The sequence below is a fragment of the Echeneis naucrates genome, chromosome 22 (assembly GCF_900963305.1).
Source record: "Echeneis naucrates chromosome 22, fEcheNa1.1, whole genome shotgun sequence".
Taxonomy (NCBI): Eukaryota; Metazoa; Chordata; class Actinopteri; order Carangiformes; family Echeneidae; genus Echeneis; species Echeneis naucrates.
This window is the reverse complement of record NC_042532.1, coordinates 14,738,102-14,871,411: the sequence shown is the minus strand read 5'-3', so window position 1 is coordinate 14,871,411 and position 133,310 is coordinate 14,738,102. Positions and strand designations below refer to the sequence as shown.

At 41.2% G+C, this 133,310-nt stretch overlaps 9 protein-coding genes across 18 annotated transcripts; 1 reads left to right on the top strand and 8 right to left on the bottom strand.

Annotated features, from left to right (window-relative positions):
• Positions 1-12,385: 12,385 nt before the first annotated feature.
• Positions 12,386-18,243, bottom strand: LOC115035779 (transforming growth factor-beta receptor-associated protein 1). Its single transcript, XM_029493782.1, has 11 exons — positions 17,464-18,243; positions 17,115-17,309; positions 16,766-16,920; positions 16,014-16,096; positions 15,553-15,897; positions 15,374-15,431; positions 15,149-15,292; positions 14,827-14,961; positions 14,603-14,741; positions 14,103-14,524; positions 12,386-13,997 (listed from the first exon to the last, which is right to left on the bottom strand). Exons 1-11 carry the CDS (start codon positions 18,143-18,145, stop codon positions 13,863-13,865), a joined length of 2,493 nt encoding a protein of 830 aa, XP_029349642.1. The 5' UTR covers positions 18,146-18,243; the 3' UTR covers positions 12,386-13,862.
• A 782-nt stretch (positions 18,244-19,025) lies between these two features.
• Positions 19,026-25,408, bottom strand: fhl5 (four and a half LIM domains 5). Of its 3 annotated transcripts, XM_029493659.1 has the most exons (7): positions 25,319-25,408; positions 24,996-25,152; positions 21,517-21,721; positions 21,087-21,261; positions 20,266-20,435; positions 19,952-20,138; positions 19,026-19,778 (listed from the first exon to the last, which is right to left on the bottom strand). In XM_029493659.1, exons 3-7 carry the CDS (start codon positions 21,667-21,669, stop codon positions 19,627-19,629), a joined length of 837 nt encoding a protein of 278 aa, XP_029349519.1. In that variant the 5' UTR covers positions 21,670-21,721; positions 24,996-25,152; positions 25,319-25,408; the 3' UTR covers positions 19,026-19,626. The 3 variants fall into 3 exon arrangements, with proteins under 3 accessions (XP_029349519.1, XP_029349520.1, XP_029349518.1); XM_029493660.1 differs by lacking the exon at positions 21,517-21,721; XM_029493658.1 differs by lacking the exons at positions 24,996-25,152; positions 25,319-25,408 and having other exon boundaries at positions 21,517-22,663.
• A 3,319-nt stretch (positions 25,409-28,727) lies between these two features.
• On the bottom strand, positions 28,728-32,966 carry fut9a (fucosyltransferase 9a). The gene is made up of 4 exons (XM_029493655.1): positions 32,824-32,966; positions 32,638-32,741; positions 30,659-30,905; positions 28,728-30,401 (listed from the first exon to the last, which is right to left on the bottom strand). Exon 4 carries the CDS (start codon positions 30,391-30,393, stop codon positions 29,311-29,313), a length of 1,083 nt encoding a protein of 360 aa, XP_029349515.1. The 5' UTR covers positions 30,394-30,401; positions 30,659-30,905; positions 32,638-32,741; positions 32,824-32,966; the 3' UTR covers positions 28,728-29,310.
• Positions 32,967-32,975: 9 nt separating this feature from the next.
• Positions 32,976-40,176, bottom strand: manea (mannosidase, endo-alpha). 6 transcript variants are annotated; one of them, XR_003840358.1, is made up of 8 exons: positions 40,016-40,176; positions 36,392-37,008; positions 36,144-36,253; positions 35,950-36,026; positions 34,995-35,786; positions 34,841-34,890; positions 34,186-34,224; positions 32,982-33,024 (listed from the first exon to the last, which is right to left on the bottom strand). XR_003840358.1 is itself a non-coding variant. In XM_029493654.1 (6 exons), exons 3-6 carry the CDS (start codon positions 36,897-36,899, stop codon positions 35,153-35,155), a joined length of 1,329 nt encoding a protein of 442 aa, XP_029349514.1. In that variant the 5' UTR covers positions 36,900-37,008; positions 38,687-38,725; positions 40,016-40,176; the 3' UTR covers positions 34,391-35,152. The 6 variants fall into 6 exon arrangements, 2 of the variants coding, with proteins under 2 accessions (XP_029349514.1, XP_029349513.1); XR_003840357.1 differs by adding an exon at positions 34,321-34,385 and having other exon boundaries at positions 33,008-33,024; positions 34,841-35,786; XR_003840356.1 differs by having other exon boundaries at positions 32,976-33,024; positions 34,841-35,786.
• A 1,743-nt stretch (positions 40,177-41,919) lies between these two features.
• On the bottom strand, positions 41,920-56,478 carry LOC115035700 (serine/threonine-protein phosphatase PP1-beta catalytic subunit). Of its 2 annotated transcripts, none has more exons than XM_029493657.1 (8): positions 56,369-56,478; positions 51,404-51,535; positions 44,883-45,113; positions 44,680-44,784; positions 44,481-44,552; positions 44,203-44,354; positions 43,514-43,648; positions 41,920-43,425 (listed from the first exon to the last, which is right to left on the bottom strand). In XM_029493657.1, exons 1-8 carry the CDS (start codon positions 56,418-56,420, stop codon positions 43,321-43,323), a joined length of 984 nt encoding a protein of 327 aa, XP_029349517.1. In that variant the 5' UTR covers positions 56,421-56,478; the 3' UTR covers positions 41,920-43,320. The 2 variants fall into 2 exon arrangements, with proteins under 2 accessions (XP_029349517.1, XP_029349516.1); XM_029493656.1 differs by having other exon boundaries at positions 51,404-51,564; positions 56,359-56,420.
• A 1,308-nt stretch (positions 56,479-57,786) lies between these two features.
• LOC115036201 (phospholipase B1, membrane-associated-like) lies at positions 57,787-71,919 on the bottom strand. Its single transcript, XM_029494334.1, has 44 exons — positions 71,842-71,919; positions 71,544-71,796; positions 68,549-68,595; positions 68,382-68,445; positions 68,179-68,242; positions 68,002-68,036; positions 67,299-67,365; positions 67,157-67,205; positions 66,943-67,008; positions 66,790-66,855; positions 66,652-66,707; positions 66,486-66,558; positions 66,274-66,381; positions 66,126-66,179; positions 65,678-65,746; positions 65,383-65,472; positions 65,237-65,303; positions 65,053-65,111; positions 64,768-64,841; positions 64,616-64,659; positions 64,021-64,129; positions 63,858-63,909; positions 63,660-63,740; positions 63,342-63,407; positions 63,128-63,228; positions 62,952-63,033; positions 62,740-62,844; positions 62,541-62,636; positions 62,364-62,435; positions 62,193-62,270; positions 62,053-62,113; positions 61,917-61,975; positions 61,631-61,698; positions 61,502-61,545; positions 61,284-61,383; positions 61,138-61,189; positions 60,902-60,982; positions 59,939-60,004; positions 59,743-59,837; positions 59,358-59,439; positions 59,173-59,277; positions 58,987-59,082; positions 58,786-58,860; positions 57,787-58,644 (listed from the first exon to the last, which is right to left on the bottom strand). The coding sequence occupies exons 1-44, from the start codon at positions 71,917-71,919 to the stop codon at positions 58,357-58,359; spliced, it is 3,597 nt and encodes a 1,198-aa protein (XP_029350194.1). The 3' UTR covers positions 57,787-58,356.
• Positions 71,665-75,104, top strand: LOC115036270 (protein yippee-like 5). Its single transcript, XM_029494395.1, has 3 exons — positions 71,665-71,890; positions 73,055-73,226; positions 73,332-75,104. The coding sequence occupies exons 2-3, from the start codon at positions 73,086-73,088 to the stop codon at positions 73,554-73,556; spliced, it is 366 nt and encodes a 121-aa protein (XP_029350255.1). The 5' UTR covers positions 71,665-71,890; positions 73,055-73,085; the 3' UTR covers positions 73,557-75,104.
• A 2,973-nt stretch (positions 75,105-78,077) lies between these two features.
• lclat1 (lysocardiolipin acyltransferase 1) lies at positions 78,078-89,367 on the bottom strand. 2 transcript variants are annotated; one of them, XM_029493801.1, is made up of 6 exons: positions 89,314-89,367; positions 83,771-83,938; positions 83,199-83,397; positions 82,571-82,717; positions 81,401-81,517; positions 78,078-80,358 (listed from the first exon to the last, which is right to left on the bottom strand). In XM_029493801.1, the coding sequence occupies exons 2-6, from the start codon at positions 83,936-83,938 to the stop codon at positions 79,835-79,837; spliced, it is 1,155 nt and encodes a 384-aa protein (XP_029349661.1). In that variant the 5' UTR covers positions 89,314-89,367; the 3' UTR covers positions 78,078-79,834. The 2 variants fall into 2 exon arrangements, with proteins under 2 accessions (XP_029349661.1, XP_029349660.1); XM_029493800.1 differs by lacking the exon at positions 89,314-89,367 and adding an exon at positions 88,962-89,307.
• A 6,667-nt stretch (positions 89,368-96,034) lies between these two features.
• lbh (LBH regulator of WNT signaling pathway) lies at positions 96,035-104,987 on the bottom strand. Its single transcript, XM_029493846.1, has 3 exons — positions 104,765-104,987; positions 99,713-99,815; positions 96,035-97,146 (listed from the first exon to the last, which is right to left on the bottom strand). The coding sequence occupies exons 1-3, from the start codon at positions 104,791-104,793 to the stop codon at positions 96,925-96,927; spliced, it is 354 nt and encodes a 117-aa protein (XP_029349706.1). The 5' UTR covers positions 104,794-104,987; the 3' UTR covers positions 96,035-96,924.
• Positions 104,988-133,310: the final 28,323 nt, after the last annotated feature.

The window sequence follows — 133,310 nt, the reverse complement described above, 5'->3', positions numbered from 1 at the left end:
CCTTCAAACTAAAGGCTGCGACTTTAATGCTCTTATATCGTCACCTCACTGTAAAACACACACACGCTTTCATTTTCTCCTTTTCAAGTCATAAACTTGACTTACGATCTGAAGTTTTTTGTTTATTTAGAAAAGTGGAGAAAAAAAGCTGGGGACTGAGAGCATCTTGTTTCAGGATCACTGGAGCTTTTCACATGATTGTTCCCAATAGTTAATGTGAAGACTGTTGGGATGCAACTTCTTATTGTTTTCCAGAGATTAATAGTGATTAAAAAGAGGAAAACAAGCATGGGAAGCTGTGACAAGGCAAAATTTCTTCATCTGACCTTCATGCAGAGGACAAATGTTGGCATACGAAGGCCCGTCTTGCTGTTCGGGCCTTCATCCGTATCTAACAACAGCCTGTAGATTTCACTAAATTCCCCGAAGAGTACTGCTGGACAGTGTTACTGGCGATGTTGGTGATGTTTGTGCTTGTACTCTACAATGATAACAGTGTTTGAGGAAAGGTTTTTGCATTTTCTCTGTTTTTGTTCGCTCCACTGCCCAGGAATTGATGTTTCTGGTTTTCTTAGCCATGCTGACCAAGGCTCAACCCACACCCAAGAGGAGAACATAATTGGCAGTTGATGTAAGGGGACTCGACCAAGCACGTGAGTTAAGCAACTGCTAAAGATACACCAACACGGCTGGGATACAAATTTAATGTTTCAATAAACTCCTCGGACCACTAAGAGCTACTTTAAACTTTATGAATGGCAGACTTGACAGGGGCCCTTTTGAATGATTGGTGGGGAAATTACAGGGTCTTGAAAACAAACACAGATCCAAATGGAGCCGGAAGTGTAAAAGTAACTAAAAAATTGTGGTAGTGGTGGTGGTAGCCTTAGAGATGAGGGCTGGTGTCAGGGAGATCACCAGTTTGAAACCCCAGGAAGGAAGGAAAATTGGGGGGTGGATGAAGAGTAGCAGTTGGCTGTCAGGTGTGAGTGTTTGTTGTGGGGTAACTGTGGAGCAGCTTCCATGAGCTCCAACGGTCACACACACAAGTTAAAAAAAAACAAAAAAACAACAACTTTCAAACTTTTACTTTATGGTCTCGAATTGTGTAAAGAGATAAAATTCACTATGTAATTAAGCTGATAAGTTGGAAATACTTAGAAATTTGGGCTCGCATGCTGCCTGTGATTTTATCGCCACACTTCAGAAGGTGAGAACTTGCCTGTGCCCAGTCAACCAAGTCAAGTGCTGCTTTATCTGATTCAGTTGTTTCTGCTTTCATAGTTCATTTTGCTGTAAGTTTATTTCTGGAAAGCTCTGACTCAGCTTCTGGTTTGAGGTGGCTTTCTTTGCCTTTGTTTAGCTGAGGAAATCGGAGTTTCAGAGTTGCGGCAGCCAGGAACTAATTTAACAAGAATAAGGCAGCCAGACGGTTTATGAGGTGCAGCGAAACAGCAGTTATACACACAACGTACTACAAAGGCAGGAAGGTCAGAATAAAACCTATAGATTTTCTTGTCGCCCCCTCCCCCCCCCCGCAAAAAAAAAAACAAGGATTGTGTTCTAACTTTCCACCAGCCTCTGATTATCATCTTGCTTTTTTCCAGAGCTCATCAAAGTTTAAAAAAAAAAAGAAAACAGATCCCAGTCAAACAGTAGACATGCTGCTCGAAGTGTCTACTTTTTGTGGTATCATTTAAAGATATCAAAGTTGGATAAAACCACCCTAATGGGATTTCTGGTGCTTAAGTGTAGGTGGTGGAGTTCTGTACTTAAGGATAATGAGTAATCCTCAACATCAAGCTTGCAAAAATCTAAGATTTCACTGTCTGTAACAGCCAGTGCCAGCCATTTCATTACAATAAAAACCCCCAACAACCTGTTTGTGAGTGTGTGCGGAGGGAAGTCGGTCAGTACCCTTATGACAGAGTGAAGTGCATCATAGCAGAGACGGATTTATTTGTCTTGTCAGTTCATAATTACATTTGACTCGGGCACATGCTGCAGCTGATAGTTTCTGCGCCTGAAATCCAAAGAGACAACCAGGAAACACTGTTTATACAACACAATGTCACCTCACAGTGCTGAAATACATAGTTACTGCGGCATCATAATGATTGAGAAAAGACAAGTGTTGTTTCTGCTCGCTATATTTGGTCTCAGCCAATGTCTGTCTCTAAATGAGTGTTGGAGCTAAACTGTTAGTTAGTGCCTTCTCTATTCGCTCATGTCTCCACGTGCTGTCCATTTTTAAAGGCCGACCGCAGGAGTTAGCAGAACTGTTAACGTACAGAATGTCCAAAACAATGCCGGGTGCGCGGCTCGGTCTGGCGCGGTTCAGAGGGTTGTTTTGCTGTCTGATGGGCCCTGTGTGGGTTGATACTCTGAGCAGAGCCAGCAGCAGTGGCTCAACTCTGACTAAATGGGTATCGGTCCATGTTATGTAATACATAATGTGTCAATGGTTGTATGATAAACACAAAGGAATAACATTCCCATAGCTGAGAAATGGGTTCACTTATTGTTATTTTATTTGGCCGTCTGACGTTCACTGTGTGCAGTTTGACACTTTCAGGCTTTTCCGACATTCATCTGCTCAAATACTTTTTAACATCTGTATGTGCAGTGATTTGTTGCATCAGATACCGGTCCAATGTGCACCTTAGGAAGTGTGTTGTGGCCCACTGAAGCATCCACGGTGCTCACACACACACACACACACACACACAGAAGGAATCACTTTAATATCCTCTTGTGTAGTTATGGAGATTCCATCTGTATATATTAACTACGTGAAGTGTTTTTTAAAACAGTTTTTTTTTTTTTTTTTTTTTAACATGTTTACGTACACACGCCAAAATTGGTCTACTGTGCTAAATACCTTTCCTTCCTTGTACTTGTACTTGTATATTTGTTCCCTTTGTGTGTAAGAGATAAATCAAAATGAGGATTCATGCAGCTTTTCCCCATAGTGTTGGTATTTAGTGTACCTTTTTAGTATATATTTGATTATTTTCTTCTATGGTAAAGTAAATTAAAGTAATGCTAACCTTCGTTTGGCACTGTACTGTTTAAGCAGAGGCCGGTTACAATGAGTAACACAGTCTGAGTTTATGACCATTTAGGAGCCCATTCTGCTCTTGGCAGGCGATGACTGAATTAGATAAAGCCACTTGGCTAAAGTAATTGAACTAATTGAAAAATTTATTACAAGTCACCAAGTTATCGTGATAGAAGTAAATTATGCAAGTATGCAGCTGGTTTGTCAGCTGAACTCAGAAGTCTTGCCATAAAACCAACACTGAGGTATTTGACCAGCTTGCTCTTTGAAAGTATTAAGAAAAAAAAGGGGAGGGGGGAGGGGCAGAGCAGATGTTTTAGTTTGTTATTGGTAAATCACAGACACAAGAACATCCCAGAATAAATCAGGACTGGAATACACAAACTGAACTTTCATTCCATATGGTTTGCACGGTGGTAGCTGGCTCCTCATTGTGTTTGTTTAGGGGGTTTAGTGATCCAGACTTATTACATATTTGCAGGATATTTTCAAGAGGCGCTCCAAAGGTGGATGCTATTTACAAAAACATTTGTGTTGTGACTTTGCACAGAGCCTCACGTGTCCTGTGATAGTGGAAATAGAAAGCTGTCCGACATAGCATGGATCCAGGATATTTCTTGACTTCACAGGGTCTTTTAAACACCATGAAGGGAACCAAAGCACGTTAAACATGTCTAACCACTGGTCATCTGAGATCGTGCCTAACATTTAAAGAAAACAAGTCTTCACTGGAAGTATAAAAAAAAAAGAAGAAGAAGCTCACAAGCCAAATTTGACTTGTTTGGTGGACTTTTACTCTGAAATGTAATGCAGAGTTTTGTGTGTGCAGTTTTGCAGGATGTTTTGAAATTCCAAGTGAGTTAAACTTTCTTCTCACCAAGTAAAGTCACGGTTAAGCACATCTTTAAAGGAGCTATTAGACCTGCATTATATGAAATGAGCCATATCCCTACAACCCCCCCCAACGCCCCCCTTGAAAAGGTAATGCTGGTGTTCAGGATGATGTACAAGAAATGTGCTCCCTTTTATTTTCTCACATTTTTTCCATGCGTCTGCCGGCTTTTTGTGGAAAGGTTAAGGCTGAGGTGAATCCTTGTGTGTATGAGTCAGCTGCGCTAAAAAGATGAAATCTATGAAAATGTAACAAACAAAAATCAGACTTGCTTCTTGGGGGGTCTTCTACTCTTGCAAAATTCAGGCTTGATATTCCTCTAAGAGTTGATCAGCAGCATATAATGGCAGAAACAATAAATGCTTCCAGGTGGTCTGTAGGGCAACTGTCGCATAGCAGAACAAAGAGTTTGCTATTTTGACGATGACCCATCAGTTTCTGTGTGGGTCAGCCATTTTACTGTGAGGGCTCGTCCCGGCCCGAGCAGAGCCAGGGGATCTTAAACACAGAAGGAGTGTGAGACATTGTGCTCTGTAATTTCGGCACACTGCAGCTGTCTTAAGTGACCACGACTGTAGACCTGTTAACCAGCCCAATCCACATGTAAAACTTTCCCTTCCTTCGAACATAATAATTATAATGTCACTTCCCAGGGCTCTTTGCCTCAATTGCAGCATGTATAGGTTTAACTGCAATGACAGCTTGCTGGAAGATCTTTCTAGGACAGGCCTGATGACTATTTTGGTCTCTGACCTTCTTTCCCGACAAAGAGCCTCTGTTAATCTCTTCTATAATTCCTGATCCAAATCTCCTTTTTTTTCCTGAATTGAGAGCCACTGTAAATACCATTTTCTAAGGTTATGGGCTTTGCTTTTAAGGAACATCTAAGGCCTGTAAGTATATGTCTTTCTCCCTGGAGCTGGAACTAGAGGTGGACAGTCGAGTTTGGATGGCACAAGGTGAACTTGTAATTCTGCTTAACGGCACGCATACTCTGCGAGACCTTAAAGAGTTTCCAATTGGTATTTTTCTCAGCTATTTACAGTCCTGTATTTTAAACAACATCTCCAAATGTGGAAGTTTGAGGTTCTGCGGTAAAGGAAGAGAGAATTACAGTCCTAATACTGGTGCACTTTTTCTGCTACAGTGTTTACATTGGTCTAGTCACATTCTGGTCAGTGTGCAACAGCTCGTGGTTGAATAAACCGCTTTAATCCTATCGTACGCTAGACAGACAGGTGGACCCAGACAGTGTCTGGAAACTCCGGTAGCAACATTTTCTCAAGTGACCATTTAATAAAGGGACAGACGTCTGATCAAATATGTTCCCCGAAGGTGGAAACGGACCAAACCTCTCCTCACACAGTGAGCCAAAACAGCCATTTGGGGAAATCCATTTAAAAGTTTTTCTTTGTTCAAAACCAAGTGTTCCTATTTCAATTAGTGACATTCCACAATAGAAATTTGAAGTAATTTCTTTTCTCCAAAGCATCTTGAAATGGTCTCTTTCTAAAGGAGCTATTACTCTGGTAAAAGTACGATTTCAGCATTGAAATCTGTTCTTTACTTGCAAGAGTGGTCTCAGTTGGTTGGAAACAGTGAATCCGGCCTCTAACATGTCTTCTCTTCAACAAACGTTAGCATGCTAACTACCTACCCAGGGGTCATGTTTGATCAGAGGTTACATGATAAACTCTTTTCATTCAACACTGGCTGAAGCACCGATCACAAACCCCCTGCTCCGCTGCAAGAAACTATACAACAGAAGAAACTTAGCAATAGCCCTCTTTTAAAGCTGCAGGGATTTAATTTTAAAGCAGAGAAACAAGCAGCAAACAGCTCTCGCATTTCTTTTTCTATCCACGATGATGTGTGCTATTCTAGTGGATTTTCAGCAATCCTTTCTCAAATAGCCTCATCCTATTGTATCCGAAAATGATGCTGATGAGTGAGTCTGTGAAACCGAAGTACAACGCTTAAAAAAAAAACAAAAAAAAAAAAAACCCTGAAATGTGTCATGGAGTTGAGTGGAAGTTCAAACAGGAGAGTCATATGTGGGTTGATCATTACAAAGCAGTATTGATTAAGTATGGATTACAGCTGCTCTGACATGTCAGGACATTATTAGGACAAATATCACTCAGATAATGAGTGTATGTATTTAATTCTGGGTTCATATTGCTAAGCTGTGACAATGACGTCACCAGGCCGCACCGTACACCCTGTCATCTGATCGCAGGCTGGCTATAAATCTATTTTTTGCTGAACAAGAGCGTGCAAGGATTTCTTTGCTAACCCAAACTTAAGGTCATGTTTTATGAAGGATTTCTCGCAGATGCAAACCGTTCAAAATCAGGCATTATGTTGCTCTTCTAATGACAGAGGATTGCTCAGATTGCTCCTGTTCCTCTGTTGTGAAATAAGAGATTTAAAACCAAAATGAGATTAGTTTCAAAGCCCTTCACTTTCACTTTATACACAGTATGAAGCCCCTCAGTTGATTGCACAGTTTGATCCCACCTATACCACACAGACAAGTGGTTTGCTTCATTGGAATTAAGCAAATTATAATCCACGCCTGTACACATGCAGCTACTGTAAGCTATACTTTCAGCCGCTATTATCTCTCCAAGCTTTCGTGACTGTGAAACACCCTTTCCAAATTAAAGGTCGGAAACGTGCCAAAACCTGACATTATGAGCTGGGGAGCTTTTTTTAAGGGGTGGGGTAAAAATAAAATTAAAAAAAAAAAAAAAAAAAAAAAAAACAGAACTGCCCAGTCTCTTTAGTCTTTCTGTCTGTCCTGTTTTGACTGAGACCTAACATAAGCTTCAGCTTGTTGAAATCAGACTTCTCTTCCTCGGTCTGCACACAGAGCTGAGCTCCTCCAGACACTTTAAGCTTTCTGCTCTGTGATGAAATACAGCAATAAACTGTAAATGTCAGTAATCACCCGGGGATAAGAAAAGAGACTGCTGTGTGCCGTCACATTGAGTTGTGCAGACACACACATGCACACACCTTGCCAAATACATTTTCAAAGCAGACACTTGGAAGATACTTCTGAGATTAGTTTTTTTTTAAACCAGCATCAGTCACAGATAATTAATTATTATACTTATGAAGCAGCTACAGAACTTTTTTTTTTTTTTGTTATAAAAAGTAGAGCAATCAAAAGCAACAAAAATGATTTCGACAGTCGTCCTGCTGTCATGTGTGTATCAGTGTCATCAGTATAAATTTAAAAAAACGTCTACAGCCCTTTCTGGTTCAGGGTTGTAGGAAATGTACTTCCCCAGGTTTCTGTGGGCTTTAAGAACATGCTTACTCCAGGTCCAGGTTTACTCACATATATAATAATGCCTGTTGCTATGGTTTTGTTGCTCCATTAAGCAACATGTTAAGCATACACAGTGTTATGTTATAGAGCTCTGATTTGGTTTGAGTGTTTATACAATAGAGGCAGAGAGAGCTTTATTTAGGACTCTGTGATTCACTGTGCTGTCACCACAATGACTGCTCTCTGATTTATTGTTGTATCTGGATCCCCATGGTTTGAGCATGTGCTGACAGCTGACTAAACATACAAATCATTAGGAGGCCTGTTATACTGTAGGTAGCATTAGCTGGACAAAGCCGTAGTGGAAATAGTAATCAGTAACTTTTTTTTTTTTTTTAACTTTTGACCTGATGCATCAGTGTAGACCAACCTGGGGGTCTACCTGTGATCAAGTGATAAATGAATGTGTTTTGACTCCTTTTCCTTCTCACTGTTGTTTACTAAGCAGACTGGAAAAGGCAAACATCTTTATAAAGTAACAAGAGTTTAGGTTCCTGTTATCAACGTATCACAGCGATAGGCTTTAATAGAGGGAAAGAAGGAAAAAAAAAACAAGAATTTTAAGTTTTTTTTTTTTTTTAGTTTTGAAATGCTAGAAAAAAATGATGAATGGTAAAAATGGTTTTTTCTACCAGTGGGACAAGGCCCACAGGCTGGACACCGCTGAACTGAACAAAGTTGTTGGAAACTGTTTAGATCATTTTGCTATTTCACTTTGTACTTCTTCCTCTGGAGCTGCAAATATGTTTACACAACTTTTTCACATGTACATTGGTCCCACCCAAGACCACCAAAGATTTCGGCTTGTACAGTACGGGTTTGGTTTAGGGTTAGGGCATTCTTCCTATTAACTGAGGTTGAATTAACAGATGTACTGTAATGAGGAGCAAATTTAACCTTTAGTGTGCTTTAGTTAAAGAGCATCCCCTCCCTTTTGGGTTTCTTGGCATTTTTTTAGATGCAAACGATGCACAGGCACTGAAATGGGTATGTGTCAGTTCACAAAGCCACAAAATGTAGAGATGTGCAGTTTGACATCAGCTGAGAATCGGTCCATTCTTCTCCTGTCTGGGGTTGTTAGGGTTCATGAAAGACTTAATGAAAGCCTTCTTTCAATGCTCCCAGAAATGTTCAATCTGTAGAAATAGAATTGTAATTCTATACTAAAACACAATATACCTCTAATTTGTCTGAGCTCTGATTCAAGCTTTGATGACTATATATGAGTTTATGATAGTTTATGGTATTTTTTTTTTTGCTCTAAAATACATATTACTTAGGATTTCTACTGCAGTTGCTGTAGCTGGATGCTCAAAAGAAGCCTTCTGGAGTGAGTGCTGTTTTTGTTGTACCCCCCTGGTGCCTGTATTGTGTGGGTTACAGTAAGTTCAGACCTATATAGCAGATGGAGGGCATTTTAGGATCCAGTGGTTGATATCAGGGGACATTTTTAACTCCCTGGCCTATCTGTTGTGGCGAAGGGTGTGTGCATCTGTGGGAAAGACTGGCGCTAAATGTCTAATTATGCGTGATCTTATGTTCTCCACTTTCCCAGGGAACACTAACAGTAACTTAATGCGGCGTACGCTCTATAATCAGTAATGTCAAGCACCACATGAGGCAGAGTCTCACAGATAGCGCTAAGACTGAGATGAGGGATCCTGCCGTGGAGCGCACACATCCTTAATTGGGTTAATTTCACTCCAGACCATGAAGCCGTTTCTGTGGGAATGTATTCACCACCCGTGGTTTTGCTGAATACACCTTTCTGACAGAAAAGAATGTTCAAGAGGAGACATCTAGATTATGCCGACTTGATGCGTTTCTTTGGTTTGGTTTGTTTGTATCTTGTCCTGCTAAAACATGACCACAAAGTAAGTCTCTGCACACAATGGCCATGTAACAATGAATCGATTAGACTGCCAGATTGCAGCGCTGCCCTGACTTTTAAACTTCTCAGTGGCTCTGTTCCTGCTCCCAGAAACCAAAACTGTCCGGGGATAAAGCTGCAAGCCCTGGAAATGAGGCACAAGCTCTCCAGATTAAAGAAAAAAGCAGGTGGACAACCATGTTTGGGCTAAACACTAAACTCTCCACTTGAAATAAACAGCAGTTGCCAAAAACCTCACACTTTACACTTTCCAAAAATCAACCCTCGATTTTCATCCAAACTTAGTTGTCATTAGTTGTATATAGAGCAGATCATTACTCTAATGACTCTTAAGTTGTTTAGGAATACATCTATTTATGGATGATTTTAAGTTGGAGAAAGAGATTGATGTTCCTGTGAGCTGAATGGCAAGTTCATTGCAAAATGGAAGCTTTGGGAGTTACCTAAGGCTCTGCATGAAAATCACTGAGGTGTGAACGCTATCTGAACGAAATCTTTAATTTTTTTTTTATTTTATTTTATTTTAACCTGCTTCCACCTCCTGAATTTCCTTCTTTGTGTAATTTTAAAAGCACAAGCCATTTAAGAGACATATAATAATATATCAAATGACAGCCAGAGACATCACTTGCAGTCATTAACCTACACAGACTTATGATGCGAATCCCTCTAAGCCTCATGGAGCCTTGTGGTGAGGTCCAGCTTGTTGCCTGGCAACATGATAGTTTCATTTCACTCGTTACTCTCTTAGCATCATTTTTGCTACAGAAAAAAGTGCTTTAAAAACCAATTGGACACCACCCAACCAGCACCAAACAGCAGACAGACACAGTTGGAGGAGCTGTTGGTGGAGAAAATTTGAACGGTAGACTTTTATTTGTCAGGTAAACTGCAGAAGTGTGAGTAACTAAGTTCGGATGCACAACCTCTCATACCGATGATGTGCAGACTGTAAAGCCGTATCACATATTGAGAGACTGCTGTACTCAATTGTAAGAGTAAGTCGTTAAAAAACCTTCCCCTAGTAGCCCCAATTGGCCGAATGATCACCACCTTCTCTCCCTTAATAATTCTCATAAGACCCCGAAGCCCCTCTTCTGTATTCGCTATAATTTACTTCTTAGGGTACACTGATTATCTGGAGGAAAATCACTAGTTCATATACCGAGTCAAACAAACAGTTCAGAGCACTGCCAAAAAAGTAAACAGCATTAGCCTGTGAGACTTGGTGTGACTCTTTACTATACAGCGTGACGTATATAACCCACGCTTGTACGGAGCAGGGCAGGGTGGGTGTCTGTGGTCTCTTTCTCTGTCTCCAGCGGGCCACCCTACACATTTCCCCGAGTGGCATTCTGCCAAACCCCAAGGTAGCAAGTCATGAAAATGAGAACGTTGCCTTCTGAGTTAAAAAAAGGATATGTTTTTGATCATCCTCTTCGTATATTTATTCCCATACTATATATATATACAGAATTAGTGTTGCTGGGGAGAGTGGGAATTAAAGTTCAATCGTTTAGGTTTTCTGCTACCTTACCATTATTGCTACCAGAAGGGATGCAAATTAAGATTGTCCTTGTCCTTTGCCAACCGCTGACTGAAAAATGCGTCATAAGGGACATGATACAGCAATTTGTGGTTTTGACTATAAATACGATGCACAGAGAAGAATTGTGTAATCATCTTTTCCCATGGATTTTATTTAGAGAGGTACCTGCTACACTTTTTGGAACCCTGAGGCAGCATTTTCTTCAAGGCTTGTTTTATAGCTGTTGCCAACGAGCGGGTATACATTTCCGTGTAATAGGTAGATAGGCCAACGTTAAAGAAATAATTTACTCAGTGGTGTTATCTATTGAAACTAAGATTATCATCTCTGCTCTTCACACATTGTCTTCGCCATACAAATAACACATATATAACTATAAAATCCAATTTCCCTTCCACTTCATCATCCTCTTATTCTCTTGAAATGCAGTTGCGCGGAGGTGGTAGCTCTCCATAAAGTACACAGAGCTTATCCATTTGAGGACAGAGGACCACACAGCGCAATAATGAAATCCTTCCATCCATCTATTTTCTCCTGCTTTTCCGTTTCCAGGTCGCAGGGGGTGCTGGAGCCAATCCCAGCCAGCGTTCCGGGTGAGGGGCGGGGTAATCATGAAATCAAGTAGGGAAATATTTCCTTTTTATATGGGTCTTATATGGGGCATCACTTGACATGTCATTTTTCCTGCTAAGAGGCAAAGAAAGTTACAGTATGTTTATTCTTCAGTAAGACCCAATAAAACCCCAGTGACGCCAAACTCCCTTTTAGATCTTAACAAACATTAAACTCACAAATATAACAAGCAATGCACCATTTCATATAAAAAAAACAAAACAAAACTGAAAACAGGTCACCTGTTCAAAATCACACATAGTTCATACTCAGAATTGGAACCACAATCAATACTTCATTGATTTCAAGGGGGCAGTTAGGCCTGTGTGCTGATTTCTAAAAGTATTTACTGCCCCTTTATGGCATCCCACAACAGCTCTTTACACTCCACACAAAACAATGTCAACATGAAAACAATTTACGTCCTACAGTCCAGACGGCTGGCGTTTCTCTCCTAAAATTTAGAAGAGAATGTTCTTTTTTTTCCTCTTAACTGTGACTTTGTGGCCGCATGGATGTTTATAATGGGAGGCCGGTGTCTGGATGCCCACCATGCATCCATTCCTTTCCCCTCATGTTTGAAATAACCATCTGGATGGCACCTTGTAGTGATTCAGAGATTTTCTACTTGTGATACTCAGTGACCAGAACATTTGCATCAGATGAAAAACTATTTTTTTTTACACTAAATTGTTAAGGTGAAATTTGTTTTGTACTTGTCTGCTAATTACCATTTGGTTGCTTACGGCTGTTGGTCAACATCAAAGATGGGAAAAACGTTTTTGAGGCACAGCATAACCACGCATGTTCAAAACAACGTTAATGTTCCCTGTGGGTGTCTGAGAAAGAGAAGGAATGGACATAAATTTGGCACCCAGGTCCACCCAGTGGTCACTGGCTATCAGGCACGGCCCAATGTTCAGCCAATTACAGAGCAGCTGCTGTCACAGCCAGTCCATATAAAGAAGCTCCCTTCAAATCTCAAAAAAGTTAAAAAAAAAAAAAAAAAGATTATCAGTTGCACCAATACCTTTCTGCTGTTGATGCAGCAGTGCTTATGACTTAACAGGAGAGTGAAATTAAATGCTTGGATTAACGAAATTACAAGGAGCCAATATGAAGAAGTGGATGGTGCAATTTTCCTATAACCACATTAAAGAGAAAAGCAGGAATAAGGCTTTCTGAAGGTTCTCCAGCCTATGATTTGGCTCATTTATACGAAACAGAGGTAAAATTTATGCACTCAGAAACACAGAGTGGAGTGAAGATGTTTAACAGCCCTTAATCCTAGTTACACTCCCCAAAGGCTTCATAACATCCACATTGTGAAACATTAAATGAATACAACTCTCGATTGCCTCATAGACCCTCAGTCACAACGACAAAAGCCGCAAAAGCCTCATCAGGAAAGAAAAATGGCAGAAATCTTGGCAGTGGGCTAAAAAGATAATCCCATCCCACATGCGTATAAATCACTGTTTATCTACACTGCAATTAGTCACTTGGCCTTGGCCAAAAACTTCGTAGTCCAGCCAAGTCACACTGCTCCAGCCCCCTTTGGTGTCTGCTTAACTTGTGCCCCAAAATGCATAAGCGTAGAAAAGCACGTGTAGTTACGGTTAGCCCTTTATGACTAAATTCTGACCGGAGTAGAAAGATACTTCTCGAATCTGGTGTTGTCTGTCTTAATGATATGTGTTTAAGTTTATTCACATTGTTTCCATACTGTGCATGTGGAACACACTGGAGTTTGTGTGTCATTATTTGGGATGATCCTTAATGATATAGGGATGCTGTCGGCTAAAAGTGCGTCCAATTCATCTTATTCCACACAAAGTGCAGACGTGTCACTTGGTTTCTTCTAAAAGTTGTTTACGATAGAAATAACCCGGAATTCTGCGCTTCGTCAACCTTTTCGCCTCTCATCTTTCCTCTTTTTAATCTGGATTTTTTGTTTTGCCCGTTGATCATAAATGTAAATTAATGCACAGACAGGATAAATAAAGTCTCTTACATACAGCATGTTGACTTTCTATTTCGAACTGTATGCCTACAAATATACACAGTCAGTGGAAACCATGATGGTGGGGATGCATATACACAGCAGCGGAGGATGGTCAAGTTATCTTTGGTCATTGGGGTGACCACAGGTGGTTTCCATGCAAAACACCACTGTCTGATCAGTGAATATATGTCCCTGAGTGTCCTCCACAACTCACTTTATAGCTATTGCTGTCTACAGTGTCTCTAGGAAATAGCTCAGACATGCCACCCTGAAAAAGTGCACTGCATGCTCTTTTGCACTTTGAAACCAGTTATTTACACAATATATTTTCTTTTTCCTAATCAGGGAACATGTCTGGTCCAAGGTCCATGAACTGAGTCCTTGTGGAGAGTTTGCCTAGATGACACAGTCTAATCTGGATAAATGATCGGGTAGGAAGCAGACACTTATCCAACTAGAAATGAATGTGATTGCGAAGAGTGCAGAGACAACAGGCTGCTCTATCGGTGTCTTCACGATTCAGTGCACGTGGTGTGCATCATCACACCTTGCAGGTTACAGGCAAACTCCGGCTTTGCGATGTCTCTCTGACAAACCTTACACTTCTGCCCCTTGTCCAGTTTGACCTTTGTTTTTGAGGCCTGTATCTATGGAGGAGGGAGCAAAAGGGCAACCGTGTTTAGAAAAAAAAGGAAACGAGTAGACACAATGTTCACTTCAGCTCAAAATGTGAACTATGTTATTAAACTCACCCAAGTGACCTTGTGCCTCATGAGCTCTGCCTGGGCCAGCGCTTTTTGCAGCCTGGCCATCCGCCTCTGGTGTAAGGTCTCCCTGACAGAGCGAGCCAAGAACAGAGAGACGAGCTGAACAGACCAGGAGTCAGGCAGGAGCCGGATGACCTTTTCCGCCACAAAAGCGTGAGGGTTGTTGTTAAGCAGGTCCACCGCAGTGCTGGTGAGTTCCTCGGAGCTCAGGTAGATATGGAGCAGGGTGATTAGCAGGGTCTGCCTGAACTGAGCATCCCGTCCCCGGGCAGCCCTGCAGCAGTAGTCCTCTGCGGCCTGGAGGTCACGCTGCTGGTGAACGAGCACCTGCAGAGCCAGGGAGTGCTCCCCAGTCCTGCCGAGCAGAATGGCTCTCTCTGTATGCAGGGTTGTTGACTTCACTCTTTCTGCAATGAGAAAAAAACAAGACATTTAGTGTAATTTGTTGATGATTCTATTTATGTTCTGAAAAGGCATCCACACACCGTATACTGTGGAAACGTCATAGAATTTGGACTCCCATAGCAGCTGCTGCAGCTTCTCTCTGGTCGGCCTCAAATCTGCTTCCTCTTGCAGAGTCTGAGTAACATATGCCAAGGCCAGACGGCTGTGATGTCTCTCCTCCTGAGGGCAGATTACGACAATCACGTCTCAGTATATTTAATAAAGGAGTCAGGCTATTAGGTCAGTTTTCTGCTGTTGTGCCTACCTCACTGCTTAAGTCTTGGATTAAGAACTCAAGATACAAAACCAGTGCCACTGGGTGCTTCTCCAAGAAAACAAGGACCTCTTCTGTCTCCTGGCGATCATTTGGCAGACGCTCGGTGAAAATCTGCACACCTGTCTTTTTCAAATTAAGGAAAAGTTGTTGGTGGTGAATTAATGACCAATAATTGCCCCATAATCAGGGCAATTTAGTTAATATGGTTAAGTGCGTCTTGCTTTGCAGTCTGTTTATATGGGAGCGGCACAATTGTATTGTGCAACTCTGCCCTCTGCAGTCAAATTGAGGAAATGAGAAAGGAAGGCACCTCTTGGTTTCTCTGCAGAGTCCAGTCTGCAAATGTCCACAGAGTGTGTCTGTCCTTCAGCTGACTGAGAGTCAACACTATGTGACCAAAAACATCTGAGCAAGAAGGGTCTTTGAAGGCCCCATCTGCAATCTTCACCCAAGTCTGAAAGGATATAACACAGTAGCACACTCAATGTTTCCACATGTAGCTGCTGTACAAGTGTGAGGTTCAGGCCAGTGATACCTGAATTGCATCCATTTGCTTCCCGTGGCTTTGATAGAGTAAACCTAAAGCAAAAAATCTGAAAATAAAGAGATCAAGCAGAAAGAAGAAATAGTAAAAATCTACCCAAACTGTTAGAATTTTCCAGTTTGATCTTGACTTAGAAGCCATATTCATAAGAAACAATCATTTATCTTCACCTGCTGTGTTGCTCCAGAACAGGAACACAAAGATCCACCCTGCATTTGTTAGGAAATGCAACAAACTGATGCAGGTTCTCACTGTCTCCCAGTTCTGCGTACAGCCTCAGGAGGGCGCAGTCCACCTCTGGAGTGCAGTCCAGGTCCTGCTTGGTCCCTCTGATGGTGCTGAGAAAGTCTCCCAGGAAGGCCAGGTAACGATGACACATCTCTCTGTTGGATCTCCGATCCTGGAGATCCCTGCGGTTGTTTACTCGGTCAAATTTAGTTTGAAAGTCCTTGCTGAGACACGACTGCATGTCTGGGTACAGGTGGATGATTTCTCTGGGGTCCAACTCACCTTTGCTGTTCACGAGGATAACATGTATTGGCTCGTGTCAGAAAAATCCACACTCCATAACAGCTATGATTTATTTTGTAGTCTTGTTGTGTTTTGAATGTATGAATGTATTTACTCTTACATGAATAGATCTTTGGCCTCAGAAAAACTCTCCTGGTAAAAATGAACAAATCCAGCCAAGCAAGTTATGGCCTTCTGCAGCTCCTGCCAGTTAAACAAAACAAAACAAAACAAAACAAAACAAAACAAAACAAAAGCTGAGATTATTCAGGCGGAAGACCTTAAATATCAAGGGGCAGTGTCTTACACTTCAAACAATGAATCCTGACAAATGGCTCATCAGCATGTTAATTCTAAGTCTGCTCACCTCTAACCTGAAACCTGAGATGTGGAACAGATTACGCTAAATCGCAGGCACCATCTGCTGCCCTCAGTTGCATTCATCTGACTGGAATGCACCTAAATATGAAACTCAAACCCTATAAAATAATGTCAGCTGGGCCTCTAATGCACGCACATCACCTGCACATTAGTGAGAATTAGTTACAGTATCAGATGATGCAAATGTGACGCAGCCCCGGAGACGGCAGCAAACATACACACAGCTCCAGTTTTCACTGCTAGCTAGCAAATGTGCATCGTGTGCTAAAGAAACCGGTGACCTAGGTTGACATTGTGCACATTTAATATCATTGTGGTGTTGTGGTTATGTTAAGCATTTACTCTGTTTTCCATTCAGCACAATTCAATTAAAGAAATAAAAGGACCTGCAAATAGACATCGGCTAAAATTTAGTTTTTAGAACGTTTAAAGAGGAAAAAAAAAAAAGCAGGAAAATGTTGGCATCATGTTCCATGGCAAATTTAATTTCACCTTGTATGAGTCAAGTGGACAACGGCTTTGAACTCCGTCCAGCAGTAATAATGCCTCTTCGACCCTCTCATCTCCTACGAGTGCCTGGATCTGCTCTTCGATCGGCACCAGACTCAGGTTGAAAATGTCTCTCTCTGTGAACACTAACACGCCATCTGAGGGGAGATTTGTTTTCCGTTTTCAGAAACACTCAGTGTGTAGGAACAGTGGGCGCAAGAATGATTGAATGAATAAATGCAAACTGGGAGAGAGAGAGAGAGAGGAAAAAAAACCAAAACCCACACAGACACACAGTTTGGCAGGCTGTCGGACAACAATCTTCCAGGATTGTTGCGGTGTTGCGGTTTACCTGGCGTAGAGAGTAGACCCTTTGCTCCATGCAGACTCACAGTCTGTTTGCACTGCTGATCTAACATGCTGTAGACAGACAGCCGTTGGGGCTGCAGGCAAACAATATAAGGGAAACACGCTCCTGCTGCCAGGACGTCCACAGGCCACTGCAGGGGAGGGCGCTGGCAAATCCCTGTCCTCATCACAAACATGCCTGAGGGATGAAGGCAAAGCAAATAACCGCCAGTTAGATGAGTGTATGGGGGAGTGATGTGAGATGATTAACTGTACAGCTGCTCTGGGAATAACATGTGGAGATGTCTGAGCGTAACAGCCCGTAGAACATTCACCACAAACATTTATCTTACCTAAAGATCCAGGCCCGTTCAGGAGGAATTCCCCTTGTCCCACTAAGCTCACGATGGCATGCTGCCTGTTATGATTGTGGGGAAAAAGCTCCTCTCTGTTCCCCGTCTCAGCATCACAGAGGAGATACCTGTCACAGGTGGCTAGACACAGACAGGTACCATCCACTGCCAAGGCTAGAGGATGCTGAAGTAGATGGATTTGCTTAACGACCTCCCACCTGTCCACTCCCACCACGTGGATCCGGATCGCCTTGCTGCGACTGGACGAAGTCGCCATTTCCACGCACCCTGCCTGAGCTGCGAGCAATGAGTCACACACCTCGAACAAAGACACATGCTGGATTTTCCTCAGAGTAGGAATAGGTTCCAAGGAGAACATGTTGAGGACAGTCAAGGTCCGGTCCCACAGGACCAGCAGATGGTTGAAAAGTGGGATTACCCTCAGTTTGGCTACCGGGCCGCTTGAGCCTAGCTTTCTCACCCCACCTACTCTTGTTTTGCTCTGACTTGGGTCTCCATTAGTGCCGCTTTGGAGGATGAGATGCTGGATTGTTGCACTTTTGGTCCCTATATAAACATTTTGATTGTAGCACTCAAGGCACTCAATGCTGGATTTGTCTTTTTCCTTTGGGGCTTCTGGCCTTTCATGGACATGTGTTTTTGTGAACGCTTTAAAAGCCATTGCACAAATGTATTACTGATTGACTTTGGTTGTGCAACTCACAAAATGTAAAACCCAAGTAATAGCTCACCAGCAAGCAGACAAGATCTTCAGCAGTAATACTCTCACTGTGAAAAGCCCTTTCAGCCCGTATCTGCCTAAATCCACAGCTCTGCTTTAGTAAAATGTGTAAAATAAGATGTCCCTACCTCGCTGCTGTTCCCCCTTCCTCTTTGATCCCTGCACTGCTTTATGAAGTGTAAAGTAGTTTCACCCCCCCCCCCCCCCCACGTGACTATACCCTGACAGGAAATCTATGTCAGCATTTTGCGCCTCTCATCCTGCCATGTGAGGACACTTACACAACTCATCCAGCTGCCTCACCAAGAAAGCCAACTTTTTACAAGTATCAAAACATTAGGTAGGGCGAAGAAGACGGATATTTTGAGGTGCCCACAGTTACGGTCACTTGTATTCTTGGCTTGTGCGAGGACCAAAGTGGTGGGTTTGGTCAGAGGATAATGGACAAGTAGAGGAGCATGTGACGTACCAATCAAACCTTATATGGCCGCTCTCAGTTTGTTTACAATGGGCAGGAGCTGGGTAGGATGAGGTCAAGAGGCAACTGAAACACAGCAGAGGTTTGTTTTACTGAACTGTTTTTTTTTTGTTTTTTTTTTTAAAGGATGACTGACGGGGGACAATATGGTCATAAAATGATCTGGATTTTAACCCTACCATCACAGTTATATTTGTTATGCTGAACTTTTTGCCTTCCGTCCTCCCTGAGGGATTTCATAAAAAAGCGACATGTCTGCTCTCCTCCTCTGGATGGCATTGTTGCCGTAAATAAAACATGAGGACAGAAAGCACCAAAATCACATCCATCTCTGCATGAAGTGTACACACAGGTCTTTATTTGAACCATCAGTATGTAAAGTATTTCAGGCTAAGTCATGCATATTATTCCTCAGTGTGTAGGATTTTTTTTCATTAAACTAATATGCACTAGGTTTAAATGTGATTTTCTTTAACAATCCGCTGCTTCATTTCTGAATTCTGTCCGTCTGTGACACAAGAAATCAAAAAGATATTTAGTTTGCTATTATATAAGATGAACCATCTTCTCTAACGCCATGCATTATGTTAAAATTTCATTAATGAGAGTACAATTTTGTCAATTATCCGTCACTAATCTGCTAAATAACCTGACACAGAGACATTAGTCAGCTCTACAATGTTCGCAACATTTTGTCCTTACAAAGTATGAAAGGAAAAAAATGATCTATTATCAACAATTGCACATACTCCTAAACTTCAAATATACATGTCTAGCAGTGTGATTGAGCTAATTGTCATTTTAACACCTAAATAAGCATTTTTCACTCAGTTAGTTTAGATGTCAAACAGGCTAGGTAGAAATACTCATGAGCCAACAGTATCTGTATCAGAAAATGAGCCCTGCTGTTATTTGGACTAAGCTTTGACCCTTCATGGAAGGGTCACTTCTCCCTTCCGCAGTCGGTGCACAAGATGTTGTCACGCTGGGTGAGGAAGCCACGTCCCACCAATGACACGGCACACTGCACACAGGCAAAGCACTCGCTGTGCCACTGGCGCTCCTCGAAAGAGATGTACTTGGCCCCTGCAAGACCTGCAAGCACCGAACACAGATATTTACATGACGTGCGAGCTAATGCAATATTTTTCACTTTGTTTCTCTGAATGTTCCTACACAAATGCAAATGATGGTGGCATTGAAAAGAGCGAGCGAGACGCACGAAACAGTGAGTAAATGAAAACGTGAGCACACAACCAGTGACTCACTGGTGATGGGCTTGGTGCAGCCCACACATTTCTTTGCATAGAGGTTGCTGAAGCATTCGAGGCAGTAGGGGTAGTTCTCCCTGGAGGTGAAACGCTGACCCGACAGCTGCTTTCTGCAGCCGATGCAAAGGAAGCAGTCGCGGTGCCAGGGCTTGTCTTGGTAGGTCACTCCACCTGTTGTTATGGCCTAAAGGTAACCAGAACAGACATAACGCAGAGGGAAACACAATGGGATTACTCCCAAGGTGCATCCGTTCACTGTACAGTCACTGCAGGAGTCAACACATCGAGAGGAAAATCAGCTGCAACCCCACCTTCTTACAAGCACAGCACTGGTAGGCAAACTGCTTCTCGAAGCAGGACACACAGAAGTAGCCTGTGTCTTTAGGGATGAAGGACTTGGTTCCTATTGGCTGCTGGCAGCGGTGGCACAGGAAGCAGGTCTCATGCCAGCTGTTCCCCTTGTATTCCATTTTGCGGGAACCTGGCACAGGGGACGAGAGCGGCTTAGTCAGCATATGGTACCTTCATGACAGAAACGCACTGCTGCCCAAAATAGGCCTTGCTTTATCTGTAGGGAAGGACGACGCTGTCTTAATAGCCTTGGAAAGACTTCTGGGAATGATGGAAACTGCATTGCTGTGTCGCTTTCATATTTAAATACATAAAACAGGAGCTGTGTTGCCATTACCGATGAAACAAGTTTGCATGATCACATGATCCCTCATGCTCGATTTTGGCTCATCGTGGTATTGCTGATTTCAAATTCCTATTTATTCTCATCCATATTTGCTTAAAAATTGAAATTTAAAGTTCTACTGTCTGACCACAAGGTCTGTTCAGGAGCTGCTCCGCAGCTACTAATCATATCGTCCCTAGCGGAGGGAGTTTGTCCTTGTGCCATGCATTTGTGGACGATCTAATCCTTATCTTAATTCAATCTGTTTTTCATTTCAATACCAAGATGGACGAATGAATTGATGAATGACTGAAAGCTAGACTAAAAGCTGCTAAAGGCAATTTGTGGTGATGTAGTTTTGTGAACTAACGATGGTCAAGAAGGAACTTTCGAATTCAATAAGTTCTGTTTACATTTCTTGTGACCAAACGCGACAGTGTGTGTCTCTCAGGGTACCTGGCATGATGGTTTTCTTGCAGGTGGTACACTTAGAGGAGTAATCGAGGGCGTAGCATTCAGTGCACATCAACAAATCATCCTTAGCAGCGAAGGCCTTCTCCACTAGAGATCGGCCACACTTGGCGCACTTGAAGCACTGCTCATGCCAGTGGCGATCCTTATAAGACAGGTCCTGTAGATGTTTAACATGCACATTTGTTGGACTTGGTAATTTTTCAAAGTGAAATATTTTATATATTAGCACACGCAAGGTCAGAAACATGCACGAGAACGTCAATAGCAAAGGTTTTATCGTCAGATAGTCAAAATCTGATCAAAATGTATGAAATCTCTCTCAACTGCTGATCATTACACAACATTTGTTCTTATTTTACACATTTGTGACATCAGAGCCTTTGTTCTCCAGGCAACACTGGTTCTTCCTTACCTTACAATTACAGCCAATCGGCGAAGAGCATCCCTGACAGCAGTTAGCAAACAGGTTTTCATAGCACTTAGTGCAGTACTGCGTGTCCTCTTTCATTATGTACTTCTTCCCCAGCAGGGATTCTTTGCAGTAATGGCAGTCGAAACGCTCCATGGTGGATGTTGGGTTGTTTTTTTTTTTGTTTAGTTTTTTTTGCCTTTCTTAGCTGCAGGTCAAAGAGAATAGAACTGAACAAAATACCTTATAATAGTCCAGGCAATCCTTTACCCTTATCATCAACTAAGTAAATAGGCCAAGCAAAATGTTTTTTTCTCTTCTTTCAAAAGAATCTGAAAAGAAAAAAATAAATAAAAAAATAAATAAAAAAACTAGCACTGTATTAGGAAAATCTCGACTCAGTTGCAATGGGGCGAAGATGAGCCTGAAGCCGGGGCTGCAGAGAGAGCACGAGCAGTCAAGGCACAACCTTAGAGCAGGGATGAAAGGGGGTGAGGCAGGATTAGGGGTATCCACTGGTGGGGGGGTTGATCATCTATAAATACTGGCCCTCTTATGAGCAGTAATCTCTGGGGAGAATGGACATGCTCTGTCGCATCCTTCTGCACCTTTTAAGGGAGTTGATGGTGCGCAGATCACTAAGCCTTGGAGCTTATTCAAACATTGTTGCTCCACGTCAAAAATACAGAAACAACAATGATGCAAATGAAGTCTGATAACGCGGCGATGGATTATTATTTTTTTTTTTATTGTTGGGCACCGTGGTTGTCTACAATGCCTGTAATGCCAGCGGCCAAAACTTGATGAACAATTTCAAGTTGCCGCACATATCAGTGATATCGGTAAAAATGTGCATAAAAATTCACATTTTCACACACTGTATTGACGCCCCATTAGAGATGATCCACCATTTGGATGCTGTCATATATCTGGACTAAAATTATGGCCTTTGCCAGTGCTTGCTATACACACAAGCAGTTGCAGATGGCTTATGAGAGGTAGGCGCCAGCAGCTTTGTGCTTGCCAGGTACTGCACTATATTGCCAGGACCTCTCAGTGGCTATTGAGAGTGCCTTGGCAGCACTTGAGAAGGGTGAAGCTACAGGCCTGTGGATGCTCAATCCATCACTGGCAAGATAATGGAGGAGGAGCTGAAATGACAGCTTAATGGTGACCATCTTGTTGATAACGATACTCTTGCAACGTCATTAAAACCCCTCTCTCAGTGCGCTGCCGTGGAATAAAGGCTCTCTAACTATGGTGCCCTGCTCATATCATTAGAGCACAATAGATAATTCACATGCTTCATGTTTGTCTGAGTGTATGTTTGGCACAATCAGCCACACTAAGTGAAAGCAGAGTTGGATGTGTCAAAATGTGTCTCTAAAACACAGAACCATATTTCCCCGCCTGGATAATAATCAAAAATGGTTCCATAACTGTGACTGACAGTCACCTAATTACGTTTGAATCTCATAACATGTGCTCCTATCATTTTTCCAAAAGGATCAGGGAGCAAACATCTTTGTAAAAATAGCCCGGGAAGCCCACCAGCCCAGCCCACAAGCCTAATCCCTCGTACACACACAGGAAGGTCAGCGACAGGGATGAGGCTGAGAGGAATGCAACTCTCTGGATAAACTCCCTTCAACTCTGTCTTCTATCTACATTTACTTCACTCCTTCAAGAATTTATCTCGAATTACAGTCTGGTAATAAATACATGGGGTGCCAACCATTTTTTTGGATCAACGGTTGATGCTGAGACATGGGTGTGTGTTGTCTGTAGGTGGTATCAAAGACCTCTAAGGAATAGTGGAAGGCTGTGTTATTTTTGACCTACGAGACACATGTTATGTAAGCCTTTCACCGCAGAACGAACCATCTCACATCAGGAACTTGAGTGTCGGAATGGTTTCTGATTTAAAGCCTTGCCAGCCCTCAGGTTTTTCTTCTAGCTAAATAGGTTGTTCCTACCGGATTACACTGAGTTATCTGCCTGCTCTGGATTAAATTACCAGAGCATTGTTTCCTTGCTCCCTGCTGCTGTTCAGATCAGTGGCTGAAAATCACAAAGCGACGCAGACCCTAAATAAACCAACTGTAGGACATATGTAGCGGTTGCTTCCTAATGGCCTTTAATCTTTGTTGTATTACTGCATAGTATGTCTTTGGTCATGTGACATCTAGCCAGCGGTGGAGGTGACCCATATTTGCCAGCAAACAAAAGCACTCGTCTCTGAGTGCTTTGACAACAAGGAAATCGTGAAAAATACAATGCATGTCAACAAGTCAACAATACACACTGAATGTTGAGGATTGGATGAATGTATAGTTTTCACATTGTCAGTATTAATCTCTTTTCATGCATGCATGTTTGTAATATTATTGTAGCCCTCCCTGATTCGTATCGGATAGATAACAGGTGCTTGTGTTTGTCTCCTGGATTAATAAGATCGACATCAGATAGTGCCAACGCTGTGGAGCAAAAAGCTTGCTGATCTTGCATATTCCTTTTGCCTGCTTAATCCTCTGAAGTCAACTAGTGAGCAGCTGCCAACAGATTTCATATGCAGCCTGTCCAGTTCCAATAAATAGGCCTTTATTTGACCCGGACTCGGGTGTCCTCTTATCTTAATGTATTCAAGCTTTACAATAAGGTGTCAGTAGCTGGTGCCCCCTCCCCCCCCCAAACTCCCCTTAATCAAATGATCTCAAAGAAGAAGAGAGGCATTTGCTTTGGTGGCTCTTGTGAGATGGCGACTTGTCATAGACTGTTGAGACAGATCAACACAACACAGTAGCATTTTTCCGAAGCACAAAAGCCTCTCAGCACCAGAGTTGACAGCTGGTTGGCATGGTGATGACAGCATAAGTGGGCTCCATTAGGTTGGGGGGCGGGGGGGGTTGGCGGCTCTGGTTGTTAATGAGAGGACTCACACAAACCTGGCCCTTTGAGCAGGCCTCTGCTGTCTTCTGCGACGTGCAGAGCTCACTTTCAATGCAGCATTCGCGACGGAACAAGATAGCCACATAGGGGGGTTGCCAGGGGGGGCAACGAGATACAATCTACTAAGTCCACAATCTCCCAAAACCTTACACCCCTTCAGGGAGGACCTGGGTAATGCCCTCACTAACTCTGCCACCACCCTCCCCCAGTTCTCACCAAAATGAGTCATGGTATGCGTGGGTGACAAGACCTGTCACATAGCCAGACATATGATCTCAGCCGCTAAAGAGGCGAGAAAGTTCTCTTCTTCAAGGAATGAACAATCCATCAAAATGTTCTCCTCCTCCTCGATGTCTTGCCTCCTCCTTGCTCACAGATTTCGTGCTTGATAAACTCGGTAGGAAGCTAATGATTACATTTACATACAAGCCAGAGCACAAAGCTTAAATATTTGACCAAAATATGTCTTCACACCTAGAGTCTGTCAAAAATGATCCATTATTTAAAAGAAGAACATTGAAAATCTTGCCTACCTTCAACAGAGAAAGTCACAATCTTTAGAGAATCTCATGCTGCTTCAGAGCCCCAACAGAAGACTTCCTTTCCTCTCCAGCTCTCAGGAACGCTGTCCAGGAATAATAACTTCAGCCTCAGGCCCTTGTGCTGAAAAGTCTTTCCATTGCAAAAGTTCTGCAGTACAAATAAACAGCCTCAAGTTTACTGAAATTTTTCCAGCTTGTTCGATGATTCAAAAGACCAAGCAGTCATCAATGTGTGGGCATGTAACATGTTGTTCATTTATTAAATTGCCTGTGTATTTAAAAATGTCAAATTTAAATTACAGAGAAATTGTTACATGTTTGTGTCTTCCAGGTGAAGCTCTCTTTTTGGTCGCTGCCACCTCCTGAATATTCCTGGATTTGCCCGTTTAGCTGCTAAATGCTGCACCATTGCCACCGGCTGGTCAGGTAATCTGCATCTATCATCTTATTTAACTGAAATCAGGTTCTTCAGGATAAACAAGACATTTCTTATTTGTTTAATTCCAGCCAGGCTTGCAGTCTAAATGAAAACAAACAGTGCTCTTGGCTCTACCTACACATTCATGGTAAACACACGAGAAGTGTCTTACACTTGGCAGCAAAGCAAATAAACCCATTTTCCAACATGTTGTTCTTTGAAGAACGAGAGATTAGATGTTCTATATTTTGCAAAGCCAATGTATAATCCACTGCCGAGGACACTGACCTCCTCTCTGGCACTGTCTTGAGTTTTTTGAACCCCCAAAACACCACCTGAACTTTTCCATTAATCCCTGACTGACATTGATGGATTATTTTTGCTGCTGATCCTGGCAACACAAACGCTTTTCACACACTTTGGCCCGCAGCGATGAGTTGAGACAGTTGACAAAGATGTGTTATATCTGGTGGAGGAGATGACTGTAAATACCAGAGCGCTAGCAAAGATATGGGGTAACTAACAACAGCTGGAGGATCGAGGTGTAACCACCACAACGTACTCTCCTTGCGCGCATCAATCTCTTATCAAGGCTTTTGGACTGCTATTTATACCTCCGCCTGCATTACATGGCACTGTAGAACAGCGTGGGCATCAACTGTGGAAATTCAGTTTGATATAGACGCAAGAACAGAAAAAATAAAATAAATAAAAATCTGTCAACACCAACAAACTCAATGAAACGCTCAGATTTATATTTGCTAACATGAGGTCATTATCATTTTCACTTTTGTACAGTTAATATGTAGCTACAGTGAGTGAGTTGTTAGGTTGGGTCAGCATAAAGACTGAAAACGAAAGCTCCTGCCAGCACCTTAAAAGATTACCATAACCATCTTATGTTGTATTTGGATTTATGTAAAACTGTGGTTTATGCACAGTCCAGACAAATAAGATAGCCTGCAGGCTTGTTCTTCGTTCAGTCATTATGTTAAGTTAATTATGTTAACTCCTGGCAAATAAGTAAACAAGTGCGCTTAAGTATTACTTTTAAACTGAGTGTAAACAGAATCACAACAAAACTGTTTTTGTTTTAAACAATTCAAAACAATTTCAAATTATAATCAAATACACCGCAAACTGTGTGTCTGAAAACAAAGAAAAAAGTTTCTGATTATTTCACGTTTTCTCATTTATCCATTTCTTTATTTTTTTGACACTATCAGACATCTACAGTTAAAACACAACATTTGGCAAAATACACTGATTTGGCAAAAAACTTGATTACTGAGTGACTCACTGACTGTTTCAGTGAACCGGCAGAAAAAGAGCAATTTTGGAGATGTCTTCATGATTTTGACTCACTCAGTATAATGGGGGGGTTTTTAAAGTACTCCAGCAATATCAGTCCGAGGTCAGACAGGATCCAGAGACAGCCTGATTCACTCTCTGGTGCTGTGACACACTCACAGCTGAGAAACCACAGCTCCTTATTTTTTGTTTTTGTGCCAAAAAAAAAAAGAAAGAAAGAAAAAGAGAGAGAGAGAGAAAGAGAGAGAGAGAGAGAGAAGGGTTGAAAGACAGACAACACACAGAATCGTTTGTCCCTAAAAGTCACCAACAACATTGGACAAAAAAACCTTTGTTTTCATACATGAGATGAGACTGTACAATATGAAACCATGAATGGCAGTTTCATAGTTAATCTACAGGACGCCCTAGATGACATTTCCTGAACTCTCAATAGCTCCATCTAAGACAGCCACCAGCACAGTGAGTCACACAACTCCACATGAATGAAAGTGCTGTATCTCTGCTGCATTTTCACGCAACTTTTTCCAATTAGGTCATCCCAACAGGATTCCCAACTAATCGAAGACAAAAAAAGTTCGCCAGTGTAAAATTGCCTGATAAAATTGTCCAAAATTGTGGACAGTCTCTCTCCTTTCATCTTCACTCACTGGTGAAGCACCGGCTTCACTCAACAAAGATACAGCGAAATCAAATTCACTGCCTGACAACATTTCCATGTTTTAAAGAGATTTGAACATTAAAAATACTGTATATACAGCACTCTGTGCCCTTTCCCCGTGAATGCAACCACCGCAGGCACTCCCTCATTCTCGTTAGTGGACCCATTAGACGATGATGATTCAGTTTACAACAAGGTTTATATACAGGTTTTTCTTTATGGTATTTTGAACCATATTTAATAATAAAAATAATTGACTTCATCATCATTTACATCAATGGTCCCTTTGACAGCAAAAAAATATCAAAATGAAAATAACCCGACACATGTTTGATTGATTCTTATTGACCAAGAAGCCGCCAGTTTATCTTGCATAAGATGTTGACATGGTTTTGCACAGTTCTTGAGTAAAAATGTAACCATCGTGTCAATAGCTGCTGAGTGCTGTTGAGATGCATTGTTCGGTGATATAACTGTTTGACAATATTGACGAGTAGTGTGATATCAACAGCCGACGAGCTGTCCTTTCGTCGTGTGATCTTCAGTGGTGAAGTGCTGTAAACAGAATTGTAAACAACAACAAAAAATTCCAGAAGAATATCTTTCACATGCAGCCACTGACTCCCCAGGCAAAACTGTGGTGTGATGATTCAAAGACAGAGACATGGAAATCCTGCAGTGCTCACAAATGTCTCCCATTTTTTTCTGAACGGGTCCAAAGCACGTGAACTGCTCAAGTTTACACTAATTTAAATCACGTGCTAACATCTGCAGGAAATAATCGAAGATATCAGCGTTAATATTTAAAGTCAAATTGCTGGATGAAAGTCTAGTACACACAGAAAATTTGCTCAATACAATGATTTAATTGTGTTGAAATATTGTGCTGTTTCTGTTCACGGTTGTCAGAAATTGCAAACTTTCATAGGTCAAATCAGAACGCGACAGAATGGGTTGTGTGAGAGATTCACATTGCCGTACAATGAATGGCTCTGTACTGTACTATCATCATCCACATGGCATCCGTCTGCACTGGGACACATAACATGTGACAATGGACATTTCACAACATGATTAAAATAGCAACCTCCCCCTCACAGAGCAGAGTCACATCTGCTATCGGAGACAACCGGAGTTATGATCACCATATGCCATTAACAACCACACACTACAATGGCCCACTGTCTTACTGTACATATGTAGAGATAGGTAACAGTTGAATCAGAAGTGCAAATGCAAAGTTATCAAAGTATGAAAAAGAAAAGAAAAGAAAGAAAGCTACATAATCCCCAAAGTACACAATATGTACCTGACACAAATGACCTACTTTCACATTTGAGTTCAGTAAACACTGCATAGGTGACGGCATCACTAGCACAGATGAGATTGTTTTTGTTTGTTTTTTTTTTATCATATAATGCCTCACAGGAATAAATATTACATAAATATTTTCACTTTTATGCCAGCCTCCTTCTGTAGCAAGGCCCAGTGTGTGCCACTTCACGAGCAGGTGACGTTCAAAGAAAAAAAATGACAACCTTGCTTCATGAATATTATCTGTTACAGAGACACGTACATCCAGTCAAACATGCACACTAATAATCGAACAAAAACATGGTTGAAATAATAATTAGAAAATGTAGTGCATTTGTAATTCATTCAAAGTAAACACAAATAATAATTGAATAACTCAAAAGGCAAAGTAAGGCTTAGCAAAACTGACTTGCAAATTTAAAAAACAAATGAACCAACAAGGCTCCTCACCGGGCCACTAAACCAACAACAAAAAAAAAAAAAAAGTCAGTTGGGAGCTCTCGACAGAACAGTAATGAACCTTCGTGTCAACCAAAGGACAAAAATCTTAAAGCGTTGCCTTCAACATCAACAGCACAAGCACTGCATAGCCCTTCAAAGCACTATCCACCCCAGTACCACTTGTCAAGGTTATTGAATGCCTTATACTCCTTGTGCCTACGCAGGTAATCACAAGCCAGACATGTGTGCTCTGCCCAGAAATAAGCCTTCTTTACTTTAAAGTGCCGCCGCCACTCGAAGTACCTGAGGTACATTTCCTCATTCTTGTCCAGGAGCAGCAGGTAATCAGCCAGCTCCTTGGGAGAGGTGAAGTCGTCCACATGGACGAAGGCGTCTCCCTGGATAAAGTTCTCGTAGTTCTGCCTGGGCGGTCCGAGAACCACCGGCACTGTCCCCACAGAGAGCGGGTTATAGAGTTTCTCAGTAATGTAGTCCTTGTGGATAGAGTTCTCAAAAGCCAGGTAGAACTTACAGCTGGCAATGGTGGGGAAGTAGTCTTGGTCAGAGATGTACTCCCCGAAGGCTTGACCATATGCATGAACCTCTATGTGTTTGTACAGCTCATTGTAGTACTTCACCCGCACGTGATCCTGGTTCCAGTTGCTCACAATCCAGCAGATTAACTTGTTTTTGCTGGGCGGGACAAAGTCCTCTTCCCCCTCCGCGGCTACGATGGACCCATAAGGCACTTCAATGTCAGCATCCTGACGGTAGTTGAGAGTCAGATTGAACAGGTTCTCTATCCCCGGCAGCTGGGACGAGTGCGACGGCGACTCCAGGTTCATCCATATCCATTTCTGGAAGGACGGTCGCTGGAGAGGCGGCAGGTTGGACAGATCAGTGCAGATGTCCCGGTGGTGGATGATGACCCCATCTGACTTATTGTAAAGGTTTCTGTCTGCTGTGATGAAACAGCCGTCGATGTTGAAGAGAGAGCTGCAGACGCTCAAGTCGTAAGTTTGTCCGAAAGGCCACAGCCAGATCAGCACGGTGGTCACGTTTTTATCGCTCTTGGTGGAGAAGAGGTTCTTCACTCGGTCCGTGGATACTGTTGACTCTATGGGACCTGATAACCAGCTGGTGGATGGTTTAAAATACATCAAAAACAGAGTCACAAAGCATCCCAGGATGAACGTGCCGAGCAGAAGGGGTCGTAGGATTCTGTGAAAAGGTGCAGATGGCATACTCTGTCCTAGGAAGGATGAACCAAAGGAGAAAAGCAAGAATAAAGTCACGATCGACCAGGAGAGAAGCTACCTAAACATGGAAAGGCCTTGCATATGTGTTTTTATGTCCATTTTACTAAATCACTGAATCTGAACATCATTTTTGTCTCAATTGGCTTGTTAGTTTGTTCTCGCTATGATCTATGGCTTTAAATCCTGGAATGAGATCAATACTCATAAAGAAAATATGATGTCCTCCTCCTAGGCACATTATAATACAAACCTGGTGGATTTAATTGAATGCTGAAATCCAAGCAAGCGTAGAGGTTGTGGGAATCGGAGGGAGCAGTTCCTACATTGGGTCGATGATGGGATCAATGTTTGCTGTGATTCAGCGCCGACAGAAATGAAAACATCGGAGGTCACAGCTTAGAGGTGCCGCCTTGTTCTTGCGCACAACTATAGTGATTCTTAATCATCTAATGAGGTGCGTGTGATCTTGAATGTACAGGTCTTCTTAATGATATCTCCTTTACGTGAGCAAAGACAGAAAGAACCAGAGAGAGAAGTAATTAAGGCAAAGAGAAGATAACAAAACAATGCATCACCTCATACGGAAAACAAAAACATGAAGGTTATATTCAACCAGCATGCAGCTGTGGAGAACACTGCACTTCCACAACTAAGTCTTGAAAGTCAAACAAAAACACTGAGGTTATTACAAATTTGCCCGTTAAGCGGGGATATAAGCATCCAGCTGTTATTAGTTTTTGGCATCTGCTATGTATTGTAAGACAATGCTGCCATCTTAAGGCTGAGGGGAGAGAGACCCCCCGCGCTCGCCAGCTGTATGGGGGCTGTGCACACCTGCATGTTGCATAAAGGGGCCATACAAGCAGGTTGAGTGCAGAAGTAAAGGGTGGCAGAAGAGTTTGGCTATTCCCAGCAACACTGAAAGACACTGGAATCAGTAAGAGCAGCTCAAGCACTGGCATTCCTCACACCATCTGTCCAACGTGCTGTATGATATGAGCCATGTGTGCAGCAGCACCCCGTCATCTACACCCATCGTCTGTGACTTCACTACACAGCTCTGCACCCTGTGAGCTGATGCCTGATAAGTCAAGTAAATCTTTTTTAGGGATTCGTTATCAATACATTTTCATACCAGGCAAATCCTGGTAAGCAGCAGCGATATGCACTTACACTTACTTGCTCTTGGGGATGCATACACTCAGTATGTATATGATATGCAGGAGTGCAGGGACCAAAATCAGCCCTATGAAATTTGCATGCTGTGTTAAAGTTGTAGTCTCCATGGTGATGGTGCTGAGGTCAGAGAGTGTAATATGAGAGGGTAATATAGCAATACACACTTGTTATCCTCCTTCATCCTGCACTTCTCTGCACAAACAAAATAGACCAGAGGTCATTCATTCACATTTTAAATAGCATAGCTGCCACCACAACAAAGCTTTTTTCTTTTTTTTTTTTTTTTGGATGGGGGGGTTTGTTTGTTTGTTTGTTTTTTGGCCAAATACATTGTGATGTATTTGGGACACGGGAAAAGCACAGCATGGATGAGTAGTCTGCAGCGAGGCTACGATGAGATGGCTGGAGAGGGAGGCAGATCCAGGAAGCATCGCTCACAGTGAAACACCAAACCCTTCATATGGTTTCAGTAACATGTCGATTACTGTCGGTAAAGGGACCTTAAACCATACAGGCAGTATTTATTTGGACACTCTGATTTCTATGTATTCTGCCGGGGGAGGAGACAGCACTGGTTGTCAAAAGACGCTCCATCCCAGGTGAGAATTCATTCCCAGCCACATAACACTGAAGGTCATTAAAAAAAGAAAAGCAACAACAAAAACCCCCAAAGGAGACCAGTACATCGACTGTTAAAAATGGTTTCGCTTTCGGCATGAAACGACATTACTTAAGTTGATGAGAATAACGTGGGCATTAACTGCAATATTGCATGTGCCTCCAAACAATGCTCGTTTTTTTTTTTTTGCGCATAATGATGCTGGAAAAATATGTAGGCTACAATGTTTGAGCTGCAAACAGAGAGGATGGCAATCTAAATACAAGTCACACACATGGAAGAAAAAGTCATTCATGCTCCCAAAAGTAGAAGATGTCCGTTACTACATTAATAATACTGCGTAGAGATCAATGGAGATGCACCGGCCGGGGAGTTATTTCTGAGGAGATCATGTCTAATTAGCTGCTGAGGGTTTTAGCATCAGGACTCACCATCTCGACAGGCGTGAGTCAAAATAGACCCTTCTTCTCATTTCCTCCGCAGCTCCGGAGCCTTTTCAGAGACACCTTGCAACATGCGGAAGATGTGGATGCGTCTGGAATGATAATAATAAAAAATAAAAAAAAAAGAAAGGAAGAAGGAAGGAGGAAGGAAAGAATCACACCCGTCCGCCCTACTTGCAGGAACAGGTCCGGATGAGCCTGCATCCATCGTCTTGAGCCCCGGAAAATGATGATGATGGTGATGATACCTTCACGGTGCGATCTGCCGCCGAGTCCTCCTCCTCCTCCTCCTTCTCCTTCTCCTCCACACCCCCCCACCCCCCAACTCCGACTGCTGCTGCTGCTGCTGCTGCACACCGACGCAGGGAATGATGGCTGCAAAAAAAATAAAAAATAAATAAAAATCCAAAATAAAAATAAAAAAAAGACGGGAAAATGTTTCTAAAAAAAAAAGAATTGGCTGCTACCCCGTCAGACTGCACACTGCATTCATGGCTCGGTGTGTGAGGACGCCATGTACGCGCAGGGATGTGATGTGATGTGGAATAATGCTCTGCTGGCTGCCCATGCGCTACCCTCCTCTGTTTACCGTCAATGCAGCTGCCGGCAGTGTGTGTGTGTGTGTGTGTGTGTGTGTGTGTGTGTGTGGGGTGGGATGCTGAGATTCTGCCTTAGTCAATATTACACTTCAATCATCAGCTTAAGGTTGTCATGCGAATAAACAGGTGGCGTGTTTGTGCTGCTTTTTTTTTTTTTTTAAGAGGTTCCTCTGACAGCAGGATGGTAAAACAGCCGGAGGTTTGTGTGGCGGCTCTTCATGGCTGCCTGTGACTGATGACTGTGTCCGCCTGTCGGTGCTGATGGTGCACCACAGCCGGTAACTCAACCAGGCCTCGGTTAAAGCGAAGTTTGCGCCTCATGTGATCACATCAGCTGTGAGATGCTGCAACAAGCAAGGCCCCTAAACAAAGGGGGGGTTGAACTATTGCAGGAAAAGGTTAAAAATGTGACAACATGTAGTTCAGGTAATAATTTAAAGGGCCACTTTAGCGTTTTCCTCCATGAAGAGTTGGGGCTGAGAGTCCTTAAGAACTGAAAGCTTCAGAGATCTAGCTTCACTTTTGGTCCCTGCTGTGAAAGAAGCTCTGAAAATATTTCCACAGTCCAAGCAGAGACTGTGTCCACACGCTGGGACTGAGAAGTGAGGCCAATGTGGAAGTGCCTTAAAAATCTACTTTTTATCTAATTATCGTCAGGGGGCGACTCCACTGGCTGGAAAAAGATGACAATGAGAAAACTGCCCTAATTCTTACCTGATTTATTACCCGAGCAAATGTTTTCGTGGTGGGCTTTTTTTGGCCTCAATTGTAAGCTTCAAGTCATTTTTAATACAGCAAGATGCTAATTTTATAATATTTACAGTGCAATTTGAAGAAAAATAGAGCATAAAAGAGGGTATTCATCAGGGCGTGGCTATCGTGTGATTGACAAGTGTAACCCCTCACAGAGACAAAGTACAGAAACAGTTAGACTCACCCCTCACTCCTCTTCAGCCTTCTCCTCCGAATATGGTTTCTTCCAGTTTCAAACAAACAAAAAGCAAAACAAAACCCATCAACATGACAGCAACCATTTTAAAAACCTGAGGCTTCAAAATGACAGTGAACGCACCAATGGGTAACTGCAACCGGCATCCTGAAACTGGATTTCTCCTTCTCCACAAGAAAATGTATTTACTAAACAGGTTTCAGACAAATGAATTTAATCAGTGGTTTGAAGTGATGCACGTTATTTCTAGATGCCATGACAACGAGCACCAGGTAGGTATTAACGGTGACAGACCCAATAACTACAAAATACAAAGTGTTCCAGGGATTTAAATGATGTTGATTTCACCATCCATCCTGGCAGTGAGCTGCTGCTGCCGCATCCTGTTTCAATAGCTGAAGTGCTGTCCTTTGATTTTTTTTGGGATTAAGCTTGGCATGCCTGTGTGAAATCAAGATGCATGCAATGCCTTTTCTTTCTGTGTTTTGTGTGAGACTGTGCTGGAAGCAGAGTGAGGCAACAGCTTTATACCACCAGATTGCTTTGTTTACTCGTTTCTTCGAAATTTTCCAGGATGCACTTTTATTTATTTCTAGTGAGGTTTAATATAGTCACAGATTACAGGGAGACAGATCATGCTTACCCGCAATTTTGGCTGGATATGCTGGAAACAGCGATAAAGCATGCTGATAACTGTGCAAACACAAAATAGCACATCATTTAAAATAATAATAATTATTCACCTACAAAAATATCATACATCAATGCAGCTGAAATGAAAATAATTGAGTAGTTACCTGCAGGTTATTTGCAAAGCCAGTGCCTTTGCAAATAATTTGCCTTTTTGTATACAATTAATCATCATTTGTATTTTGTGGTCTACTGTGCAACTTCATTTAGGTTTCAAGTAATTATTTCATACAACCAGGAATAAATGCTAGGGCTCTTTGTCTGATCATTCCTGCCACTTCCGTCGCTCACCACCAAATATTGCTGCCCACTTGCGAGTTATCTCCAGGTAAATTGCAGGTTTATTGGGCAGGTAGTCCAGATACTTAGTGTGGCTTGTTTTAGGAATTGCCATTTCAACCTGCGTCCCCTCATGCCATTCATTAAAAGATGTTATAGAAATAAAATCCGGCCTTGCTTCTAAAGCAGCACTCAGTGAGGTTTCATAATATTTGCCGTTAACACGGTTTCGAGTGTTTTGGAAGTTCCAAGGTCGAATGCTTGTGTCAATATATCCTGGGCCCACACTTGGTATGAATACCAGGTTGTTATCCTCACAGAACGCTTTAATAGAGTCCCAGTTCCGTTGTGTTGACCCGTAGGAAAACCCGTTGGTGGCAAAGTAGGTGTAGACACCATCAAAGCCTGCTGTCAGGATATCCCTCTTATGTTTCTCCTCTACCAGAAGGGCAATGAAGATTGCATCATATGGGGTATCTCTGATACTGTTACTCTCTGTGTGCTTTAGGAGTTTGGCCCATTGCTCAGAGTTCATCAGATATGAGTCATACACATAGAAGAGTGGAAGAAGCTTGCCAGTGTTTGTCCGGTACCGGAAAAAAGCAGGATGCTCGCCATATCTGTGGAAAAAAGGAGCATATAAATGACCGAAGAAAGGAAAATATCAGTGGAAAAGCCTGAGGCGAACATGAATTATTAATGAGTGCAATGAGTCATGACGAAAATCTTTCTCAAGAATGTAAAATCGTGAGACTGACACTGAAGAAACTCAACTCTACTCACTTTTCGATGACATATTTGATATTAGAGAACATATTGGCTTCATCTCTCCCTTTGTATGGTTCAATGTGAAAAGCTACCTGCAAGCAGAAATTACAGCAACATAACCAACTGACAGCTTAGATTAATATTCTTTATTTGATTTAGTCTAAATGGACTCTGTACAGCAAAGATTTAGCTTGTTGCTGTTTACTGACCTTAATATGGTATTTCTGTGCCACATCCAGCAGCAAAGGCACAATGTCATCTGTTGGCTCTCCGTTATCATCTTTTGTGTTGGGAGGATACCAGGAAACAGCAATGACACCTGTGAATAAACAGTTACAGTTGAAATATAAACTTAAACCTCATATAGAAGAAAACATTCAGATCAAAAATACATAAAATGTTCACAGTATATAATATACCTCAGTCTAACAATACCCAGATGGGATTCCTCTCTTACCTATAGCTGCTGTACGTAACTGCTGCATATGAGCCTCTATAATGGAGGGGTCCCTGGAACTGTAAGCTCCCAGAGAAGGATAGAAGTTGGACCCAAGGTCATCAGGTGGACTGTGTCTTCCTTGCGGATACTCCTGAGCCACCTTAAAGTCCCAGTGTGGCAGCTGTGGATGGTCCCAGTGGATGTATTTTCCATCAAACCTGGGGTTCCCATACCATGTGTAGTAGAAGGCGTGGACATAGTAGTTTGGAGGAGGAAACTTCCTCAGTGTAGCCTCCAGCTCTTCATCTCTTTCTGACTTCGGAGAGTCATTCATTTTAAAATGTTCAGCTTTATTGTTGTTTTCTTTCGGCATGCGATTGTCATTCTCTCTGTTTGGAAACAGCTTGGCGCCCACAGGGCTGCTGAATGGAGAGTCCTCAGGTGTGAGCACTTTCACTGTTATGATGAGGACAAGCAACACCAGAGCAATTAATGTGATGCAAGATTTGCGCCTCAACCTTGCCATTCTTCAGCGTGTGCTCTGGGCTTTCCACAGTTCATCGCTGAGACCGCAGTGAGGAACTGTTGTTGGAGAGGATGCCATCAATGCTCGCTCATAGAGGATTTTGTTCAGCCTGGAGGTTTGGAGAAACAAATCACATCTTACATCACTTGATCAGGCAATCACAGACAGAAAGATACCCGCATGGTCTATGAAAGAAAACAGTGAAAATGTTCATCAAAACCATAAGATGATTCGTAAAGGGTCACAATTTACCATCCTAGTCAGTTAAATCATCCAAAAACATTGAAAAATTTTTCAATTTATCTTCTAAGCTCTAATTTATACCAACCAGGCAAAGGGGACAACAGAGCAGAGCAGTGTTGTTTTTACAATAAATCAATATTAAAAGTTTTAAAGACTTAATTACTTTTTAAAAAATATGTTCATTAGTTATGCTTTATTGAAACACCCCCATCCTCCATCACAGGAACAGTGTAAAGCTGCAACCAACAATTGTCTTCAACATCAGTACCTCCGATAATTTCTTTAATTGTTCATTGAAAGTTGAGTGAACATAATTCAAATTGAATAAGATAAATAGTGTGAGCTTATTATATTTAAAAACAGAGGAACAAGCTCACGGGCTCCTCTGTGAGGTTAGTCTGGTGTGTTAACCGATTCGGTTCCCCTTTACGCTGATTTACTGCTGAATCGTGCGTAGGTGCTGTTACCGTGCGTACTTAAAGAAGACACGTGGTGATACACACGCATTAGCTTGTAGCCAGAGTTTGGATGTCTTCTGTGGACATCACTTACAACTAAACGGTCCAACTCCTCATTACAGAATACAGGTCTGTCCGCCTGCACACACACACACAAAACATTAACAACGAGTAATGTCCCGGTCCTTGTTTGTGTTGTTGTGTCTGAAGCGGTGGAGTACTTCTTCTAAATTTGCGGTCAATATCTTTGTGCAGAAATAAAGCCAACATGTTAAATAAATTCCTCTGCCCCCCCATGTCACTTTCTCTGTGACCTGACTGCAGCTGGAGCCCTCTCTGTCTCTTCCTTTCTGATGGCGCTCCCAAACTCAGCTGTTTCTGTCAAAGATAACGTTTTGTGTCGGGCTTTAATACAAGCTAGGCTAATGGACGTTAGCATTAGAGCTGGCGTTACAAGCTAACGGCCCAGTTTCTTACCTTGCTCTACGTTTCTCGTCCCAAATTCACCGTCACCACCTTTAAAAAAACATTTGTATAGAATATTTCTCAACCCTTTATTTTATTCTTCTTCTTTCTTTTCCTTTCTGATCACTGGATGATGGACAGATGCTTACTGGACATTTTCCTACCGAACTTCAGACAACAGGCTAGCGTAGCAACAGTAACCAATGGGGGCGGGGCTTAGGATCGGTGGCCAAATCATTAGTTGTTGTTGTTGTTGTTGTGGTGGTGGTGGGGGGGGAGTTCAAATTAGGAAGAAAACAAGTTAATATACTTAACTATTACATAAGCTTTCACTAAAATAGTTCCACTCAGTGGGCGACTTGTTTGCTTTACTGGTCTAGTCTGTGGACGCGTCCTGTCTCCGGTCTCGTAGACACGTAGACACATAGACACGTTCAGGTGCCCACACCGGGAATGGACCTTTACACATTACATACATTTAGGGTTACGTCGCCTGACCTAACCGTGGTGACGTAAATGTGAAATTGTGAAATGGTGCTTCAATACAAGCTAGGCTAATGGACGTTAGCATTAGAGCTGGCCAGTTAGCTTACGTTACAAGCTAACGGCCCTGTTTCTTACCTTGCTCTACGTTTCTCGTCCCAAATTCACCGTCACCACCTTTTAAAAAACATTTCTATAGAAAATTTCTTAACACTTTATTTTCTTGTTCTGGATTGGACTGATGCTGACTTGACATTTTCCTACCGAACTCCAGACAACAGAGAACAGGCTAGCATAGCATAGCAACAGTAACCAAGGGGGGCGGGGCTTAGCGAAGGCTCGGTGGCCAAACCATTTGTTTGGGGGGGGGAGGGTTTCAATTAGGAAGAAACTCAAATATTACATAATCACTAAAACAAATCATCTCAGTGGGTGACTCGTTTGCTTTTACTGGTCTAGTCTGTGGACGCGTCCTGTCTCCGGTCTGGTCTCGGTCCGTTCCTGGAGGGGTGCCGTCACCCGTCAGGTCTGGTTCGGCCTAGGTCCTGGGGGGGGCGCCGTATCTGCATTAGCCCAGTCCATTACTCGCAACCAACTAACTGTAGACACGTTCAGGTGCCCACACCGGGAATGGACCTTTACATACATACACATTATATACATACACATTATATACATCAAACCATACAAATCAACACTTACATTATATTTACATTACATCTACATCACGTGATACATTTACATCATTACAGATAGTACAGTCACTTAACCCCGAGGTTACATTACACCATACATACACATTCAGTCACATGACCGGCCGGGAATCGAACCCGCCCCTCCCAGATGCGGGGCGGCGGCGTTACCACTGCGCTACCGAGCTGCTCGAATCGCCGCTTGCATTTGCGCCATTTCACACCATTTCACAGTTACGTCACCTGACCGTGCTGACGTAGTCACCCAGAGTGAGCTGTGATTGGCTCCAGCACACCATGTGACCCGGAAGCGACTAACTAGCGTAAGTAATCCGACAGTGAGGTTAACTTAATAGCTAGGCTAGCTGGCATCGATTTACACAAAGACTGACAATGAAAAGCCGAACAAATGCACCCTCAATTTGTTTGTTATATAATAAACAGCATACCAGTTACCTACACATGCTTGTTCCATTTAGCTTTCCGTACACCCAGCTGTAATTCTATTTGCGTTTCTTCCTTAGGTACGTACGGTAACTTAGCAACAACGCACAACTCACTAGTAAATCAGCGTAAAGGGGAACAGGAACTTGGGGGGAACCAAATCGGTTGACACACCGGCCCTGACACGGACAGCGCCGCACCGTGAGGATGACTGACGGCTCTGACGGCGGATGTAACAATCACAAGGTGATCACTTTGATTTCAGCTAGTGCAGGTTGACAACATTTAGAAAAAGCAGCAGCAGCGAAAACAGATGATCCCTCAGCCCTACCTGCATTGATGAGCTCTGGACTTATGATCGGCAGCCCTTCGCTTGTCTCTCTTCATGAAATCATCTCCGTGTGAACGGCCGTGCTGTCGTTATCCTCTCTGCATGTGATCCAGAGGACGGGACTCGGGCTGCACTTCTGCTTCAGGATCCGTCCTGGCCAAGGCAACGGATCTGTAAGTGCTCCGCGCGCGCACGCGCAGCGACTTCAACCCAATCCACGCCGTGTATCGGTCTGATGTCACGTGATGTTTTTCGTCCAATCAACAGCCGTCACCGGAGCAGTTTCATGAGCCGCAGTGATCGGTGCTGCCCTCTTTGTTTTCGGATGGTGTATTACGTCCAAACGCACACAAGTCCATTCATTTAGGGATTTCAAAGGTTATCAGGGCCACAGCTGTTCCAAATTCTTCATTCACCTCACATAGTTTCTTTGTAATTAATCCTAAAACCCAAATATATTTAAGAAAGGCAAAAGAAAAGCAGCAAATATTCTGGTCTTCATCAGGCGCTTTGTGTCGGCGGGTAAGGCAGATCACGGACATGAGAGATGATTGTAGTGTGTGGCACTGTCAGTTTACAGTAGGAAGGTTCTGGGTCTAAAGCCCAGGCCTGCTAAGAACACGGTTGGATTGTCCTGTCCACCTGGCACTTTGGCATCCTCCCACAGTCCTGGCACTCATGCTTTAGGTGAGTGTGAGCGTGAATGGCTGTCTCTGTTTTAGGCCTGTGAAAGACCGGTGACTGTTGTCCTCCCACTGTCAGCTGGGAGGACACTGATGGAAAACATACAGATTGGTGATGTGTCGTCCCTGAACGATTCGTTCATTTTGAACTAATATTTTGTATGACTCGGGAGTAAGAAGTCATCTCAGTGGGTGATTTGTTCTTTCTTCCCTGGTCTGCGTATGCGCGCCACATAACTATGGGTCTTCTGGTCTTTCGTTCATTATTCACATGATTACAACAGCAACATGACCAGTGCTGTTATTACAGGTGAGGAGAGCTATCTGATGTTAGTTAAGTTAAGGTTAGCTATGTAGCTATGGGATGGAGGTTTAATTTGCCTTTCTGTTGGAACAAATTCATACACTTCGGGTCTTCAGTGACCAGGTAGGCTAAAGTGAACAGCCATCACAGAATGAGAAGTTTTTTAATGATAGGCGGAGCGCTCTCCTACCAGCAAAGGAAGTAATCAGTAAATTCAGCTTCAGTAGGTTTGGGCCCAAAAGAGTGCTCAGTAGTTTAACAAAAGCAAACTTGTGTATTATATGCCAAGTGAAGCAAACCATGTTGCTCTTCAGTGCTTTTTCAGTCATTACTCAAATGAAAGCTACAGCACCACACTGGTTCCAACAAACGAAATGAGCAAATGGGCTGAAAAAAGATTTGTTAATTTTACTGAAAGAGATCAAAAGACCTGGGGTCTTAAAAAGATCCGAACTTCCCATCACTAGGACAGATAATGGAATATTAAAATTGATTTAATCTAAATGTAAATAACCAACACCAAGAATTACATAAGTAGCCACTTGGACAGACAGGCATTGCTTTAGAAGAGCCAAATGCAAATGTAATAACTTTCCTCTTCAGTTCTTTCTCCAGAGCATCATCTATTGCACACATCTTTCAAAAAGTGGGACAGTGGATCATCTGTTTAAATCTTGTTGCAGCTCCTGGGCAAATGTTTTCTCCTGCTGGTGACCTTCAAGGTGAATGCAAAACATTTTGAACTGGGTCAGATGAATCCTCCAGCCCCAGTGGTGTAAACTATGAGCTAATGAGTTTGCAAATGTGAAGTTGGCTGTATCCTGTAGGTTGAGACCCAAAAGGTTTACAGGGAAGAACAACTTTGCAATGTTTCCATAGACACTGATACAGGGGAATAAGAAAAACAGACAATCATTTTAGTTTCCATCCATTTTATTGAATTTATAGACTTTCAAACAAACTTGTACAAATTGCAAAACAGCTTTTGGTAACACCTCATTGTTGTCTTATTATCATTATTAGGAAATAAGTTAAGTGAATAAAAAGTAAACAATGTGAAGAGAGAACTTAGAAATACAACAGAAAGAATACCACAAAGAGCAAAAAGAAAAAGAAAGAAAACAAAGAAAGAGGCAACTGTTTTCCACAAAGAGTCGACTGCATCTTATTTTCGGTAGACTGAAATGTTACTGCCGACCAGGTTAATGACCGATCAGCCGAATAGGCAACTGAAGTACCTCCTACACGTTGCACTGGCATTATAACGCAAAGCGGCTTAGCACTGTAATACTGCATTTGTACACCAGATGGCATCACTATCATACACTAAAACCGCATGGTTCTGCCACATCCCCAACTCCACCAGGTTTTGTTTTCTGTCTGACCATTTGGGGTGATGGAAAAGGAGGGTTGCTGGCATTTTTTTTCCAACTCTAAATCATCAGGATTATACATAGAGATACTGTCTTGAGATAAAATAAGAAATATACCCAGGAAAGAATATCAGCTTCGAATGAGAAGCGCCATATTTTTGTGTGGGTGTGGGGTTGAGGCACAGGGAAACATAACAGTGAAGGAACTGATCTCCACAGGGTGTTATGTTTAGTTACAGCTTGTCCACTGCCAGCAGCATCTCATTTAGCCTCTATATTTTATTCAAGCCATTCTTGTCACATTCTTAAGCTATTTCTAGGAGGTGCACTTCATCAATGGTTAAATATACAAAATGTGCCTGTGCACTGCAACTGCAAAGTGCACTGCACGAGCTATGATGAATCTGAAAAATTAAGCTGGAATACTGGAAATACTATTGTGTTTACAGACCGAGCATTGCAAGGACATATCAGTCTCATTGTATTTATTGGAAGGATTCTTTCCACTTTTTGAGAGGTCAAGGCAAAAGCTAATTTTCAATCTCCATTTTGGGTTTGTACAACTGAAAAAGAATCCCTCTAATTCAGTCACTGTGCCCCTCTAAACAGAAAAGGCATGTCCTCACATGACATAGAACCTCAGAAAACTTCAAATGGAACTGGAAGTAAAACCACCATTAAGATTATTTGTTAATAATATCAAAAATACCAACAAACAGGCAAAAAAATAAAACAGATTGGTCACAGCAAATTTATGTACACGTACACATTAAGAAAAGAGCTGTCAGTAGAGATGGGGAAGGGATGGGTGGGGGGGGGGGGAGAAAGATTTGGGCAATTAGATAAGCCCTGTATCTTCGCTATATAGGGGAGTTACAGGGGTTGCCATGATGGCAGACCAAGGACAGACAGGGAAAGCAGGTGGGGGAGACAAAGGCTGCATGTTCACCTCTTCTTGGGGGCTTGGGTGGTGCGGGGTGGGGTGACGGGCCGACCAGAATTTACACCACCATACTGGTACTTGGCCTTCTTCTCTGAGGGCTTTAGGATCTTCAGGACACAGACAAAGGGACTGTATGTGTGAGTGTGTCTAATATCAGAATTCAGTTATCATAAATGCGTTGTGTTTTCACACTACCTGAAAGGAGCACATGAGGGATTCATCGACGCTCATCATGCCACCTGCATTGTCAAACTCTCCGCAGTAATTTGGAGCAGAGAAAAGTGTGACCAGTTGGCGTTTGGCAAAGAACTCGTATCCATCCTCCACAACCTGTTAGAAGACAAATGGCATTATTCCAACGCCTACAGCAATCAATACTAAGAAACAGATCTTTAGCTATTTTCAAAGTCCAACTGTGCCTTCCAGGTTTAGTATACAAAACCGCCTACACTTGAGTCAATATGAAAGGCCCAATATAAAGCCAAAATATATGCAGCAAGTACTGTAGAGCTAGTTGTTCAGTCATTTAATCAATTAATAGAAGACTTACTGTATAAAAACAGGTACATGTACCTAATGACTACTTTTACAGATGCCCAGTAACTAAACACCAACTTGTCCTTCCCTGCTATATTATCCATTTAAAATAATAAGCCAAAAAAATAGATAATGACAATGTGTTGAATAAAGTTCAAATGATTGACACACAGGGAAAAAAATGATGAAATGGCAGCAGGGAATTGTGGACCTGACTTCCTATGTTCCATCTTTGTATCAGCCACAGTAATTATACACACACCATGCAAGAGCAAATTGCTCACTATACACTTGCTGTGTTTACACTCTGTATTCAGGCTCTTCCCTTTTATTCCTTTCATAATTACCTGATGAGCTCTGCATATGAGATCCAGGTCATGGCGGTTGAGGAACTTGCTGACCACGTCCGCCCCGAATGTGAAAGAGACCCCACGGTCGTTCTCTCCCCAGCCTTGGACATCCTTATCCGGGTCTGACCACAACAAGTCACACAGCAAGCCTGAGAGACACACAGAGGAGCGAGCCAAGAAGGAAGCAAAGAAGTTCAGTTTCGAGGATGAGGATGCACCAGAGTATGTATGTATGTATGTATGTATGTACAGACAGACAGACACACACACACTACCTGTATCAGGCACATCTGTTGGTCTCATGATCCTGCGAATTTGCTCCATTGACTGCAAATCAGGCGAGAGTCCTAAAACAGGAGTTAAAGTATGACTGGAGTATAGTTAGTCCAAACATATTTTTTGAGCACCATCAAAAGGCCAATGTTTGGATTAGAGAGAAAGATGGGAAACAAGTGCCAAAAGTAGCTCTCTAACCTCCATGGCAGCAGAAGATCTTCTCATCAATAATAGCAGCAATGGGGAGGCAGTTGAAACAGTCAGTGAAAGTCTTCCACAACTTAATATTGAACCTGCGCTTACCTGTTGGGGCACACAAAGATGTGTTAATGTAATGTAATGTAATATATACACACACTTCAGGGATGTTTGTGTGCAAGGATGAAATTACTTCTACCCACACTCGTCGTAAAATCCATAGATGCGGTTGATAGAAGCACACTCGTGGTTACCCCTAAGCAGGAAAAAGTTCTCTGGGTATTTGATCTTGTAGGCCAGCAGGAGGCAGATGGTTTCCAGGGACTGCTTCCCTCTGTCCACATAGTCACCCAGGAAGAGGTAGTTTGCCTCTGGAGGGAAGCCACCATACTCAAACAGCCTCAGCAGATCTGTGTACTGCCCATGTATGTCACCTGAGAAGACATGGGAGGTCAGCGGTGGCCAAGAAAGAAAGGAAGACATCTGACAGACAGATTAATTCATAAAAAATAAATGCATTGCACAAAACTGGGTTTGGCAGCCATCCAATTTATGAGTATAAAGTACATAAATAAGAAAAAATAGCACCAGTAACTACTAAGAATAACAAAAAACATTATTATTTATCTTATTGCAGATGTAGCCAGACAGATAAAGGAATTAAAGACAGTTCAATCAAAAGGTATATTATAATAAATTTGGTGATGGAAAATGAAGGGGAGATTATGAAAAGTCACTTGACTATTGGATTTAACATGTAAATGTCACTGCAGCACATATTCAAGAATGTGTACAAACTGTCTTCTCTCTCTGAAGAAAAGGCACCCAGACATGTCAGTTAGTAAAGATAAAATATAGTGAATATACTTTACTTGGCTTGCATCAGCAAGCCGACGGATGCACACACAGAATGAGTCATTACAGCTGCGACCAGATCAATACCATGAGAAATGAGTGAGCAAAGGAGAGAATGTTCACAAACCAGGCTGATAACAAAAATAAAAGGATGCACATCCACACATCTGTGGAAACTAACTTTAATTCGAACATGTCTCACAGGATTTATGGTCACCCTCTCCTCTCATTGACATTGGTCAGGCTGTGATGAGCTAGAGGCCTTCTCACCAAAGCACAGATTCTCTGCAGGGGACCCTCACTTCATCAACTAGCCAAGACCTGCTTCCTTTTATATCCTCTTGCACCAACGTAAGAGCTGCTCTAATTTGGGCTAAGTGTTCCAGACCCAGATGACTGCAGAGAGCCTCACCAGAATGGCTTTGACAATAATAACAGGTTTTATTGCAACCAAAACGGAAAGCTAATTCATGTGCCACACTCTTTTTATGGCAATGCTTCATTACAAGATGGCACCAAATTGGTCTTGTTAAGCTGTGCAGCTGTCTGGCCTTGAGATTAAAATAACCAACAAAAATTGCCACTTTATGCTGGAGTCATCAGTGGCTGGCAGGCCTCATTTCAATTTGATGGTGCCTGTCAGTGATCTAGGCACCAAAACGCAAACCACCACTGGCACCAAATAGGCCTATATAAAAATATATATATTTGCCTGTGTTTAGCGAAGGCATGTAAAAGCATAGCGTTCTGTGCAAACGACCGATTAAACGGATAGTTCTGAATGTTTGAAGTCAATCCTCATCTTATCCTATTCTTTACTTAGCCAGTTGGTTTGTGTTTTACCATGAATGTTTTTTTCCTTTCAGCCTTGGACATGCAGCCCTGGCTTTCCATCTAGAGTCTTGATGTAAACTCAAAAATACAACATCAATAGTTCAATGAAACAGCTGTGAAGTATTCATGCAGTGTTCCAGCAACACAATCCTGGTCACTTATTTTGAGTTTTACTTTCTGCTTGACTGAAAAGACGATCCCATGCATCTCAAGTATCTTACTGTTTTTTTTTTTCCCAGTTTTTTAGCAAATGGTTATCAAACATGTCTGTTCCAGCTGAATAACACAATGCAACACAATATCCAACAAACACCTTTATTATTTTGTCTTTGGGCATAGATAACAATTTAGGCCCGGATTGTGATAATCTAACTGAAGATGATTTCCACATAGAAACAAGACCACACTTTGATCAGACATTTTTTAGTCTTGGCAGTGCGAAAATTGAGGGAATACAGAGGACTGAGTAAATACTGAAGACATCATGTGGTGAACAAAAATTCTTCCTTCTATCTGCACTAAAACAGAAATGGAAATAAAGCCATAAAAAAAAAAAAAAAAATTGTGTTTTTCTCAATTATCCTTTAGTTTGATCAGAAAAGGAGAGTAAGGAAATGAAGGAACAAAGCCACCTTTGTGTGATTTTGCATATGCAAACATGGCAACATACACTTTAATTTCAGTTGGAGCGGCCCCAGTTAGAGGTAAGTGGACTTTAGAATCCAAGTTGAAGTTAAATCTTGAGATTGAGATGGATAAGCTGGATCATAAAATAATCTTTTAATCATGGCATACCAAACAATTTTGCTTTTGTTTTTTTTCTCCATAGAATGATTTTAAAGCATTTATAAAATGAGACCCAAGCATAATTTTAGACCAACTCTCATCAGCTTTACAAGATTTTTGGTCTGAGTTTTGACATCAACTAGTGCCGTTGGATTTATTGCTGCTCACACAAATTTTCACCAAGACTATTGGTCGCGCCCCCCCCCTTCCCGCCCCCTCTCACACAAGGAATTGTAGGGTGACAATGAATTATTTACTCAACACTGCCTCTGCAGTGTCAAAACAGTCCAAGAGTAGCAACACAGAGATTAGGGGTCCAGGAAGCAGAGAAAAAGGCGGAAAGCTTTTTTTTTTTTTTTTTTTTTTTTTTTTTTTGGGGGGGGGGGGGGGGGGGGGGGGGATTGCTGAATTTGAGGTCCATGCAAGATTTGTCTCAGAGGACAACACAGATTGTTAAACAGCTCTACAATAATAAAAGTGCACGATGGCATGTCTAATGTGGTATTGGTGAGATTTACAAATTAGGTTAAGAGACAATCATTGAATTTATTTCACTTAACAAATACGTCATCGATAAATCGGTCACACCAATAACTGTGATGCATAATGTCAGCGAAAACCTGAAGGCTGCTGCCCCTCTCCTGAAAGGAGGCCTTGATATCACTTATTCCGAAGGAGGAAAGGGATGATATCACTTTCCTGAGCTTTCGAGACTAAAAATGATATGCTGCTATCTTAAAAAATAATGATCAACACTGTAATGTTCCTCTTAATAACTGAGGGCCAAAGTGGATTAATACAAAGCTGAAAAACCCAAAATAAAAATAGATTCCTGTGCAGGGTAATAATAATAGCTTGACTCTGCTCAGTTTAGATGCCAAATATTTTCAACGAGTTTGGTAGGAATTTCTCTTGTGAAGATTTTATATGTTCTATTTAGGCACTTTACTCTTCTCCAACTGCAAGAATAAAAAGTTAATGCTAGCCTTTCTAACTTTCACAACTCTGCAACATGGATGGAGTTCGGGCTGGAGCACAGCTGGAGCAGGGCTGTCCCACTTGTCCTAATCTCTCCAATTTATTCATGAAAACAGGTAGTGCCAGAGCATAGAAAAAGTTTGTATGCAGATGATTATTTGTTTGTACTCCCCTTTATTTCCGAATTATTTCATCTGGCATACATACATACTTACTCCCCATACATTGTCTGGGAGTAAGTTGACCCAAAGAGCACAACATTATTTGGGGGGGGGGGGGTCTTTGCCAACAGAAATCACATCCTATATCCTATATCACTCCCAGTAGAAATTCCTCTCAAAAGATTTGGAGAATGGAGTCAGGCATATGTAATAAATACTTTGGGATAAAAAATAAAATGGCAAGAATACAACGTTGACTTTAACACATTGACAGATTGCAGAGAGAGATCACAGATCTACTTTGGCATTGCTTGCATATGGAAGCTTGATAGTTTTGACAATTTGCGTCAGACATATGAGGGAGCAGGACCTATATAGGCATTTACAGAGTCATTATTTTTGTAAAAAAGGTGAAAGGTTTAAATCCAAGTAAAGCTTTTTTACATATAAGTTTACTTACACTTAGATCTCATGATAAAATATTGTCTCATAAGCAAGTTATTCCATGACATCACTGAATAGACATGAGCTGGACGTTGAAATAAAAAAAAAAAAAAAAAGACATGAGGCTTGTGCTTAGGAAACGCAGTCATTCTCCTTCAACTCCCAGACCTGAGGAGACTTCTGTTGGAAAAACTTGATTTGTTTTCTTATAACTCCCAAACAGAAGGGATGGAACAACAGTTATGTGAAAAGCCTGGGTTTTAATATCAATACCACATTCACATTGCTCATGCTTGGACATATTCCTGATACAGTAAGTAAAGATGATACATGGATTGTGCTTGCTGTGAATTGGCCCCTACACTGGCTTAGCCCATACAGCTCCAACAAAAACTGGGAGATAATCAATGGGTTTAGAGTTTAGTCTAACAGGTCTTTTCCAAAATTAAAATCATTTCAGAAGGAAATTCCCCTTTAGATATTACCTTGCACAGTGTTTTCATGTTGATCTGCAGTGATAGGACACCAACACAACGAGAGAACTTTTTAAACTATCCTTTTTGATTTAAAAACATTAAAGTGTATTCAACATTTTCATCTCTTTCTCTTTAGTCTGCAGTCTGCTCTTCCGTTACTACTTGTAGTCAGAACAATAATTAAAGGCATTTGATTCAACACAGAAATAACATGCTGTCAGTTCAAATGATAAATGTTACCACGAAATGAAAAACGAAAAACTACACATGAACAGTAAAAACAGAGCAACCACAGTTGTGGTTTTTGAGCTAATTGAACAGGCTAACAAATCAATTATATTTTGTTCCCGATCAGTAAAGTCCCATTGTGGTTAGTGAGCAACAACTTGGTAAGTTTGCAGAGAAATGTAATTACAAGGTGCTGTTAAACATTATCATCCGTCCAGATTTTTTTAGTAGCCAAATTACAATCTAACACAACCACACAATGACAGTTTGATTATTATCATTTGTGCCAATGAACAAGAAAACATCACTGTATTTGAAAATCCAAATGAATGCTATTCTGTTTCAATCTATGATAAAACTAGTAACAGTAATAAAAATGTTGGCAAAATTTTGTCTGTGGCATTAAGGTCAACATGAGAGAGACAGAGAGACAGAGAGAGAGAGAGAGAGAGAGAAAGTGCAGAACCTGATCCATGTGACCTTGGTAAATAATTAAAAGCATTCACTGCTGGGCCTATATAGTAAATGCTATGAAAGTCTGCCATCACTGTTGTGGGTTAAGGGAAAGTAATCAGCCTGGGGTTAGAACCATCCGAACAAAGAAAGTAAGAGACACAAAGAAACCAAACACATGACAAATAACACCACCTGATGTTCATACATATTTTAGAGTAATGTACCAGGGTTAGGTCTACATGCATGAAGGCACTCCAGACCTTTAAAAAAGTGCTTATCACTGTGGTGCTGGAAACAAGGAAAAAGCAATCTGACTGGGAATGAAAATCTAATTGAATTACAGCTTCCTTAAAATACAAATTCTGCTCTCAGAGGTTGATGTAATGTGAAAGCCACATAACAGCAGTCAAACACAGTAAATGTGTTTGGGAGGGAAAGTGGCCTGAAAACAGCCACAAATGTACTCTGTCAATTCGCCTGGATATGAACAGTACATAGTTTATAGCTTGTGTGCTGTATTTTCAAGGCCTAGCACATATATTGGACTGTTCAGAAGTGTTTGCAGCTGCAGCACTACACTGGGGAAAGAAATAAAGCATGTGGGAGTGTGCTGAGATGTGCAGCAGCCAGCTAGAGTGTGATAGTGGTAGCTGTTTCCACTGCTGAGAAGGAACTAACTTGCAAATGGGAATATCTTTGCTCTACTTGGGATTTTCTATGTAATGTGTGTAAAACTGATAGACAATCACTGTATACGTTTTTCTATTCCCCTCTCCATGTATTCTTCTGTGGCATACACAGGGCAGTGAAGAGAATAACTGGCTGAATATATGACCCAGGATGAGGCACTGTTATCCTGTCTGGTTACATAAGTAAACTCTGCGTCAGAGAAATAGATTGCTGCTCTGGGCTGAGCAAACCAGGCTGTGCTCTGCAGAATGGGAGTTTGCCACTGGCCACTTTCTGTTTGAGCTGCTCTTCAAAAATTAAGATTATGTTGCTGTTTGATGTTTGTCAAGGTTTACAAGCAAATGGTCAAGCTTTTTACAGCATATTCAAAATTGATTACTGGACCAGATTTGAAGCAAATGCAGAAGACCTATTCTTGTAAAAAGTTTAGCTTTTTAAAAGCTCTAAAAGCTAAAAAGCTTGTGTGTTAGACTTTTAAGCACAGACATTTCTAATTTACTTCCTCTATAGCCTGCCATGACCTTTCATATGATTAGTAATGCACTTGAAGTGTTATTGTACTTTTTTTTTTTTTTTTAAACAATCTTGGTTTTTGGTAGACAGCTCATGCTTGTGTAAATTCCATAATTATTTTTTAATGGTCTTAAAACATAAAATGGACATCAAATTTATGTCCCAGTGTTTGAAAATATCTCAATTTAGAAATTTCACAGTAGAGGATATTACCCAACGCAGAGAGTAACAAGCTGAAGAAAAGGACGGACTTGACGGTGAGAAAATGACCTTAAAATAAGGGTAGAAATATACAACACTGACCACAGATCTTCAGGGGCGCCTCCAGCTCCAGCAGAATGGGCTGACTTAGGAAGATCTCCCTGGATTTGATGCAGAGGCCCCGGACCTCTGCCTCGGTCATCTGAACAATCTTCCCCGGGCGACATCCCCGCACTGGAGAGGAGAAGCAAGGAACTGTCAGTGCAATCAATTTTTATTTATTTTATCAATATAAGTGTTTATGCAAAAAGTTCCTCAGAATGAGGTCATGAAAGAACACTTTTTCACCCAAGGGGGGAGGAGAACTATTGTGGCAGAGCAATCTTAAAATCTGATGAGCTATGGGCGTAACAGTTCTGTAGCTTATAGCTGTTAAATCTCAGCCATACTTAAAATAAATAAACAAATAAGTAAAAAAATACAAAACTCCACTGCTTAGGCTGCGAGAGCAGCTTGCATCTTCAGCAGTAGAGTGGGTTTATTGGCTGTGTAGTTGCACAGTTAGCTTAAGCCTACTTCCTGGGGTCCTGCCACAGCTTTGGGTGCAGATTTGTCTTTTAGCAATGAAAGCAAGGGAGAGAATTGCAAACACTGACTACAGTCAGCAGTTGAAATAGTCAGAGATATGAGAATATATATAAAAACTGCTTCCTCATCATATTACCTGGAGCCCACAATATATGCCTAAAGTTAAAGCTTCATTTAGTTGAAGATTTATTATTTAAAAAAAAAAAAAAAAGCTGTGGGTCTAAAATCTTTGATTTGGGTGTTTTATTTCACTTTTGAAAAGCCGGGATAGTGCAAAGGCTCATAAACTGGCATTTAAAAAAAAAAAAAAAAAAAGGCACATGGCATAATGACACAAATACATATTACTGTTAAAGGCAAAAACAACCAAAAATGCAAATTCAGTAACAAGCTGAAGAACGGCCTGATCAAATGCTCGTCACTTCTTCCTTCAGAAATAGTAAATGGACTGGATTTGCAGATGCATTTACACTGCATTACGATGAACCATCGATGATGGAAACAGAAGCGATAAATCCATGACTGAGAATTTATGTAACACAAGCATTTTGATATTGCTTAAAAGTTTGACGCCCACTAAAAGTTAGACGAGCCAGGTTAAACAAATACATTCTAGTCAGGACATTTATTTAATCCCTTTTCCAACATGTCTTTTTGTTTCCTTAAAAGGATGACAAATGGCCAAAAGGGGAGCAGTTTAAATGGATTAAAGGGATAGTGGTGAGGAATTCCCGAGGCTTCGTGAATGCATTTGTGTGTATAGACATAAATGGCCATGTGTGCACACACACACACACCACTCTCTTCCACGGTCTTATTAGTCATGTAATCCAACCAACTCTGAGAAGAGAGTGCATATGGCTCTTCACAGACTGTGGATCAGTGAGCCAAAAATTATTCTCAGGCTCCTCCAGCCTTCAGGAACTGTTACTTAACACTAGGGATGTGCTTTTCCAGCAAAAAATTCTGTTCGATTGTCACTCGGAACTATTCGACTTTTAATCGCCGATTGCCTTTAATTGAGGAGAATTAAGCCTATTAAGCCTCTCTATGCAAAAAACAACACTGTACACAGATGCAGGTTATTTCTCCTCCACAGAACAATTCATATTAACAGTTACTGGCCTTGACTTGCATCAAAAGGCTTTAATAAATGTATGTGCTGACTACACATGTAAGGCACAATTATGGAAAATAAAAACCTTATTTCTCATATTACAGTAATAACATATTTCTGGGTGCCACTGAGAACAAGGGAAATAACAAAGTCCCTTTGTAAAAGGCAAAATGATGGTCACAAACGATTAGATTTTTTAAAAGTTGTTGATTAATTGAAAATCATTGCCCATCCCTAGTTTACACCATAAATTTTCTTTATCACTCATCTACTGTAGCTGCCCTGCTTCATACCCATGTGCTGCACATGGTGTAAAGCATGAAATTGCAGAAGTAGGGCTCTTCAGTTGACAGACAGGCCTCCTCAGAGTGCAGTGAGTTAAGCAGGGATGCTTAGCATGCTTGGCTTTAACACTGAACCTTTCACTGTTTGCACTTCTGCAGGCTGGCACTTTTAAAAGAGATTATGTTCTTAAGAACATTAAGGGGCAAAGGCTAATATGAAGCAATGACAAGGATTTTCCACCATCATAAACCAGATCACTGTTTGTGAATGCGTTGTCTGCACGTGATTGTACACGTTTGGATAAAGCGACAGTGTTTAATAAGTTTTAATTCCAATGAATAAGTGCGGTCACTGACATTTGGCTTACATACACTAAGCTACTATATGAGTGTTTGGATGCAGAATAAAAACTTTTGGTCTTCAGATTTCCTCGTTTTGTATTCGGAGAATTCTCTTGTAAGACTGAACAATGTGCAAACCCCTCCCAAAAAGCAGATATTGTAGTTGCATAATGAGTCTTGATTTCAGTTGAGATTTATTTTATTTAATGTGAAAGTGAAAAAACAACAACAAAAGAAAAACAACTAAAGAGGATATTTGTTTGGTCTTCCAAATAAGCATGCTTAGGCCAAGCACGATACTTAAGTTATAGTACCAAGTTGCATCTTTACATGACTTGTTTTGTCCAATCAATGTGCAATTACTTGGTAAATTTACGTCGGAAAAAACTGTTCAAATAAAGAATTAATTGTTAAAATAGCTGATATTTTTTTCAGTTGTGATATTACTCAGTTAATCATCAAAATCATTGAAGTTCTGCTGTATTTTCTCCATCCGATTCACTGAATCCTTTCGAGTAGTCATATGTTTTTAGACCAGGCATAATGACATAACTTTATTTTCTTGAGATTCAGAATTATATCCATAAAGATCACAGCATGACATAAAAAAAAAAAATAAATAAAATAATAAATCTGTTCTGGTGGTTGAATTTCATCAGGAATGATTTCTTATAGGGAGACAATCACTACAGATTTATTACTCCTTTATGATCTGTTCAACAGATAAAATTTGCTTTTACAAAACCAACACCCCATACTTGATTTGAACTTTTTATTAAGCTCACACCACTAACTACAAAGCCTCACCATTGTGTAAGAAGCCAGTGTGATGATAGCATTTAAATCAGTCAGTCATAAACAGTTGCTTGTATGCTAAAAATGCAACAAGAAGAGACGCCATCATCAATTTGCACCAACAAGATCACACCAAAGCTGACCACTTGTGAAAGATGCCAATGGCAAGGCCAACTTTTATCAAAAATACAAGCAACACAGGCAACAAGTCTCTGCAGACTGAGCCGAGTGCCGAGGGAATCCTTATGCATGGAGGACCAACAAGATTTCTTGATGACAAAAATGGCCAACCACCAGTCACAGGCAGTAGCTGTCAAATAGCAATTACTGCCAACCTTCAGATGACTGATGATCACAACTGTGTGATGCTAAAGGTGATTTTGTTTCATAGTCAAAAGTGGAATCAGACAAGAAGTGAATTCCAGACTGTGAAGAAATGTTAACCTTTACTTTTGATCTTTCTTAACCATGGTAGCGTTAACTCACTTCAAATTAAACAGCAATACAAAATAAGGCAGCATTTTCCAGCAATAATTAATATCGAATCTTAACATTTCAGAGTTGGCACAGTGTTTCATCTCCAACAGAGCCACACATATTACTGGAAAGTATGCCAAGGACAGCTGAATTTGCCTTAGTGGTCTGGTCCGACTCAAAGGAGATCTCACGATGGAATAGACAACTCCCCTGCCTTCTCTCTGGCGCGTGGACAGCCAACTCAGAAGGATTTTTTTGCACATCCCTGTCTTTGCCAAATTCAAAAATCTGGCCCTCACACTCCAATAATAAAAAAAAATTCCTTTGACTTCCCAAGTACAAAAATCAATAATGTGACTGTGAACACAGCAGCAGATGATGATCGGTTTACCCCGTAGATATGAACATTTTTGTGAGCAGGCTCAGAGAAGCACACAGTGGATCTAGTCTAATTTTGAAACGTCCTACATTTGTGCCTTGTGATACACCTGTGCAAACACACTCATGGTGGATGTGTGTATCATCGGGCCTGTGTGCATGAGTGCACTGAAGCACACCCCACTAAAACACACCTACAATCCCAGTGAGCAACAAGACCAAAAAAAAAAATCATCATCAAAAAAATAAAATTATACACAATCTAACAGGTCTAATGCGCCCATGACACAGTGGTAAAGGGATTCAGTGTCTGATGGCTTAATATTAGTTTTCCTTTTAAATGTGGGCCCAGTTGCCTTTTGCTATGTTGTCACAATAACCAGGTCACCATTTGATTTTTTAACGACAACTCGGATATGGAGGCAAAAAAAAAAAAAAAAAAAGGAGAAGAAGAATGAACCGTGTCAAGGACAAGCGAGCTGCCGAAAAACGGTGTGGATACCACGGAGGAGAAAAAAAATAATAAAAAAATAAAAATACATTCATACACAAGTTAACCTTCGTGGTCGATGCAAACGTTGACGCCATGACGGATTTCTCTTCGGTTTTGTTTTAATATCAACACAAACAGGACAAACGTCCCAGCCCCTCCTCGACACACACCGACCACACAAAATGTGGCAAATAAAAGCAGACGGAATACCGGAAAAAAATAATAATGACCCAAAAATAAATAAGACACCACAAGGCAGAAAGTTTAATTACCGTCTAAAGTAAAAAGCAGGATAAGAATTAGCTCCCCTGGGACAGCTAATGGGGAGAAAAGTGAGAAATGTAGGCGTTTACCGCGGACTGTTTATAAACACGGCCGGCTAACGGTAACTGCGAGCGGAGCTAGCCGGAGATCACTACGGGAACGGCGGCGAGACGGTAGCCCGCCGAGCTAACGCCTTCTCCGGCGTCTACCGTGGAAACCGCGGCAGCCGCGGACCAAACGCGACGCCGGGCTTAGCGAAGCCCCCCCCCCCCCCCCCCCGCCGGCTAACTCCCCGCACCGCCACGACAACTGATGTGAGAGTTGTTCACCTTCCAGGAGCCGAGAGATGAGGCTGTCCACGTTCAATTCACCCTCCGCCATCTTCAAACTGATGTGGCTCAGCGTCGGGCCGGCTGGAGTCCCGCTGCCGGCCAGCAGGGGGCGCTGCCGCCGAGAGGACACGGCGGAGCACGGAGGAAGCACGTTTTAAATCCGCTTTAAATCCGCTTTAAAGAGCCACTCAATTCATTTAAAGGGCGTATTTCTGCATTTTGGCTCCGCTACACATATCCTATTCATTCAAGCGGCCACACATATAAAATCAAATAAATTGTTAAAAACCTCATAGATCGATAGATTTTATTATTAATTATCTTGGCAGTCATCACACACAATGACAAGAAAACAAATAGAAACAAAGGACAAAGAAAAGTCTCCATCGCAAAATCACAACATTTAAGGTAAAATACACTATGCAATTCTAAAATCATAAAGAAATATAGTAAAATCCATATAAAATACTGAAAATGCTGAAATTATTGTACATCCATGATTGTTTGTGTTTTTTTTTTTTTTGCAAAAACACCTGTGCCACCTGTTGCATTCAAGTCGAAACAGTCCTATCATGAATCCTACCTTTAAAGATAATAACAAATAAAATAAGATTTTGACATCGTTGTAAAATTACATTTTTTGTTTATTTTCTAGGTCGCAGTTAATGGTGCTCTGTCTGAGCAACATTACACAGCAAGTTGTGTCTAATATACAACAAAGGGGTGAATTCCACTGTTAAAACATAATAATATAATTCATACTTCCATGATCGTGTTAAAAGACCTAAACATCACAGACATCTTAAGCAGTTACATTACAGTGTGTATGTGTAAGTATATGTTGTTGAGAAAACTTTAGCGCCCCCATCGATACACAGGCACTTCCGGTTATCCAAATGCCAAATTTTCCATCAATTTATTTATTTTAGTTTTAATTTGTGTGCTTTAGAAAGTGCGAAGTAAACATAGCAGAATATGGAAGTACTCAAGCAAAAATGTATTTTCCTCTTGTAAAGAGGTCATAAAACCACTTTATTGGCATTTTATCAGGGATCAGTCAGTGATAAAGCGAAGAAATGCAGGTTGATGTGTACTGCTCTCAAAGCAGAGCTTGTTTATGGCTGCTTTGTGTCATCTATATGTTGACATCCTGCTTTTCATATGCAGCTAAAGCATATGCATTAAGCTGTGATGGTGACTGCATCGTCAACACTGCACGTTTATTGTGTAATTTATCTTTTCCAAATAGTCAAAAGAAACAGTTAGAATCAGGGGCAGTAAGGTTATTTAAATATCTGATAGACTGTCTCATAACGTTGCTTTTTAAATTTAAATAAGACCGAATAAGAACAGAGTGTTGTTATACCCAGAAAGCATAAATAAGTAAAATTCATTCAAGTACTCGATTACTGGGTGTGACAGCACTTATTTCACATACATTTTTACATGAACAAAAGTGAATATACAGCAGCAGCCAACCTCCTGTACATTATTTATAATTATTGTGGATTGTTCAGTTTCATTAAGTTGTTATACCAGCAACAACATTTACATACGCCTTCAAGTTTAATGCAAATTTGATATAAAAAAATGAAGGGGAACCATCCCTCTCAAGTACAACACAACTTTCGATATATTTTATTCAACCCTTTTACTTCCGTATAGTTTGAACCAAGCATCCATGATGGAGAGTCATTAAATTAAATTGTTTACAGCTTTCCTTAATACAAGGGTTTGTTTTCCACCCATGCATCCAGTCATATTGACATTCAGTCAAACAATGTACTTTCTGCATTCACTTTATATTATATTTTGCAATGTTTCCCTTGAATAGTTCTGCACAAAAATACACATTTTAACTAAAATTTATGATAAATGTTATGACACTGTACAAGTCAAAAGTCTGTCCCTCTGTCATGTCGCGACCATATGCTTCACCTCCATGCATTTTATTATAATAACCGCTACCAACAGAGAGTAGCATTTTAAAGCACTGTGCTCATCTCCTTTGCAGTTGTCATCGTCTTTTTCCTGTTGATTAAGCAGAAGAAGAGGAGCCAGCTGGCACCACAGCCAATCACAAAGCCAGTAGCAGCCAGCACAGCAGCGAGCCATATTGGTATATTGTCCAAGTGATCAGAAGTGAGAGGCTCAGCTGTGGTGTGTGCTGTGTTGGTCATGATGGGAGGAGAGGGTGTGCTGTCGGTTTCGGGTGCTGCAGTGGTGGCCAAACTAGGCAAGCTGTTAAACCTTGTGAAGATGTATGGATGCTCCTGGAAAATACCATTATGAAGGCTATAAATTTAGTCATATCCACATGCTTGGACTTCTTCATCATGACCCAAGTAAACAGACTGGACACGACTGGGTCATTAGTAATTTGTGAGGAGAACATTTTGTAGCAGCTTCCTTACCTCTGTGGGACATTTGATGTTATTTCTGATATTTGTGAAATTGTTGTATGTCTGTTTTTCACCCACTGGCTCCAACTAGAGATAAAGCAGAAATTCTTTTTCCCCATTTCATGACCAAAATGCAGTGAGATATGGTGATTTAGACAGATTTCCCATGTTCAGTTCGTTTAGCTTTTTACTTTCCTGTCTTTCGGGACTCACCATATTATTCCACAGAGCTGTAGCCATGTCAGCATGTCCCCGTTCACTGAAGTGGAAACAGTCTTCAGAGAAATAGGTATCATCAGGTTTGCCATCCTGGAGAAAAAAATAATACAGAATCAGTCTGTACACTGTGGGGACAGGGCTTGTTATTGGGCTGAAGCATATTTATCTACAGCAACTTACAGCATTCAATGGAACGACAGAGTTCTGAAAAAACGGCTGCACAACCACAGCAAAGTCCTCTCTGCCATCATAGCGGCCTCCGTACACCACTTTTTGTGTTTCAATCTGCAAGAAAGACCACAAATGTTAATGTCTTGATCCTGTCTGATCAACACATTTCAACTTCCTTGTTACAGTTAATTAACCTGGAGTTCTCGATTGATCCGTTTTAATTCAGCCAGCTCTGGGGAATCCTCTCCTGGCAACAAGAAGCATGGACAGACATACCTGAGGATCAAAGGTGAATATGAGCATCAGGATTTGGAAAATAAAACACATTTATAAATGTTGAATCACGCATGAACAATACAAACACTAACCCTGCTGGACTGGACCACAATTTTTGGATGAGCTAGACCTTTATTAAAAACTAAATTATGACATATTTCTTTGCTGGATTGATGAAGAATAAGATCAATATAAAAAAAAAAAAAAAAAAACTGTTGATGACTGAGGAGGGCAATCCTGCCTGGACTCAGTGGTTTTGGGGCACATGCAATTTTTTTGGTGTGAGTGAATTGATGAGCGTACTTTTGTATAAAATTGCACCCAAGTCTATCGCTTTTGATCCTGCGAAGACCTTCAATCTCCAGGATCTCCAAGACATTAACTATTATCCTGGGAACCTATGGCCAAAGAAAGAGTTGTAGGGAATCTTAAAATATTGTAAGATGTATTATTTATTGCATGATCAAGTTTCCATCTTTAGTAGATAGCAGCTCTTTACCTCTTTGTACAACATGTCCAGGCTCGTCATCAAATGATGGCTGTAATTTTGAGGTGACAAAGAAGCCTGCAATTTTTGGACACACAATGTACAAGGCTATTGATTAATTCACAGCAAACACATGTAAACATAAGCCTTTTCATCACATCAACAACTTGTTTCTGTTATGGCTAGTAAAAAGTAGAATAATTAAGGCACATTTGGCATCAAGTTGCCAGGTTTTTATCTAAAAAGTACATTTTATCCAAAGAACCCGACATCATACAACATGTATGAGCGTGCACGCAGCAACTAACCCTAAGCTGTCACTATCGCAGTCTCAGGGCTCATCTTAAATTGATGCTGGGCTTTGATATTCTGCTTCAAAGCACAAAACATTAAAAGAGTGGAGTGCAGGGGGAGTAATGGAGAGAAAGCAAAAAAGGTGGGAGGGAGGGAGGGAGGCATGGGGAAAGTTGGAGGCAAAAGGAGAAGAAAGAAAGAGAGAGAAAGAAGGAGGGAGTAGGACAGAGACAGGATGAAGAGAGTCTGGGTTGACTTCTGTGTTGTTTATGCCTCTTAGAGAACAAGGCTGATCACTGTACCCTGTGTGCTTGTTTAATACAGATAGAGGCTTAGATGAAAGGGGTGTGGGGTGGGGACATTTTGTGTTGGAGGGGGTAAAGTGACAGTGAATGTGCTCATTGTAACGAAGCCATGTCTGCTCTCATCTCACTCTGACACAATAAAACAATTAGAGGAGGGCTGCTCACAAAGCTTGATTATTCTGCTCCAGTGCTTAGTCCCCTTTGGAGAGTGATATCATGAGACAGCTCTACACAGCACGGAGTATTGCACAACCACTGCAGAATGTTTAACCACTCTGCTGTGGTAGTAGATTTACTTAAAGGGAGTGCTTTAGAAATGTCCTTCATCCACTGAATCATCCTGTATGCAATGTGACGGCCTTTTAAAGTAGCTCACCCGGTCGTTGCAGTACTGACAGAGGTCATTGCCTCCAATGAAGAGAGTCACCAGCTTCCAGTCATTCTGGAAATCCACTGACTATTTCCATGAAATGGATGTAGAAAGAATAAGGGAGACGGAGACAATAAGTTTGAACAAAAATGACACCTTCAGGTTTATCATGCATATTATTTCAACATAATGATCAAGAAATATGGTAAATGTAAATATGTGATCATTTGTAATGAACTCACAGAGTCGTTTTTTATGGTATCAATCAGAAGTCGGACTTGCTTTGGAATTCCTCTGTATAAAAATTTGAGATATTCATGAGGGCACAACATATTTGAAAGTGAGCCATTTGACCCTGATAACAGATCAAAGACACATTACAACTCACGATATCTTTTCCCCTGATACGGCCATGTTGAAACCAGTCTGTGTTTTCCCGCTTCCCTTTGACACTCCTTTGATTTTGGGGTTGAACTTCTTAAGAATATCTGATGTAAAGGAAGGATATTACTGCATAAGTGAGGAAATTTTACCGCAGTCCAACTCTGACATCTAGTGTTGTCAATGTGCATTGGGCTTCAAGAATAAAAGAGACAGGAAGCTTACTAGGCAGCGTTGTGACAGTCTCAAGAGTTTCGTCGCCTCCAATGCTTGTTTGATGAAAAATCAAATAATGAATGAAATGGCAGCAATGCAACGTAAATGCACTTGTCAACATATCATATCATCTCTTACCTCCATGAGACCCCTCTGTACTCAGTTAATAGCTGAATAAGATTTTTTGCCTTAGCACCAAACCCAGCCTGCACAGAGAAAAAATCTGGTCAAAAAGAAAAGTGAAAAAAGGTGGCACAAGCACATATTGGTATCACTTGCGAGCTACACATGTGCCTGGACATGCTGGTGGTGCATGATCAGGCTGCTGACACATCCAGATAAATCAGCGGAAGATTTCATCATTTTTAGAGGAAGTCTTGCTACAACCTTTGGGGAATTTGGTCTCATTCTGATGTTCACTTACCGTTATAGAGTCTCCCAAAGCAGCCACCACCTTGATGTCTGCTGGTCGTATCCTGTGAGCTGAGGAAAGATCAACGTGAGCATATTTTACACTGAACTTCTGCATTTCACGTTCTGTAGCACCTTTGCATGCTTACCTGAAGTGGGCACAGAGTTGGACGGAGCTGTGTTACTGCAGGAGAAGTCGCTTCCCCAGTTCTAAAGAGTGACAGAAATATTTTAGCTGTTTACAGTTTTAATTCATTGCTTTAAATCATTTGTGAGCATGATGACCTACAGTAACAGGAGCAGGGGTGGGTGCAGGGCCTGGAAAGGTGTAGTTGCTGTTGACAGCAGTCCTAAAGAACGGGTTGGTCTAAACAAACAAGAAGAATACACAAAATGATAAAGACACCATACAATATTTAATTTTTGTCAATTCTGTGAACATTAATAGCTGTAAAGTTACCTCAGTGGGACACTTCAAGTCGATGCCTGCTGTGAAGTCTTGTGTAAAAGTCTTGTTGCCCAGTGGCTCCAACTATGAGATTGTAAAAATCAATGCTTTTGGTTAAATTATGAGAGAAATACAAACCATTTTTTTGACAAAAATGTAACAAATGTGTTCTAATAGAGCAAATCCTACCATGTTGTTCCAAAGAGCACGAGCCATGATAGTGTGAGCCTTCTGGCTGAGATGAAAACAGTCAGGTGTGAAGAAAGAGAGATCGGGTCGACCATTCTAATAAAAAGAAAGAACAGGAGGCTTGATCTTTTTAGCAGATACTAAAATTAAAAAAAAAACAATTGGGACTATTCAATATTTGAAGTGTGTCAGCGCTTACCTCTAAGACAGGAAGAAAAACCTCTCTGAAAAAAGGCTGTAGTACCACTGTGAAGTTGTTGTGTGTGTCATATTTCCCAGAGTCAACTAGTTCTCTCATCGCATGCTGGAAGGAAAGGCAGGTGTGACTTTTCAGTGATATTTGGTTTGAACAGACAGTGTCATGATAGGAGAACTGTGCTCACAGATTGGATTTAGCCTTTTTTCCTTTACCTGATAAGCTCTGTTGAAGTCAATGACTTTCTGGAGTTCAGAGGATCCGTCTTTAGGCTTCAGTATGCAGGGGCAAATTAAACTAAAATGAAAAAAATTAAACAGTTAAGTGATGGCATGATCAGTTTCAATAAAAATCAAACTGTTTTTGTTAGAAACAACCAGAAGTGACTAACCGTATAAGCCAGGAAGGACAGCCCAGAGAGCTATCTTTGTGTAAATCACGCAGTGATACAATGTTCAACAGCTCTACCAGATTGACAATAGCACGTGGGACCTATGAACATTAGATATTTATGAGCTGTCTGGATTTTAAATTGTAATTTTGAAATTGCCAATGTGCAAGGAAGTTGCATGTCTGTGTGAGATTAGTGCAAGTCAAAAACATACCTCACTGTGCAGTATGTCCAGAGCTTGGCGAATACGCATGACCACATTCCTGGGAGAGAAGAAAACCTGCGGAAATAAATGTTTCTTACTAAGATATCAAAGCAAGAAAGCAAGAGATGCAACTATCATTTGACTTTGGGATATGAAATGGCTGTTCAACGCCATTCAATGATACTGTATTGACAAAACACCAAATTAATAGAGATAGAAATATATAAAAAAAAAGATAAAATTATACTTGGTTAATTGATTAAAATAAATAGCTTTAAAGACTATGCAAGAAAAAAAAAACCTCTGCCAGTTCAAAAAAATTCTCACGCTGTCTGAGCAGAAGTCACAAATGTCATTGCCTCCAATAAACATGGTGATGATTTTCCAGTCGTTCTGGAAATCAATGCGCTGTAAAGAGGATAAGAGGTAAATGTTCAGTTGGTATATGAACAAACAATAAAACTGAGATAAACGTTACAGAAGAACACACTTGTGTGTGGTTCTGCTGTAGTTTTATTGCCTTACCGAGTCACTTTTCATTTTGTCTATTAGGATGTGCACCTGTTGCACCATATCACTAAGAATAGAAACAGAGAGTTCTGATAGTAGAAGTAAAATATTCTGTGCTCTGGTCACAAAATGGGTTTCATTTGTTTGGACTCAAAACTAGATAGATAAGATGACTAACCTGCTCTGTGCTCCTGGCACAGCCTGGTTGAGAAAGGCTTTTGGATCATCCTCTTTACTTATTCCTTGTGAGAAGCCAGTCAGGGAGGGGTTAAACTCTTTCAGGATGTCTGCAAACCACAATCACAAGGCAGATCAACAAGGTTAAAACAGCGACTGGATTGATGAACAAAATTGTTTCCTTCTGTACTTTATTACATCATGTTGATCAGGCCCTTTTTATTTCTCACAAACTATCAGTTGATCAGTAGATATTGGTTCTGTTGGGGGGGGGGGTCGGTCTCTGGAAGGGTCTGGTCTAGCCTCTAGAGGCCATTAGTGACGTGTCGGTCATTTTGAACTAATATTTTGTATGGCTCAAGAGTAACAAGTAATCTAAGAGGGTGATTCTTTTTCTTTGCCTTTCTGTTGGAACAAATTCATACACTACGGGTCTTCAGTGACCAAGTAGGCTAAAGTGAACAGCCATCACAGAATGAGAAGTTTTTTAATGATGGAAAAATTAAAACAGATCTCTTGTGAAATAAATGTCAAGTAAGATTTTTAGGACTTGTAATTTGATTTGATAAATGTATTCAAATAAAAGTCAAACATACTTGGCAGAGTGGTTACTGTGGTAATGTTTTCATCGCCACCAATGCTGAAAATTAAGAGAGAGCCTTTTAGCATTAACTGCAGCTTTGACAGACACCAAATTAACTCTTTAAGTGATTTTCCTCACCATCAAAATCTGACTAAGGTCTCTTACCTCCACGACAGTCCTCTGTATTCATTTAGCACTAACAGGAGATTGTTTACCTTTGCACCTACACCATTGGCTGCCTGCAGATAAAAATCAATAATGTGACACACCATGTTAACCAGAGGAAATACTGATTGAATCAGAGGTGTATGCTCTGGCTGCTTTAAATCCATTGTCATGTTCTTTATATACCATATACTGACAACTTTGAATATTCATGGAGATAAGGTTGACTTTTTGAATGGGGTGCAGGTATACATTTTTGTGATATAAGAGAATGAAAACACTCACTGTCAGAGAGTCACCTACTGCTGCCACCACTTTGATGTCTCCAGGTCTGAGTTCATGGACTACACAGGAAATGGAATAAAATAAATTACTGGACTGGATCCATCAATCCATCTTACCAGCACTACAGTGCCACTCAAGTTTGCAAACACTAAATAAGAGTTTTATTTAATTAATAAAGTTTTACCTGAATTTGGTGTAGTGGGAGATGGACTGCGGTCTTTACAAGGTATCTCAGTACCCAAATCCATTTCCTGTCAACAGACGATATCCCTTAGTATGTTTTATGGTGTTTGCTGTTGCTTTACTGCAGCTCTGAAGCTGAGCTGAAACACTTACACGATCTGTGAGTGAGGCTTTGCTGTAAAATGTCTTTTCTCCATCAGTGGGTGAATTTATTTGTGTCCGTAGAAAAGGTCGCTCCTGAGATTAAAGGGGAAAACAAGTCACAGTATTAGCAACCGTATCATTATTGTATTTAAATATTATGTTGTAAGCCTGTTTTGTTATTTGGAGAGCTGTGCATCAGGCCATCTAGTCTTCTGACATGTTTCTATCAATGGTAGAGCACAATTCAGTGTACTATTGTGAGTTTTAATAGACAGTGTTATGTGACAGCAGGCCTCACCTGGGTAGGGCAAGGAATATTGATGACACTGCTGTCCGTGACCTCTGTCTGACCTGTAACTGGCTGAAGCTGATGGAGGAAAAGTGATACTTGGTTAGGGAAAATAATTTGTCTGACAGTTCTGATTGCAGAACCCTTGGGTTCATATAAACAATGGAGAAAGCCATCAACTAGATAAAACCATCAAGTTAATCTTTACATCTTTTATCTAATCTCCCGTCAAACGGTCACTGTAATCATTGGTCCATCTTCATTTTTGATTTGAGAAATCATGATGGCTGTTCCCAGATGTCTCATTTTACAACTCAGACTCAAGTTCAAAGTCATTGTCAAAACAGAATACAGATCATTGGTGTGGCTTTTCACCATGCTGCTTTGTCATACTGACTGAGACAAACATAAACTGCATTTCATTCTCATCTCATCACGTGGATTTGTAAAAAATTACCATGTTTGTCCATAGCTGAATAGCAACCTGATTTAATTGATGTGCTGTGTTATCCTGCGAAGAAACACATGACATGTTAGTTACTCATCAGCCATTTAAGAGTCCTTCACCACTGGAGGGAAAGCTGTGTATGCAACAGTTTACTTACATAATCTGAGTTAGGGTAAAGGAGAGCTGGGACAGGCTGTAGCATGACGGTGAAATCTGCACCTTTGCTGTGCCATGTTGGACTATCCAAGACATGACTTAGAGAGTCCTGCAGAAAAGATAAACATGTACATATAATGTAAGCCTGAAGGATCAGAATATGGTTTAGAAGAATATGACTCAGAGGCACACAATTCATTCCTTTGCATTTACCTGCAGTGTTTTAAGGAGTGTTGCTTTATGTAAGCGTCGACTCTTGCCTTCATCTCTCATGCACTCACAGCTGCTAAAAATTTTAAGGATAACCGCATCATAATTATGTACCATATACAATGAGGCACATAAATATGATCTTATATGTATAAATGAAAACACTCACTTTTCCTGCTGCTGATATGTGCTCCACACTGCGACATGGACCAAAGTGTGATGCAGCTAAAAATATTCATCCAGCATATTATTTTTTTCCCATTTTATTTGTTGATGGCAAAAATACTAAACAAAAAAAGTACCATACCCTGTTCTGCAATATCTGCAGGGCTGCTTCTACATCCTGCACAACAGCTTCCACATCTGCAGCAACCTGAAGCACAAAGAAACAGTTACCAACTTATCTCACCCTTCACAAAAAAACAACATCTGCAATGACATGATTTCCTGTGAATCTTACATGTGGTGAGCAGGCACACATGGAATCTGCTGGAACAAACAGCAGCACAAACTTCCAGTTTGAGACCTACAAGAGCAGATAATGGACATGTATGAAAGATGTGAGATATGGGTAAGTGCCTCATTCATATCATATTGAGGAAATAGATGTTCGAAAGTTGAATTGTCTGTTACAAAACTGAACATAGCATTGTTCTGAGAATATTAATGCACACCTGATGTGCCAGGGACAGAGAGAGAGCTTCAGCTTCCTCCGGGAGACTCCTAGAACACACACTCATTTCAGCTAACTTAGTAAAAGCCATAAGTGCATGTGCGTGCATGCGTGTGTGTGTGTGTCATGTATATATGTGTTACCTGGGCTTCACTGAGATCTGATGCACATGGCGAGTGATTATGTCAGGATTAAACATGGAAAACAGCTCTATTACAGACACACAAAGTTAAAATAAAGACTTTAGTAATCCTACAGTACATTAAATACCTCACAGCAAGATCAAACAGTGACTCGTGTACATCATGAGGTAATTGTTGCTGTGAAAAAAAGTGCTTCTTTTAAAATGAGAGTCTGTAACCTGTGTTTTATGACCCACTGTTACATCCTGAGAGATAAACCTGACTAAACTATAGGATTATCGTTATCTCCACCAAAGTGTGCTCTGTACATTGCCTGTAACATGTTCTCAATTTACTTATAGTTAATAAGTGACAGAGCCAGATTATTGTGCTTAACTAAAACACTTTCAATGACCAGAATAGCATGGAAATTTTATTGGTCAATTCTGAACGCAGCAAAACTGCTTTTTTTTTTTTTTTTTACTTTTTCAGATGATGATAAATGTGTATTCAAAATGATAGTACATTGACTATCAAGTCAACAATATATTTAAAAAGATGTAAAATCCCTCAACTACTGTGTGACTGCTAGTAGCAAATGCAAAAGTAAGACTTCACTAAATTATCTTGATATTCTAGATGATTTTGTTTTTCACATTGTAAAAATAATCTGTGATGAGAAAGTGCACTGAGGGATTTATAGTTATATAGTATTTATAATTACCAGTTAGTCTGCTGGCCACTCTGGATGCTTCATCCCTAATGACAAAGGCATACAGTAGAAGGTCTTAGTTGGCTGGTAACACATTTCTAAATTAGCTCTGGAAATACTACTGCATATGTGGCTTCCAGTGATTTGAATGACAGAATTATATTTGTGCATTTCATTCCCAGCTCATACCTGTGTGAGGGTGGGATTCCCAGAGTGTAAACAGCTGAGATATCACCTGGTCTGAGAGCATCAACTAATGGAGCAAAAACAAGGGAAGTCATGGGTCAGCAATATAATACAATGATGGACTGTGTATTTCACATAATTTGTATTGAATTTAGGCAAATATAAGGCCTGATGTTGAACTAAACAAATCAGCGTGAAATATTCACCTGAGGAGGACAGAGATGATGGACCAGGAACTGTTGGACAAAGTATTCCCATGTAGCTTTCGGTCTGTAACAGAAATACAATCTCTCAGACTTTCATAGTCACAAAGCAAATGACTGATACTATAATTTCAGTTAGCATTAAAGCGTAATAATTGATAGGACAGTACCTCCTCAGACCGTTCCTTGTCTCTTAGTGTCTCAGTGTTGACAGTGCCTAAATGTGATATAAGAAACAATAAAACAACAATTAAGACTTCAAATTTAACCAATTTAACTTTTTTTCTCTATTAAAACAATTATGGCACTGTACCAAAACAAATTTAGTACAGTGGTTCGTTTTTTTTATGATATCAAACTGATTCAGACTTCACTGATTTCACTATCACTTGTTGGTTGATGCAGAAATCTATGCAATAAACTGCGGCGCAATAAAAATATCTGTGTAGTTTACTCTTTTTGTATTGGCCGCCCAAAGTACTTTGAACACAATAGATCATTATATGGAACTAACTAAATATGTAACCAACAGTTGTAAATTTTATTTATGCTTCATCCATCATCAGCAAAAAAAAAAGAAAAAAAAAAAACCCATACATATAAAATTGGTAACAACTCATATTAACTCCTTTTTTAACCATTCTAAAGGCATTTCATAGATGGTTAATAACACTTTAATATAATGAACTATTTATGAAACATTAGTGTACAACTTATAAAGGCTATTATAAATGCTGATGGTCTCAAAGTGTTGCCCTCACATATAATTCCCAAACTCTCCCAAACAGGCACCACAGAGACATTTTTATTTGAGGTAAAGATCTAGGTAAACTTTACTATCCCACAAGTGGGAAATTCATGTGGTCACCATTTCACACTCCCTTTTAAAACAGTAAAATACAAAACCTAAGAAGACAATGCTAGGACAAAATAGACAAAAAAAAAAAAAACATTCTCAGCATTAAAAAGCATAAAAAACTGAGGCTTTACAAAAGCTAAAATAGGTGCAAAACGAAGCAGTCAACAGTGCAAACATGACTCTGAGAGCTGCAGACGGGCTTCAGCCCAAACTGTCAAACTAATTAGGCAAATATTATCACCTGTACTTCACCTGTGAATAGAGCGCTGAATCCAATGAGGGCTGTCAGAATCAGGAGTGCAGACATATTTGTCATGATGTGGTGAGATATTGAATGCCTTGTAAAATGCCCTCTTCTCTTTTTCCCTCTGCCTCAGGGAAAATGTAAACTCTCACTGATTGTGAGAAGTAGACTGCACCCGTAAAAGGGTGTGGAGAGAGAAAAGAGTTCTCAAGAAGTCAAAGTTTTAAAAAGGTAAAAAAAAAATAGGAAAGTTGGAGAAAAATAATTCTCTATGCAAAAAAGAAAATTATCATTCCTGCTTCTGTCCTCCCAAACACTCTCTTTTATCCTCAGTCATATCTACCTTTTATCAGTTTATCTGTATAACAATCAATCTAATGACTTGTCAGGCGTCCTTATTCTGTCACCAGCAGTTTATCCTGCAAATCTACAGAATATCCTCATCTTCTGCAACAGACTGAGTGAACACGTTATGGAAGGTCAGTGAAATGTAAGGTCACATCTATGCCCAGGATCATGATACATTATAAATCAAGCATAGATCTAAACTTTGAACATTTAAATGGTAAAAGAGAAAAAGACACCATATTTCATATGCATTCAGACAAATTCAAATGCAACAATGTCGAATATACATTTTTGTTTTGGCCACAGAAATATCAAGTATTCATCCTGAAGGAAGAGAAATTCAGAGATCTGACTAAATCCAGAAGCACTTTCTGTTGCTGCAGCACAATGATTTTAAAGAATAGGACAGTTTGTGGCCACATCGATAAGCAGCCAGAGTGATTTTCCAGGGATATTAGTAAATTTCTTGTTCATAATAAAAAACACTTGTGTGTAAAATTTCAAGCAATCATAAATATTTTGTTAATTCAGGGCAGTAATAATAACATTATTTACCGTCTGTATAACTATACCATTCCATTTTAATTGCTTAATTTGTTGCTCTCTAATTAAAGCTGTGCTACTGCACACTCAGAGGACAGTTCTTAACTTTTGATGCTGAATGTCATTATCAAATATTTCATAGATTTCATCAGGGTTATATAACAACATCTTAACAACTATCAATTTAGTAAAACTGTAGAGGATCAGTTTGTGATGAGATATGAGTTAAATACTTTATGAGTTTGTCCTTAGATTGGCTTTGCCGATCACATGACACTTGGAATGACGTGAGAGTAAAGCAACTTATCTTGATGTGGTGGACTATCAGATTTCATTTATGTGTTTTTTAAAGGTTTATAACATTTTGATACAACGCTTCCTATGTCCAAATGTTCTTACCTTATCAAGAAGACATCAGAGTACGTTGGATTTTACTTTTATTTGTCTGTGAGTCCCTATCACGTGGTTGCTATAGCTAGGCACGTTAATTGTATTCTTTTTTGTCATCATTTCAGTGCCAGTTTGATAGGTAAGTCAGCAAATGTCTTTTTATCTTTTTCAAAAGATTTTACCATTATCTTTATTGTCAAATATTGCAGGTCTTTCCTTTTGGGGACAACCATAACAACAAGGCTAATGACTGTGTTGCATCCAATTGTCCCAATAAGCCATGGAAGCGTGAAAGTGGGCTAACATACATCCTTTGACCAAATGGACAAATGTCCTATCTGAGAAAGGGATGTCTTGCATCTTTGCTTTGTTGCAAGTTAAGAACAGATAGCACTAAAAGACTGAACCTCCGGAAGACAGAGTTTATTTTTCTGACCCAGACTGAACTGAAGACTCAGGATATCTGTGCAATATTCTGGGTCGGTGCGCCTTACAAACTTACTTTATATGCATTTTGACATGCACTCTTAATCCTTACTGACCCATAGGCCATTCAGTTTATTTCATGTTAACATTTTATCTATATCGTCTCTCTTGTGCATGCACATATGTTTCTGTTTCCCCTGGGGATAAATAAAGTATTTGTGGGTCTTTTGTTTTAAATGGCTGCTGTGACCAGGATGTTTCAAGCAGAACATATATTCGTATGGGAACCTGAATTTCTCTAAATAAATTTAATTCGGGGACTTGTTATTTGAAACCATTGTGAACCTCTGGTCACCTCTGGGAGAGTTGCGTTGTGTTGGCGTTGTGGACTTGATTAGACATGTCCGGGTTGTGTGTCCGTCCTCCGTCCTCTGCCGACACCTGGCGGCCTCCCGGCGGCCGGCGCCGCCATCACCGGATGTTGACACTTGGCTGGCAGCGCAGACAGGAACAGCTGAAAAAGAACAACAAAACCACGACCGACACGACGACGACGACGACAACAACAACAACAACGACAACAACGACACAAACAGGCAGATGTCCGTCTAAAATATACCTCAGATACCGGCGACATTTTGTGCCGTCTGGACCGAGCTGAAGCGGCGGGGAGGCGTCGAAGGAGCGGAGCGGGAGGAAACGGTTTGTTGTTGTTCTGCTGTTAGCTGCATTGCTAACTGATGTTAGCTTCTGTTGTTTTGTTTAACAGAGAAACGAAAAAAAAAAACAAAAAAACAAACAACAACAACAACAACAGTACCACCCAGTTCACCTAAATTACCCAGTTTGTTTGTTTGTTTGTTCGTTTCTAACACTCGGTCAAACGACCCGTCAGCCTTCGTGATGAGGGCTGTTTATTCTGAGCACCGGTCAAAGATGGTGTCCACAAAAAGCAGCAGCTGAGCTCAGCTCCTCGGCGGCGGCGGCAGGAAACCGTGCTTTGTTTATTGGAAAAGTAAAATTAATGAATACAGAAAAATAACAACGAAACTCTCCATCAACCATGAAAACGTGTAGTATTTACAGGGAAAGACGACCGACCTGCACAAGGACTGACTTTAAATATGTTTGCTTGGTGATGACAGAAGATTTTTACTAAAATATATTTAATTCTCCATATATATATATATATGTGTGTATATATATATATATATTAAATCAAAGGGATTTTGCAGATAAACCCAGAACCAGAGGATGTGTAGTTTTATATGGCAGCGTTGATGATTGTGACCCGTTTTTGGAAAATCTATTGGTGGGAAACAAGGTTGCTTAAAATGACTTGATGAGAATATGTTTTTGGCATTAAAATAATTTGACAAATGAAAGTTTTTCCATATATTAATGTTAATGTATCACTATAGATAAGAGACACTACCAGTCAAAAGTTTGGACACACTTTCCCATATAATTGAACAGGAAAGTGTGTCCAAACCTTTGACTGGTAATATATATAGTATATAATAATGTATAAACATCTGCTAATCCGCTCATAAAACGAATTAAAGCGCAGCCAAAATAAAGCAAATCTGAACAGAAACCAGATTAACTTCCTCAAACCAAGCTTGGTTGTCTTTGAATTGACATGTGTTGATAGAACATGGCCTGGAGTGACATGATAGTCTTGTAAAACTGTGAAAAACTGTCACCAAACAGTCATGCACATTATTGCACAGTAAATTTATACAAAAGCAACTTCTATGGCTGGTGGTAAACACTAACATGTTGTTGTTGAAATGGTTTGTGTTTTAGCCTTGTTTTCAGTTCCCATCATAAATAGGTCGTCTTTCTCATTTCCTCCCACATCAGCCACGTTTGAGTCACACTCGGAGATTTGACGATGGGGCGTATCTTCTTGGACCACATTGGTGGAACACGCCTCTTCTCCTGTGCCAACTGTGACACCATCCTGACTAATCGGTCTGAGCTTATCTCAACGCGTTTCACGGGAGCCACAGGCAGAGCATTCCTCTTCAATAAGGTACATTCCAAAGCCAAGAAAGCGTGAATGATCATGTGTACCTAAAGTCAGCCGAGATGCAAATTCAGGATCTTGTTCCCTGTCTGTTGTGTCTCAAACTTGCAGGTGGTAAACCTACAGTACAGTGAGGTACAGGACAGAGTGATGCTTACTGGCAGACACATGGTGAGAGATGTCAGCTGCAAGAACTGCAACAGCAAACTGGGTTGGATCTATGAGTTTGCTACGGAGGACAGCCAGCGGTACAAGGAGGGACGTGTGATCTTGGAGAGGGCGCTGGTTAGGGAGAGTGAGGGCTTTGAAGAGCATGTCCCCTCAGACAACTCATGAGCCCTTAAAGTTGGATTCATTTACGTGGGAAGGCTCACTCCAGTGTCGTCTTTTCCCTCTCCTTTTTCCATTTGCCTGTTTGCTTCTTACCACCGCCTGCAGACTCGGTGGTCAGTGAAGTTTTGCCTTCACTCCCTACACCCCCTCCTTGTCTCTGGCCCATGACCCGAAACGTCTGATGATAAGAAGATTAGTTGCTTGATCTATTCCCGCTGAATAGATTTCCACAAAATACTCCCTGATTTATGTGTGACAAGCCCCTCCCTCCCTTTCCACTCCCCTAACAACTGGGGGCACTGTTTGCAGTTGTAACTTCACGTGTTTAAGTATGCATGCACGGTCACACAGTTTTCATTGTCGTTACACAAAGGCATGCTCCACATATTTTTCGTATGATATTCAAATACATGCATGACAATAGACATAAGTCACATAAAAAATACATCAGCTAATTGTTTTGTTTACTTAGATAACTGGAGGCAGTAGAGCTGAGTATGGCTATCAATCAGAGACGGGCAAAGCCAACAGTCCAGTCTACACTGCAGTGTCAAATAAACTGGTCTAAATGTCGCTCTACATAATTCTTCCATGGGGCTTGTGCTTTGATGTTGTGGACTTTGTCTCGGTGTATTTGTCATTGGTGAGCCCTGAACACAGTTAAGACAATGAAAGTTGTCATTTCTGTATTGGTTATCTTTTGTCAGCTGGTAGTGTAATGAACATAGTTGTGAATCAAAGCGTTACTCTCATCCAAATGGTACCATAAGAACCGCACAGACTGATGTCATATTTAAGTATTCATTATTGTGTATGATTATAATAAGGGTTTTCATTAGGCTTAGCTCACTTGATATACATCTGTTTGGATTGACACGACATTTTTCAGATGTACACAGAGTGGCTTTAATGTCCCATCCTTGCAGTTCATAGTATAGAAGTGAGTTCCTGGAACAAAGAAAATTGTAAAATGACTCCTGTGGTTTTATATTGATTTCTAACAATCAGCATCTGCCACCTTAGATTGTGTGCCTGTGTATGTGTGCCATGTGAAGAGCAACATGTCACCTATGTGATAGATCTGGAGCATGTACCTTCCAGCCATGTGATGAGGAGGAATGTGTGTGAGGTGTGATGGAGACTTTTATCTGGCTGCCTGCTATCTTAAGGACAGGATTATGATAGGATGGGTCAGTACAAGCATTTGAAACAAGGTGGGTGACAGTGGAGATTCAGAAGACCTCTCTGTAGCACAGCTCAATGTTGGAAATGACAACAAACCAAAAATATGTTTCTATCAAGCTTAAATCTGACTTTTAAACTATATTCATGTGAATGATTCAACAGTTGAATGTTTTGGCTGACCATTTCTCTTTCTGTAATCCTGGTCTTAGAGCACATTTGGTCATAAGATGACTTGATCCTTGCAACCAAAAGCCAAACAACATCTGATGGAGTAATATGTTTTCAAAGGCAAGTCTGATTCTCTGACTAGGCCAGAGACTATTTTATATCATTGAAGATTTCAAAGTGTCAAAATGTTAAAAAAGATTTAATTTCATTTAAGGTTATTTTTGGACTGTGACTGTCCAGCATCCTGGCCCTGGTGTAACAGTGTGCCATTTCAGAGGGTGAATGCCTGCAGGCATTACCAGAAAGGTCTCGCTTATGTTTTCGGTGGCCTTTACAAGGTCACACAAAACAGTACAAATTGTAATTTCTATAAAAAAAAAAAGTATTTAAATATATTTAGGACACTGACACCATCCATACCCCTGGGCAGTGCAGTGTACAGTCAAATGGCCGTGACAGACTATAGTTCTCCTTTATTGTTCACTTTTAGCATTTTATTGATAGGCCAATTGTTTTCATTTGTTCTACTCTATATATTGTTTTATTGACTGATACATGTATCTTATTGTATATTTTTCTGATTGGAGGTTTGAAAAAATGCTTTCCTGTATGGTTATAGCAAGATTTTTTCTGATGTGATTTCTAAATAAAGATATGGTCTTGCTGGGTTAAATTATTCGGTTGTGTCTGTATTTGATTTAAAGCTCAGCATGTGGTTTTACATCAAAACAAGAACACATTTCAACTGATACATTTTGAGTTGGATGTCTGTCATATCTAAAATATCAATTATATAAAGAAATATGAGAGCAACAGCGAGCTGAAGGAAGTTGTGTCTTGTATGAGGTGATAGTTTCTCCACCGCTATTACCCATTATTCACCGTCTCCAAAGGAGATAGGGGGCATACCAGAACAGAGCTGGCCTTAATAAAGCTGTTTTTGTCATACTACACTTGCTATTTATAAATATGACCTAAGCATGGTGTTCAAGGCAAACCAGATGTGCACATTTGGCTGACTCCCATGTTCGAATAAGGTTATTAAGATGAGTGGAGGATAAAATATTTTCTGAGTAAAACCAAAGCCTTTGAACTCTAGGTGGCAGCAGAACACTTAATAACAGCCCCTTGTCAGTTTCCAACATTAGTCTGCTGGCCATGCTCTGCAGAGCATCACTGCATGGTGGAAATACATGTTAGTCCCTGAAACAGAGAAAATGAATGAACTCTAGTGAATTATTTAAAGTCAAATACATTCCCCAAAATAGGCAAAAACGCTCAACGAGTTGTCAGGAGAAAGCATGAAAGTTTGAAAACATTTGTGACCAAAATCATGACATACACAGACTATAAATCCTCTTCGCATATTCAGCTCTTACGGTGAATCATCCACAATGCGGAGGTTTGACTGCATTTTGGCTTATAAATAATCAGTGACGATTCACCCCAATCCACCCACGAATGTGGCAGTGCTGCCGTAGAGTTATTTATAGCTCTGATCCTGTTAAAGGGCTTCTTTGTTGGTGTATCTTTGTGAGTCTGTGTCACAGTAGTGGAATCAACAACAGGTCTGCTTTCCTGTGGCTACTCCTGGAGGCGTCCTGCACTGTGCAGGCAGCACTAAACTTAGCTGGTACAAATATTAATTAAGGTTGTTGAACACAACAAACTGTTCTGGTCTATTTTTGCATCCACTGCAGTTGCCTGTTTCTCCCTCTTTTTTTTTTTGATGGACCTCAAGCATTAATGGATTGAGAAGACTGAGTTTTTTATGACTACACCTAGTGCCATTTAAATGCTGGACGTGACTGCAAGCATAAAAGAGGCTCCATCTTCACAGAACTCACTGTCCTGCTTTGCAATTCATGGTTGTCTTTGACTTTGTCCCTGCGTAACCTCAGGACTGTCTGCTGTCTTTATTTAAAAGGCCATCTGGCCAGATAAGGATAATTACACTGCCTTGTTGATCCTATTAGTCTGCATGCAATTGGAAAGACATGGCACAAATTTAAATGTGTCATAGTCTTTGGGTGTGCTCATAGTGAGAGTTATTTTTCCTTTGAGACTCCCACAGTGCAGACAGGCAGGACCTGGGACATTGAGAGTCTCAAGACTTTATCCTCAGGCTCCTTTACACTCATCCAGCTATTCTGTTACTAAGAGAGTCAGTCTTGTAGGGAAATCTAATAATAGGGGGGAAAAAAAAGATGCACAAGTGATGTGATGCTCTCATGTGTCTCATACAAAATGATGGTGTCTGTGTATCATTCACCTTCCTTCCACCCACTTTCAAACCAACGAGAGCAAATTTGATGCCATATTTATATACTGGTGATGGTTTGATGGGGTGGGGTGTGGAGACCAAAGAAGGAGCTGGGAGTGTAATTGCACCATTAATTGGCCAGTGATTCATCACCCCAGGACAGCTATTTTAGTTTATCCTTGCCTTTTGTCTCTCCTTTATTCCACGGGATATCAGCATCACATCTCTATGCCCTCAGCAGAGCAGCAATATAGAACATACAAATAAACTTCTCTTTCCACCTCTCTCTCCTCACACACACACACACAAAGGAGTGACATCATTCTGTCAGCAGGAGAAAATAGCATGCTTTCCATTGACATCACTCCACATCCTGTTGCTAGGCGACAGGGGAGTCAACATTAGTTACTATGGTGACTGCACTTCACCTTCAGCGCGCCTGACCTTTTTAGTTTTCTATGGTAGACTCGAATGTATGTGTGTACAAAACAGACAAGGAAAACTATAGCCCCAGTGTTGCGTAACAATCGTTGAAGGTCTTGTTGACTCACTCACTGCAGTGTGGTGACTGTTACAGTGCATTCTAGATTAAAGCATTGCCAAGACAACGCACAAGATGCCCCACAGCAACTAAAAACGTCAGTGTGAATAAGGGGAGTGTTGCTCTACGTGAGCGGAATGATGAATAAAAATCAATACAATTCCTGTGTAATGTACAAATGTGACACTATGATAGGCGCAACATTTTAAACTGCTGACACTGTAAATCCATTGACATTACCCACTACAAAATTTACCCAAAGACCTAATCAGTTGACACGCAGCAGTGGCAGTAAAGACAGAAGTCATCATTTGCTTGGCCATAAAATGTTTGGGGAAAAAAAAAAAACAATGTCTGGAAACATAAATGAGTTGATATAGTGTATTTATTCAGATATATATCTTGCTTTAAGAGAATTTTAACAGTGTCCACTGTGTTTACCTGAGGACAGTGATGTTTAAGAGGTCCAGCATCGGCAAGTGATTGTGAAATGAGCAACACAAAACAGCACAGGTGAAAAGGTACCACATGAAGATTTTAGCTGGTTCAGGAGTTTCAGAGGAATTGAAATGATATAGTGTCATGTTAGGTAAACTACAACATGCTGATGAGACTGTTCACCCAGCTGATCACAGTGATTGGAAACCGCCCCTCTACATTTCAACTACAGGAGCTTAAGATTCATATAAACAAGAAAGATGTTACCGTCACCTTTCTACTATGTGGTCAGTCATGAAAGACATTTATCTTACAACGCAGGGTTGAGGTGGACAGATATTCCCACAATGCACAGTGTTACTGTAACTGTTAAAGATTGTCCAAGACACAAATATTCCCTGACTCCCAGAATTAATGGCTTCAAATGGTATTGAGCTCAGTGGTAAAGAGAGACAGTGGCTTTAAGTGTGATTGAAGTGCCACTCCAATGCTGTTTCCATTTCTGTCCTTTTTTGGCACAATTGGAGAAGCTTTTTCAGCTGTCACTTGCTAATTGAATTTAGCAGGCGCATCAATGCCAGTCCTGTAGAGTGACACAGGCAGAGGTGGGCATTACAGGGCTTTTTTGGATTAGGTTGAGTTCAGCGCCAGTTTTCCACTCCAAGTCTGGTCCTCTGTGCCACCCCTGCACATCGAGGGGTAATGTTGTCCCAACAGGACATTCTTCCATCTCTTCATTCCCATAAAGGGCACAAAGCTCATCTGCTTCTACAGACAAAAGGTCTCAGACAGATCTTTGACCTCCATCAGTGGATGGAGGTGTTGCCTCTGTGTAACTGTAGACACTTGTTCCTGACAAGACAGACTACATTCTGTTTGGTTGACTTTTTACATCATGTCTGCTTTTCTCACCTTTGGCTTTCATGTGCAAAAGCTACTTGAGCAAACAAGAAAATTAACATTATTTATGTAAGACCAATACAGTAATAAACATTGTCACACAGCTCATCTTGTAGGACAAACAGGGAAAGTTAATTTCCCAACTTGTATAAAAGGGTAATCATACCCATTAAAGGTAAACAGTGGTACATATATACCTGTATGCTCCTTAATAATTCTCTGGGAATTATATTTGTCCTTTCCTTTCCTTGTTGGAGACTATCAATGAAACAGACTAACTTCAGTCTAATCCAGCTAACTACAGTGCTAATTTGAATATTGGTTAGAGTCAAGTCATCATGTGCACAGGTGTTCTGTTCTATGGCTCTGCTCCATATGACATTGATATAAAAGATGGGGAAACATAGCATACAAGCAAACCAGTTTCAAGGACATGGCAACAGCATAAAAAATACCAACAGCGTTGTTTTATGACACATTTTCACACTGGGTTTCTGAACCAACAACTACATAAAATGAGAAAAAATACATTGACAGTGAGCTATTCAACAGTGATTATGCAAGAGGACAAATACAGAGCAGTTGATACATTATGTATGAATGATGAATTCCTTAAATCCACCACATTCTTCTTTTTTCCTCCAACAGAAAGGTAAGCTCTCTCCACTGAAGCCATGCACCAGGGATGCACTTATTACTCCCTTTCTAAGACATGGAGCTCTGGGTCCCGCTGAGGGCTCCTTTAGCCCGCTGGACTAAACAGGCCAAGACAACGGAATTCCCTCCTCACTGCATTTTCCCATCCAACACCTTATTCTCACTCACATCAGCAGCCATGGACTTCCAATATCTATGGCAGGTCAACTCAAATAGCTCAAGCCCTCCTATCAGCTTCTGCTGTGCCATATAAACTCCAACCATGACAAAGAAATAGAGCCTGAATGGAGCCCACATCCAAAGACCAGTGAGGCACAGAGCAATGAAGCTGCTCCAGTACAATAGTGAGGCAGCTTTGATCAGAGCCACTCGCAACTCTGACTTACAAGGTGGCACACGTGCAACACCATCCCTGTCAAACGCCCGGGGCTGGCTTGAGTAGAAGTCACGGAGACGGACTTCTTTCTCAGCCCAGCGTTCTCGACACCACGACTCTAGGTCTGAGGATGAGGGCGGCAGTGAATCCACTGGGTAGCGGCGGACGTGGAAGTGAATCTCACGGGGGAAAAGCCCCAAGATGAGGTGACGCTCTGTCTGAGGGATGTTCTTGGGGTAGGCCACCGTGATATCATGGACAGCATCCAGGTTGTCTCCTATAAAAAAAAATAAAAAAAAAATGGAGAAAAGAAAGGCAACAGATAATTTAAAAAATAAATTAAAAAAAATCAAATAATGCTGAATACTTCTATTCCTCAAAACAAAAAAATAAAAAATCCAGATAGAAGGGCGTAACGATGACACTGAATATTTCCACACACGCACTGCTTGTTCACACTACTATATACGCTTCAAAAGTGCAGAGCTTAACCATAATCAACCATACATTTACCTTTAATTATCCAGGGGCTTCAGGCTTCACCGCCTCTCTGCTTTCAAAGCTACCTTGAGCTGCATACCATCATCACTGAATTATATGCCCTTACAATACACAGGGTGAACTGAATTAGGTATCAAGTATACAGGGTGACACCTGCCAGCACTTTCTCCTGCACAGCTCAGCTCTACAAGGGTAAAAATAGAGCTCCGAGGGGAACAGTGGACTTGGATAAAGACAACATGCACAGCATGTCTGTCGGTGGTGAAGAGAGAGAGAGAGAGAGAGAGAGATATGAGAATTAGCTAAGTCTGATGACATCACTCTGATTCACAACACCTGCTTGGAAGAGTTAGTGCCAGGCTCAGCATCCAGGGCAGGTGGGGCTCGAGATGGCATGGCCAGAGGCACTATTTAAGAATTTTGGAAGGCAGCCAGAATTAGCTCATAGGGAAACCTGAGAACCTCAAGGGTGCTGTAATGGCTGGCAATATGATGAACCATAGGTCTGACACTTGGAAAAATAGCTGTAGTAATCCCTATCCTACAAAAATTGTCAGTGGTATAAACACATTCATGATAATATGCTATAATTTTTCCGTGGTTGTGCTGATAAAACATTTTTTTGAGAATAACGACAGGCTTTGAGTCATACTCATCTTTCTTTACAAATGACACCAATCATTACAGATGAACATGTGTGCATGACTGCTGTTAGACAACCAACTGCAACATTTTCAGCTTATTTTGAGCCGAGCATTGTTACGTTTAATGTAGATATTATATGATTTCAGATACTGTCGATGTGGATCAAAACTGACCTTTCCGCAGTCTGTCCACAATGAAGGTGAATCCAGTCGTTCGAGGATGGAGCACATACTCAAATTTTGGTAGGTTGTTCTGGGCAGCAAATGAATCACTTCTTGCTCTTGTATTTTCTGCAGATGACACAGACACTCAGTAATTAAACATGTGGCAGCTGCAATCACCAAAGAAGCAATTAGACGTGATTCATGTTAACTGGTTCATTGTGTTACACATGTAGCAAAAATAACACCACCAATATATAAACAGCAGTAATAACAATAACAAAGTAAGTTACTGGATATGACTGCATTCATTAAATACATTGTCCAGTGACAAATGCTTACACAATGGTATAAATTACAAGGGTACATAAACACAGGAAAAATTTGTGTTTATTAATCAAACAATTTCTCAGGAACTTGTTGCAGGAACATGTAAACTACATCATGACTCAGCAGTCATATTATGCAACAAGTAGCTCCTTCAGACAGAGTAGTAGAAAGAACTTTTCACAGATGTCTGCTGATCAAACCTCTATTCTCCCAGGGGTATGAATATCCTGCGCCAGTCAATGCACACAAGCTTAAAAATTCAATTCAAAGGGGGGGTTTAAGTGCATACAGAAGCTGATCATATAAATACCCTTCTACGCGTGTCTGTAGAATACATATTAAGGACTGAGGACCAGGACAACTTCCTGTTACGTCCTTTTTTCTTGGGTCAAATTAAGCTTTGAGGATTTATGAGGCTTAAATGCAGACAGCTGCACATACAAGCACACACACACCTACAAGTGCAAACACAACATCAAAAGTGAATCTTTAAAGCCCTAAAGCTGTGGGGCAATTATTATGTAACTACAGCAGACCGCTCATGACATCATAATAAGAGAAGTTAAGCTTCCACTAGAAAAGCTATTTGGGACCTTGATTGGCTTAATTGTGATCTAAAGGCGCTTCAAACATTAGTGTGTCACTATCAGTTGGATTGAAAGATCACCGTATTCTTGCAAAAATGACTGAGTTGGGTGTCTGGCAAGTGTTTGCATAACAGTGTCAGTGCAAAGGCCAAAGCCAGGAATAAGATCACACCGATCACTAGAACTTGATTAGTGGGCAACATATTCTAATACAACTGAAATGTGGGCAAGTTGATGTTCAGTCGATGCGTTCTTTAATCCTCACCAGTGAGGTCTGTGCCCTCAGGGAACAGCAGCAGCTGCAGAGGCTCTCTGATGTCACAGAAGTAGTCTAGCATGCTCTCCAAGTGTTTCTTGTCCTGCTCCCAACGACGCTGAATAAAGACAAAGCAGGCCACCTGCATTGCCCAGCCTGGAAAATACATGCAAAGTCTTAACATGTGTATTTGATTGGTTCTCATTTGCAACTGACTCTATAAGACTTTTCCAGGCAGGCAAATAACAAAGTCTCTCAGGAAACATCCTTATGAAATGACTGCCTTTTGTGTCAGCATACTCCTGGTCTTTAATAATCTGCCTCTGGAAACCATAGAGTAAAAAAAAAATAAAAATTTAAAGTAAAAAAAAAAAAAAAAAAAAATATATATATATATATATATATATGTATATATATAAATAAAACACACACACACACACATACACACACATATATATATATATATATTCGGTATTTTAAACTGTCCTTGATTTGCATTCATGATAGTGTTCCTCTTACATTCAATGACTTGATATTATTCTTAGAAGTTAACTAGCTTGCAACAACATTTTTGAGAAAAACCTATGCAAAATACATTATTGTGAAGAGGCATGTAGGACACCTACTGTGTACCCACCAAAGCCAGGCACAGCCTTGAGGGCAGCCTTGAGACAGATCTTCTCCAGACGAAGGTAGCTGTACCGGAGCAGACAACACCAAAGGAACATCCAATCCAGGCGTGTGCGATGGTTCATGATGATCACACTGCGTTCTCCCGGAATGAAGCCATCACCTGTTATTACCACCTTCACCCCAAATACCAACTCTAGCAAGGACTGTAGAGGGGACAGAGAGAGAAAGTTTAGTGGATAAAAGTGCAAGGCGAGGAAGAATGGAGACAAAAGTGATGATGAGAGTGTGAGAAAAAGGATGAGGGGTATGATAAAGAAGACAAAACTATGATAATTGAAAACATATGTGGTAAAAGAGAAGAGAGGCTGGGAAGAGGATAATTGTGTCCCTGTGAAGATTTATATAATTGTTCTAAAGATCAATCTGGATGATTAAAGTTTGATAAAAATAAACTAAATTAGGCAGAGATGATGATGATGAGGCAGATCATCTTGACTGTGTCAAACACAGGTAATGTAAGGCCTTATGGGCCACACACTGAGGTAAGCCAAATAAAGGACAGCCTGATATACACACCACAGGGAGGGTGAGCCAGGTAGCGACGATGCGATCAGTGATCCAACGGTACCAGGCAGGAGACAGCAGCATCAGGGGCAAAACTGGACCCAACATGAAGACACTTCCAAAGAAACTACCCAAAAACAGGGTGACCACAAAGTACAGGCCTCGTGCCGACAAAGCCATCTGTGGAGAGATGAATGGAACAAAATTCAACTCAACTTAACTTACAAGCAGATTAATGAAATTGTAAATAAATGAAGCAGTCAAAGCCTTTGCCAGAGTGGTTGTATTAAGAAAGGAATTAAAAAAATTATGACTTGTCGAGGTGACTGTGGAAAAGAGCTGAAGTGGAGCAACTCTGTAACATGAAACAAACACTATTATCGACACTCTCATCAATAGCAAAGCCTGCTGTTCTGTTGTTCTTCTGATATATTTTCCCACAAACAGTGGAAAATCCAGGGCAGACATTCCTGGTGTGGAATGTAAATAGAACCTTTCTGTCTGTTGGTAACAAATTGTGGGTGCATGCTCAGTAAATCAAGTGTGGCTTTGAAATGATTTAATGTAAAGTCTGTGAAGTCTGCACACTTCTGTAAACTTTGAGCCATATTCTGTGACAGTCTTGACATAAACCCTGTTAATAAAATATGACTACATTCAGCAAAGCTCCATAATCTTCCATCTTTAACTGAAAATATCAACAATGGCTGTCATACCAATTCATCTCAATGAAACTACTCAAAGAGTGTAGACAATATGACAACACTCACTGAGCACTTTATTAGGAACACCTGACTAATCCAGGGAAAAGCCTGATTTTCTTTCAAAAGCAGCCTCCATTCTTTGTGGTATGGATTCAAAATGTTGCAAATATTACTTTGATATGCCGCAAATGTTGACATGCTTTCTGCAGATATGTCAGCTGCCCTTTCATGCAGCCAATTTCTTGTTTTAACACATTCTACAGGGCTTTCACTGGATTCAGATCTGACAGCTGGGAGGGCCACTGAATACTTTGTCATGCTCATGTTTTTCCAGTCCTCAAATGTCCAGTTTTGAAGAGTCACTCCACTCCACTGTTCTTGGCCTGCAAGATTGGATAATCTCCTGCTGTTTTTGTCCTTCTGTCCTTTTGTCCTTGTGCGCATTTTGAGATTATTTCTGCTCACCACAGTTGTGAAGTTGGCTACAGTTGCTTTTATATCAGCTACATCCAGTCTTAAGTGTGAAAATTCCATATCAGTTTCAGAAACAGCCAAATCTGCCCATGGCACCACACTCAAAGTTTGTGAAATTACATTTCCTCACATCCTGGTGTTTGATGTGAACATTAATGAAAGCTCCTGAGGTGCATCTCAATGTGCTGTTCTGCTGACACATGACTGGATAATCGCATAAATGGCCAGGTGTTTCTAATAAAGTGCTCAGCAAATGCGTACCATGAAGATAGCCGTGCCATCATAATCTTCCACTATAACAATTTGCATTGATGAAGAAATAAACGGATACTGGAATAAATTGAAGAATCGTGATGTTGTTTGACCAAGTTCCATTGAAAGCCAAGTATCACATCCTCACATGCAACATATTGATAAAACTAGCTGCTTTATGAATATATATTTTTTGCTTGTTTGTTTTATTTGAAATCAACTTAGGGCTCTTGGCAAGCTTGGGATGTTGAAGTAAATTCATTAAAAAAATAATAAATAATACAGGCTCCATTTCAATGGTGGACGAGTGCCAACCAGCACCTAGAACCATGACATGTATTTCTAAGGTGGTGAGAGTGAAAGTAAAAAATATAGATAGCAATCTATGCAGGCACAAGTGAACTGATGAACTTTATTCTGATTTAACTGAGATATAATCGATGAAAGAATCTTAGTCCGATAATTATCTGATGATCCGTGTCAAACCTGTACAATCATTTCTCACATTGATGCAATCATTCATGTAATCATTGAGCATTTTGAAAAACAGCAGTCCCATTTATTTGAAGTTAACACATAGATACAAATTGCATGGATATCATTGCTCTAGGACTGGGCACTGCTGCAAAATGCACTGTGGTTATTTGACCACTGAGGGAAGAGAAACCTACCTGTAATCTGTCTGAAATTCAAAACCAAACAACAAGACCTTCAATTGTCCATGACATATCTGATAAGTTTAAAGGGGCTCATCTGGACATACCAATGGGGATGCCTTGTCAAATTCAATGAGTTCAGTGGTGACCGCTGCAGATTCTAATGGTAATGTTACACATGTAGAACATGCCCCTAGTGAAAATCCCAACATAACAATGGTATGTCCTGACCGTGGTGCTTTAACTCACTGTGTCCTTGATTTCCATCTCCCCCACTGTCCAGTTCATCTGGATGCACCTGCTTTGTTGGACTTTATTAGTACACAAACTTTGGTGGTCTTATGTAGTTCCTTGTATGGCTCCAAAAACCCCAAGGGGAAGTCTAATTAGCCATAATAATGTCAAACCTGTGTTCATGGTTTTGAAAAGTTTCCAACTAACTGCTGAGCCAAGTCAGTCTAAGTGCCCAAAAAAAGATCAATTTATTTATGTTTTAAAGTACAAAATTAAAATCTAGGGATGAGCAACACTCTCAGTGGCCAAACTGGCCTTGAGCAAGTCATTTAAATGTCAAATGTTTTGATTTGGTGCACTTTTACATGCCAAGACACTTGTGATGAAAGGCTATGTAAATACACTTGATTTGACAATGAAAGAGTCAAATTGTCTATTCATGGAAGAACCATCTGGATGTCATTTTCATTACTACATGCATTAGAAATGGGACGCATGTTCAAATATTTTCTACCTCTTTTCGTACATATTTTAAACAATTTAGACCAACAGTTGAGGTTGACTAATTGAGAACCAGTTGATTACTTGAAAGTCCCCTGAGGTTAAGGTTAAATGGGGAAATACAGTGAGCCTTGATCTAATTATACCCTGGCCTTGCTGACGCAGAGCATCTAAGCTGATGATGCACCAAGGCGTTACTTCATTGAGCAGGTGTTTTCTTCTGTATGTTCTGTGGCTTACATCGTTCCACCTCAATGATTATTATGATCACCCAAGCCTTTGCTATAGACTACCTGCCCCTGGCAGACCTATCATTTTAAACTCATTCACAACCTCTGCAGCACCATGATGCAGCAAGTCTCACGGCAGCAACATAAGTAGCTGAAGGTGCATTTTTAAAAATGCAACTGAGTTTGAGTGCATGATTACGCTAGCAATAAGGGTTTAAGGGTTACTGGCTTTAACAACGGAAAATGTGAGGCACAAGAGAGTTGAGGAAACCTCCTTGCTCAGCACAATTGCCACAATTAGGCTATCTACACACACACACACACACACACACACACACACACACACACACACACACACACAAAACACACCCTTGGGTGGCTGTTGGAACAATTCATACATGCAGCAAAAAGGAATAGCACACCTGGAGCAGCTGATGAATGTGAATGGAATTATGAACATTACAGTGTTAAATAAACATGTTTTTTCCTGCTTGGTGTGGGCACCAGGGACCTGGCGCTATTTATGTAAGGCATCCACGGAAACGCTTTTGTTTTCATACTCCAGGGCTAGTACCACTTGTGAGTATGATTTAGTCCCATCCATCTGCATTGCTTTAACATTTATTTAATCACCATAGTAATGATCCCAAAAGCACTTCCCCAAACACACCACAACAGCCAATGCACAGCATACTCCTCATAGTCCAAGTCTGAATTCTCTGGCAATCATTTTGCATTCCTCACTTAAAGCCAAGACCAGACATCCCAACAGAGAAAAGCAGAGCAAAGAGGTCAACCATGTCTAGGCTAAACAGTGTGCGTGTGTAAAAGAAGAGAAGAAAGAGAGGAGCAATGAAATAGATAATTATTTTGCAAATAACTTTTAGTTAATTCCTAATTATTGAACTAAAGGGAGTTTAACTCTCTTCAAAATCTCTTCAAGAACTTAAAAATTTCGAACTTCCTACATCTAACAATTATTAAGTTGTTTTGTTTTACAGATTAAAACTTTCACAATATTTTATTTTGCATGGGATGCACCCAAATTTGCAATAACAACTCTTAAAAAGAGCAATTTGAATACATATTATTGGGATTTGAAAAGTTGCATAATTTTTGACGTTATAAACAAAATTACTTTCTGGAAAAATGCATTCAAGAATAATTAGTTCCAATACATCTGATTAATCTGTGGCTCATTGTATTAAATATTGAATTTTTAACAAAATGAGGTTAATCCAAATTGGGATCAAAACGGAAATAGTTGAAACCTTGCTTCTCAGGAATACGTTTCCTCCTACAATCTACATTAGATTACCATCAAATCTGACAATAGTTCCGTGTAAAGCAGGTTTTGTGTTAGACCAGGAAGGACACTGATCACATCTGAAGATGTGAGCATGTCTGCTGCAGTTCATGGGAGCAAAGTTCACACTAACGAGCGCATCGTAGACCTTCACAATCTCAATCTCACTTAATTAAACAATGCAAAGTATTTCCCGAGATTAAATCCGACCCGTATTAGGGAACACTGACTTCACAGACCACACCTAATAGATGCAATCTGATCTAGAAGTAGCTTATGCACCACTATTTACCGTGAACACATTTTCCCAGAAAGGACTTTAACCGGAGCCAACGTTTAACTTCAAACCAGGTGGTTACACAAACTGGCCTGAAAAATAGATGGGCAAGGTGTGTGTCTGTAAATAATCATCTTTCCAGCTTGCATGTTGCTTTGAGAATAATTAGTCAGCCTACAACCACCACACACACACACACACACACACACACACAAAGAAAGCTTTAAAAGATAAGCTGGCAGGACATTATGCAAAGCTAATATTGTTGCATGGATAATAAACGTTATCGTCGTAAAATGTAACTTGGAAACTTAAGCCACTCAACCATACAGCTGTGCTGTCGGCAGTCCCACAAGTCTGTCTGTGGCCGCAGTGATAATTATATTTGTGCGAATTGTTGTTTACAGCCGGACTGAAACAAACATCATGAATGCTAATTTCCTAAGACGAGTCTATCGTTCACACAAACCACAAGCTAGCACATGTTAGCAGGCGTTACCTGTCTCATTTGACCAATGCAGCATCTGCAGCCAGAGTTACTACGTACGCTTAAACGACAACACACCCACCTTTCGTTTCGTTTTTCCTCCGTGATCAGAGTTTATTTGGAATGAGCTAGCGACGGTAGCTCCAGTAAATCCTCATCCTCGGTTGCGACATAGCAACTGGGCAAGCTAGCTAGCTAGCTAGCTACCCAGCCAGCTAGCCAGCTCGCACCCTGCTAGCGTGCGCTAACTAGGGAAGCTAAATCAACAGCTAACTGTAACGGGCGTTAAAGCTGATGGCCTCTTCGAGATATTAGCTGAAGGAGCTCAGGTGGACTGGTTTCATTCGGAATGCCTTTACTGAGCACTAACTCCGGGGAAAGTGTGGCCGACTCACTGCTGTGCTAAGGCGACCTCTCAACTTGTCACCTCTCACCTGCCCGGCCGGCCGCACGCCATCAGGAGGCGCTGTTCGTCGAGCTGCAGCGGGTCGATGACGGAGAACTGCAGACAGCATGCGGAAGAAGGACCAAAAATAAATAAATAAAGAAAGAAATATTGAGGTTTGTTTGCATGCAGATAATGACTATGTTTGGCATATTTGTTGTTATTTTAAGCAGCAGTCAAACTGTCTGCACACACCCAAGGAAACGCGAACAGGCAATTCTACGATGTAAAAATGTCTCTGCATTGAAAAACTAATCCCGGGAAATGTTTCTAATCGTTAGTAAGTAGTATCATGTTATTCTTTTTTGCATCTTATTTGCATCAGTGGCTGAGCAGCAATTTGCATCGCCGTAAAAGACAGACATGGTGATATATTTTATCTGCTTTTTAACAAATGCATCACATTCTATAACTAGAAGACAAACGATGCAGAGCAAACTGCAACAATTATAACAGTCAGATAACCGTAATGGAGAAAGATACAGCATTTCCCCTAATATAGAACAGAATCATTTTAACCACTGTGTATAAATAATAATAAGCACAGTAAGGGGCTTTACACAAAGCCACAAACTGTTTGTTGGTGCAGTTAATCCACCCCAGCATTGTCATTCAAATTATATTATAATTTTAGCAATTCGCTGAATGAGCTGAAGAAATTGAGGTTAACAATGAACAAGTCTGCGACACTACACTGAGAACAAGGGCATCATTCATAAACTTTGTTGAAAGTGAATCATTGTTCTTCATATTTTGTCAGCAAACATTAACCAATTAATTTTGGGAGGTCTACCATTTGCAGTGGCCTAAATGTTGATGGTATACCTATAGTTAATAACTATTTTCTAACTACTTTGTACTCGCTTATCTTTTTTTCAGCACTTGAGATTGTGCTTATGTTGCAGTGTTCCTCATGAAGATGGTGTGTGTTAACTGTATGTCAGGACTCATTCAAATCTCAAGTATGGTATTGATGATATACCTCTGAACCTGAATCCCACAACATAGCCTTTTAAAGTAGTGTAAATCCAAGCATGTGTCATTTGTTTCTTTTACCCACAGTTATGAGCTGTTCTACTCTTACAAATTACCTCAGCATTCAGTGATGTGTGTGTGCGTAGATTCGCCAATGTGTCTGAGTGTATCCAAGCATGTACTCTCTTGTGTGTATGCATGTGGTTGTATATGAGTGTGCGTGTGTGTGTGAGTGTGTGTGTAGCCAGTGAGGTAGAGAAGGAGTGACAGACAGGGTAAAAGAGAGAGTGCACTTAGTCAAACTCAAGACTTTTCCATGACCTGTTCCCTATGGCATGCACTCTATCTGAGAGACTGAGTGAACTGTATAGCTATATCAGTACAAACTTCTCAAGGGTCAATGTATCACTTCAAAGGGAAACGGAAAAACTTTACTTTGAAACACGTTGCCATTATTAAATTTTTTATTTTTTTTTTAACAGTTTGGTCCCAACTCAGCTTTAAAAGAGAAGCACATTCACATGATTAATGATGCCTGTCGAAGATAATTTAGCAGAGGCAATATGATCGCGCACTCCTAATCATATTCCCTTTTAAAATTCCAAGTATCTGAGCCTTCTGCTAAGAATCACAGTGATTTTAATCCATGTAAAACAAACAAGAAAGAAATCAGTAAGTTATGTTTCCCGATAAAAGACGACAAGGAAGGTAAGCCAAAATAAATGCAACTTGTTTCACAGCAAAGGTTTGGATCAATTTACGAGACAAATGCCGTAACAACAGAAACAACATTAATTCATGTTAGCCATGCTGTTCTACTTACGCAAGTCCATTTTGGAGAGTGATTGTTTTGCATTGTATGCAGTGTTTTGTATTATCTTAAATAAAGTCTATTGATAGCGCAGTAACAAAACCTCTTTTAAAATAAAGGTAACAAATCTATTTTTTTTTCTTGCCTCTAATGCATTTGTGCGCTTTTTTAGTTGTTCATTAAAGGGGCACGGATGATTTAACTTCAGCCTTCTTCACTTTCACTTGACTTCCTCTTCATATTGACGGTATATTTCACACTCACACTTGTAACAGCAGATGACATTCCTGTCTTTTTTTTTTTTCAGTTAAATCCAATTATGAATCCAAATTTTGCTAAATTTATCTCCATCTGCATCTCTGGTTCTTTCCTACCTCCCTATTTCTTCCCTTTTTTCTGTAATCTCAAAGCAATTAGGAGCAGAGTGGTCAGGCCATAAGTTGTCTATTTATATCAACAACAGCCTATGGAAGAGCAGCAGGATTAGCACATTAACACACAAAAGGGCAGTGTAAAACTGATGATAGTAGACTTGTATTGATCACAGCTTTAAAAGGTTGAGGATAAGATGGAGATGTACCTTGTATCACCCTGTTAAATAGAGAACGAGTCCCAAGGTGCTTCGACTCATCCATCCAAATTTGTGCTATAGTTGTGAGTCCAGCAGTTGCATTACGTCTTGTGGAGAGTAAATTTTGAATAGCAATCATTACTCTTTGGTTCTCCTTTTTGGAACCATGTCACACATGGCACTGTGATGTTTCCAAATGTCAAATACATTCAGGGAAAAGACACAGTACAATAAAATGATCTGCCTCACTGACTTCCAGAAGTCTCAGGCGAGGTTTTCCATACACATTGTTTGTAAAGTCATGCGGAAAATAGACATGAGGGCATGGTGACATCAACGAAGTTCCACAGTGATATTTTTGCTAAAGCTGCATTTTACCTTATCTCACCAATCTTATCTAAATTGGCCACCAGGCCAAAACCAATCTTTAAACTGTAACTGACCCATGTCACTATCTAAGTGCTGTACTTCTTCAACATCCTTCTTTTTCCTTTCCCTACTCCTTCTCCATTTAATCCTCCCTCCTTGTTGTATGCCTCGCTGCATGTCTTTTTCTAGCTCTTCTCTTGTTGACAGTGCCAGATATGTGTCTACGCATGGTAGGCCGTCTCCAGACAGGTTATAAATAACTAGCAGGGTTTTTGCTTCATGTCCTGAGAGCTCTACTTTCTTCTCACACTTGAGGAACCATGGGAAAAGAATCTTTCCCTTACGCACATGGCACTCGTAATAACAGATACGGTTATACATAAAACCTCCGAGCACATACTCCCGTTTGCACGCTTTACACAAACATACAGACAGGCAGTTATGCATGCACATGCAGAATAAACCTTGGTGGCTTACACGCTAAGTTTTCAGCACTAAAATAGCAAGGTTATAGGAACAGCGGCGCTGTTTGTAATAAAATGTTAAATTACATAACCTGTACTGTGGGAATGCAGAGTACATTTCTACTGTCATGTAAGTATGGGAAACTTGCTGAAACAACAGAAAGTAATAGAAGTCTGGAGCAGCAAAAAATAGAAAGAATGAGAAAACAACTACATTGGAGAGAAAAGTACAATGATGGGAGGGATGGGGAAAAAGAGTTCATCGGATAAGCATTAATTTTCTTCTCTTGACAGACAAGACAGGAGGGGGAGAGGTTATGTTATAGGTACACAAAGGGGTTGGTGTGAGTTTATGTGTATAGGAGTGACAGAGTAACAGTGTTAATGTGGACCTGGGAGTCAGGGAGAATTCGAGGGCTGGCAGGTCAGACTCTGCCGACACACTGGGATCAAGGATGGGATTGTTTCCATTGGAAAGAATTCCAAGAATGAGCTAGAAGAGCTATCAGTGACTTCACTCAGAGGACTCTGACAAGAGTTTTAATACACGGTCAGGCTAAACACTCTTGCACACGTTTAATGATACTCATCTCATGCCAACGGTGGTGTGAGAGATGGTCTCTATTCCCCAATGCCACTGACTGAGTGCCTACTCATCTTTGCTGGCTGCAAAATGAATGCTGTCACCTCTGACCAGCAGCAGGGCAGTTCATAATCAAATTTACAGAGTAAGGAAATAAATTTTGCACCAGAGACAGAGTGGTTAAAATTAACAAAACGGAGCATAGACCACAGGGCAATAAAACTGTCTTTTAAATTAAGAATATTTTCTTGTAGCACAAAATCCTCATGGCCAAATAAGCAAATGTAAGTTGTTTATTTGAGTTACTTATTACTTGGGTGGACTTTTTAGGTAATGCTTACTGGCCTTACTGGAAAAAGTTACATAAGATGATTGATAGATAAGTGTGTATGGTGAATGTAAAGCCAGAGTCAGTAAATGGTTAGCTAAGCTAACTTATTTTAGCAGTTGTTGGCAAGCCAATCAAGATTTAACACGTGAGCATTAGATGTGAAACTTGTTTTTTTTTTGTTGTTGTTGTTGTTGGGTTAGTCCCCTACAAAACCAGACTGACAGTTCGCCCCTCAAAAACACAGATAACCTACTCTACCACAACTTTGTGGTTGTGTTGGGATCCATTCAAGTTAGCAGGCCCAAACGACTTGTGGTGACGCATAAAAAGAGAAAAAAACTTAAATGAAGAAATTAGAAAAATAAACAACCTTGGTGGAAATTTTGGCAGAGGCCTGTGATTCATGTAAAGAGGAGAAGTGAGAAACTTGGTTCACAGGGACTTCTAATATTAGACCTTTTTGGCTGTTGGAACTGTAAATTCCATAAAACCTTGAACTGATGATGATAGATATCTCAACTTACGGGACAGGAGGACTATATAAAGTAAAGTCAAAACTTATTGATGATGCAGTTTGAAGGGCCTGATGGTGGCCGTCAAGTTCATTATCTGAGCAGAGACTGAGAAATGCAAATGCAATATAAGAGCTATTTAAAATCTGTATGTAAAAGGATTGTGCTCTGGAAGTTCCTGTCACATCACTTTTAGCTGAAAACATACAGGGATTTTCTTTAATAAAGCCAAAGTATATTACTTTCTCCACCAATATTTGAAATAACACACAGAGTTCAGAGGTTTCTGTCTGACGTCACATTCTTGCGTAGCTGGACTTGACTCCGGCCATTCTCTCAAAGGACTGTGCTCTGGCCTTTCCTAACATCTTATGAGTTCTTCTTTCCATGATCTCACTACTTTTTCCACTGAGATCAAGGGACAGTCATTAAGAAAGGGACAAAGGACATTCATTTTCTCGGCTATTCAGAACTTGCTACAGGTTCCCTGGGCCAGACACATTCACTGTTGCTGACCACTATTATCAGCTGGGGGGTATTAATAACTCTTCATGCTCCAGTTTTTCCAGGAAGAAGGATGCAGGATAGAATGTCAGTTCATTGTTCTCCTTCCAGGAAGCGACCGTAAGGCCCTGCGAGTACCACCTTGGCCAATTTATGGGGCCCTTGGCCCTTAAAGTCCCTACCACAGCAACTTTGATAGACTATTCCCAGTACTTGGCAATCAAACTTGACCTAGTGGGTCACTAATATAGAACAAAGCAGCAAATCACCTGAGAGGCTTCCATTGCAACAGTGATCAGAAAGCTTTCTGCTTATTCCTATAAAATCTCCTAGTTCCCCATTAGAGCTTTTCCACTCAACCACATTTTATTAGTCTTGCATCATTGTGGTGGGTGTTTATGGGCAGAGTGTAAAGAGTTACTTTCATTGCCTTTTATACCCTTTACTATCTTTAATACTTCTGTAATTGTGCAGGCTCCAATGGTGGTTCAAACCCATGTTCTCATATTTCTGAATGGCATTTGATATTTTAAAAATGACTTGCTATAAGAACTTCAAAATTAAAGCTGCTCTGTGTTAAGGAATAAGATTTGTTGTAATGAAGAGTGAGACTGTGCTGTGTGAGATGAAGACAGGAAGTAGCATGTGGCCTACTCTCGCTTCTATATATAAATATCTATATATGCGTATTTGATACATGCAGCTGTTTTCGTAGAGAGATTTTGTGTGCAGAGAGTGCTGTGCAGGAAGCAATACTGCTTTTTGTTTAACCACTACAGGTGAAAAGAGTGGGGAAAACATGTGTCAGGGGTGGGGGTGTACAACTATACAAAAGTAAGAGTCCCTTGGAAACACTGATTTCAATGTACTGGGGGAGTACCCCACTAAGACTTATTTACACCCCCCCACCCTCCAAAAAAACAAAACAAAAAAAACACAAAAAACAAAAAAACTTCAGTCAATTATTCTCACAGCTTACTGCTTGATAGCAAATTCAAATGTTTATTTACAGCCATTGCAATTATCAAAGAAAAGTGGTCTAAATACAAAAAAAATAAAATATGGCGGCTAATCTCCCTGAGCTTTACGAAAACATGTGGGACCAGTGGGTAAAAGGAAAGATGTTCTGTACAGAGCCCTAATGCCACTCAAATGAGAAATCACAACAAGAACAGAGTCAATACATCAATCATGCTCATACAACAGTATTTGAGATTTTGTACAGAGTGAAATCTTTTCCACACATCGACAAGACTTTTTTTCTTCTTTAATTGCAATTTGAAATAGCAACCCCCAAAAACCAAAATGGAGAAAAAAAAAAAAAATCTGAAATTCGAAACTAAGGACTAATGATGTGAGTGGAATGACAAGTGCAATATGATCTCAGACATAGCCTGTATCCTAATTTATGATTTGTCCAACAGTGAGTTCCCCATGACCTGAACGGAAAAAAAAAAAAAAAAAAAAAAAAAAAAAAAAAAGTATGGCTTTTTATTAAAAAAAAAGAAAAAAAAGAAAAGGCAATACAACCAGGAAAGTTTTCAGTTCAGGTGTGTACAGCTCAGAGCGATTCTCCATCTCTTTCAAAAAAAAAAAAAAAAAAAAAGTTAGAGTATTTACATATCCTTCTTTGGGGCTGTACATTGTTTTATTAAATGCTTTTACAAGTTTACAATTCCCTTTTGTCCATTAACAACGGCCTTCTTGTTTTGTTAGGCCAATGTGAGGAGATAATCTTAGCAGGACTGTATTTACCGTGGCCCCCCCACCCTTCACTTTCTTTTTGCTGCTCAGTGAGTCCTTGGTGACTATTGTAAATGCTGACACATTGGTCACAAAAATATAATTTAGACAGATCCTGTGCCAAAATAATAGTAACAACAAGAGGAAAAAAATAAAATCGCAAGACATTCACTTCTCACAGACAGACAAATCTATGGACAGCAGTGGCAATCACAATAATTAACATATCGATCCAGGAACTGAAACAACTGTGGACAGTGCTGTAAATCCCCACAGGTACCACAATAGTTCTGTATGCGAGTGTAAAGCCTCTGGGGTCATGACACCAACCATTTCAGAGAAAAGTACAAAGCGGTCACCACACCCTGCAGTGTGAGACCTGTCCAAACCCATGTGTGAGCCGCCATTCAATGGGACATCCAATCTGGGCAGTGACACACACATGGTGGGAAATGGGTGTAAGTTAGAGGTGTGCGTGTCGGGTCTTCTCCAAGTCCATTTTGGTGGATGTGATGTCCAGGAGGATAAATGGTTAAGAATGTGAGTGCACACGTGTATTGCTTCTCTTGTGGGAATGATGTTTTGGTGTCAAGGGAAACGAGATGGCATTATGAGACACTGCGTGTGTATCAGCCGGCCGAGACTTCGGAGTGCTGAAGTGAAGTGCAACCAGTGTGTGAAAGGGAAAGTAGACTAAAGAGATGGGACAAGAGTATATGCGTGCTACAACATAGCCTCTAGTGCTGAGAATTCTGCATGGGCTGTCCATTTTGGATGCTGCCATTATTGTGCTCCTCATCCTCTTCGTCGTCGTCATCCTCTTCACTGACCAAAAACTCCTCTGGAGGCCAGCGAAGTTCTCCACTTTCAACTTCCCCCTCTGTCGGCTCAACCACAATGGAAGGCAGTCGATCTTTGAGCTTACAGCAACGGTCAAAGTCCGAGGGGTCCGGGAATATCTTTGGGAGAGACGAGAGTGAAACGCTGGTCAACAATCTTTCATCAACCTCAGAAGTTAATAGAAAGCTGGCCACAGTTGCAATGCTAGAAATTATTTGTGAGCATACTTGTGATCATTGCTAAGTGTGGGGTAGGATCTGGGACACCAGAAGATGCAGAAGTGTTGCAGGCACCATAAGGCTAAACAACTGTGAAGGAAATCATTTGCAGACTAAACATCTGTCATGGGTTTTGGTTGCTTAAAATCTCAGTGGCATACCTGCACTTGCCCGGCCCATACTCCCTTTGCAGTTAAGCTACCTTTCCTGCATACAAAAAGGTGTTCACACAAAAATGAACTGCAAGCAGAAGAGCGCCATCGGCGGCTGCGTATGGGTAGATGAGACATGTTTTGCAAGACTTGCGGTCAATGCTGCATCATGTTTGAATTAAACACTCCGGCAGACATTGTGCCAAGCAGCTTGCAGCCACTTATGAATCTCATCCAGGAGCAAATCACTTTAGACATTACAGTCACTGCATTTATAATAAAAGTAAGGCGCAAACAACAAGGTGAAAGGTTTACTGGGGAATGATACATTTATATATAGAACAACCATCCCTATTGCAGGAAGCATTAAGTGTTGGATGCGTTATATTCCTGTTTAAGAGTCAGAAAGTAAATAAATACATTTTGTTCAAGTTTATCCGCAAATCCAGACCAATATGTCTGCTTATGAACACAGCAGGCCATTCTCATAAATCCAAACTGAAGGTCACAAGAGACGTTCTGACAAGAGAGATTACATGCATTCCCTATCATGGCAAGACTGGCCATCAACCTCTGACTTTGTCTGTTCTCAGGAACTGGAGAAAAAGGCCCAGGGGAAAAAGCCTGCCACTCCTGGTCCAAGAGACGCATTTTTTGCTGTTGTTTGGATAAAGTGGATGAATATTTTTAGACCTGCATATTTCAGTCAGACTTCTTTTGGGCAGGGAGGGGTGGGGGCGGGGGTTCTGGGCAAAGAGCCGAGTGGAAAGAAAGCATTAGATGAAGCAGGAGAGAGGCTGAGACAAGAGACCGAGGAGATCCAGCTGTGTCCAAGTCTCCATAAATTCCATAAGAGACAGACGAGAAGAGAGGAGAAAGACACAAAGTTCTAAATATGTTGAGTGAATGTGAGAATTTCTAATAATGAGTCTAGAGTCCATGATAACAGCTGCATATTGAAACACACCAAGGGAAGTAATGTTTGAGCATGCCTTTTCATGCATCATGCATTTTCCTGGCCCACATCAGTGTGCATCAGCACCAGGGGGAGTTGGGCAGCAAGTGACCTTGCCCTTGGACCCTCAACTAACATGTCATATCTTGTTTCACTTCCAGTGGCATGAAGCAACGACATGTCAGCCAGGCACAATACTGACTATTTTAAGATCTTCTTGGGTGCATGACTGGATTAGGAAGAGCTGCATATGATGTCTGAATAATAATATTGCTGTTTGATATGATTATTCAATAAGTGTTTATTTACTTATTTTTCCCCACTAGTGAAGACTTGTTTCAATAACAGTTACAGGTGCAGCTGAAATTTAATGGTCACAATTAATGCCCAAGTCCCAGCAGCCATAACAGAGTGACTGATATAACAACATTTTATGAGGAGTAGCTTGGGCCTTGGGCAAATAGCTGAGGTGAGGCAATAAAGCGAGGACAAAGAATGAGAACTGGTACATTGGCACCTTCCTCACCCCCCCCCTTTATCCTTTTCTCTCATCCTTTCAGACACTCACAGCTGGGGTGTGATCTGTGGGGGAGAGGAAGCCAGCCTTTTCCTCATCCAACAGTCACATTCAACATGGCATGCGTAAGCGTTTTTAAATGTGTCTTTCAAAGTAATTTGGCATCAATGACCAACTCTGGCCAAATCAAATGTTTCTGACTCTAGCCCGTTTTACTGTGAGAGATGATGACAAGCAGGGCGCTGTGTGTTTAAGGAGTTTTGTTTCCAGGATGGCCCTATTGAGCTGACAGTGAAACAAAGCTGCAGGGAGCAACTTGTCAAGACCACCTGATAGCTGCTTCTCTCATCTCTCTAATCATCTGTGCCGTGGCACAAAAATAAAGCCTGCAGATGTACACAATTTGCACGACATACATTTCCTGTGTATCTTGAAAGTTATGACCAACTATGAATAGCAACATTTTACACAATAGGGGGAAAAAAAAAAAAAAAAAAGAAGGGTTAAGGTCGGTCTATGGGGGGAAGTCAATTGTAACTTTCTGCATTCTTTATGCAGTTGCAGATGGGTGCTTTATGCTGACAACATACTCAAAGTGTAACTGCATTGCAAACATAGTTAAACATAGTTAAATATTTATTATTTTTTTTCTTTTTAGACAAATTGTTTCTGTAGAGTATGATTTTCCACCCTCTCATCCCAAAACGCAGCTGCTGACATTCCAATTCACGATGACTTAAGTGAGACAGGTATAAAATGGCCATGACGCATGCAAATACCTGGGTAGGGAGCAGGGACAGAAGCAGTGTTTGTCTCATGCATGAAATGGCATGTGTGTCGTACCTGGAAGGAGAGTCTGTCCTTGCTCGGGCTGAGCCTCATGTCCTCCATGGGGGTGCTGTTGATCATCACCTCAGTCATATCTCGGCTGGGCACAAACAGTGGGCTGCAGGAGACGAGAAGAAGCCATGCATTTAGATAATGACTGTCTGCTGCACATGTGCGCTGTGAGAAACAAATGTGGTCCCCATCTGCTTTGCAGCGAATTAAATAGTCCAAATGAATAGGGGAGGACAAATGAGCACAAAAAATAAAAAAATAGAAGTGTTAGGACAAAACTCATTGTTGTTTACCTTCCTGGATGTGTGCCATTTTAGTCATATCAGCATATGTTGACCACTATGCAACCACAAGCTTGCAGTCCATGCTCTGCTACGCTGGTGCATTTGCAAAGCTGCACAGCTCATCATGTGGCTTTCATAAAAAATGGCCACCTCTAAAAGCAGGATGATGTGTCTTTTGCACTAGCGACCAGAGAACAGTCATTATGAAAGCGTGCTGGGAGGGCGTGCTGTGGTATTTGAGTCGAAGCACTCAGTTCCATAAAGGCTCAGCCAAACTTTCCATTTTAGATAAAAGTAACAATCACTTGTTTTTCCATGTTCAGTACATTCACTAGCCAACTTTAAAGTAAGGATTTTTTAAATGACTTGAAGCAGGTCCCAGGACTGACATAGATGCTGTCTTGAGACAAGATGTTGAGCAGCCTTCTCACGCTCTCTATTTAAAGCCCGGTGCTTTGCGGTCAGTGGCCAAAGGCTTGTGGTTTGTGTGGTCACTAACTATGGAGGACAACGGGGAAAGAAAAAAAAAAAAAAAAAAAAAAAAAAAGACCACAGTAAGTTGTTCACTCACATCCACACATTATCTGAGTCAATGGACTTTGTTCTTCTGGGTGGGGATGAGGTACAACTTGAGCTTCAAATAAAGAAGTTTTCCATGTAACAGACTCGCAACGAGGTGCAATAGTAACAGTAATTAAAACATAGTTTTGAAAAAAGAAGTGATGATACTGCTCAGTGTTAAGCTGAATTTGACCATTTTCCAGTCTGGCAGATTTACTTCAAAACCTGTTAAATCCCAACAGTAGAAAAATGAAAGCACTCAATTATTTCCCTTTGACGTTACACAAAACAGAAGTGTCTTTAAAAATAAACATTTAAATCCTACAGCTCTCACGTCATCCGCCAAGTACAACACAAAACATTCTGTGGGATTCCTAAATAAAAACACAGCTCTGACTTACTGCTTCCATTTATGACTCATGACTTTAAGCAGTCTAATCATCCATTTATCGAAACACCAGTTACTTTACAGTAAATCTAAAATGTTTTGTTTGATTTAAAAAAAAAAAAAAAGTATAGATGGAAATTCTGCCAAATAAAACTTGAAAAAAATCAAATTGTCATTCAGTAAAAATATATTCAGTCTGTTAGTTCAGAGCACTGAGGGGGTTTTTCTTCAGCAGACTTGGATGGTTACACTGATGTCACTGTGCTTCAGTTTGCTGACTTTGGGGCTTTAGCAGCATTCACACTACACTTTAACTTTAAACATCATCCTGTTTGTTACTTTTGTGGATTATGGCTCACAACTTGAACTCCTGGAATGAGGATTCCCGATGAGCCTCACAGAATCATTCTTAGACCTCCATGGTGTATGAGTGAACTTTGACACTCAAGTTTTGGAGTTTGAGTTAAACAATTTTTTATATTAAAAAAAAAAAAAAAAACGAAGAGCCTTTATGTACACAAGCAGAATTTCCATCCTTTGGGGGAAAATTGAGTAGCATGTGTCACTCAGTTCTAGGAGATCATTCACCCCTGGGGGGAGGGGGGGGAGAAAAGGTAATTTATCAGCTTTTCCATCCCTTGCAGCTTTCAGGAAGAAACATTGACTTCACAACAGGGTGTCATAATGCTTTTGGCTCAATCACCATGAAGCAACCTTTACTGCACCATTCAGACCAGACGGCACACTTGGCCAAAACAATAGCGGGATATCCAAAAATAGGAGGCCAGAAAGATACACAAGATTTAACATGAGGGTCTGGGGGAATTAAAAAAAAAAAAAAATAAATAAATAAAAGAGCCAGAGCGGCTCTTGAACTTATTTCATCCTTGAGTTGGATAAAGAGGAGGGTGAAGCAGGCATGCCTAAAGCAACAGAGGAAGGGATGAAGGGATGAACAGTGACAGTGAAGACCTGAGCTAAGGAGGAGAGCGGGAGGGAAGCGAAAGAAAGATAAACACTCGGGTCTTGCCAGTCATATTTCTGTTCAGGGATCGTATAAACATCCTGCTCGGCTAAGAATAACAGAACGTCGGCCTAATAAAACATAAAGGGGGCACAATGAGGAGGAAGTGGGGGTGCGCAAGTAACAAGTTGACCTGGGAGGGAGGAAACAAATATACAGACTGTGGCCTTCTATTACTGTTTCAAGTGTCAGGCTGTTCGGAACAACATGTCCTCCTCTCAGTGGAATCATTTTTAGAGATGTCCTGTTAAAGCGCTCTGCAAGTAGCCCACCACAATGAGCCCAGGTAGTTAACTAGTGTGGTAAGAGGCACATATTTCACCATCATCTGTGAATGTGATTATGTAGCTGCCCCATTGCTTGATTATCTGGGTTAGTGACAGGACGCATCTTAAGACAAATGGCTCTTGATTAATGCGTGAGGCTGGCGTGGCAGATGGCAGTAAGCCTCTTTACCTCTTGACCCAGTCAACAGAAAGCATACTTGGTGCTGCCAGCTTTGTAATGCCACATCCAGCCAAGGCACAGATGGATAACAGGTAATGGCACAAGACACCACAATGTACCATTCATCCAACCGGAAAGATTATTGCAGCCTAGAGCTAAAACTTTGTTTAAGCCGGTTTAAAAAAAAAAAAAAAAAAAAAGTTTCAAGTCACTGGTATCAGCTTGAAATGTAAACATTTCTTACAATAGCCAAAAATAAATAAATAAATAAATAAAAATATAGGAGTTCTGGACTATTTGTGTACAAGCAATCTCTAAGTGTCATATTGGGCTGATGAGTACAATTTCAACAACAATTTTCTCACATTTGAGAAAATTAGTTCTGGCAGTCAATATTTTTCAAATGTGATCAATGCATAAATGATCCTCAAAATTCATTTGTGCTGTTCCAAAATGACAGCATAACACAAAGTCGTTTTCTTTTTAAACCACTGGAGTTTCAGACAGATGCACTGATCCTGTGACCGGTGGAGCGATATGCATGCTGTCATCAGTCTCCTCCAGCGTTTCCTTTAACACTTTTCTGACCTCATTATATATATTGAGCATGTTCCTAATGATTTTCTGCTGTAGCAGTGACGCGTTGTAAAGCCATCCGCCACACCAGCCTTACCTTAGACCAAAAAAAAAAAAAATCTTTGTTAGAAAGGCCAAAAGCCTCATCATGTCAGACTGACAAGGGTCATCCACCCGTCTCCAAAGATTAAGATTAAGGCCATGCCATCTCCTTGGATGTCGGTGCTGTATTGATGCAGACAGGACTCCCAGAACCAACAGTCTCACTGCACGGGAAAGGAATCTGCACTGCGCGTTATCAACGTCGTTTCATGGCTGCCACCCTGCTGTTGCTACCTCCACCACCACCATCATAAATCTCAACTTGTGTGGTGACAGAGCAAAGCTGCTGATGTTCTGTGCCAGCACTGAGATTTCCACCAGGCGAGTCACACAGCTCAACAGGTATGTAGGTGGTGGGTTGTTTTTTTGTTTTTTTTTTTGGGGGGGGGGGGGGGGGGGGCTACAGAGTGGGGTTGCAATGAAGAGGTTGTATCCAGAGTCCGCTATCCTGAGTGCCACTGAAAAGATATCATGGATCAGTGATGACACCAGTGCTTTAGAAAGGTAATCAGGACTGACAACTTGCAAGTTGTATAAAGACATGTGACGAGTACACATGGAAGATTTCCTGCCATGTTGGACAAGTTCAAACTGTTGTGAGATGAGTCTTCCTGTTCACACAGATAGAAAGCCGCAGCACAGACAGTGGAAGGTTTCAGTGAAACTTACAGCATGTAGCTTCCAATCAAACGAAGCCCAGAATGTCTCTAATCGTACCTTAGAAATAAGAAGGCATCACTGAGGAAAGGTGACACCCTATTTTCGGATTTCTTATAGAAGTAGCATTACAGAAGTGAAGCATTGTGTGCAGTGTGACAAAGAACAGAGCAGAATGCTGAGTGTGGTTACTGTAAAGAGGCGGATTCTGAACTTCCTGGCAGATACAGGTTGAAGGCTACTGAGGTTTGAACACTGTTCGCAAAGAAGCCTTCAAAAAAAAAAAAAAAAAACCAAACAAAAGAAAACACCTTGCATATCCTCTCTACAGATAGATAAACATTTGGCAGAAAAAGTTTTCACAGAGCCTCAAATAAACAAAAGGGGCCCTCACTACTCCCATGTCAAGTACATGGATTTAATAAAATGACAACTGAATTTGATAAGAGCAGAGTGCATCCATCCATCCTTCTCCAGCTGCACAGCACCTGCAGCACTACAGACCAATGGAGCAGCATTTCACTCCCTGCAAAAGCTTCAGGACACAGCTGAGCTTCATGTTTAAACTGAAAAGAATCCAAAAAAAAGGGGAAAAAAGCACATTTCATAACCAAAGAGAAAGAGGCTCCAAATAAAGCTGTGTGACCACTGTGACTGTAATCTGGCAGACATGAAGAGCCATATCCTGACAACGATATTGCTAAAACCCTTAAGGGGAAAAAAACTCTATGCTTTGACATTTTCCAATTTCTGGGGCAACACCCCATACAAAAAAAAAAAAAAATGAAAGGAAACATGAGTGGGTGCATCAAAAAAGTGTATGTTGCTTGCTTGGAGGGAAATCACCACACACACACACACACACACACACACACACAGTATACTTTGTTCTTACCTGTCCAATGGAGATCCAACACATCTGCTATTTGATACTTCTTTTTTTTTTTAAACCAAGCGAAATAAATAAATAAAACATAAAAGAAGGCATGTGAGCAGGTGGAAGATGTAGTACTCACCAGTAGATCTGCTGGGAAAATACAGACATGAATTCACACCTGCTGCCAATTCTGCTGGTTAGGGGAATCTAAATACAGCCGCTGACTGCTCTCTGGCTTTTTCTTTCCGTTTTTTTTTTTTATTTTTTATTTTATTTCTCTGAAAGCCCAACCCTGCAGCGCGGAGCTGGGATACAAAACGAAAGTAAGCCCGACGCCGGCAGAGGAAAAACGCAGCTCTTTAAATTGGTGCGTCTTTGTGATGAGCGCTTCGTTCGCACTGAGTATTTATGCGGGAGGCGTGCGCAGTTCAGCAGGGGACACGCCCCCTCCCTGAACGGGCCAGAAATCCTCAATGGCAGCTCGTTACCGGCAGGAGCCAATCAGAGCTCAGGTGACCCCCCCCCCCTCCCCGTCCCCCCTCCAGCCCTGATGACGACAGCAGCCACCGAACCCTTTCATTGGGAAGAGACAAGAAAATACTGCATGATGCTATTGATTTGTAGTCTCCAAGGCAACAAAATGACAGTCTTACCTTCTCTTGAATGACAACACGAACAAACAAACAACAACAAAAAAAAGAAGCAAAAAAACAAACAAACAAAAAAAAAAAAAAAAAAAAAAAAAACCCACCACCACCACCAACCCCCAAAACAAAACAAAACTGATTCGCCGTGACATTTATCCAAATGAGGAAAAGGGAGGGGGGGGGGGGGGAGGAGACAGAGCGCCTCTGCTCTCCATTCACAAATATATTCCAAGGGCAAGTCAATGTCTGGATGTTTCAGGAATGAAGAAGGGGCCTCCTGCTGCGGTTTACTTGTATACATATACACAAAGCATGCTCGAATCATGCACAGCATATATATGTATATGTGTGTGTGTGTGTGTGTGTGTGTGTGTGTGCGCGTGTGTATATACATTACACACTGTCAGGAAAACTGGATCATAGATGACCCTCGAAATAAAGTAAGTATTTCTGCGACGTGTTTGCTCAGGACTGCTGGCACACAGCTGACCTTCATGCCTTATAAAGTGCTCACTTGCCTCTTTCCCTGCTGTTTGGCTCAGAGAAAGCAGATGCCTTGTTCACTTTGCAGCAGTGAAGGTAAATGGTGACGTGATAGTAGGCCTGCACTGCCACCTTGTGAGGATGAGTGCTTATTGTTTCATTCATAACAATGGGAAGTGTACACAGCATTGACATTTTTCTTTCATTCCTTAACGCCTCCAAATGTCTTTGTGGTGACACAGACAACACTTAGCAAAGTAGCTTCTATCAATCTAGTAGATACATATTTTAAAAAAGCTTTTGGGCGAGATGGCATACATAGAGAGAGCACCGCACTGCACAAACACAAGGTGCCCGTGGATCAGCCACTGATAAATACTCATATGTACAAGATATCTTTTACTTTTACTTGTACTAGTGGAAGGCCCACCCTTCCCATTCATCCATCCATCCATATGTCTCTGGTGGTCTAGCTCAGATTCCGAATGCTGAATAAACTATGACTGGAATCAACAGAAGACATACTTGTTTGTTTTTGTTACTGACTGGTGTTTTGTGACCGTCGGATGTCATGAGCTCCTGTCAGCATTGAATGGACTGCTGCTGCTAGCCTACAATATGTGCTGCAGAAACTTACTCTGATGAAAAAAAAAAAAAAAAAAAACCTGAAAGAGTCGCTGACAAAAAATGACCACAGGATGTCACTACTGGCTTAGATTTGTCCATGAGGCGGCAGTTTAGAAGGCTAGATTGACATTTAGAAAGACAAGAACAGAGTAAAATTGAAATTATCAATAAAATGATTATATAACTGTAATAAAGTCTGTGTGTAGTTGTTTGGAATTGTGTATATATAATGTAAGTGGGATCAGTTTATCTCTCTGCTTGGACACGATGCACGGATCTCTTCATTTTCTTGATAATATCTAAAGGCTGCACATGCCTTAGTCCATTAAGTGATGCTGAAAGTATAATATCTGACCTGGATTGTGGCTTACATTTTCTCTTCATGTCGTCTTTGTTAGTCTTAAACTTCCCATAACATCACAAACTGTGTCATTTGGCACTGACTAAAAAATCCTGAACCGGTTCTAAAACAGATTACCTGGGTAAGCAGCCTCTGCCCAGAAAAAGACGACCCCCTCTGTTCACTGTGCAGATGTGCAGGCCAGCTGCTTTTGCCGCTGCTTCAGATAAACAGCTGCACATCTGGGCAGGCAGGGGTGCCTCGGGGGAGCAGAGGGGAGGCTGAGGATCGACTGCACAACGTGTAAATGAACGAGGCCCTGAAGGGGACGGCAGTCGACAAGCACCCGTTGTCCTCTTGGCTTCATTTTCGAAGACGGCTTAAGTTTCTTGTTGAGCTCTGACAGTTGGAAGTAGTGGCTTTTTCATCTGTGCGCTTTTTTTCTTTCTACTGTTCTTCCTCCTCAACATTCTGGTTCTCGACATTTGCTGATTGTTTCAAGAAGGACTGTAATGCGTTCATTGGAGCTGCAAAGGTGACTATAACTTTTCCATTTCAACAGAAACCCACCGGAGAAGCATCGCACCTAAAAATCTTCAACGAAGGTCAATCTGGAATCCGTAAAAATGCCCTACAGAAGAAGCAGGAAATACATTTTTCCAGAGCTCTCCCCTCCCACATCAGTTTGAGTGTTTCCATGTTCATAGTGTGTTTTGTTGTATGTGTTTATGTCCATTAGTGTAAGCAAGTCCAGACCTACAAGTTTATCCTGTGTGGGGACATTAGCGATTCCATTTTTTTCCCCCCATGCATACATGTGTGTTTGTGCATGTGTGTTCTGAGGAACATCTGATCTCCGGGCTCGCCGCACGCCACGCTTGCTTGCAGGTGGTCTGTCTGCACTTGGGGGCCAAGCAGATTTAATATTTCATAGGAGCACAGCACACCCTTGGACGCCATCATTGAGTCCACATGGCTGGCCGGAAAGCTGCTCTGTGAACGCTGGGCTGAAATATGTGGCCTGCCAGCCCCCTCTACACCATGCTGCTTGCTTACTTGCTGGGCCTCACAATTAAAACTTAACCACAGCTACAGATGTTGGCAGCTGTCTTTAACCCATTGGATGCCGGTCCAGATTTCTGGTCTGCCAATCCTCTGCGTGTAAAAGCCACTAATAAAGAATGGACGCTGTTTGCATTGGCTTACTGTTAGTGGGCAAATGGGCAGAAACAAAAGCAGGGAGAAAACTCTGGGCAACGAATGTATTGGAGAAAATAGTAAAACTTGACCAAGTCATTTCGTTAGTACAGTTTCCAGGTTTAATACGCCAGCTAAACCCTTAGCTCCTCCATTTTGAATGCCCCCCCCCTCCACCTTTATACACCATATAAACAGGAAACCAAAACCAAAAGAGCGTTCAATCCCTTTTTGCAAAATCCAGTGCGAGGAATTCAAGTTCAGGTCGCAATTCATCAGATTCCAGTGAGGCCGAACCTGTATGGTTTGGAGTTGGACTTCAGCCAAAGAGACCAGAGAGAACCTCACCAGCACCATTATTCAACAAGGTCAAACCCAATTTAGATTGGAAACCAGAGCCAAAACAGGGCATCTTGAAGCTGTTAGGAAACTATTCCAGATATTAAACAGACCAGGGGGACTGTGTACATCTCCCTAATTGCACATGTCAATTTATGTATAAGTGTTTGGTTTAGTCAAGCTTCATTACTCCCTCTTCTCTTTCTCTTGTGCTGTTTACCTGTAACCATCTCTTTTATACATCTTATACATAATCAGTTTTCCGATATTTCTGGAACATGAAAATTCACACATTTGATCATGCGCAATCTTAAAAGTGTGCTTTCAGAAAGGCACAGAAATACACTTTCGTTCACACATGCGCACACACAAAATGTTAGGCAACCAACAACAAGTCACCGAGACAAACCGTGTCAGTTCACAGCTTGACAGCTTGTTAATGTTGTGTGACTTCTCTGGGAACAAAAGATGCATTGCAGAAACTCAAGACTGCATGTAATTAATCCAATCCCGCCAATAACTCTCTCAAATATTTACTGTATTTCACTATCAGTGGTGAGGGAGACAAATGAAAAGCTTGACAAAGACCTCACACACCCGTGGGAGTCTGCAGAGACTGTGGCGAACAGGGCAGGTGAAAAGAGTTGTTACGTCTCGACCGTCAGGGCCTATATAATGTTTTAACACACGGACCGTAACCCAACGGGGACCCAGCTACAATAATGCTGTCATCACCTTGGCAGGGGCGTCGAGCCTTGATGCTGCGACACAGCCATCCAGCATCCATGGGAGAGTGACAAAGGCAAACACAAAGCAGAAAATAGAAGAAGATATTTCATTCTTCACAGCCATCACGATTGTTATTTTGGGGGGTGGTGGGGTTGATGTCACATAACATCTAATTTTCTTTTATTACTTTATGAAGTTGTGACAGTGAAGATGTCAGAAAAACGCTGTGCGTACAGACATAGAGCAACCATCTGGAGTCAAAGGTCAGTTACTCTCACTTCTGTCTTTTCTGCGCTGGTTAATTTTAAACTTTTCCTTAAGAAAAATGCACCTTTTCAGCAGCTTTTCACTATCCTGGTCTCTCTGCTGCGTGCTGCTAAAAGCAAACAGCCGAGCTGAGGGAACTGGGAGGTCTCCATGCGCGTGTCTGACCACGTTGGTTCGTCACTACAGCCAGCACCTTGAAATCAAATTTGGTTTCATTTTTTCCACTGCATTAGTGTAGATGTAAAAAAAAAAAAAATACACAAAGTACGATCCTTATGTTTGAAATCAAAGTTTCATGGAAAATATAATCTGTATGTGTGCGACTGTTTTTTGTTTTTTGTTTTTTTTGTACATGCTATAACTCCCCATTTTCTTTAACCTTTCTCTTTAACTTACCGGCTCGTGCCACTGCCATATTTTTTAAACCGTGTAGTTCACATAGATATGACGATAGTGACACGGGGGAAAAGGGGAAAGTGGCAGTCCCTAACGAAACAATCTGTGTGCAATAGCTACTCACTCTCTGCAAGCTAGTTAAATTTGGATATAAGTAAATACCCATGTTTTTAAAGTAATCATCTGGCAAACAGTTTTTGTACCCATTTGGTGGATGAAAGAGAACTAAAGCTCATGAAAAGACCTCCTGACTAGGAATAGGAATAAAGTTGTGCAGCTGGCCTCATCTATTCCTCTGCATCTGGATCTGAACGACTTCATAAAACTTAATTAATATCTGTTTAATTAATACCTATAACTGCAAGCGGGAACAGACATTAGTGAAAATATTTTGAATATTTTATCATTTGTGGTTTCCATCAGATGGCAAAAAGTTGTATCTCTTAAGTTCTGACATTCATTTCCGAAATGCAGCTTTGGTGTGAAAACATGGCTCTAATTCAGCCATGATTAATCTTTGTTAGTGTGTGCGTGGGGGGGTTCAAAGCCTTGGTGTGAGCAATAATGTCCTTAAACACTAGAGGGTAGCAGGATTAGCTGTTTTCCACTTCACAGAGATAAAATTGCCCTGCCCCACCAAATATTTCAATCGTGGGGCGATAGGGCCATTAAAATACCTTTAAAGGTCAGAGAAAGCCAACTTCAAGGTCTGTTGTCTCACCAATTCTGTGTTACACTCAGAGGCGGTGAGGTTGTCTTATGGGCTTTGCAAAGAGGGGGGTCCTGCCATTCTACAGGTTCACAGGAAAGATGGCCAAACATGTTTGCTCATGCCATGGGACACAATGTTTTCAGAGTAACAGCAGGAGCAGTGGAGGGGGGAGGAGGGAGGAGGAACAAAGGTCTGCAGGGGTCTGGTGGCCACTCAGTGCTTGGATACTGCAGAATCTAGCGCTAGACATCGAAAATAAGCCCTGTCCAAATACAGGGGTTGGGTTTTGGACCGGTGAGAACTGGCCCCAAACAGGACGTCCCACCAACAACCCGCTCCCCTTCTGATCCAGCTTTTACCTTATCAGGGCTGAACGTTGACCCTGACCTTCAGCCCTGACTGCCAGCTTCCAACCTCAACCAGCTAAGTGTGTGTATGAAAAGGTTACTCAATTTGAGGGGGGTTGGAGGGGGGGCATTTCTGAAATACCACTTTTACATTTTTAAATAAGTTTTAACTTTTTTGGGGAAACCTTGACACATCGATCTCATGATAATATAATGACGGAAACACAGCTTATGAGCAGCTAAATAAACGGTAAATAAACGGTAACGATGACAAAAAAGACCCCTCCTCTTCTTTAACTTCCCCTCCCCCACCCCAAACAGAAACACACACAGTCTCTCAAGGGTTGAGAGGATTGTTATTTTTCTGAGTTCCTGTTTCAAACATTTCACGACTCTAACATCATTGATTACATTTTTTTTCTATTTTGAAAATGCAACAATGGCAGATGTGTCAGGAGCAGACATGTCTATATTAGTGTCAGAGACACCCAGAGGTATGTCACATTACCACACAGTAAAACAGGTTAAAGAGGAGCTTAATTGCTCGGTTGCTGTCCTTTGAAAAGCTTAGCTCAAACTTTCCAAAAGCAGCCGAGCCGTGGTTGAAGCAGAAGGAGAGAGCCACATCAAAAGCCGAGTGTGCATGAATCTGTCAGCAATGAAGGGCTATTACTACAGTAGCAGCACCCTGCCTTCGGGAATATGCTGTCAGCTTTCTCATTAAAAGACTGACCTGAACAGGAGAGGGCCCGGGGCTGGCTCAAATTTTCAGGTTGAAACGGTTGCCATCTTTCTGTCATTTACAAAAACAAACAAACAAACAAACGAAAAAATCCCAACTGACAACTAAAACAATAATAAAAAAAAAATGAAAAAGATGTTATTTTTGTTTCATTTCAAAGACAATATGTGCGGCTGTGTAAGTGGTAAAGGGAGCGAGGCCAAGAGTGAGATAAACAGCGCATGTGTGTCAGCAAAATTAGAAACACAAACACATTAGATCTTAAACAAGCTCACCACATCCAACTTCTGTGAGCAATTAGAAAAGCGTCAATGCCATTACACACGGACTCTGACATGCCATGCCCAAACCTTTCACCTTTTCCAACGAGTAAACAAACACATTGGTAATAAAGCTAATGGGGTCCAGCGAACGAGCCACATGAGAAGTGAGAGAAACAGAGAGAGTGATCCATCTCCATAGCGGGAAACCATCACCAGTCCAGCCTGGAGACAGAGGAACCACCGCAGAGGTTGTGCAGTAGTTAGTGAACCTGTCTGTCTCCTGTCAGACTGCTGTCACACACACATTGAGCCAAGCATCAATACACACCGCCCGCCCCCCTCTGGATTTTCCAGGTCTATATGCACTGAACGCACATGTTTTGATTGCTGACGGCCATGTCAGGAGTCAAGTAGAGCCTCTTAAAATGTGGCCTAGGGCCAAGGGTCATCCACTAATGAGTAAAAGCTTTCCCCCCCTCTTTTGTTGGCAAGGAGGGAGTAAGGAAATGTGCTCACTAGGTGGTAGGTAGGTGAGGAGGGGGAGGGAGGGGAGGAGAGAATGTGTGAAGGGATGGGTAGTGGCAGGGGAGAGAAGGGTGAAAGGGCCGGGTGGGTGGACGGAGGGGGTGTCAGGAAGTGGAGCGAGAGGGAAGGCAAGAGGTGAGGTCTCAGGTGAGAGGGGGCGATAATGATGAACTGTGTCTCACACAGAAAATCAGATGAAGACCAGAGAACTGGCAGGATTCAAGATTGTTAGCAGTGATTTTGTTTGTATCGTAACGTAATTGAAGTCCTGCACATTTGACAGAGCTTTCTCTCTGTCTTTGTCAAGTTGTCATCACGTATCGCCATTTTTTCACTGCTATTTTGAAATCCATTTCTTCCAGTAGTTTGTCAGTAGCTGTGTATATCCTCAAAACGCCCACATTTTCTCATCTATAATTGTTTATCATACATCAGCATGCAGTGCAGGAGTCTTCCCTTCTCTCTGCACTCTCTGTGCCAGACGACCTGACCCTGACATGCTGAAAATGTCTCACAACACGCTCCTCCTGGCCCGCCTGGGACTGCGGGCAGGTTGGTGCATACTGTATATGAGGATGTATCGATGAGACATTGGTGACATAATACCAAGGAGCACAAAGAGACACTCTTTGTTCCCTCCACTCATCTGATCTGGCCTTTTACTTCTGAAGCCAAGAAGTGTGTGTGTGTGTGTGTGTGTGTGTGTGTGTGTGTGTGCGTGTGTGTGTGCGCATGGCGTATGAGTGTGTGTGTTTGTGTAAGAAGTGGTAGGCTGTTTGAAGCTGCTCTGATGGTGCTTTTGGTGCTCTCCAGGAAACGTTTGTCTGTGCATTGGATGAGCTCCTCCAGATGTTCCCATAATTCCACTCGATGCGTACGTGCATGCCTGGATGTGGGAGCGTATCTGAACGTGAGAGCGTATGTGTGTGTGTCTGTGTGTTTAGATAGAAAGAGGAGGGAGAGGGGCCATGTTCCAATTAGAGATGGGTAAACTGTTGATGTAAAAGAAACTAAAGCTAACATTTACAGGCCATGACTCTGTGATGTTTCCCATTGTGACTTCAGTCCACACTGTGGCATTGAGCCTAAAGCACTGTGCGGGCCTGAGACGAGTCTGAAGGATTGTTTTAAATTTCACATAATAGTTTCCCAAGAGCACTCCAGTGCTCTAAACCCATTTTAACATCCAATCACTGGAGAAAGCTTTTTTTCTATTCTGTTAACTTTAACTGCTCTGCTGAAGTGTCAATGAGCAAGACACAAAAGCTCATCCTGCTCCAGGCACGCTGAGCCGCAGTCTTTGGCCGCCTCATGGACAAGTTATTACATGATTTTTCTTGGTGAAAATGGAGAACTATAAAACTGCCATAAAATCACTGACAATTTAATGGCCAAGAAGAGACAAACCTGAAAGCACAATAAGTGTATTTATAGACAGTCCCAGTGGAAAGAGGGCCAGCGAGTACATGTGCTATCTCAGTTCATGAGAATGTAAAAGTTAAAAAACAAAAAAGGATGAAGGTGGAAAAAAAAACCTCTCATCAAAACATTTCAATAGTAGCAGCATTTCAAAGTGCACATATTTGAATATTTTTAATATTTTTAAATGACTTTTTGGACTTGAACATATCCCTATGCATCTTTCAGAACTCTGAACAAAATCACGTTCTGATTGAGCAGATAGAGTTTACTCTGCTGTTCACAAGGCTCAAGCTTCTAAAAAATTAATTGAATAATAATAATAATAATTTATTTGCAATAATTTCAAGATGACCAGAAAGTCCTGGAGATATTTGTGTGAGATGTAAACTTTAATATGGCCCCTCATAGTGATATCCTTATATATAAATTCATGCAGAGAACAAACAGCACCACAGTTAGTCCTTGCTGTCAGGATAGTATTGTATTTGGCTCTTCTTTTTAAATTGGGTTAAATACAGCAGCTTGACCGATTTCTTTATAATTGTAGCTTTTTCCTACAACCATCTTCTTTTTCCGAGTGCAAGCGGATCTCGGAAGTCACAGCTTTAAATGGAACTGGCTGCTTTCTCTGCCATTCCTGCGCAACTTCTTCAACCACAACGGCCACTTGTCTGATTCAGCTTACGCTTAGCGGTTGCCTTGACTCCAAAACACTCCGGTCAGACGCAAGCCTGGGCACGTGTGCACATATGTACAGGCAACCTGGTGGTGAGGTTAACAGACAGTGAAACTATTCAATCAATGGATCTGTGCTAAATGAAACGACTGGAAAGACTTTTCCCAGTAACTGTCACAGAGGACAGATTTTCTGTTTATTGTCGAAATACATTATTTAATGGATGTTAAGTGAACTTGAAATCTAACAAACACACGTTTGAGATTCTGGAACTGAACTTTAACTGGAGACTCCAAAACTGATCTGACTGCATCTCATGGTGTTCAGTATCTGCCATTACAGGGTTTACGCAATAGGAAAATGGAGCATCCTGCTTTTCTTCAAAAATGTAAATAGATGAGCTAGATAAAGCTCTTTTCTTGTTTAACCCTTTGTATCTTTGTTTTTTGTGTCTCTCCTTCTTAGCTGGAACAGACAAGATGTGACTAATACCTGAGGATGAAGGAAAAAGGGTTTTTCTCAAAGAATGGTCACAATGAGTGATTCAAAAGCACAGGAAATATCATAAGGAAAATACCTGCATGAGGCCATCAAAGGTACGGAACAATAACACCGGCGGAGAGGGGGTTTATTGTGCTGTGTTTATTCATCATCGGAACTAAAGATTTAATTCAACCTTCCCTGTTTAGATGAAGTTTTGCAAAAAAAAACAAAAAAACAAAAAAAAACATTATTGAAATGACACAAAGTCATACAAGCAGAATAAAGAGAGTCAGAAACCTATGTAAACACATGAAATTGCTCCTCACATAAATCAAAGTCACATTTCAGCGTTGGGCTTTAAATCAGATCAATGCATGTTTTTCTGAGGTGTGCACTGCTTCAACATTACTGGCCGTCCATCGGAGTTGCGACATTTCTCATGTTTTGTTTCCAATCTGCCATTTCTCAGACAAAAAAAGGAAAAATTCCAACCGTCCTCCACTTCTGAAGAGCTACACTTGAGCTGTGACCTCATTTGGATGGTGAGCACCTGTGGAGTGCAAACAATTACCCCATTAGAGCTAAGAAGGGCTGCTCCCGCTCACCTACAGCTCTCATCCCCGCCCATGCCTCCTCCTCCACAAACCCCTCCTGTTCTCCAGACAGTGTTGGTGTCTCGCAGCTCTCACGTCTGAAGGCTGGGAGTATCGTGGAGGTGTGGAAGCACTCTTTGGAGGCAAAGGGGGAGGTTTTGGGGGGCGGCATGAGGATCAGTGACGTTCTCCTGGTTGACAAAACTAAGACAAAAAGAGCCTTCTCTGGCTGAGACAGACGGGCCGGCCCACACACACCTGGATGGCCAGGGGAATTATAAGAAGGCTCGCAGTGCTTCAAAGCCGCTCTGCCACCTGTGCTCTATGCGTGTGTGTGTGTGTGTGTGTGTGTGTGAGGATGTGACACACACACACACACACCCCCCAAATGGTTTAAATGTTAAGTCTGGCAGACTGAAGTCCTACTTATCTCAGAATGATAAATACACAGACATCAACACAAGAAGCTATACATTCAAATTTACAGACCAAGCAAACACAGCCGTCCCACCCCGACCCACACAGACATACACACACATACATACAACCACCCCGTGTGCACACAGATACGAACACACTCGCTCCATGGTAAGGCTGGGAACCTGGGTGCAGGGCTGCTGTAGGAGCTGTTTGAAGCCAGCTGTCACAACCTGACAGCCTGTTGTTTTAGAGGCCTTTGGTATGGCCGAGGGGCCGAGGGGAGAAAAACAACACCAGGAATGTGTACAAGTCAGGACCCAACAGTAAATCCTTCGTCCGTTTCCTTTCTCCCGATGCAGACGGAGGGGAGCAAGGTCGTCCAAAGGAGAGAGCAGAGGGACGTGGGAGCGCCTCAAGTCTCCCGGACGAGCCACTGAAGTGACCCTCAAATTTTTGGCTTTTTCTCACACCTTTTTGCGCTGTCGTCATTTTTTTTTTTTTTTTTGTATTTGCCCACTCTGTTCTTGTTCTCTCCCTTCATTCCTTCTTTTCTGCCCTATGCATCACATATGTTCTCAGCTGTAATTGTTTTAGCATGCGGCTGTTTATCCTGTGGCTGTATTCATTAAGAGCAGACACACACAAACAACCGCTTAAAAGGAGAAAGAAAGAGAAGAGCGGGGCGCTTACAGACACACAAATACACTTCACAAATACAGTTTCTTTGAGTGATGGACGCCAACACACTCACAAAAACGTTGCTAATCTAGCTAAAGTAATTCTAATATGAAAACAAAAACATACCATATCATCCGAGTGCCTTTGTGATGAGCACATAGTGGACGCACACAGATGTGGATACACAACCTGCCTCTTTCTCAAATGAGAAGATAGGACCTGCTCCAATAGTGTGCAACTAAGTCAATAACAACATGACAGCAACCAGACAGACTCTACACCATCAGTCTTACACTGTGTCTTATAAAAGCATCCTGGGAATTGAGAGTGGTTAACATTCCCCAAATAGATGTTTATTTGCTGTAATGTACAAAAAGCGGTTTTGGAATCTAAAAAAACATCTCTCCGCTGGTCCCGCTTTGTTTTGAGTCCTCGCATCCTGAATCTAATCTTTTCTCTTTCAGTGTTGTTGTTCCGCTCTGTTTTTTGTTTTTTCCAGTACATTACTCTAACCTCTTTAATCTTAATGCAATCCCATTGGTGTACAGTGTAAATAAATGAGCAAGGCCACAGTGAGTATACACAAATCACCACCAAATCTCTGTTTTGGACAAATTGAAGTAGAGCTTCCTGAAAGAGGCACTCCACCAATTTTACACATCAGCTTTAGTTTACTATGAGGAGTATTACTCAGCCTGTGAAAACTGGTGACAAATATCTGACGTGGCTCTGGAGGCGGATTTCAAATCTGAAAATAGTACTCATGAAGTGGAGTTTCAGTTTTATTTAGTGCTGATATCTTGTGCTATTGTTTGTTAAGCCCTGCTTTGTTAAGCAGGTCCCGGTTAGTTTTGCCGAATATTTATCCAGGACAAAATGATGTCATTAATGATGTCATTAATATTGTAGTAGGATTTGTTGCCTCTAATCTTTGCTTGTTGTTGAGTATAAATGTTTCAGAAAATCATCATGTAAGAGAAGCTTCACCAGAATTAAGGGATAATAACAGTAATGATCAGGTTGTTACAAAAGTCAATTCTTCCATTGCGCAACACTATTAAAGACTGTTTTGTGTTCTGAAATGACATGTCTTTTCACACACACACACACACACACACACACACACACACACGCAGGGTTTCGTCTATTACAAAGACACTTCTGTGCATACCAGTTTACTTGGAAGATTGAATAGAGAACTCTAAATCTGTATCTTAATGTTCACGTAAAAGTCCAGCCAACCTCAGACTGACAATGCACACACTACTGGCAGACCCCTGGGCAACGTTACACATCAAGTGCAGGATGAGTGCACTGCGTGTGCGCACACACTTGCGTACCACCTGGCGGTGCAGAAATGTGCTGTGACAGCCGAGGTCCCCCCAATGTAGATACAGACCCCTGAATTTATCTGTAATTACAAAAGCAGTTGTTTTTCCCCACTTATATTATGACAAAAAAAGAAAGAAAGTGTTCCTTTTTAAAACAAAAAGTAGCCCGGTCTGAGAGTCCACTGCTGCTGAAATAGGAAGGGATTTTCTGCTGTTATACACACACACACACACACACACACACAGGAGGGGTACACCAAAGCCATGACCCTGGTGGTCCAGTCTGCTATACATCATCGTCTTCAACACCCCTCAAACTCCTCTCTGTGCTTTGAACTGAGCATGGTTCACTGAACAAGCTGCAGCCTCTCTATAGGGATACAGAGAGAAACGCAGAAAATCACCACAAAACTCCGAGGTGAAACTTTATGGGGCTCTCAAAGGAAAGCACAACAGATGTTCAAAGAAGTTTCTTCTTTTTTTTCTTGCACCACTGTCCAGGCAGGTCGCTTCTTTTTCTGTGTTTTCAGGCAGCCTTGGCCTCGGTTTTTGAAAATGATTGTGGTTGAAATTGGAATTCATAAAATATGAGCAGATTTTATTCTGGTTTAGCCCTAATGAAGTGGTAAATCTCATTTTGCTGCTGTGTCCTCTCCAAGTCTCTCAATGACTAATTAATTGCCTTGGTAATTACATCATAGCCATGGGAGAAAGGGGAGTGGAGGCGTGGTGGAAGGTTTGAGAGTGATATTGCTGTTTACAAAATTAAGAGTGATACTTTGTGGTTATGTGTGTGTGTGTGGTCGGTGAACATTTGTTTCCTCACTAAACTACATGCAAATACAGTGTAAGTGAGTGTTCTGACATTCAAGCTCCTGAGCCAACAGTCCTCCCTTTTCTCCTCCTGGACTGAGTGGACAGAATGACATATTGAGACAAAGACAGAGTGGGCGAGAGACAGATAGACAGAGAGACAGAGCGAGGTGGTGCGGGCTTATTTTCTTACAGGATACCCAACATATGAAACCAGAACTGGTATTTTAATGTGTTCATATATTTACAAAAAAAAAAACAAAAAAAAAAACATACTAGAATACTCAAAATGCCTCGAAAAACATGCCTTTCAATTCAACATATCATATTGATAAGGAATGTGCTCATAGTTACAGAAAAATGAACAGAATGGTTCAAATGTGGGTTTTTATTGAGGTCAGGCATGTTACTAGTAACGAAGAATGGATATCTTTGTGCATGCTCCTTTATGTGGTCACCGGCAACCCAAGTAAACATCCCAAATCTGCAAATAACAACAAGCTCCGGTGTCCTATTGGGTGACTTCCGTGAGGCGGAATCTGTTCGGTCCCAGTGCAAAAATCCTAAGGTGAACTCTGCGCAGTTTTTGAAGCAGTCCTGCTTCACACGCCAAACTCACAGTGAAATGTTTGGCGCAGCGGAGGAAAACTGGTAAAAATGAACTGCCAGGCCAAGCATGAAATGTAGAACACTTCTCCGTGTCCTCGAGAATAGTGTCTTTTTTAAAAAATAAACGTGTCCTGTGTGCTGCGTTTCTGTCCAGCTTCCAGGCAAGTGGCAGTAACGGACGTACTGAAGAACAGGCCTGGATATGCTTTGGAGGTTTGCAACTTTAAGGGCCTTTTATATGAGCTTCTTTTTTTCCTCTGCATCTTAGAGTACACAAAAATGTCGTGTTATACAAAAGTATCATGTAAATGTATTTCCTTTATGAGAGAAACCGCTGATTAATTCTGTTCCACCGAGGTAAATCTTCAAATTCTACAATCGTCAATCTATCAACACATTTAAAAACAGAAGTGTGCGAGCTGAGACAGAACGTGGACAGCCAGAGCTAACCAGCCCAATCATGGGTGTTAGACTTTCCTCTGATGGAAAGAGCGAGGGTCTGGTGGAGCTGTGACTTTCGGAGAGTCACAGTGTGGGTGCTGTGTTGTGGCTGAGTTAGCAGCTCCACAACAAGAGCTTCTCTGGTGTCTGTCTGGGGATTGTCAGTACGTAGCCACAGCCTGCTTTTTATCAACTTCAACATTGCTGCTCGTCAGCCCAAAATGTTCAAACTAAACTTCCAAGCTTTGCTTATTTTGGGGCCGGAGGGTTCTGCTGAACCAAGCTTTCAAATCCAGGCCTGAGCTTGCTTTGGGCAGGAAAACACATTTTTACATGCAACATGAATTCTGATGGAAAAATCACCTGTAAACACAAGATACTACCAAAAAACTGGTTACTCTGTGAATAGAATTGGAAGCTGGACCTTAGAGACACGAAAGCAAAGTACAGATCCTGTGTAACTCATATTATATAAACTTTGACTGATAAATATTTCTCAATAATACTCCTGGCCTACAAAAAAGATTATTTACAAAGCGGAGGTAGCCAACTATTTCACAGCCACATTCTTAACCATGATGTCAATCTTTCTACAGGGACATCGATAATAAACATGTACCACTAGGACACTACGTACTCTGTAGACAGCTGCTCTCGCTTGTTTATGTGCAGCCTGAACATAAAGGCTAACGTGAGGGTCTCTAAGTTTCCAGTCGCATATCAGAGCGTGACCCCCAAATTTGAACCCCCCCCCCCCCCCCCGCTTCCCAGACTGCTGCAGTGGGCTTGGCCCTCTGGGAAGGCTGCTGATCTTTGGGGCTGCCCCCCTGGCCTGAAGTATAACCTCCCTCCGCTCCGGCCCCTGTGATGCCTTGTGCAGCTTCGGCCCTCGGGGAGCCATGCTAAGCAACCCCCCTTCGCCCGTAGGCTCTCTCACCACCAGGAAACAGGGGCCTTCTTTTGCACCTCTCGGCTGCAATGTTTGACAGCTAATATTTTTCTGCCGATTCCGCATCTGTAATCCGCACTTCCATGTAGGGATCCCGTTACGACCTGTCTCGAGTAGGCCAGCTGTTCAAACAGGGTGATTAATTAAAGGAATTCTATTTGTAAAACAATCCCCGACCTTACTCTCTCTCTCTCTCTCCCCGTCTCATGCACTCTCTTCCTCCATCCTGCACGCTCTGTATCTCTCTCCCTTTCGCTGGCTCGCTCCCCTCAGAATCCTGATGCAGCTCTGGCCAAGCTCAGCAAGTGCTTAGTCCATATTAAGACCACAGAGTGCAGAGTTTGCGGTCTCCTTGCATTAAGCCAGATTCTCCCTGAGGTAGCGCACATTAGGAAGACAAACATCTCAAATAAAGCAGGTTGAGCTAACATGTGTCCGTATGTTGCATGCGTCCGTGGATATGATAGCGATTGAAACGCTTTTTTTTTTTTTCTTGCTCCATGCCTCGCGGCAGGTGAGCAGGTCTCTTGTTGCCAATTTGAGAGCTGTATGGTCATTTTCCTCTCTTCTCCATCTCTCTATCTCACTGCTTTTCGTGAGTAGTGCAGGTGCTCACTATCCATCAAAGCTGAGACAGATGCCTCAACTCCCATCAGGCAGCAGTGAATGGTGACCTTGCTCATTCACACCATCCTGCAGTACTGGGGGGGGGGGGGGGGTAAAGCCTTCACGTGAGCCATGAGCAGCAGTGAGGTGGCCTGCAACGTACACAGACATTTCTTTTTGTAAAAGTACACCATCTCTTATCCAGCTGTTTCAGGGTCCCTAGAGCACATAAACGGTGACTAAAGTGCTTAGAGAAACTAGAGAGGCCGGAGTGCTCATAGGACGTGTACCACTCTGACTGCGTCCAAGATGTAAACAGCTTGGGCCGCACCTAGCACACAGGGGACATGTATGGACCCAGTGCTCTCAACTGTAGTCTGTCCACAAATGTGCACAGATGTTTCATCGCAGGACACAAAAGAGGCCATAAAATCAATTGGACCCAAACCCATAGCACACACGACCTTACACATGCCTCACAATTGGTTCTCCTCCTAAAAGCCAACAGGGAGTTTTTGAAACTATTTCTATTAGGAGTCTGGGTTTTGTCTGTCTAACAACATCTGTTGTGAAAGAGCACTTGGTGAAAGAATTAAGGCAAGGCCTCGGATAAGGGGCCTTGCTACCAGGGTTACTGAGCGGTTTTGCTCGTGACTACGCCACCTGAACAGCTCACATCTTATGCACATCAAACACATCCTGCCACTGGGGTTGAGGGCTGAGATCCTGCACCTGACCTCCTTCACACCACATCCCAGTCTCAGGAGCAGAGACTGTGCCAAGTGCCTGCTTTAAATTCCTGTATCCGGCCTAGAGTCTTCAGAAAAATGCCCAAACTTGTTACCAGTGAGGCTCAATCATGGGAATAGTATGAATTAAAATGAAAAGTAGGGAAGTCATATGCTTGGGGTTTTGGCTCATTTGTAAAACTGGATAACTCACTTGATCTCCCTGTTCTTGTCAGCGAAATCCTCTGTTATTTCCGTCATCTGAGCTAAGCCGGCAGACAGAGGGCTATAAAGCCCGGTGCTAATCCAACAGAGTTTAATGCAGAGAGATGAAACTTAAAAGTAGCATCACATTGCTGCTGTGTGATTTATACCAGCCTGAGCTCTTCCACAACTTTGGATTCCAAACCACTGAGATTCCAGGGAGGTATTAGGTGACTCTAACCGGAAATCCCCTCTCTTTGACCGCTGGCGTTTGTTTTCCTTAGCTGAGCTCCGAGATGGGTGGCATTGTGGGCCTCAGTCATTCTCTCTCTCCCACTTCCAGATGCCTTGGAGGGAATCGTTAGAGCTGCCTTCATGCCCGGCTGGCATTGTGTGGATCGGGTCCAGCTCCTAACATGCTGGGCTGCCTTGTTACAGTTTACACTCCTCCCTCTCTGCCTCCCTTCCTCGTTCCCTCTCACTTTCCCATTTGGCCCTGCGGCCAAGGCTGTACCACCAGAAAGGAGGTTCACCATTCTTTGCGGCTGAGACGCTGAAAGACTTTCCTGCATAATTACAAACAGACACATTTGCAATTTTGGCTAATTGGTGATCTCACACCTCTGCTTTGCTGGCTGCCTGACTGTTCCTCAGGAGTGAGCCAAAGGGCAGGCTCTGTTAAGAGCCATATATGAGTAAAGTTTGGGCTGGGTTCCTGGCTAGTTGGAGCATTTGCAGGGGGAGAATCCTGTGTTAATTGAAGCTAAGGAAGGCCTTGTGTGGTGCTAATAGTGGCTTATTTCCCCCTTTTAAATAAGAGTTTCATTTGAGAGAGAAACAAGAACAAATGTACTCAAGGAAGTGGGTCAGTGTGGAGGAAACATCAGTGAAGCGTAGGCAACAAATATAAGTAAAACATGGAATTGGAGGACATGAGAAGAAAGGGGAAAACAAGAAAGGAGAGGGAAGGAGCTGGTTGAGGAAAAAAAAGAGACGGGAAAAACATCTTGAGCTGGAAGCGTTCCTTTATCCTGGCCAATCTCGGCTGCACCTGTGATGACAACCCCTTGTGTGCAGTGCAGTGATTGTGTAACCTGGAATGAAAGAAAGGGGGGGAAGGGGGGGGCGCAGAGTTTGGTTGGTGTAAGGGGCTACATAGGGGGAGAAAATGACATAAAGTGTTCCCCCAACTTGTAAATCCATGACAAGACCCAGACAGTCACCCTGAAACCCCCACCCAGCATCCCACTGCAGGGCATAGATGGGAGAAAGAAGGGAGGGTGCTGGAGCACAAATCCAGCGCACACCCTCCCTACTCCTGTTACCCCGATCCCCCGTCCCCCCAACCTTACAGCCACACACACACACACACATTTTGCAGGGCAGTGCGTTTCTTCCATTCTGCACAAGCTGTTGTTTTAAATCATAATAGTAACCAGACTGTAATCACATTATTGCACACATGGTGATTTTGACAAGTGGTGGGAGTCATGTGCTGAGGCTTTGGCAGGGTTAGCACACCATTCTCCCAGCTGTGAGCTCAGCCCCAACCCACCCCCCCTGCACACACACACACACACACACACAAACACACTCTACCCCCTCCCAGGCAATATGTTGCTCCACTCCGTTCCACTGTAACCTGCATGCATTAGTGCAGCCTAATCTAAATCAGACTTTTGTAAATTGTAGTTACACATGTGCCTTGAAACCGTCCTCTCCAAAAAACGCATTTGTTGTTTGGTTCAGTGTATTCAGAAAGTGTTCAGAGACATTCAGTTTTGTTATGCAGACTCTTTTTTTTCTTTCATCAACCAACATTCAGTATTTAATAATGTCAAAGTGGAAGCAGGCATTTTTTGCTAATGTATTGCAGAGAAAAACTGAATCACATTGACAAGTATTCAGGCTTCTATGACACTTGAACTTTAGATCAGATGTCTTCCATTTTTCTGAAATCCTTGATGGAAGTCCACCTGTGTTGAATTTAACTGGAAGGCTCACACTTGTCTATATAAAGTCTCACAGCTGACAGTGTACATGGCGCTGCCACAAAGGATTTTTCTTCCGATTTATCTATCGCCTATTTTACAGTTTAGGCAATTTAATCTGAACGATCAAATTTTGCTCCAGAAGAGTTTAACAACACACTCACACGGTTGATTAATGGAGAATAAGACAAGATTCTGGCCTAAACGTTTGCTCAAACACTTCTATCTAAACTCTGCTGTAAGTATTTAGCAGCACCAAGGACAAATGTTATTCAAAAGCTCTCCCAGCATACAACACTCATAAATGGAAGGAATCCTACGCATTTGTGTGACTGATCACACTGTGCTCTATAATAATCCCACATTACTCAAAGGTTTATAGTTTGTTCATTTATGCAAAGTCAACCACTGACCTATAGGGGTGGACCCTTTCTTTACCTTATCCATACACTTACTGATTCAGCTCCTACTATTACTGGTTCTTTATTATGATAAAAAGTACTTTTTTGTAGTTTCAGTATCAAAAAGGAATATTCCAGGATTGGTTCGTCTCAGCAAGTTTTGGCTTTGGACAATTTTTCACATTCATGGAGAACTAAAGAGAATACGTTACACTTGGAGACAGAGAGAATAATTATATAGCAGCTACACATCAATCTATTGGGAAACAATTTGCTGATTTTCAAATATTTATTCTGATGCACGACTTTCGTGACATACTGCAGAGCCTTTAAATGCCCAAAGGCTGTGAGATGTTTTTAGTATCTGGGGTGTGTCAAGGCTCAAATCTGGAAAAGACAAAAAAAATGTTTGTTGCATTGAAAGTTTCCAAAGGGACTATGGCCTCCGTTGTTCTTAAACGGAAGAAACAACCAGGACTCTTCCTAGAAATGGCCAAAATGAGCAACCTGATGGTCATACTGGCTGAGCTCCAGATATCCTGTGTGAAAATGGATGGCACTTTAATTGGACACCCAATTCTAAGGATGTTTTTGTTTGTGGCTAAACAGTTTCAGCAGATCAGGTTCTTTCACACCACCTCAGAAAGGAGGGGGGGGGGGGCACTCTGTTCTAAAGCTCAGATTGATGTAGTGCTGCAGAGATGGCTGTCCTCCTGAAAGCTTCTCCCATCTTCTGTTCAGGCTAACCAAGAGTGACCATCAGGTTCTTGGTCAACCTCTTAAACTTCCTCTGATACACTTTTAAAAACACTCTACTACTCTACTGAGGGAATATTAACGATTCTATGAGTGCACTTGCTGTGAGTGTTGCCCCCAAAATAAGGTGTAGCTAATGTGGCTAAAGGGACAACTCTTTCACAACCTGTCACCTGTTACACATACACGTTAAGCTGCGTCAGCAATTATTTCTGTGAGTGTTGCCATAGAAACCCATATCAGTGATAAGCTGCAGTGTGATGTTGTATCTGAGGAAGCATGTCATTTAAGAGCTATCACACAAACACTGGACCAAATATGCACAATAGAAACATATTTTTGTGTTTCGGTGTGTTGAGTGACTTGTGAAATGTGATGGCAACATTTGAAGAAAAACTGACATTTAAGGATACCATGATTTTGTTGACTTTCATGACAGCCATCACTTATGTGGTCATCTTTTATCACCTAGATATTTTTTGTAAACTTGTACACATGGGTTTGACTGTCTCACATGACATTAGCAGGTATAATGTTGACGGATCAATACATGTTTTGTTTTGTGTTACACACATACACGTCGGAATGAATGAATGTGGGCGGGAGTCCTCAGAGCCCTATGGTTCGGCATCAGGACGGTGAAACGACCGCAGAGTGCCGATTCACGCCAGAATAAAATCTGAGCAAGATGAGGGGTCGAACCCACAGTACTGCTTTCTTTCTGTCCCATCTTTTAGTTGTGTTTCTTCTGAGGTGTGGCTGCACTCTGCACTGCAGCACTAACAAGATCAGGCTGCGGGGTGGGCCTCATCCAGCTGGCTCTTTGTATGTGTGTGTGAGAGAGAGAGAACGAGAGAGAGTGTTTGGAACAGAGTCGGTTATTAAAAATAGTTGTAAGAGAAACTATACGGCAAACAGTATTGTGTGTCATAGAGAGGGGGGAGAGGAAAAACTACAAAAATAATGGCTTTCCCAATCTTTCCACGGTTTTAGTACCAATCAGGCAGTGGGCAAACTGTTCAAAGTCAGAGGGGAAGAATGGCGGAAACTAAATTGATGATATCCACCACAATTTCCCTAAAACATGCAGTTAACAAGGAGGACGGATTTAATAATTTATACTAACAAGGGCACAGCATTCCCTTCTCAGTGTTTACTTGCCAATTGTTTTGAAAATAAAGACATCCTGAATGATGAATAGCTGAGGCTAACAGAGAGACAGACAGACAAGAAGTCAGCACAAACAACTGTATGAAAGCATAAACACAGACATTGCATTTGCCAGTGAGATGTGCAACAGAGCAGCGCTGTCCCTGACTTTTATTCACTGTGCCATTGTGGTCTCTGATTTATAGCGGAAGAAAAAGATGAGAGGGAACATTTCTCTCTAAACAAAGAAAGCAGATGTACTTTATAAACCCAAGGCACTAAAAAACATACTGTCCTCTGAGTTGTTAAGGGTTTTTTGCTTGACACGTCAAAAACATTTTGTGCAACTCCAAATGCTCAGATGTTCAGACCCCATTTTTAAAAGATTGCAGGTTGCCTTCCTTTTGCAATCGTGGACGGTGGTCCAGGCAGCAGATAATACTCAGAGCCCAGGAATCCTTGGAATGGTTTTGTTTAACTTTGCCTCCAGGGGGACATATATTGTGACAGTCCTTGGAAATATGATACCCATATTTGCTGCCTATCTGAGACCCACAGTGAAACCATCGCTCCATCAAATTTTAAGAACCGAAACGAGATTGTAACGGTTTGCAGCAGAGCGATAGGAATAGAGACTGAGAGAGAGAGCAGCTGTTAACATTTTGAACTTTTCACAGGCTGTTACCTGCTCTCCAACAGGCCGGATTGGCACAGTGCATGCCATCTCAGACAGTAAATCTGAAGAAAAACAAACAAACATGTGGGCATCTCAGTTTAAGATTAATGGATATGAATGATATGTGTGAATGGGAGCATTTTTATGTGTGCAACATTGTTAGCCTTATAAATTAAAATGCATAAAGTACGTGTTCGTGAAGTATGCATTCTCGTGAGGACGTGTGTGCTACAACCGTACCTGAAGTTTTAAAAATACAACCTCGGCCTCAGAAATGAAAGGAAAAACAATGGCTTTGGATTTCAAGAAAAACATGTGTTTCATTGGTTTTTGTATTTGCCTGTTTTGTATTTGCGGGTGTATTTATTTCAGATGAAGGAAAGCCAAGGAGAGAGCCAAAGAGAGTATGCCAGGCCCCAGTTAGTATGCAGGCTATAATTTCTGCTTCCTTTGAAGTTTATGTATGTGTGTGTTGAGTGTGTATGTGTGTCCATTGTGGTGTTGGGGTATGTAGCATGGCTACTCTGAAATACACTTTTGTTACATTAGAGCGAGGCCATTCTGCTAAGAAACACGGTTCCTTTAACGAACGACGTTTAGTTAACTTCAAGATTTCAGTGAAGTGTGGTTCCACTTTCTATTAACATACAGAGTACACAATATATGTACTGACATATATTATAATCCAATTCAATGGCAGATTGTGGCTTCAAATGTTAGGATGGAGACAGAGCATCAACATCGTAAGCTCAACAGAGGGGGTTATTGCGTAGGAATGTATTAGGTTGTACAGGTGGTCATGATTTTGTGTTCACCCCCTCGGTGTGTCTATTGTATTGTCTATTTTATTGTGTCCATAAAACACATACTGAACTAAACAGAATTGAAAATAAGTCTGTTATTAATGTTAAATAACAAAAACAGCACTCAAAAACACTCAGGTCATAGTCGGGACCGGCAGCAAAGCTATTTCAGCAGATGGGCCAGTTCTTCCTGTCTGCAGCCACTCAGCCTGTGATGATGGAACCGAAATCTCTGCTCTCAACACCCCAGAGATAGAGACGCACAAAGGAGGCAGAGTTAAGTGTGTGAGGGTACAAATATGGATGACTCAGGCTTTGTCCTGACTGAAATTATAAACTAATTTTTTTCCATCCACATTAGCTAACCATTTTTCACACCCAGTACACAATTTCTTCTGATCCAGAAGAGTATTCTTCTGTATCCACCAGAGTGGATACAGTGTGTATCCACCTCTGTAGCAGAGAGATCACATTACTATTTTTCTGCTTGTTCAGCTGAAAAATATGTCAGTAAGAACACAAAGACTTTCAGCTTTCGGATTTTTGAAATAAAAACATGTCAGATGTAAGACTTGATGCAGATTGCTTGAATAAAAGCTTGCCCTGCTGCACATGTAGGAAGATGTAGCAATGCAAAATGTGGACTTGAACTTTAAAAAAGCTGCAAGCAAAGGCAGCAAGGTCAGCAGAACTTTGGACCACGTTGCATTGGACTTGAGGCCGATGCGGTTTGGTTTTTCCAGAAATGGGTCAAATTAGCTGAACAAATGAGAGAAAGATACATCGTCAGTGTCGCCCTTTCCAAAAGTCTATCATCTTGCCCGTCTATGCTGAAGTGCTGGAGTTTCTCTCTAGTCTCTGTTTCACAAGCTCGAAGTCTTGATAGCAGTTTGGACACCAGTTAAAAATGCAAAAGTGATGTGATTTGAAACCATCTGCATGCCTGGATGTACAGTCAGTGTGGCCTCTGTGCTCAGCAGGCAGACTGGAAGGTAGACGCCAGCCTCTACAAAAACACTGATGCAACTCTAAAGTTGTCTTATTTCAACACTGTGTGTGAATGCTGGCTGTTAGGTGCTCAAACATTAAGTAGCCAAATGCGCTTTACAGCGGAAGGGTGTGTATTCATGCTTCTGAGGTAGGGACTTTGGGAGAGGGGCGTGTTGCACGTTGTTGTTGAGGCTAAACTGGATCGTCAGTAAATCCTCCCAAACTTTACAGCTGCCTGATTGATAGGTGTGGAGGATTTGGAGTTATTTAATGGCACCTTTGATGGAGCTGCAGGAATAAGAATGTCACTTTTTCTGCTGAGTAAATACTTCGTTAATGTTCTTACTTTTTCACTGAGTGATGATGACTTTTTTTAAATACTTGTTTCCAATGTAGACAAAGGTGTGCTGTGGTGCCTTCTGAGCTTCTGAGCTTTTTAAAGCATCCACTTCTGGAGCTGTGCTATTTGAGTAGTTCCCTGGATGATAAAAAATGGTCTTGGGGCAGTCTAGGTTCAAAAAAGAATGACAATTTCTACTTAAATCATATTATATTACCTCCCAGAACTTTAAACTATGGCTGTATGGGAAGATAAGTTGAGGTGAACAGCACTAACCTGGCAGATGCTACGCTGTTCAGGTTAGTATGGTGGTGAAAATGTTCCCAGCTTGTTTAAAATACAGAAGACCATACCAGCATTGTCACGCTACAGACCAAATGTTAACTACAAAAACCTGTCTGACTAATCCTTAATGGGTACAATACTTTTTTTTAATGACCCAAAGATAATTGGGAAGAAATAACTCGAGAATTTGAGTATTGTTTTGATGTTTAAGTCTGAGTCAAGAACTTAAAAAAACAAAACAAAAACAAAAACAAAAAATAGCAACTTAAAAACACCAGTTTGGATCATTTTTACAATGAAAATGAGATTCCCAGATTTATCCACCTTGGTGTGGATGTGGCTTTAGTGACTATTTACTTACTCACCTGGCTTACTAATTTACAGGCCGCGGCGTACTCCAATTAATGTTGTGACTTTGTGCCTGTGGCTTCATCTCATGAGGCCTGAGAGGGAGAGAGATTATCATTAGTTCATGTTGCCTGCTGAGTGACACAACACAGACAAAACTTTTAACTGCAATAACATCAAAGAGAGGTCAATTAGGGGACTTATTCTGCCCACAAACAGTGCGTACCTAAACAAGGAGACTACCCAAGAAAGTTACTTAGTGTTGCGGGAAAGGCAGTGGTTGTAGGTGACTCACTGGGAAAAAAAAATAAGTCCATAACATGAATCACAAACTCACAATTGTAATTGACTCACCTTTTGAGGAACTTTGCATGACCCTGAGAGGGAAACTACTGCTACAAGCCAACATAGTAACAAGCGTCACAGGAGCAAGTTCTTTTTAAATGAAGACAGGTTTTGGTCAATACACCGGATCCATGACGCATCTGTTGGATGAAAACAGATTCAGAGTTCCTCTGAGAAGCAATACCTTTGAAGAAAACTCATTTCCACTCTATAAAAAAAGGGGGGGGGGGGTTAAAGATCATCACAAGGCCTTCTTGCTTGTTTTTTCCTTCAGTTTAAAAGGCATATCTGAGGGCCTTCCTCAGCAGATGGAGTTTGGAATTACAATCAGTAAGATTGTACAAATCTTCTTAACAACGGAGCAAACTGAACAAATTCACTTCAGCATTTCTTGTAAGCTCAATACTCTGATTAACTGTCATTGATTTTATCTGCTTGTGTTTGGTCTTCGGCAGACATTTTAAATGCCAGGTTTGCAGTTTTAAACAGGTCATTAAATAACAGCATCTTTTCTCAGTAATGGAGAAAAACTGAGGTGTTTGAAACAAACAAACAAAGTTCTGCTTCACAGCAAAACATCTCATTTTCATTTTGCCTCCTTCCCTGCCCTCTGCTGCCTCAGCTCACCGTAATGCCCACCTGCCTCATCGCATGCTTCGTATCTAGAATCTGTCCATCTGTAATCTGCTAGCATTTGCAACATCACCTTAGAGGAGGCGTATCATGGCACAGCTCAGTGCTGTGTCTGATCTTGTGAGCTGTGGACATGTCCGCCCTCTGGCCCACATGTGAAGATAGTTGTTGGGTGCAAGTCCAGATAGTGGCCCCTGAGCTGTGAAACCCCACGCTTGGCAGGATGCAGGGCTGCTGCGATAACTCACCTGTCTGCTGATAGAATGAGAGACAATATCCCAAACAGATTAAAGGCAAAGCTGATTGCAAAACAAGATGCATAGTTTTGCTGGGGGGATAAACACGAGATGGAAAAATTCTAAACAAACCAGATGAAAGAGACTGTTGGATGTTTTTATCTTACTGTCTTTGATTCATTTCTGGATTTGTGTGTGAACACGAGCACACGCACATGCTTGTCATTTATATAGAATATCGGGGTCTATTCATGTTTGGTTTGGAAATCCTAAACAGCCAAAAAAAACATTCAAATCTGTTTTCCACAGCTCAGCTTCACAAACCACAATGTCAGTGGCACATTTTCAAAACCACATTTTGACATGATATAAAACACACGGAAATGTCAACATTGATAGAAGATGGGAGCAGAGCAGCTGCAAGTCGGATCTCTATCTTCTCCTTTCTCTCCTGCCCTCCTTCTCCAACCTTCAGGAGATGCTCTGTTGTCACGTAAAGGTCTCTACAGTCTGCTGGCAAAAATGTCATTTCAGCAGCTTTATCGCTCTTATCCTGTCAGAGCAGGCCGGCGATAGCCTGGATAATCTCCCACTACTGGGAGTGTTTGATGTGTTTAGGAGTTTTTGCACAGACTGATGTGTGAGTATTTGTGTTTATCTCGCAGGTAGATAAACTCCAGGTGTTGTGATACAGATGGTGTCACAGGATTTTTCTGACATTCCTCTGTCATGATCATGTTAATGTCTACAGCTGTGAGGGTGATATATCGCTTCACAAGAGACAGCGGTAAAAGACAACTCCACTGAGGGACACACACACACACAAAAAAAAACAAAATTAGTGCATTTTCTGTCCCTGTGAATTACACATTTTACAAATTGAATTAGTTTTAAATTTGTGTCGTAACATGTGCCTCATCATCATCATAATCACAGCTGTCAAATATAAATCTAGGTACACTGTATATATAGTGCAGAGACACACATAAACACACGTGCATGCTGCATTTATATTCATGTATATAAAGTGATCTATTACATATATATTATTGTATTATCAGTATTTATTCAAGTGCTATTTGAACTCCTCACTCCTGCTCTACTCCTGTTTACAATCAAGCAAACTGTTGGACTTGTATGTAGATATTTCATATTGTAATTCACTGTTGCTTGTTATATATATATTTATATAGTGGAATGTTTATGTCTAGCTATCTTCATCCTGCCCTTGTTTATATGCTTTTCCATCTTTCATCTGAAAATTGCTCTTGGAACTGTTTTGTAAGTTGAGAACGGGGATGAAAAAATTAAGCCAAGCTACTCATAGATGTATACACACTTGGCAAATAAAATAGATTTTCTGTAGGAAAACATGCCTTACAGTTTCCTCCCATTTCGTGTTGTCCAAAAAACTGAATGTAGAACCTATTTAAAAAAAAAAAAAAAAAAAAAAAGATTTCGATATGGAAAATAGACTCCAACCAACGAGAGGGGGACTCAGACATTGTTGATAGGATTTCTGGTAAACACCAAAAAATACAGAGTACCAGATAATCCCTGTTTTATTATGACTTGTATAACATTTTCCTATTCATTTAGCTGATTTGCGATGGCTTACAAGATGAGAGAGAAAGTGAGCATATCTGATGCATTCTCACAACTACAGTAAGTAAAGTAGGATGTGGCTGAAGATTTGTAATCTTTAACAGCACTCTTTCCTTTTCACATTTATTGCTACTTAAAATCTGTGTGAAGCCATAACCTCCCTGTTAAGGTTCACTATGAAAACTGAAAAGTAAGAAGGTTCGAAACGCTCATTGTGCTGCTGGTCCAAATGCTGTCTTGCTTCATAAAATAATGAAATCCAACTAAGAGCCGCTGGCCAAGACTGAGAAGAAAAGCAGCATTTCAGTAACTGCCACATCAGCGGCAAGAAATTCAATGCTCTAAAGTTACAACAACACAATAATTTTGAATGAGGATCAAGGATTTCAATATTTTATACATCATATCATAACAGGACAGGAATCTAAACATAAATTTGACTCGTCTCAATACATTCCCAGCCATTAAGCGAGTGAGAACAACATTATATTACCCTTAGGAATTATCGAGTGCTGGTCAAGTAATTGCATAACTGTTGCAATGTGCTCCTCATTTGACTT

Coding starts and splice junctions, on each gene's coding strand:
- LOC115035700 (XM_029493656.1), bottom strand. CDS start 56,420: ATGGCGGAGGGTGAATTGAACGTGGACAGCCTCATCTCTCGGCTCCTG. Junction 45,114..51,403: donor GGCGCCCCTGAAGATCTGTG/GTCAGTGTTGTA, acceptor ATGTCTTCTCAG/GTGACATACATGGGCAGTAC. Junction 43,426..43,513: donor CCCTCATGTGCTCCTTTCAG/GTAGTGTGAAAA, acceptor TGTGTCCTGAAG/ATCCTAAAGCCCTCAGAGAA.
- LOC115035779 (XM_029493782.1), bottom strand. CDS start 18,145: ATGGCTTTTAAAGCGTTCACAAAAACACATGTCCATGAAAGGCCAGAA. Junction 16,097..16,765: donor GTCCACTTGACTCATACAAG/GTGAAATTAAAT, acceptor TTTAACTGGCAG/GAGCTGCAGAAGGCCATAAC. Junction 13,998..14,102: donor TGAGGCACAAGGTCACTTGG/GTGAGTTTAATA, acceptor CCTCCTCCATAG/ATACAGGCCTCAAAAACAAA.
- LOC115036270 (XM_029494395.1), top strand. CDS start 73,086: ATGGGGCGTATCTTCTTGGACCACATTGGTGGAACACGCCTCTTCTCC. Junction 73,227..73,331: donor GAGCATTCCTCTTCAATAAG/GTACATTCCAAA, acceptor TCAAACTTGCAG/GTGGTAAACCTACAGTACAG.
- lbh (XM_029493846.1), bottom strand. CDS start 104,793: ATGTCTGTATTTTCCCAGCAGATCTACTG. Junction 99,816..104,764: donor TTTTCCCAGCAGATCTACTG/GTGAGTACTACA, acceptor CGTCTCCTGCAG/CCCACTGTTTGTGCCCAGCC. Junction 97,147..99,712: donor AGGACAGACTCTCCTTCCAG/GTACGACACACA, acceptor TCTCTCCCAAAG/ATATTCCCGGACCCCTCGGA.
- LOC115036201 (XM_029494334.1), bottom strand. CDS start 71,919: ATGCAGCTAACAGCAGAACAACAACAAACCGTTTCCTCCCGCTCCGCT. Junction 66,382..66,485: donor CACTCCTTAAAACACTGCAG/GTAAATGCAAAG, acceptor TCTTTTCTGCAG/GACTCTCTAAGTCATGTCTT. Junction 62,271..62,363: donor ACTTGAAGTGTCCCACTGAG/GTAACTTTACAG, acceptor TTGTTTGTTTAG/ACCAACCCGTTCTTTAGGAC.
- fhl5 (XM_029493659.1), bottom strand. CDS start 21,669: ATGGAGCGTTTCGACTGCCATTACTGCAAAGAATCCCTGCTGGGGAAG. Junction 21,262..21,516: donor CGATTGGCTGTAATTGTAAG/GTAAGGAAGAAC, acceptor AAACATCTACAG/GACCTGTCTTATAAGGATCG. Junction 19,779..19,951: donor CTGCACCAAGCCCATCACCA/GTGAGTCACTGG, acceptor CGGTGCTTGCAG/GTCTTGCAGGGGCCAAGTAC.
- fut9a (XM_029493655.1), bottom strand. CDS start 30,393: ATGCCATCTGCACCTTTTCACAGAATCCTACGACCCCTTCTGCTCGGC.
- lclat1 (XM_029493801.1), bottom strand. CDS start 83,938: ATGGCTTTGTCGGCACGAGGCCTGTACTTTGTGGTCACCCTGTTTTTG. Junction 83,398..83,770: donor CCTGGCTCACCCTCCCTGTG/GTGTGTATATCA, acceptor TCCCCTCTACAG/TCCTTGCTAGAGTTGGTATT. Junction 80,359..81,400: donor TGTGGACAGACTGCGGAAAG/GTCAGTTTTGAT, acceptor TTTTTTTTATAG/GAGACAACCTGGATGCTGTC.
- manea (XM_029493654.1), bottom strand. CDS start 36,899: ATGGCAAGGTTGAGGCGCAAATCTTGCATCACATTAATTGCTCTGGTG. Junction 36,254..36,391: donor GTTACGTACAGCAGCTATAG/GTAAGAGAGGAA, acceptor GTTTATTCACAG/GTGTCATTGCTGTTTCCTGG. Junction 35,787..35,949: donor ATCAAATATGTCATCGAAAA/GTGAGTAGAGTT, acceptor TTTTTTCCACAG/ATATGGCGAGCATCCTGCTT.